This window comes from Centropristis striata, chromosome 11, assembly GCF_030273125.1.
Source record: "Centropristis striata isolate RG_2023a ecotype Rhode Island chromosome 11, C.striata_1.0, whole genome shotgun sequence".
Lineage (NCBI taxonomy): Eukaryota > Metazoa > Chordata > Actinopteri > Perciformes > Serranidae > Centropristis > Centropristis striata.
In genome coordinates, this window is record NC_081527.1 from 28080082 (window position 1) to 28201977 (window position 121896).

At 39.5% G+C, this 121896-nt stretch overlaps 3 protein-coding genes across 8 annotated transcripts; 2 read left to right on the plus strand and 1 right to left on the minus strand.

Moving 5' to 3' along the window:
• Positions 1-10634: 10634 nt before the first annotated feature.
• Positions 10635-13597, minus strand: LOC131980997 (zinc finger protein 862-like). Its single transcript, XM_059345294.1, has 6 exons — positions 13497-13597; positions 12907-13297; positions 12668-12754; positions 12241-12470; positions 11693-11907; positions 10635-11469 (listed from the first exon to the last, which is right to left on the minus strand). The coding sequence occupies exons 1-6, from the start codon at positions 13595-13597 to the stop codon at positions 10940-10942; spliced, it is 1554 nt and encodes a 517-aa protein (XP_059201277.1). The 3' UTR covers positions 10635-10939.
• Positions 13598-52020: 38423 nt separating this feature from the next.
• lactb2 (lactamase, beta 2) lies at positions 52021-58340 on the plus strand. Its single transcript, XM_059345267.1, has 7 exons — positions 52021-52240; positions 53420-53580; positions 53831-53951; positions 54709-54887; positions 55551-55699; positions 56022-56109; positions 56512-58340. The coding sequence occupies exons 1-7, from the start codon at positions 52038-52040 to the stop codon at positions 56553-56555; spliced, it is 945 nt and encodes a 314-aa protein (XP_059201250.1). The 5' UTR covers positions 52021-52037; the 3' UTR covers positions 56556-58340.
• Positions 58341-60942: 2602 nt separating this feature from the next.
• LOC131979990 (nuclear receptor coactivator 2-like) lies at positions 60943-121565 on the plus strand. 6 transcript variants are annotated; one of them, XM_059344092.1, is made up of 23 exons: positions 60943-61125; positions 71147-71193; positions 87267-87377; positions 88780-88952; positions 93488-93591; positions 95020-95197; positions 97431-97619; positions 98627-98728; positions 100259-100399; positions 100857-101004; positions 103826-105047; positions 108939-109176; positions 109283-109504; positions 110324-110500; positions 110582-110690; positions 110809-110977; positions 111755-112063; positions 114059-114136; positions 114758-115187; positions 116350-116584; positions 117457-117610; positions 118006-118080; positions 119201-121565. In XM_059344092.1, the coding sequence occupies exons 3-23, from the start codon at positions 87286-87288 to the stop codon at positions 119210-119212; spliced, it is 4557 nt and encodes a 1518-aa protein (XP_059200075.1). In that variant the 5' UTR covers positions 60943-61125; positions 71147-71193; positions 87267-87285; the 3' UTR covers positions 119213-121565. The 6 variants fall into 6 exon arrangements, with proteins under 6 accessions (XP_059200075.1, XP_059200077.1, XP_059200080.1 ...); XM_059344094.1 differs by having other exon boundaries at positions 116353-116584; XM_059344097.1 differs by having other exon boundaries at positions 114758-115007; positions 116353-116584.
• The last annotated feature ends 331 nt before the right edge of the window (positions 121566-121896 follow it).

Consider the following 121896-nt stretch of genomic DNA (forward strand, 5'->3'; position numbering starts at 1 on the left):
ACCATGTGAACCAGTAACTCTGCCGCTGAGACCATGTGAACCACTAACTTTGTCGCTGAGACCATGTGAACCAGTAACTCTGCCTCTGAAACCATGCGAACCAGTAACTCTGCCACTAAGACCATGCGAACCGGCGACTGCCACTGAGACCATGCGAACCAGCAACTGCTACTGAGACCATGCGAACCGGCGACTGCCACCGAGACCATGCGAACCGGCGACTGTGTCGCTGAGAGACCATGTGAACCGGTGACTCTGTCGCTGAGACCATGTGAACCAGTAACTCTGCCGCTGAGACCATGTGAACCAGTAACTTTGTCGCTGAGACCATGTGAACCAGTAACTCTGCCTCTGAGACCATGAAAACCAGTAACTCTCCCGCTAAGACCATGCGAACCGGCGACTGCCACTGAGACCATGCGAACCTGCGACTGCTACTGAGACCATGCGAACCGGCGACTGCCACCGAGACCATGCGAACCGGCGACTGTGTCGCTGAGAGACCATGTGAACCGGTGACTCTGTCGCTGAGACCATGTGAACCAGTAACTCTGCCGCTGAGACCATGTGAAGCAGTAACTTTGTCGCTGAGACCATGTGAACCAGTAACTCTGCCTCTGAGACCATGCAAACCAGTAACTCTCCCGCTAAGACCATGCGAACCGGCGACTGCCACTGAGACCATGCGAACCGGCGACTGCTACTGAGACCATGTGAACCGGCGACTGCCACCGAGACCATGCGAACCGGCGACTGTGTCGCTGAGAGACCATGTGAACCGGTGACTCTGTCGCTGAGACCATGTGAACCAGTAACTCTGCCGCTGAGACCATGTGAAGCAGTAACTTTGTCGCTGAGACCATGTGAACCAGTAACTCTGCCTCTGAGACCATGAAAACCAGTAACTCTCCCGCTAAGACCATGCGAACCGGCGACTGCCACTGAGACCATGCGAACCTGCGACTGCTACTGAGACCATGCGAACCGGCGACTGCCACCGAGACCATGCGAACCGGCGACTGTGTCGCTGAGAGACCATGTGAACCGGTGACTCTGTCGCTGAGACCATGTGAACCAGTAACTCTGCCGCTGAGACCATGTGAACCAGTAACTTTGTCGCTGAGACCATGTGAACCAGTAACTCTGCCTCTGAGACCATGCAAACCAGTAACTCTCCCGCTAAGACCATGCGAACCGGTGACTGCCACTGAGACCATGCGAACCGGCGACTGCTACTGAGACCATGTGAACCGGCGACTGCCACCGAGACCATGCGAACCGGCGACTGTGTCGCTGAGAGACCATGTGAACCGGTGACTCTGTCGCTGAGACCATGTGAACCAGTAACTCTGCCGCTGAGACCATGTGAACCAGTAACTTTGTCGCTGAGACCATGTGAACCAGTAACTCTGCCTCTGAGACCATGAAAACCAGTAACTCTCCCGCTAAGACCATGCGAACCGGCGACTGCCACTGAGACCATGCGAACCTGCGACTGCTACTGAGACCATGCGAACCGGCGACTGCCACCGAGACCATGCGAACCGGCGACTGTGTCGCTGAGAGACCATGTGAACCGGTGACTCTGTCGCTGAGACCATGTGAACCAGTAACTCTGCCGCTGAGACCATGTGAACCAGTAACTCTGCCTCTGAGACCATGAAAACCAGTAACTCTCCCGCTAAGACCATGCGAACCGGTGACTGCTACTGAGACCATGCGAACCGGCGACTGCCACCGAGACCATGCGAACCGGCGACTGTGTCGCTGAGAGACCATGTGAACCGGTGACTCTGTCGCTGAGACCATGTGAACCAGTAACTCTGTCACTGAGACCATGTGAACCAGTAACTCTGCCGCTGAGACCATGTGAACCACTAACTTTGTCGCTGAGACCATGTGAACCAGTAACTCTGCCTCTGAAACCATGCGAACCAGTAACTCTGCCACTAAGACCATGCGAACCGGCGACTGCCACTGAGACCATGCGAACCAGCAACTGCTACTGAGACCATGCGAACCGGCGACTGCCACCGAGACCATGCGAACCGGCGACTGTGTCGCTGAGAGACCATGTGAACCGGTGACTCTGTCGCTGAGAGACCATGTGAACCAGTAACTCTGCCGCTGAGACCATGTGAAGCAGTAACTTTGTCGCTGAGACCATGTGAACCAGTAACTCTGCCTCTGAGACCATGAAAACCAGTAACTCTCCCGCTAAGACCATGCGAACCGGCGACTGCCACTGAGACCATGCGAACCGGCGACTGCTACTGAGACCATGTGAACAGGCGACTGCCACCGAGACCATGCGAACCGGCGACTGTGTCGCTGAGAGACCATGTGAACCGGTGACTCTGTCGCTGAGAGACCATGTGAACCAGTAACTCTGCCGCTGAGACCATGTGAAGCAGTAACTTTGTCGCTGAGACCATGTGAACCAGTAACTCTGCCTCTGAGACCATGAAAACCAGTAACTCTCCCGCTAAGACCATGCGAACCGGCGACTGCCACTGAGACCATGCGAACCTGCGACTGCTACTGAGACCATGCGAACCGGCGACTGCCACCGAGACCATGCGAACCGGCGACTGTGTCGCTGAGAGACCATGTGAACCGGTGACTCTGTCGCTGAGAGACCATGTGAACCAGTAACTCTGCCGCTGAGACCATGTGAAGCAGTAACTTTGTCGCTGAGACCATGTGAACCAGTAACTCTGCCTCTGAGACCATGAAAACCAGTAACTCTCCCGCTAAGACCATGCGAACCGGCGACTGCCACTGAGACCATGCGAACCGGCGACTGCTACTGAGACCATGTGAACCGGCGACTGCCACCGAGACCATGCGAACCGGCGACTGTGTCGCTGAGAGACCATGTGAACCGGTGACTCTGTCGCTGAGAGACCATGTGAACCAGTAACTCTGCCGCTGAGACCATGTGAAGCAGTAACTTTGTCGCTGAGACCATGTGAACCAGTAACTCTGCCTCTGAGACCATGAAAACCAGTAACTCTCCCGCTAAGACCATGCGAACCGGCGACTGCCACTGAGACCATGCGAACCTGCGACTGCTACTGAGACCATGCGAACCGGCGACTGCCACCGAGACCATGCGAACCGGCGACTGTGTCGCTGAGAGACCATGTGAACCGGTGACTCTGTCGCTGAGACCATGTGAACCAGTAACTCTGCCGCTGAGACCATGTGAAGCAGTAACTTTGTCGCTGAGACCATGTGAACCAGTAACTCTGCCTCTGAGACCATGTGAACCAGTAACTCTGCCTCTGAAACCATGCGAACCAGTAACTCTGCCACTAAGACCATGCGAACCGGCGACTGCCACTGAGACCATGCGAACCAGCAACTGCTACTGAGACCATGCGAACCGGCGACTGCCACCGAGACCATGTGAACCGGCGACTGTGTCGCTGAGAGACCATGTGAACCGGTGACTCTGTCGCTGAGACCATGTGAACCAGTAACTCTGCCGCTGAGACCATGTGAAGCAGTAACTTTGTCGCTGAGACCATGTGAACTAGTAACTCTGCCTCTGAGACCATGCAAACCAGTAACTTTCCCACTAAGACCATGCGAACCGGCGACTGCCACTGAGACCATGCGAACCGGCGACTGCTACTGAGACCATGTGAACCAGCGACTGCCACCGAGACCATGCGAACCGGCGACTGTGTCGCTGAGAGACCATGTGAACCGGTGACTGTGTCGCTGAGACCATGTGAACCAGTAACTCTGTCGCTGAGACCATGTGAACCAGTAACTCTGCCGCTGAGACCATGTGAACCATTAACTTTGTCGCTGAGACCATGTGAACCAGTAACTCTGCCTCTGAAACCATGCAAACCAGTAACTCTGCCGCTAAGACCATGCGAACCGGCGACTGCCACTGAGACCATGCGAACCTGCGACTGCTACTGAGACCATGCGAACCGGCGACTGCCACCGAGACCATGCGAACCGGCGACTGTGTCGCTGAGAGACCACATGAACCGATGACTCTGTCGCTGAGACCATGTGAACCAGTAACTCTGCCGCTGAGACCATGTGAAGCAGTAACTCTGCCTCTGAGACCATGAAAACCAGTAACTCTCCCGCTAAGACCATGCGAACCGGCGACTGCCACTGAGACCATGCGAACCTGCGACTGCTACTGAGACCATGCGAACCAGCGACTACCACCGAGACCATGCGAACCGGCGACTGTGTCGCTGAGAGACCATGTGAACCGGTGACTCTGTCGCTGAGACCATGTGAACCAGTAACTCTGCCGCTGAGACCATGTGAACCAGTAACTTTGTAACATAGCAAAATTTTCAGCATATGTGCTCCTCTGCATCTTTTATAGATAATATAAATTTTAACGTTCTTCATACATTTTTTTACGTGTTTTATACATTTTTATAGCACCCATGGTCCTCAGGGGTCAAAAAGGACCTCATGACATTAGACTGGTTTTAGGAAATGTAGAAAAAAATATTACCAACTTTTTTTTTCACCTTTTAAGGTAACTCATGACCAAAAAAAATTATATTTCATTTTCATTTTTTTTCATTATTATTGGTCAATTTTATTCAAATATACAAATATCAACACATAAGTTTCACTAAAAGTTTACATGGCCTACTCTGTGCATTCCAATCAAGAATTATTTTTCCACTATTACTATTGAAAAAAGTATCCAGTTTTTTTTTTTACTTTTTTCTCTCTTGAAGTGTAGGCCTAATTTTGAATATTTGACTAAAATTGACCAATAATAAAGAAAAAATTATGAAAATTATATATCAATCAATCAATTTCTGGGGCATGAGTTGCCTTAAATGATAAAATTATAAAAAAAAAAATAAAAAAAAGTTGGTAATATTTTTTTTCTACATGTCCTAAAAACAGTCTTGTGTCATGGGATCCTTTTTGACCCCTGAGGACCATGGGTATATAGTCGACGGGAGGACCACACAAGGGTTAAAAAAAAAAAAAAAATGCATAATTTATGAAAGTAGTTTATGTTAATAACAGTCTTTGACAAACACTCACCAGTAAATAAATGGTCAAGCTGTAAACCTGTGAGGTGAAAAACAGGATTAAAGCTTGCTAAGAAGATGAATATGAATGGATAGGTTGATAATTCTATTGACACCACAGCTCGGTAACACCATGGTAATAGTTAGGTAATAATCTGATAATAGTGGCGAATACTTTCAAAAGCTTTCAGTGTAGTAGTACCCAAATGCACCCTATACTAAATTTAAGCCATTAATGGCTATGTCTCTGGTATTACAAATACACATTATTAAATAATAACCTCTATTATCAAAATAGTACTGCAGTATTAATATCAGAAGAAAACAGGATGAAAGCCTACAACGAAAATGCTTCACAGCACCACTTGAGGCCACACACACACACAGATGAATTAATCCAAAGCTGTTTAAGCCTACATTTTCAACTTCCAATAAATCTCTCTCTCTCTCTCACTCACTCACTCACTCACTCACTCACTCACTCACTCACTCACTCACTCACACACACACACACACACACACACACACACACACACACACACACACACACACACACACACACACACACACACACAGAGTACATTAATATTAGTCATAGGAACACATACTTCAGGTACCAGTTGACATGACAAATTGGAAAAAAGAAATGGTAATAGTTTTGGTAATAGTCTGCTAACAGTAGTGAGTGACATTGACACAATGTACATTTTAAATGGTGAAGTACAAGTTCATCATTACAGTACATTTTTACAGCCCTGACTCCACGGTTAAATGTATATCCCCATGATTGTCTTTTCTTTTTCACCTCTCATTACCAAGTGACATGAGTTTCAGTTTAATATTATCCAAATACACTGAATGTTCAAATTTAGCCTTTGATGAGTATGACATTGGTATTACTATCACACCTTATTACATAAGAATACCAAAACATCCTCACAAAAAACAGGACTACATTATCAAGAAGCTACCATCAAAATCCACATACAATTAGCTACATATCAAACAAAAATTAGTCAGGCCAACATTGTACACAAACCCTACATTAAAAATGGCATTTGGACAACATTAATCAAGGAAAATAGCATAAGCTAGCAATTTTTTACCATTATTATATTATTATTAGCATAATGACCCCTTCCCATATAGACACAAGACAAAACACAGCAATCATAAACTTTTGTGGCCTAGATTATCAACCCACAATGCATTATAGGCTGTCTGTCAGTAGCATCAAATCAGTCAAACCATGCAATGCACTCTTAGAATCAATAGTGTTTGCTAACACCAGATTTTATACAGTCTATGCACCAGACACATCTACTGTTATAACAACTGTTAGCATCATGGTAACTGTAACATGGAGTAACTGTGAAGATATTCTGCCTCGACGGACCACTTCTAAATTGCTTGACATGGTGCTAAAGCTAGCTCGCTAGAGAGCGCTAGCTCAGACCTTAGACCAGTAGCCACGACAAACATCGTCCAAAAAAAACTCAAATAACTTGCAACTACATTTCACAAAATGTTCGACAGTAGTTTAAAAGTTCAAATATGAAAATGCTAACATTATAAGGCACAATTGTAACGGTAGTATGCTAGCGAAATATACAGCAAATAAAAACATGTCTTCTTACCTCAGACGAAAAGCCAGAGAGGCCGAGTCTCGCCAGCGGACAGGATTTACATCAAGCCAAAACAGATTCGCCCCATAACTGTGCTCCAATCCAGTGATTCCCAGCCGCTGTTCCGCGGCACACAAGTGTGCGAACATTTGTTAAACATGCTTCACCACGCATGGCATGGTCCAGGTCAGCCTCCTGACAGCAGATAGACTCTTGCCGACCCGCTCCGGCCCCCAGACGAGCTCCGGCTCCACATCCTCCTCTCTCCGGACCACCGCTCCAGTCTCTGATCAGAAAGTCTTCCAATGTTCATCAAACAACCGTTGTTGTTGTTGTTCTTTAGATGATGCCGCCGCTACCAGCTGTCAGCAGTAAACTGAAAAGGAACCCACGTGGAGGGCTGGAAAATGACCAATCATAGGGCCTGGGGTCAGCCTTGGCCCCGCCCCCAATGTGTCAAAAGTCTTCGCTCCGCGCGAGCAGAGCTCCACAGCGAGCGAGCACGGGGAGAATCTGCTTCATTCAGTTGCTGAATATGTGCGCGAAGATCAAACAAGTGCGCGCGGCAGTTGAAATCTGCGTGCGTGACACGAAATAAATGCGCATGCAGATGTGCTATCGCTCACACGACTTTTGACTCAAATATGACGCCATAAAGTGATAGCATTTTTTAACCTTTTTATTACCAGTGATGAAGGGTAGAGTTGTAGTCGTGATCGAACGAAACAACCTTTGTTGTTCTTTAGATGATGCCGCCACTCCCAGATGTCAGCAGTAAACTGAAAAGGCACCCACGTGGAGGGCTGGAAAATGACCAATCATAAGAGGCCCGGGGTCAGCCTTGGCCCCGCCCCCAATGTGTCAAAAGTCAGTAGCTCGTTGCTGAATATGTGCGTAGATCAAACAAGTGCGCGCGGCAGTTGAAATCTGCCTGTGTGACACGAAATAAATGCGCGTGCAGATGTGTTATCGCTTGCGCGACTTTAGACTCAAATATGACGCCATATTTCTTGTTTCTAAGTGGGTTTGCCATGACGGAACAGAAACCTTGCAGTCCAGCGGTGCATGCTGTCTCTCTGAAGCAGAAGATGGCGGTCGTCGGCTTGATTGCTCTGCTCTGATTGGTCAACTCCACCTGGCCACCTGGTTGCTCCTCCAAGACAGACTTTCTAACTTAACGGACATGGTGTTTTTTCAAAAAGCATGAGACCTTATAACTTGACCATACATTGTGCAATCTGTCTCAAACTTGTCATGCATGATGATGGTTCATCACTGACCAGTTCTACACATAGACTGTATAAAATATGGACGTAGTCTCCGTGACGTCACCCATAGGGTTCTGAAGAGCTGAAATGAAGCTTTGTGGGCGTTCCCACAGTCGCCATTTTGGCAAAGTTGACTCCGCCCAACTCCCCCGGATAATCCAAAAATGGGCATAGAGCTGCAGCTGAGGCGGCCGAAACACGCCCACTTAGCTTGAAGCTACCAAGCTAGCAGAGGTTACCGGAGCTAACAAGCTGGGCTACATGCTACACCGGGACGGACAGCAGCCGGCCGGCTCGCTGACTAACACTGCCGTGATGTTCCCGTCTGTTGGTGTCCCAGCTTACACTGCTTAACTCAGGGTAAGTTACTCTAAAACTTTACCACAGCAACTTCAACTTGTTTTAGATATATAATTAGGGTAATTTAAAATACCGGTTTTGTCGAGACTTGCAGTAATGTCGCCAATGTTACCTTGAATAAACATAACGTTTACGGATGCTTACATGAGGCAAACATGTTAACCTGAATTTTAATTTAATTTTACTTAAGCTAGAAGTTGTTTATTTTGGATGACCCTTGATTAAACTTTATTATGAGCTGAGTGATATGTAATTAGGTTAGTAGGCCTATTCTTACCGTAGATGTTGGATTGATACTGGCACATAATTATATATTTTTTGCTTCTACTCAGGTATGATTAAAACAAACGTATTACATTAGTAAATCTGCGAGTTGTTTCCCAGTGTAGATGTGTCAAGGCGTATCAGTTAACGTGTAAAAAAGATAATCCCCCACAGCGCTATTAAACAGTATGCATTTACCTTTATGATGTGACACTGACAGACTGTCTGGGATTATTATCTGGAATATCAGTTAAGACAAAAAGGCCATTTTATATTTATATTTACTTATTTCAGTACATTTGTCAATAAATTTAACTTCCAGTCTTGGTAACTTGACTTTAGACGGCTGACATTATGATCACATTATCTGTCTTCAAAGGACTACAAAATAAATTAATTTGAATAATGTTTTATATTTTTGAGGTGTGGATCCCTTCTTCCATTTTATCCTTCAAATGTCACACTAGTGTTTTCAACATTATTTAGGCACTCTTCATAGCTTTTTGTTATATATTTTTTTACCTGAAGCATTTAATACTCTCATTTATTTTCCTCCCATAGTCAGTGTCAATCATTGGTGACAGCTCTGTGTCCAGCGAGCTGCTGGACATCAGTGTCTGCTGGTGGATTGTGGTGGAAAGACCTTCTCCTCTTCTTTGAGGAAGAGCTGCCCAGATGTCTTCTTCTTCCACTGTGACGGCAGCAGCAGCAGCATGGGGGAGGTCAGCAGGTCAAGCTACTCACCATCATGGAGAACTTTTCTAGACTTAAATATTGTCCACCTTGTTGTTTTTTATGCATTTCAATAAATAATATTTACATTTGAGCTAACGTTGTCTTTATTGCTGTGTGAAAATGTTAGATTCAAAATATCTGATATAATACAACACAGATAAAACATTAAGCATTTATGTTCAACTCTTATTCCAGGTGATATATGTCTAATTTTAAAAATGTGAGAATACAATCAGGAATCTGATAAATTAATGCTTTTAATAATATGATTTAATGCAAAAACACTACAGCAGCAAAATATTTAAGTCAAACTACACATACATAAAAACATCAATATGTAACCTCAGATATTGATAAATTGTTGACGTGTTTGAGTCCAGTTGTCTCATGTGGAGCATCGAGGTCCACCTTGTCTGCATCACCTGCAGAGGAAAACTTTACACAGACAAATAGAGATGTAAGTAAAATATGTGTTACAACGGACAGGCTGTATTTTCATTTCAGTTTTAATATACTGATTATTGTTTAGGATAACGAAACACATTCAACAGTATTGACTACTCTCAATATAGCCTGTTAGTAAACGTTATCATGCTTTGCACAGTTCCTCCTGAAATTCAGACTTAACGTTATGTGTTAACTAAAGTCGATCACAATCAGTCGGTTTCTGGAGTGTTTTAATATTAAAATGCCTGCTTTGATACTGATATTAAATAAAAAAGATAAAGTCTGGGGTCCTGCGCCGTCAAATTTTACGTGACCGAATATTTCACAGTCTGAGTCTTTATAACAAACTCCGTTATTTCTGAACCATGCTTAAATGTGATGCTCTTTAATTACACAGATATTATTGTAATTACACACAGATGAACACGTTAAATTGGGCCGAGTGTAGCGTTACCTTGATGCAATGGTAAGTTTAATCATCATTTCATAACATCGCACAATGTTACCATACTAACATGTTGAAGCTTTATTTTCCAAACACACAGACGCTGTGTTTGATTCCAAGTATTACAAAAATAAATTATAACACTTCTGTATTACTTATGACCAGGGCCTGAAGTTAACTTTTTTGGCCACCAGCCACTGTGGCAGGTGGATTTTGAAATCCACCTGCCACAGAGGTTTTTTACTAGCCAAAATTTTTTTCTGCCTAAAATAAAGGTGAATGATTTAGAAAATGCATAAGAATGGCTCTTGAACTTGTACAGAATACACATTAAAGTGCTGTCGAGTTATTAACCAACTTAATCTCATTTATGACTCGACCTACATAATGACTTACAACTGTATCTGACCTGATGTGACAGGCATTTAGAATAGAAAATAACAGAAATACAAACAGCCAATCATCTCACTGATGGTCTCATTTATTGCAATTGTTACGTCCCCAAGGCTAGGGGAAGAGGGGAGTAACATTTAGTAGGACCCACTGGTGAAGAAGAGTGACGCGACACACGAACGGGCAATAACACGAAGGGTTTATTTACAAGGACAACTCAAAATACTATACGAAAGACAAAAGGTAAACTAAGGTCGCGTTCTCCAAACGAGAGGACGGGAAATTGTATCATCACTGTAGTGTATTACATTAATATCAAAATGGTATTTTTAACTTTGTACATATTAAAGGTTTTGTTGCTTTTTAAAGAGCATAGACTGAGGGCTCTGAGTCCTCAAAAGAGGAGGAGCAGACACTCCCCTCGGATTCCTCCACTTCCTCCACCACTGCAGCAGCTCGGTTTTCCATGAGGTCTGGTCTCCGTGACCTCAAGCTGCTAGCATGCCACACCTGGACCGCTGGGCTTGGGTCAAAATCTTTTATTGACGGAGAGGACAGATGCATCATGAGGAGGTCAGACAGTGTCTCACACTTGAGACTAGACCGCCAGTCAGATTTCACTATCTTCATCACATTAAACCCACGCTCACAGTCCGCTGTGGATGCTGGCATGCATAACACCAGAGCCAAAAGGTCTAAGATGTCAGGGCACGATCCTCTCAGCATCCGGTTGGCTTCAGACCAGGTGAGTCTCTCCAAGGTCGTTGGCTCCTTGTAGAGATAGGACTTGACAATGGTCCACTGGTCTGGGATCAGATCAACATCAACTCCAGCAGAGATCAATACTGGCCTGAAGTGATCTATGAGCCTCTCCACCTCTGAATCGCCGAAGTCTGAAATTATATGAAAAGAGGAAGTTTGTACTATAAGTTTTTGTTTATGTTTCAAGACAAGAGTCTAATTTTTTGACTATTTGACCATTTTGACTGAAATATTTACAGTTTGATGGTTCTGATTTTATTGCAACAGTTCTAAAGCTCTGTGATTTTGTTGTGTATATATACAGTAATACGTGTTCTATTTTTTATTATTATTATTACTATTAAAAATGCTTACCTTCATTATATTCATTAGGCCACTGTTGGAAGCTCACGATCTTCGTATTGCTCAGGATTCCTGACCCGACATCACTAAACCTGTTGTCCATGCTTTCTGACAGCTTGTCCAGAAGTTTGTCTTTGTTAGCCATCATTTGGCTGGTGTCACTATGGCTAAGCCTGACACCTTCGTAGCTGGTGGAATCCAACACCTTGCTCAGCATAGGTCCAGGTCTGTAATACAAAATGAAGTTGTAGTTTACATTTATTTTAAAAGGGGTTTTTTTACATCAAGAATGTATATACCATCACAGTGAAAATATTTATATGGTTCAGTGGATACATGCTGTGAATGAGGTTATTGTTGTATCATTTGAATAAATCCTCCAAATATATGTGCTTCATGAGTCATGACAGCAGAGGGAGAGGAAAGGGAGGTCACATATTTGGAGGTTAAAAAAAAATTGAACTATGTGTGCAAAGGCGTTAAGAAGGGGAAGAACATTTTTGGAAGTGAAGCAATGATTAATACCACATTTTAAATTACAAGCAGTAAGCAATATGTACCTGGATTTGTATTTGCAGATCACAGCCTGAGTGGAAGTAAGACAACTGTCGACATCAGCCACTGTCAAACATGACTGCTGCAGTGTCACTGACAGGTTGCCAAGATGAGTCAAGGTGTCATGCATGAAGCAGCAAAACTTCAGAGTGGCTCCATCTGTTGCCCACTTGCAGAATCCTTGTGCCTGGTTCCGCTGACTGGCATTGACCCTTTCAGTGTCTGGTGATTTGGTCTTTAGAACACAAAAACAAAATTCATTAGACTGAAAGTGAACTGCATTTGATGGGTTAAATCAAACTGTTGACAAAGATAAATTGTACTTGTACAATACTCCCTATTAACTATCACTATACCTGCTCAAGGTGGTGAACAATTCCTTTATACCCCTTAAGGAAATGGTCCAGGGCTGTCAAAAGGTGAGAGACCCACCTTGTACCTCCTACTCTGGTGGGCATCAGGGGTTTCATGCCCAGCACTGAGAAACTCTTCTTTAATGTAGCTCTGTTCAATGGGCTTCTGTGATAGAAGGTGAACAGGCCGGTCAAGAGATCCTCAACTTTTCTACACCAATTGTTGGTTTTCATCACATCTTTAAAAACCTATTCTAAGCGGTGTGCCATACAGTGGACTCCTAGAATGTAGGACTTCTCCCCACGAAGCCGACTGACCACTCCTGTCTTGGATCCTGTCATTACTGCGGCTCCATCTGTTGCACAAGCAACTAGTTTCTCCTTCCATTCATCCTCACTGCCACTGACTGCAGACATCATGGAACATATTGCATCTGTTACATGTTCAGCATCTGCCTTTTCTAGTGCCTGGATCCCCACAAACTGCACCTTGACTTTTCCTGCTCTGCTCGATCTAACGTAGAGTAACTCCTCTTCCATTACACTGCTGTCTGTGGATCCATCAACCATTATGGAGATGAACTTGGAGGCAGACATCTCCACTTCCACCTTCTTCCTTTCAACTTCTGCTATGGAGTGCATGAAGGCTGGGGCCTGTTTTGCATTCCTGTATGTCTTCCCTACAGCTAACCCTTTCTGCTCATCCACCCTAAAAATATGAATGACAATTCACAGTTAGCTTGATCACACACACGTAGCCTACCACTAACAGGCTACACTGTACCGTACACATACACACACGCACGTACACACAGCTAAGTTGTAACGATAACAGAGCAGTCATTGCACTGTGTCACTGTGCTATAATTTTACGTTATCTACTAACGTTAAAGCAGGTTGGTACTTACTCGCACATCCACACGTAGTCGGAGAAGGGTCTCATCTTCTTTCCGATTGCGTGGACGTTCCTAAACAGGGGCGCCATCCTCTCCAGCTGCGATGTTTTCATCGACGTAAGCGCCTTGACCGCAGCTGTCTGCTCTGGGGGAGCCGTCTTCCCAACTTTAAAAGTGAGTGTTTGTAAGTGGCTTTTGGAGGACTTGTGGTCCTTAATGGTCTCCAACTTTAAATTTTTCTTTCCAACTACAAATGGATTCGTTCGTGCTTTTTCCGAGCCATATCTCCGGCAATCCCGACAGTGCATCTCCTCTTTTTTATCGTCATATACGAGCCAGTCCCTATCCAGTTGCCATTTCGAATTAAAACGTCTTTTTTTTTCTTTTTTTGAATCGTCCTCATCATCTTTTTGGTCTGTGACAGCCAGCGGCCTCTTCACCCCAGCTATATGCCGCCACATTTTGTTTAGAAAATCCAAGAGAATGGCGGGGCTTGCTTAACAAAAACAATAGGCTACGTGATTGGTCAACAATACAACACTTGCTCAGTGTTGTGTTGTCTTATTGGCTACCCGCCAACGTGGCAGGTAGATTGACAGTTTCACCCGCCAATCACAAAAGTTACCCGCATTTGGCGTGTGGGCGGGTGCCAATTTCATGCCCTGCTTATGACTTCAGTCACCATACCGGTTTAACAATTTCTTCTTTACTTCACTCCCGTTAGCATCGAAGGCAGCATTAGCTGGCTAACAAACTACTGTAAACATTAATAAATGATCATTTATAAATTAAATAAAACAACAATAACACTCACCAACAACTGGAGCCTGGGCTTCTTGTGGAGCAGTGGTACAGCTCACCACACAGCAGGTGGTGTTAATAGTCCGATGTTTGCCTGTAAAACTCTCCCGACAGCCGACAGGGAAAGTTTCCAGTGAATTAGCCACGGCGCTAATAGCTACAGACAGCTAGCGGCTAGCGCCGTCCGCTACGTCACCTGTCACTCAGAGCGGGGACTGCTTCATTATGCAGAATTTTCGAAACTTAAACTAGTGAGATATAAAATAATTCACCCCCCTCAGAGTTGACATGGAAGAGGAAATCAGCTTTTGAGAGTAGAGCCATCGTTTGAACCAGGCTGTAAACATGTTTATTTCTACTGTGAAATCGGACATTTTAACATGAGAGTCAATCTAACTTGCTCCCTTCTGCAGCCTGCCTCAAGCGGCGAGTCAAGGAATTGCAGTTTTTGGTACTTCCGCATAGGCTTCTCAGCTCCGGACCGGAGTTTGCCGCTTGGTTCTACATAACAATATTTAATAAATTCCCGCCCTTTTTGATTAGCCACGCCCACTTTCATAACTAATCAACTGTCCTAGAAACTTGTATAAGGTGTCAGATTACTCGGCATAGAGTTCCTGTTTAATTGGTGGTTGATTACCCCGCCCCTTTTCATTAGCCACGCCCCATTTTACTAACTAATGAACCGTTTGTCATAGAAACTTGTATGAGGTGTCTTTGAACAGAGTCCCTGTTTAACTGCTGAATTAATCAACGAGAATCAAGGGCCAGAGGCAAGCACACAATCAAAATTTCTTTAGAAATTTTCTAGTTTATTGTATTGTTTCTCTGCATTACTCTGCTATTTATGTAAATCCAGCTGTGGGATTCCCCGAAGTTGATTGGACCTTCTGGAGCTGTGAGACCGCATACTTCCTGGTTGCCTCTACTCGTCTGTGATTGGTGCAGCGGAGATTCCTGCGAGTCAGCCAATCAGGACTCTTCAATTAACCAACTGCTCCTCATAAAAAGGCTTGTGTTTCCACAGTTCATGGCGGCTGTGAGACAGTCTGCCTTTGCTGTTGGGTGCATATATATTTGTGTAATTAGAAGCTTTGTATTATTGAGTGTTGCAGCAGTATTGCTTGCCTGTCCGAGACATTTTTGGGGGAGAAACTTTGAAAGTTCTGGAGTTTATAAATTTGTAAGATAAAGAAAACCAAGACACCCTTTGTTTAAAGTTTAGTTTGTTTTGTCTGTTGTTTTCTGAAAGCTTATGGGTGCTGACCTCTTTTTGTACTTTTAGAGGGTTTTTTTTAAGCCAAGAGCTTGGTAATTAATTTATTCAACTTTTTATATTGTATTGCTTAATTGTCAGCCCCCATACAGCCTCCTTTTGTTCAATTTTGTTGTAAAAGAGCACTCTCTTACTGGTTAAAAATAAACACTTGATTTTAACCAGAACTGCCCAGTGTTGCGTTCCACCTCATTTCTATCCTCATATACATGTTACAGCTCTCAAAATCGAGCCGCGTCGTAACATAAATGGGGGCTCCATTTACCATATTGTGTGCACAACGTGTTCTGATATTTTGTTGGCTTGTTTTTCATGATGTTATCCCTGCACATGGGATAACACCCCTGAGCTTATCGCTACCACCTTGGACAAAACCACCAAAACAACATTGAGAAAAGCCTAGTTGTTGCTCTATACAAGTAACCATGACTGTATGTGTATGGCTATTGGTGGAACACAGCCACCGCTGCACAGGCAACAATTTTAAAATCCTGTTAGTTGTGTAGACAAACACCACAAAACACAAACTACAGCTTGTAACTAAAAGTAAAATGGGAGAAATATGAACGATTGGGAAGACAGTGAAGTCTTTACTGTACAATGTGATTTGACTCGTCAACAATGGTGGTGTGAATGCAAACAGAAGAAGCCTTTAAACCTCTGAAGTCCAGGAGGTTTGGTTCAATTTGTCATCTTCCTATGCATTCATTTCTGTCTCTGTTTAGCATCTTTCAGTCTGTCCTTACATCACATGCATGGCTCCTTTCTCTCCACACAAACTTGGCTATCAGTCTGATTTTACATTTTTTCAAATTAACAAAGTATAAAACTGCCAGGAACCCAAAATACAAACAAAAGACAGGTTTCCATGGAAATGTACCTTCTTTTTTTTTTTTTTTTTTTTACTATTTATACACACAAAAACAGCAGAGAAAACAATAGATAAATAAAACTATAAAACAGTCTATTTGCATGAAAATAGTATTTCATTGTAGAAAGAAAATTCACATTTAATAAATGGTCTAAAAACAAATGGCACTTTAACTGGCTTCCTCAGCTTGTCTGTTATATAAATACAGTTATTACTGTAAATACAACATGTTCAGTATATTTTCAATGAATAGATGGACTCCAGAAGGTTAAGGTGTAGCTCCCCAGTGGATCATTTCCTCTGAGAGAGTCCTTAGAACAGTTTGGTCCAAAAACGCCTATTGTGAAGCTGGTTTGTGCAGCTTAGTTGTCATGATTTGAAACATGAGTGGAAAATACTCCCCCTAATCATTTATTTGGAGGGAATCTAAAATTACATATTACATTATAATCATATAAAGTACTGGATATATTGTAACTTAAAAATGTTCGCTGTATGTTACCTGCCAGAGGGCTGGTTGTGTGTGTGTGTGTGTGTGTGTGTGTATTTCTGCCTCTCCTCTCCCCTCCTTTCTGTTTCCTTCCCAGTAGGGCTGGGCGATATATCGATATGAAAAATATATCGATATATTTTTAAATGTGATATGGAAATAGACCATATATTGAAAAAAAAATTTGAAATCGAAAATTTTTTTTCTTTCTTTCTATATAAATGCTGACCTTACTAGGGTTTGTCATATTTAGTTCTTTTGTAATGTTTGTTATTATTTTCTCATATACATATATTTATTTATGAAAAAAATGTAACCTATTTTATTTCACAGGTTATTTTTATTTAAGATTTTTATTCTTAGTAAATGTGCACTTCATAAAGCTTTCATTTTAAAAAAAAGTTTTCTTCTGTTATACAGTATTTATGTTCAATTAAATAAACAGTTTCAATAAAACTACTTGTAACATGTTATATTTGACTTTGACTGAACATTTTCTCTCACTTTGCGATAAAAATATCTATATATTTATCGTATATCGATATTAAGCCTAAATACATCGGGATATGATTTGTGGTCCATATCACACAGCCCTACTTCCCAGCTGCTAACAACCTGATTGGGATCCCCCTGGAAAGCTGATTTCCACCTGTGGAGCTGACCAATCAGAGGTGGTGTGTTCAAGTTTAAAAAGGCCCATTGCATCAGCAGTCTCTGCCAGCTTGTCCTCATTTTGTCTCTGTCTGTGAGACTTGTCTTTTGTGTGCCGTAATACGTAGATGAGATTTATTAGTGCAATTTTGTGGTGCTGAGATTGGGGCTTTAGGTAAGTTGGGTTCTCTACATTGCATCACATAGATAATTTATGTTAGACACACTAGGTTTATTGGTTGGTGCCACACACTATTTGTAGATACGTCAGTTAGGTCTTCATTTTATGAGTTTGTTTTCTCGTATACTAGTTTAGTCGGGCCTTGGTTGGTCTTACTAATTTCAATTATTTGGCATCAACACATTGTCCCATTCATCCCACCCTCTTGTGAACCTTATTTGCAACTTTTTTGGTTGAAGCACTGTTAAGTAAAACTTGTTTAATTTACACCTCACTTTGACTCTGGTTGTTGTGTTGCTCTCCTCATTATTTTTAAGAGGGGATGTAACACTGTCCAAAAAACATCAAAATAGGTTTCTTTCATGTGACTTAAGCCAGAAGTATTCTTGTTTGTATAATTCAGGTTGTACTTAGAGTCTGACTTTAATACATATCACATTTAGTGATCACAAGGGGGTACTTGTGTGTTACTGTGGGCGGCTGTGGCTCAGTAGGTAAGGGTTGGTGGTTCGATCCCTAACCGTCGCAGCCTACATGTCGAAGTATCCTTGAGCAAGCTACTGAACCCCAAATTGCTCCCGATGCTGTGTTCATCGGTGTGTGAATGAATTCCCAATGGTGGCAGGTGGGACCGTTTAGGGTAGCCTCTGCCACCAGTATGAATGTGTGTGTGAAAGGGTGAATGAGCGCAGTCTGTAGTGTAAAGCGCTTTGAGTGGTCGCAAAGCGACTAGAAAAGCGCTATATAAGTGCAGGTCCATTTACCATTTACCATTTACTGCCTATATCATTGAATCTCCATCCGTTTTAATGACTCCGTGCTTCCGTTTAAACCAGGGGGTTAAGCTGATCCAGGAAAGGCCAAGTGGTTGCAGGTTTCATTCCAACCAAGCAGGAGCACACCTGACTCCACTCATCTTATCACCTGAGCTGTCTTCACTCAGTTGATTAGTTGTATCAGGTGTGCTCTTGCTAGGTTGGAACAAAAATCTGCAGCTACTTGGCCCTTTCTTGTATCAGTTTGACACCTCTGGTTTAACCCAAGAATGCATAAAGTTGCACATGTGGCATTAGTTTCCCTTTTCCACTGTAGTAGAATTACTACCTCTCGAGTGAGAAAATGAATCAAATCGCACGTTGATGTTCCTTTTCCTTTTCTTTATTATCAGACATCAGAATACATTGCCTAGGTACAGTGGGAGGACACTTGTCAAATCTTAAGGGCTGCAGAAAAAAAGGGTCCCGGCTCCAATTCAGTCCTGTGTCCTCTGGGTTTTTCTCTCTGTGTCAGGGTGTATTTAAACATTCTGTAAACCAGAATTGTGACAGCCCACAGTTAACATATGGGGCTCGTTTTCTGTGCACGTGCACGCTGCTAGGTCTACTTTTAACCTTAAAAGGATGCAAATCATACTGTTTATAATATGCTCCCAAACGCCTCTAATATCAAATCCCAGGTTTGAACCGGCTCTTACACAATCAGGAGGTCAGGATGGGGCTCTTAACTAAAGCAGAAGACTTGCATTAAAAGTAGGACCGGGACTCGATTAAAAAAAAATTAATCTAATTGATTAGAGGCTTTGTAATTAATTAATCGCATATAAATATATGACCTGAGTACAGTGAGAAGTAATTTTTTTCACATGGATTTTTAGTATACCATTGAATAATGACTGAATTCATAAGCTTAAGCAACAAAAATATTGTTTATTTTTGTTCAAGTCCAACAGACCAGTGCAATTTTTGCCATTAAGTGTAGCAATAGCAATTCTAGAAATAAAGTACATTTAGATGAGAAAATAAAGAATCATGGAAATGTATATCACACTGGAAGCCAAAGACCGACCCTGAACCAAACTGGGGTTGTGATCGCGCCCTGCAGTCTTGCAGTAAATGCCCCTGAAGATTTCTGCCTGCTCCCACATGTAAACTGATGAGTGTGACAGTCAGGAGGTTGCTCCACTGGTGTGAAATCTTCAGAATGAAGGTGAATGAGGGCAGTTTAAATGATTAGAGCACAATTTCCAGCAATATTTACAACCCAATTAAGATCGTGCGACGTCCAGGTGTATTTGTACGGAACTGTGAAGGGTTTCAACGATTATCGCTTCAACCAGCACCTCAAAGAGACTGGAAGGAAATTACTAAAATGGGAAAAATAAATTCTTTAATTTAAATCACCCCTTCAGATCTTTTCTCATTACCGCCTCATCCAATTGGATTACTAATGGCCACGGCTCCGACTCTCAGCGTGCCACTGGGCCCCGTCTCCCCTGCCCAGTTCACCCGTAGTGAGGACTCTTCTGGCATTTAGTTGATCATTTTCATCGGTGTCACACGTGCGGCGACCCCAATATCGCCCGCCGTCACTCATCATTAGCACGTTTATAAGCACGCGTCCATTGCCGGCCCTCACGGGGAATTTAACCATTTGCATAGAAAAATTGCTTTCCTCCACGCGACGAGAAAGGCCTGTTTTGCATAATTACAAATGATGTGCGGCTGCCGGACCAGACTGACATGTGCACGTGGGAGAATTAGGAAGAGAATGGGACTGTGATAGATATGATGTGTGTCAGTGGACATGAAGGACGATCGCAGCTGAAAAAGGTTTTGTTTCGCGCATTACAAGGTGGAGAATTGTATTTTCTGTGTGCATGTTTAAAGTGTATGGTTTACAGATTTGTGTCATTTTTAAATGCTCTATGCAAATGATCCTACTATTGTTTCTTCTATAAATCTTGTTTAGTATTGCTGTTTGTGTCAGGTTAACAATCAATTAATAACTTGTGGAGAAGAAGTGGGAATTAATTAATTTGCACTTCTTCTCACTCCTTTTTAAACAGGTAAACCAAGGCATCAAGTGGTTGAAAATTTGGCGGTATGCTTTTCATTTTCTGTAAATACTACTTGTTTGTATGATAATTTCTGTTTTTTTTTCTCGTTTTTTTATATATCAAAAATAAATTGAAATACATTTCAAAACAATAAATAAAACTTTGGTTCAAAACAAATGTAGATTTTCAAAAGGTTTAATATAATTTATTTTATGTTTTAGCACCTAGGCCTTCACCAATTCATAGACATTACTTACTATATAGAATATACTATTCTCATTGTATACTTTGTTAAAATTACCTGTTCAACATTTTGGGAAATTGGTGTTTTTTTTTCCTTCTTTCTGAAAACGAGAGGGTTTTGATAGCTCAATCTGTCTATGCAGAGGTACAGAGAGGATTCAGTTAGCCTAGCTTAGCATAAATCATGTAAACAGTGGGAAACGGATAGCCTGGCTCCTAACCTGCAAACTTTTGGACATAGCCAGGTTAGCTGCCAGTCATTATGCTTAGCTAAGCTTTTATCTTTTTCCTCCTAGCTCCAACTCTGTGCTAAACACACAGTAGTATTAAAACAAGGTGGAGTACCCAAAATGTAGATTTCTACAGAGACAACTTGCATGTAAATTAATCAATTTCTCTGCACTTTGGGTTATAAAAAAATCTAATTAGCAAACAGTTGCATATCTACAAGTTATTAAGCAACATTAAGACAATTAAGAAGTACTTTATTATTTCCATTATATGCACACAGAGGAAATACTCACACATGCAGATGCATTAGTGGTGAAGAGATGCCAGAGTGATAAAGATGAAGCTGCCACATTGTCGGGAGCTCTATTAAGGGGTTTGTGCCTTTCTCAAGTGCATCTCAGCAGTGCCAGGGAACAGCTACCTGTCAATACTCCATAACATGATCCAGGCTAGAATTAAACCGGCCACCCTCCCATCATCAGCATTCAAGTGGAGCCGTAAGTCCAATTTCCAATGTCCTTTTAGCTCTGGTTTGGTCTGAGAAACTCTTGAGAAAAATGTTTGTCTCTTCAGCTGCGAGATGTTCCACCAGCTCTTCTCTATCTCATCCGTCTGACATTTGCCAAAGGGCAGTGTCCCTGAGGCATGTGTCTGAATTTAGGAACTGAGGTTTCAGAAAACGATTTCCAGAGTGAGAATGCATTTCTAGTTGGAAGTATGAAATCTGTCAGACGAAGTTCTTTGATCAAGGCAGTAATTAAGTATTTTCTTGTTCAGTGTCTGCAGCTTAAGACCCTAGGAGTAAAAACATCTATCGTATTCTGTGTCCAGTGGGTGCAGAATCTACGGAAGTCACACTTTACGCACATCTAAGAAAAGAGCCCGAGTCAAATGTAAATTTGATGCTCGACTTGGATTCTGCTTGGTGTTGTGAAGCGGCTCCGGAGTGATGCAGCAGCCTTAAACTCCAGTCAGGCCCCCCTGCAGGCTGGGACATATATTATGGAACAGCTGAGTGAAACGAGTTCAGTAGCACTAATCAGTGCCCAGGAGAGGAGTCAGTAGGACTCTGTCTGTCTGTGCTCAGCATTCACAGGTTTAATGTTGAACTTTATTAACATTCCCAACTGCTGCTACGGCACCGAGAGCCGTCAAGGACACCAGATACAAAACATGAGCACTGAAACACCACATATCAAAGTATATGAAAGATGGAAAATGACTCTGTGAATCCTTTCAGTTTTGTATAGATTAAACACATTAATGAAAAATTATCCTGCAGACATGATAGTAGTATGAATCCTCTAATGTAGCGTTTGACAAGTAGGAAATACGTTTATTTCCAAGGAAAATAGTGACAGAAAAATTGTCACAAAAGTGGCTGCAAGTGAGGGTGAGATCAATGCTACTGTAATTCTCTCAAATCGACTTACAGAAATAATTCTTAAAGGTATAACATGCAGGATTTTCCCCAAAAAAATCCCTGTAAACAAGCTGCAAACGTGACGTCCGGAACACATTGTAAACATATATATCATTGTTTTCACAACTGGACGATCGCTGTAACTGTATTTATTGGCTTTTCCTGAAACAAAATAGTACAAAATGAATTTGGTTTCTGATATGTACCAGGTGGCTGAGCAAGGAGGCAAACCAGGAAGTGCCTTAAGCTACATTCTACAGAAAATTCCAGCAGGGGGCACTAAGTTTGACTGCAAAAACATTGTGTCCATTCATTCCAATGCAAAATTTGAAAACTTCTCATTTGATTTATTACCTCAGAACATTTTTTTAGGATAACAATATAGTCTCAATCGCTAGTAAAAAATATTCAAGACAATTTGTTGTTAATAGTTCAAATAATGGCCCCATTTAGAAGAAAATAGAAGATAAAGAATTGTATGATTTGGGGCGTGGCTACCTTTGATTGACAGGTGGCTAACAAGGCGAGCCGTCATCAGGAGAGAAGCAGAACAATGCGTATCCACAGCAACGTGTCAATAAAGTTATATATAACGTTATATAGATATAAAAAAGGACGTTTATCGGTTTGGTCTCATAACTTTGACCCTTTCACTGTATTCTCACTTAATGACAGTTTATTTCAACGTTTTGTTCATTAAAATGTCTTGTTCAGCGTTTGGTTGGACTAACAGACTCTCCAAGGAGTCGCTGTTCAGTTTTCTGAGGTAAGTAACGTACATTTTGTTTTTGTTTTTTGTTAGCCAAAATGAACATCCCAGTTAATGCTCCAGTTAATGCTAACATGAATTAGCAGCTGCTTCTCTCAGTCAGGTTGAGGTGTAGAGAGACTGTAGTCAGTGATCAGATCCCTCTCCTCCTCCACAGTCCAGATATGGTCTGCTCCTCGTATCGGAAACAAGATGGAGACGAGTGTAACGCTGAACTCAATGCTTCCAACAGTCCACAAACCAATGGGTGACGTTACGGTAACCATGTCCATGATTTATATACAGTCTATGATATGTACAAAGACCTTTGTTACGTCGTGGAATGGCTGAACTTTTAGTGTACACATCGAGTAAAAGCTTGTCGTTTTGTGGCCCTGCCAGTTTGCTGGAATTATCTATTCTGTGATCTGAATCGGCAAGAACTCTGACACCGGAGCTCTGCTGGTAAGTTAATAACTTTACATCCACTACACTACTGCCAAGTATTTCATTCAACTAAATGTCCAAAATCCCAAACTATCCCTGTAAGGTTAGGCTCATAAAACCACTTGGTTAATGTTAGGTAAATAACGACTTGCCTAGGTTAAAAAGAACATAGATTTGAGACAAAACTGGACATGAACTCTGGTCTTCTGGTGCAAAGTCCTGGGTTGACCCCTCCCCCAGCCTACAGCAGACCAAAGCACCTTTACACATCATATTACTTTCACTGTACAAAAAAAAGTTGCAGACAAACATATTTGTTATCGCTGAAACGATAGGGCTGCAGTGTCTGTTGGACCAAGATTGGATTGAACCACACAGAGAGACATCAGAGAGGCCACAGCAGACAGGATATATGTGCACTTCAGCCATATGCACACAAAGTCTAACAATGCAGAACCTTTTTGCAGGGCTGTGATGAAGGTGTCGATGTGTTTATATTTTATTTTATTTTATCACAAACACTGCTCCCTCTCTTCAGTCAACAGACGGTTGCCATCAACTCATTTCTTTGTGCATTTTGAAGATTTTCAAAGCTTGATGGAAACCAAACCAAGATTTGGGAGATTGAAATGCTTTTTCCGAGTAAGTCTCTCTTAAGTAAAGTCTTTTGACCTTCGCTGCTCTCTGAGGAGGGACCGACTTTAAATTCTGTGTTTCCAAACTTCAAAAGACAATAAGTTATACATCATATCTTTTAGGTTGTAGTTCTTCTATCATGGAGGAAAATGTTATCCACTCCTTGCAGTTGCTGCTACTCCATCTGTGTCAACTGAAGATGTCATGAGTGGCACAGTTATGTCACGGACTACTGGTTGGTTGGACTAAATAAACCCTCCCTCCCTGTAAGAATGTAGAAAGTAGGACAAAATGGCAATTCAGTCTGATAATCAGGCTAGACACTGGCAGCATTTTCAGTGCAAATCAATTCTGTCTCCTGAATGTGGTACAGACAGTTTCTCTACTGTCTTCGCTCAGCACAGCTAACAGATAACTGTCAACTAGATCAAACAGACTGTGCAATGAAGATACTGTGTGGGAAAAAATGGTCAATGGGATGATTACATTGCATCTGAACAGTTTTCCTTCTCAACATCTTGCACACACTGCAAAAAAGGGATGTCTTAAAAACAAGATAACAACACCAATGCTGCGTTCGATTTCACTTGGAACTCGGAAAGATCCGACCTCTGAGTCGGAAAAGTGCAATTCGGGTAGGATCCAAGCAGCCCGAGTAGGTCGGAAATACATGGAAAACGTCAAAGCAAAATGGCGCCACACACCGTGAGAGATAAACAGTTACTTTACCTTCAACATTTAGTCTGTTATGTGTCGTCTAATTTAGCACTCCCACTCTGTTAATGAAAGAGTGTGTGAGCGTAGTAGGGATGAAAAAGCTCAGTAAAAGTGTAAAAAAGATTATAGTTTTTCCCATATTTAAACTACATTAGTCTATAAGGTGTAATACTGCACTTATTTTATTATATCCAGGAAATTTATAAGATTGAATTATATTTTTGTATCTTAAGTATTTGTAGACCACAATTCCACCCTATATTTGGACCCAAAGAGGACACAACCATTTAACTGTATGTTGTACCAGGTAGCTGATGTATTTCGCCAGAATAATTTTTGAATGCTCGAAAGACATCCAAACAAACATCAATTTGCTGTGGCCGGCCATTTTTTCCGAGGTTGAGCAATGAAACAAGTTCACCTCGGAAGTCAGAATTTCCAACTCGGATCTTTCGGAGTTCCGAGTGCAATCGAACGCAGCCTAAATCCTAGGGAAAAGCTACTCAAAACAAGTGAAGTTATCTGTCCATGCGGCAAGATAATTTCACTTGACAAGATTTCCTGAATTAAGATAAGATAAATCTAGAAATAAGATTGTAGCGTAAAGTTGAACACTTAAAATAAGAAATTAACTCTTAAAACAAGATAAATTATCTATTTTATTTTTCACACCTGAAAGTCCGTACCAAGGTCTGAACCAAGGTCCGTGTTCTGTTACATTGTATACATTTGGTCCTGTTGGTTTTGGTTTCATACTGCAAAAGGAATAACGGACTTTACAAGACAATTCTACTGGACACGTCATCTCCCTGTGTACTTCCACGGTTCATTTTGTTTTGGTTACGCTGCGTTGTTAGGCCGGCCAGCATCTGACGTCAGTGTTACTTCCTTAACGTGTTTACACAAAATGAATCCAGCGAGCCACCTTTTACCTGTGCTAATACTTTTGCTGGTCTTTTGCTACCAGCAGCACCAGCTTAATGAGCAATATGTGAGAGTGCTTGGTACTCGCAAGATGAGCCTCCTCATCATGGGAAAACTGTATCGCCCTCGACAGGAACGGAGGAGAAAACGGCTCGCAATCCTGCCAGTTATGGCAATGTAAAAAAAACTTCCTGTCATTGATACGAAGGTCCGAACTATAAAAAAAGTTGTTTTCACACTGCAAAAGGTTCGGACCTTGGTTCGTTTGGTCCGGACCGAGACCACCTCTTTTGGTCGGACCAAACTTTGGTCCTTTGGTCCGGACCGTGGTCCGCGGCACCTTTCACACCTGGAATTTAGGTTCGGATCAAACTGAAAAGTCCCAAAGTCCGGACCAAACGAGATAGGTGTGAAAGCGCCCAAACACTTCTAAACCTAGGTTTGGTTTTTTTTATCTTGGTAAGAACCAAATAATTTGCAGTGCATATTATAGAAAGTATATGTATATAACTAGTAAGCATATGTACTTGGATGAGCCAGGTGCAGCAACTTTGTATACAACTACAGTGTTTCAGAGATAGGGTCACAACTTTAGGAAAGTATCTGTGATTGGAAGTGTCTGATTCCTGTCCTTATCCTGTCACTCACTCTAAGCTATTTTCCTTCAGATAATATCTGGGGCAGCTTAGGGGTTGTGTGAGTGTTAAATTAGCGACCTCCTCAATTCATCGACCGGCTCAAATCTGCTGTCACACGCTAACATGGGCACCCTGTGTTTGCTAAAGGTCTGAGCTCAGAGTTTTGCCCGCCAAGCAGAACTTTCCATCGATGCCATTTCTCGGCCAACTTCCTCCTCTATCTGTCTCGCTCTGGTGCCGTTGGCAGTGGAGGAGAGCCGAGCTGAGCTGGGAACGAAGAGAAGACTTGGAGGTGATAATGGAGAGCCAGAGATAAAACAGACAGAGGGAACGCACACACACAACGAGCAGCGGCGTGTTCAGACGGATGTGTTCGAGAGCTATTAGAGCCTGTCACAGTTGGCTTGTCACGGATCTGGCACACACACACACACACACACACACACACACACGTCGCAACACCTTCCACAATCCTAATTCTCACAAGTGTACACACACTAGCTGACATACTCCCCACTGTGGCAATCATGAACAGATACACTCGCTTCCTTCCTACAGTATGTGTCTCTTTATTATGCTTTCAAACACACACACACACACACACACACACACACACACACACACACACAGACATGTGTCTGCCCGCCTTCTCGGGGAATCAAAGACTGCGGCAGCAGGTATTTTCGACGTGCAGACTTGAGCAATTTTCAAAGATAAGAGCTGCGACTGAGTGGCTCCTCCACCATCTGGGTGCAGTGAGAGAGACACCAAACACTTCTGTCTCTGCAAATGTCACCCAGCCTCACGGAGGAGGGACACCTGTAGCCAGGTGTGCTGCATAAAGAGTGTCTACAAAAAAGTACACAGCGCAACTTTTTATTCAGATTTTTTTTAGAAAAAACATTAGCAGGAAAAAGCTTTATCTCTGCAGCAGGTGTGTGCAGATTGAAGGAGAATGTGATTACTGCAATCTTTAACTATTCATACTGTGGTTGATGAGAATAATATGTTTCAGACTAATTAAGTTTAAGATAATTTGCCTTCTGTGCATCTTCAGCGTTCAAGTATTGCTCATGTGATTTCCTCGTCTAATATGTTATTAGTCAGCTAAATCTTTGAAAAGCTGTTGGCGACCAGTTATACACACTCTTATGTGAGGCAGGAGTAAAACTCAAAATTGTTGTCTGTACAACAAATTGTCACTATCAAAAGCTGGTTTTAATGCTGAATTCAGACTTTTCCTCATATCAGATTTTTTTTGCTTGGCTGTTATTATTATTGGCTGATGTTATTTTTTAACTGTTGCCTATATCAGTGTGAACTGCTCACAGTCCTGAACTGATGCTCAGAAGAACAATAACAAAGACTTCACACGCAGCACGCTGTGTACAGGAGTAAACATGGCGGCTGCTGAAGTCAGCGTTTGCGGTGGAAGACGTAAGTTCTGAACAGATGATAACGAGAAGGATGAGGTGTGTGTGGATGAGGAGTTGGAGCTAGGAGTGGTGGGAGCATAATAATCCATCGTGTAATCACTGCGTTAGAGTGACTTCTGCCGGGGTCATCCCTATGTTCCCTGGGTCCTATGTTCCCCGTTTTTCCCAAAAAGGGTCCTATATTCCCCTGTAGCAATACATACCGGGGAACATAGGACCCTTTTTCTGAAAAAGGGGTCCAGGGTCCTTTGCAGTTCATTTTTTGGCTTTTTAAATAGGGTTAGGGTTAGGGTTAGGCCTATTTGCCATGGAATTTGGCAGTAATGGTTGAAAAACTACAACCTCTTTGTATGAGACTTGGGAACATAGGACCCTTTTTCCCCGCTTTTCCTAAAAAGGGTCCTATGTTCCCCGGTCTCATACAAAGAGGGGAACATAGGAACATAGACACGCTCCCCCTCTGCCCCGCTAGCACAGAATCGGGACAATTGTCGTTTTAGAGTGACGTAAAAGTGAATGTTCAGACTGAGGTTGCATTGGAAAACAACTGATTTAAGACCACAATGAAAGAGGTCCAGGTCTGATTTGAAGAAACCAGATTCCATGTGATTTGTGCTGTTCACACTGTTATAAAAAAATCTAATCTGAGTCACAAATGAGCTAAAAAATCTGATTCGGGCCGTGTTTACCTGCAGTCTGAACAGAGCTTAATTTTGCTCTTGTCATTTATTTTTAATGAAATGAATACAATAAATTGGAAACTCTGTGGATGACAAATATCCAGTACAGTATTTATATATCATATTTGGGCATTCCTACTCCAAGCCAGCAGGGGTCAGCACCACAGTTATGGTGGCTGCTCTCACTGTAATATAATGCAACTGTGAACTGAGTGTAGGTGTTTCTGGAAGGCAGAATAAACAGCAGTTGGATTGCAAGAGGAAGGAAATTCAACAAATACTAAACTGTGTTATGTACGGGGTCACCTCGAGCAAGAAATATTTTTCTCAGGTGAGTGTTTTGCGTGAAGAACAAACTCAGGTCATACATTAACCGCTGTGCCAGTTGGCGAGCTTATGTGCAAAACATTCGTTGCCAGTTTGGCACCATAATAACATGAATTAAACCGCAGGGCTCAATGTTTATCTGCACTATCAAGCTCAAGCTTTTTCCCTGTTGAGCAGCTTCAGTTCATGACAAGCAGCTGCACTGCACACACAGCATGTGATGTGTTCTGAGCATCTGCATGAAATCTGCTGGAGAGTGGAGATGGTGTGAGAGCAGCTTTCTTACCTTCCATCAAGCCAACAGCGACGACTTTGATCAGACAGCGAGGCAGCGCTTTGATGCACAATGACCCAGCATGTCTGTTGAGTAGTGAGGGAAAGATTGTCTGCAGCACCTCTGTGCACTGACAACATGAAGGTAATGATGCTCATTTTACACAGTGCACTTCACATTTGAAGGCTGCTGGTGTTATCTTGCAGAGAGTGCAGCAATGGAATTACTTCACAAGGTTACCGTCTGTACAAGCAATTCACTATGTTCTGTCAATATTCCTGTCATTCTAAAGTAATCAAGTAAGATGGAGAGCGAGGAAAAAAATAGTTTGCTTTTTCTGATGAACATCCAGACCATTTTTGACAGAAAGAAAGAGAAACATATCAAACCTTTTGGAATTAAGTGATAAAAACCTCAAGTACATTTTAAAACCTTTTGGGGTTCTGACACTTAGAGTTTTACTTGCTTAGTTTAACTAAAAGTTGTGAGATTTAAACTGGTGCATTCAGCTAAATAGAATTCAAAGCCTCATTAATTGAAATAAATAAATATATACAAAGCATAAAGCAAGCTGAACTGCAACTAAATAATACAATGGTGCAAGATAATAATGCAGTACTATTTTACTTGTGAACTGAATCAGTTAGATTGTGCATGCTTCAGGGTCATCCCTATGAGGTCCTATGTTCCCTGTTATTCCCAAAAAGGGTCCTATGTTCCCCTGTAGCAATACATACCAGGGTTAGGGTTAGGCCTATTTGCATATGGGCCCGTAGCCCTAAATAGGCCAATTTGCCATGGAATGTGGCAATAATGGTGGAAAAAGTAACAGACCGGGGAACATAGGACCCTTTTTGGGAAAAGGGTTTCTATGTTCCCCAGTCTCATACAAAGAGGGGAACATAGGACCTGGGGAACATAGACCCGCTGCCCATGCTTTCATTTGAATCTACTAAGCTTTACAGGTGCAACTATGACCTAAAGTATTTATTTATGCAGAAAAATGTGGCTTAAACATTTCTTGTGTGGACAGTGTGTTCGACTCAGAATGGGAAAACAATACGATAAAGAAACAATTTAGTGTCAGCTATTTCTTTACAGTGACCATGTAGGACCTACTGCAATGTGCAGGCCATGTGTTGTAGTTTTATCCCGACAGGGATTTATGTAGCTTTTACACTACATCACAAGACAGAAATATGTAGGAAAGCTATGACAGTGCAATATTTTTCATAGGGAATTAAATGTAAATGTACACGTCATGAGGACAGCCTGAATAATTACAACCCTCTGTACCTTTTTTTTTGTGCCTGACGCTCTGCTCAGGGTGAGTGGTTGGGGAGGTGTATGGGTCAAACAAACCCAGACTTTGACCCCGGAGGCTAACGTTTGTGCCCCGTCTGAAAACAACAGTCAGTATTGTTAATTGGAGTCAACGTGCATAAATGCGTTCAGTAGTTAAGTGTGGAAGTACAGGGTTTTAACACCCATAAGCTGTAATTTTAGTCTAAAAGCTGTAAAGTTACACTGCAAAAAAGTCTAAAATCAAGATAAAAACTCAAAATCTGAGGGAAATGATCTTGCTGCATGGACAGATAAGATCACTTGCTGCGTTCATCGGTGTGTGAATGAATTCCCAATGGTGGCAGGTGGGACCGTTTAGGGTAGCCTCTGCCACCGGTATGAATGTGTGTGTAAATGGGCGAATGAGCGCAGTCTGTAGTGTAAAGCGCTTTGAGTGGTCGCAAAGGGACTAGAAAAGCGCTATATAAGTGCAGGTTCATTTACCATTTACTTGAAAAGATTTCTTCAATTAAGATTATTAAATCTAGAAATAAGCATGTTGTACGCTTAAAATAAGAAATTAACTCTTAAAAAAAGATAAATTAAAGCTGTAAGCAGCGATGAACTGGCCCGAGAAGAGTGCACTGCATTGTTTCTTACCAAGATAAAAAAAAACTTTAGAAGGTGTTAGATAATTTATCTTGTTTTAAGAGTTAATTTCTTATTTTAAGTGTTCAACATGCTTATTTCTAGATTTAACAATCTTAATTGAAGAAATCGTGTCAGCTGAAATTATCTGTCCATGCAGCAAGATAATTTCCCTCAGATTTACTGTTTTTATCTTGTTTTAGACACCCCTCTTTTGCAATGTAACTGCTCTTTATGAAGTATATTGTTGAAAAGCCATTATTAATTTAAATAGCGGAATGTGAAACACCATCTTTGACATAAACCGAACAGTAGTAAAAAGGTCTTTGTGTTTCCGTGTCATAAGCAGAAGGCAATCGCAAAACATCAGGAAATTCTAAATTAAAAAGACAGTTTGCAGAATCAAACCAAGTTGGGATGAGAACATGTTGGAAAACCCAGATATCACAGAAGGAAAGAAGTTGCAGATGTGGCAAATATGACTGGTTAGCACCCCAGTGAGAAAGGGACAAATCCTGATGCAGTACAGGAGGAATCTAGATGATACTGCGTTCACATTTTCTGGGAATGAAAAACCTGTAATTTGCCAATGGCTGTCCAGAATAATGAGTTCAATTACAGCAAATATTTTAACACCCACCTCCCCATCTAATGTTCACCCCCTCCAAAATGGGTTTAAAATTATAGACTTGTACAACCTGCTTTTGAGATACTGTACTCCCCCATGGTCACACCATTAAAACCAATTTGAACTGGTGACAAATTGAGAGAGACAGAAAACGATGAGAATGATGAGAACAGAGTGTGAGAGAAAATGATGGAGACAGAGTGATAGAGAGACAGAGGGAGTGATGAGTGAGAGTCCAGTCATCAGCATTTCAGATTCGCTCCTCGACGAGAAAACCAACCATCCATAATGCATCACATGTCTCCTAGCAACAGCCGGGATCCTAGCAACAGGATCTTAGCAACAGCAACAAACTGCCGCCTCCTTCAGTGCCGGCCAATGAGGGAGCAGCGTGCATGATGCAGGCCAGCCAATCTGGAGGAGCCGAGCCGGGAAGCGGGTGAAGTGGGTGTGTTTCCTCGCACAGCTGATTGGGCACACACACACACACACACACACACACAGTATACATGCATATACAAACAGGATACACACACACATAGACACCACGAGTCAGGAAACATACTTTCATGCACTCATATAAGCACACAGACGTATATACTTTTTATTTTTTGGACATCCAGTGCTCACTCTGTGTTCACTGTGAAGAAGAAATGTGTTGCTCAGACACAGTAGTGTTAATAGTATGTGTGTTCAAATGATCAGATGGTGTTTTAAAGGGTCAGTTCACCCAAATTATAAGCTCTACAGTTAGAATAAGGGAAGTAATTTTGTGTTCTTGCTTGCAAAAGCACACTAATTGTTATTCCGTGGGCTTATTAATGCCACGGCTTAGCAGCGAGGCATCTCTTATTATTGCTCATGTTTATTATTATATATAGATTATTCTTCCGTAAAAACTTTGGTAGTAAAGTAAAAACGTCAAAAGTTGCGCCCTAATCGGGAATCGTGTGGAATTACTTTTATTAGCGATCGGCGTGCCCCCCCCCCCCCCCCCCCTCCCCCCCCTCCAACACAGACATCTTAACTGAATACAGTTTACTCTAACTCAGCGGTTCCCAAACGTTTTTAGCCGCGCACCCCCCTTCTATGTCCCAACCTTGTTGACACACCCCCAATCCCCCACACCTTCAAAAAAAAACCAAAATGCAATAAGCTTTTTTATAGCCATATTAAAGGTTGTTTAATCATGCTTAAATGAGAACACATATAATAAAATAATCACCATCACAACAATGCGGTCTCGCATTTGAATTAACCTGAACACAGTTTCAATATAATGCAACAAAGTTATGCGCAAGCTTACACTTTATATTAAGAGCAAAGAGGATGATGACAGGCTCAGGAACAGAGGCAGAAAGCACATAAGTTGGGGAAAATGTTATATTTTGAGCCGCGTTGAACAAAAATTGCCGATGAGACCATGCGAACCGGTGACTGCCACTGAGACAATGCGAACCTGCGACTGCCACTGAGACCATGCGAACCTGCGACTACTACTGAGACCATGCGAACCGGCGACTGCCACTGAGACCATGCAAACCGGCGACTGCTACTGCGACCATGCGAACCGGCGACTGCCACCGAGACCATGCGAACCGGCGACTCTGTCGCTGAGAGACCATGTGAACCGGTGACTCTGTCGCTAAGACCATGTGAACCAGTAACTCTGCTGCTGAGACCATGTGAACTGATGACTCTGTCGCTGAGACCATGTGAACCAGTAACTTTGTCGTTGAGACCATGCGAACCGAAGACTGACCAGTTCTACATAACAGTATTTAATAAATTCCCGCCCTTTTTGATTAGCCACGTCCAGTCTGCAAATCGCGCATGCGCAAAGTCGCTGCTGGCTGGTTTACAGTCAGTGTCTCTTTTGAGTCACGTTAGCCGGTCCCGAGGCCGGATTAATTTACAGTTCTAAATATATTTGGGTCGTTTTTTACTTACTTTTTGTCTTCCCCACAACGTTATTCCTCTCTCCTACAGCGTCCATTACAAGTACATGCACATGGTATATTATGCAAATTAGGCGATGAAGTCATTTATCGACTTCTAGCGACTTTTAGGACAGCCAATAGCTTCTTTGCTTACTGAGGAGTTGGCAACACTGACTTAAGAAAATATTTTTGTTTGGTGTGTAGATCCCTGCAAAAAAATCACACTACGATAATTTGAATGTACTTTTCGGTGAAATTGAGAATAATGATTCAAAAATGTTCATTCCCTCCAATATAGTGAATCACATCGCAATATCAGTCAACAATAATCGCAATTACATTTAAAAAAAAAAACATCATTCAGCCCCAATCATAACTAACAGTCATTTACTTCCTTTGATGTCTTTGTTTGTGTTGTTTGAAAATCAACTTTCACACCGTAATCTTCAAACTTGATATTAATTTCCATTGCTGTATCAAGTTTCAAGAGTTTGCCAATTGATTCCCATATAGGGATGTAAATATAAACTAGTGGCTGCCTGGAATACTTGTAAAAACTGTTGGGTAATACAAGAACATTTTCGTAGTATTATCTTAACTTTCTCTTACCTTATAAATTGTACATCAATGAAACACTACACGACTCCCACAACAGGTCTGGAGCACTCTTAAATTGTGTTTGTCCCTAAAAGAAAATTTAAAAAAATATATTAAAATTGGTGAATACTAAAGTTCTTTAAAATCACTCAAACAAGCCACTTAAGAAAGAAGTGTTATTAAGAAAAATACAAAAGCAGACAGTTAGTTTGGGATTATGCATTTTGTATTGTACCATTGGTACTTTATTCTCTATTGAAGATTTTTTAACACTTTCTGTCATCCCTATTATTTTCAATTGGATTTTTCTAATCATAGTTCAGCATAGAGTGGTAAGAAATGAAGTTAAAACACGTCCGCCACCCAGTTTAAAACTATAGACTCCACTGTGTGTCTCACAGAAGTCCTGCATAGCTTTATAGGCTTCCCTCCTATCTGTCCTCTGTCTGTTGTTCTGCCGGCTATAGCTAATATCAGCCCTGCGCTCTGAGGAGACTCTATACACCCCAGGGCACAAAAAAAAGAAGCTCCATCTTTAACTTTAAATGAGCTGTAATGGCGTCTGGGGCCCTTTTCCCAGATCCAATATGGCCCCGCATCCTGCAGACACACGGGGGCTTTTCAATTCCCGAGGCCAAAGGTGTGAGTATTATCTGGAGATTCATTCCCTGGGCTTAAATGGAAGAATGAAAAGTGAGGCTTAACTTACCTGCCTTTTTGTGAGCTGGACACAGCTCATTCTTCATTCAGTGCCAGGCAATCTTCAAACCAAGAGAGGAGGAGGAGGTGGAGGTGGAGGAGGAGGAGGAAGGGTGCTTTTATGTCAAGATGGCTCCCCCATTGTCATAATAGGTAGAGGTTGTTTGTGAAGTGATTTACCAACTTGGTGTGTTAGCTTGTGGAAATTGAGGGAATCATTCCTAATTTGCACTTTGTGTTTAGGACATAATGAACATCTGTATCAACAGACAGAGAGGTAGATTGTGATTTAATATGTTTCTGTTAACATGTTGATGCTTTTTGTTGCTTTTGGAATCCAACTTTTGTGAACTGACTACCATCCTCCATAAGGGAGCACACTGCAAATGTAAGAGTCACATTTTGAAGCCCAAAGAGGGTTTTTGACACTCCAAATATTTATGCTGGAGAATTCAGTCTGCAAAGGTAAAGAGAGGAGATCCCACAGATGACCATTTTCCCCACTGCAGCGGTTATTTGTTCTGCATCTCTTTTCTGTCAATGTTTGGACGAGATGGTGTCTAACTGGTTGGACACTTTGTGTGACAGCCCTAGATATACATTTCCACAATTCAGATGAACTGGAAAAAATACATGTTAATGACAGTATGAAGAAGAAGAAGCTTTTTTCTCTCAATTATTACAAGGGCTGTAAGATATATCGGTGGATTAATTTTGATTATATCATCATAATGCAGAGCCTCTAATGTTCTTCTTTGTTTATTTACCTGTTTATCCTGCACTTTTAAAAAAAAAAAAACTTGTTTTTACAGTAAAAAAACGGCAGCTGTGGTTGCCAGAACTTTACCGTAATAAATATGGTAGAACTTTTTTTAATATTACGGTAAAAAGATATTGGCACTGTTGATTTCAAATTTAAGATCATGTCATTTTATTCAATTTTTTTACTGAATAAATGAGAGATTTTTCCATCAAAAGAAACGCTGTTTTGCCATATAATTGACAAGAAAATACTTTATAAATGAAAACGCATGAATTAAAGATTTTACCATTAAATATTACAGTATATTTTTGTTAGAGATATGGTGTTTAGTACATTTAACAGTGAGAAAAGGTATTTTTTTTACAACAGATAAATGCAAAAATTACAGTGATGGCTTGTATATATATTACATTAAATACATATTACAATGTATTTTATAGTGGAGTAATGTATTTTTCAAAAAACAAAACTGTAAAAAATACTGTTTTGGCTGATATTTACATTTACGGTGTTTCATTGTTACTGAAACTGAATTAACCCATTTATCGTTTGACGGTCTTTTATTGTCATGGTTTAGCAGTTTTTCAACGTAAAATTTACAGACATTTTTTACAGTGTGGTATATAAATAGCATAATCTAACCTTAGCTAAGGTTAGCTTTGTTTTACAAAGTTCCCTCCTGTTTCATCTATAGGCTGTACAGCAGGGGTCATCAACTACTTTTTCTAAGCAGACACTGTGGGTGCTGAACTTTCAAATGCCTAGTTAACCTTTCATTGTTTGATATTTTCACTGTCTTACTAAATTATGCTATTTTTATTATCAGTGTCAATCGACTCCTAAAAAAAAGAAGAGGAATCCAGAATGATAACTAGATTCTTAAATGCTCTCAGACTTCCACCAAGTAGACAGTTCACTGAGGAGTGATGCTTCAAAACTGTGAAACATCATTGTAAATATGTTAAATACCAGAACACATTTCTTAGGTTATTCTGCAGTTGATGATCACTGCTGTACAGTCTGTGTTGCATCATGCTAATTTACTTTGAACTTCTTCTGAGGACAGTACAAGATTTGGGACCGGCCTAGGTTTATAATTCCTTGTAGTTTTATAATCCTTCATAACCTCTTAGACACGCAAATAAGTAAATTGGTAACTCTTTTTTTAGCCATGCACCACCAGAGTTTCAAGCTCTGAAAAATATTGAATGACAATAGAAAACTTAGCAGAACTGTTGTTGCAGACCTCTGTTGTTTGAATTCTTATTTACACTCATTTTAATTTGCCTTTTTTTTTTTTATTCGGATGTTTCTTCACTTTTTTTGCAAAGCACTTTGCGCAACATCCCCTAATAAAAGGTATTACATATACAGTACATATATATATATATATATATATATATATATATATATATATATATATATATACTTTACTATTATTACTATGATTATTATAAGTAGTAATAGTAGTAACATTTGGTCATTTATTAAGGATAAATATCAAAAAATCAATAATCCAGTTTCTGATGGTTTCTCTATAAAAGTATGAATAATCAAATTATAATTATAAACATGATTATTAGTGGCAGATTTACTTGCCAGTAGCAATAATATCATCTATTCTTTAAATCAATATTTTAGAGGATGAACTTCAGTTGAGCTGCATGCCTCTAAATATCTGCATGTGCATGATCTATTTTTTATATAATTGTGTGTTTGCATGCATGTAGCTATATGTGCACACCTCTGCATGTGTTGGCAGACACCATTAACATGTGTGACAAGCAGAAAAGCACGGCACTCATTTAGATCAACATCAGACAGCAGATATTCCCTCGACAGGTGATCTCCCGCGGTGCATCTGTGGGGGAAAATAAAACCTGACCTTGCATCAGTGTGAGTGAGTGAGTGAATCACCCACGGCCCTTTAAATAAGAAAATAAAGGGAACTTGCTGTTGACTTGACACACAATCATCCAGGATCACGTTTTTTGGGGAGATATTTAATATTTAAACCTTTTTCTCCCACTAAGGGCGATTTGAATCTGAATTGCAAATCTACTTGGGTCGCCGATGCCATGCCATTTTAAAGTGATTCTGTGTTGTCTGGATGTGATGTTCAGAGGGGAGAGAGGTGAGAGAAATGACAGTGTAATGAAAGCCTGTCTGGGCCCGATGATGACCGATTCCTATGAGAGAGCAGGTGGAGAATCTGTTCCCTGTTTTATACATAGAAGCGGTTCTATTTGTTTCTCTGTTGGCCAAATGTAAGTGGATGAGTAAATCACATTGCAGAATGCCTGCAAAAATATACATGAAGATGCAATCTGGAATAGCTTAAAACAAAAAAAAAGCATAGTTGTATTTTGCATTCATACTTGAAGGGAATAAAAAGTTTTCTTTTGGTCTTCAGAAGTTTGTCAGTACTAAAACGCACCACTTATCCTACAAAGATGTAAAGATAGCACATTTTTAAAATGGATAAAAAAAATTAGATTTCAGTTAGTTGAGGTCAAAAGTATTTATGTTTAATTTTACTGCCAAAAGTCTTGGTTATAGGTGATGGATTATTTAATTTTTTGTCAACCTGAACTTCTGTTAAAGCAAAATGTCAACAAAAAAAAGATTTGATTTCCTAAAAATCATTGACTTTAGGTTGCACATGGGACAAAAACCTTGGTCTCCTGTATAAAAATCCTGTGTTTGTTTGGGTTAAAATAAGTATTTCCATATGTGATAAAGAACTTGAAGAAGTTTATAGAGAAGTCAGCTTGACAGTTAACTTCCATACATGGTTATATATGGTTGTTACATACTATACAGTTACAGACACATTGTTACATACAAAGGTAAGCTTGCACGTTAACTTCTGTACGTAACTTAAAATAACATAATTGACTTTTGTTAACAAGCCTAGCATCCACTCCAAACTCCTCCAAAGGCAGACTTTGTCACTCTTTATACTATGCCACCTGACTTCTTCTGGCACTCCCATCACAATCCCTACAGCTGATGGTCATATATGTTATTTTTGTTGACTGCGTTTTTTTACTCTGTTCATTCTACTCACATGTTTACAGCTTATGTATTTCACCACAAATAGATATGGCCTTATTAGGAAAGTGCATATGTTCAAAAGCAGACTCTCTGTCTCAAACGTAAATGTCATGCATAGTCCTGTCATACTTTTACATTACATTACATGCCGTTTAGCTGACGCTTTTGTCCAAAGCGACTTACAATAAGTGCATTCGACCTAAGGGTACTAGCCTTAGACCACAGTACAGAACTTTAAAAGCCAACTGTAATCACTACAGGAGTGCTTTACGTTGAAGAAGAGAAGAAGAAGAGCATTTTTTTTCTTTCTTTTTTTTAAATTTTTTTTAAGTTTTTTAGGTGACCATAACTTAACCGAGGAATTGTTGGAAGAGGTAGGTCTTCAGCCTGTGGCAGAAGATGTCTAGGCTGTCTGATGTCCTGATGTCAGTGAGGAGCTCCTTCCACCATTTGGGTGCCAGGACAGAGAAAAGTCTGGAGGTGGTTTTGAGGCGAGTTGAGCCACGCAGGGTGGGGGTTGCCTACTGTTTGGCTGATGCAGAGCGGAGAGGACGAGCAGGGGTGTAGGGTTTGACAAGATCAAGTAGGACCTGAACCACTAGCAGCGGAGTAGACCAGAGCTAGAGTCTTGAAGCGTATCCGTGCAGCCACCGGTAACCAGTGGAGGGAGGGAGGAGGGGTGTTGTGTGTGAAGATTTGGGAAGATTGAAGACCAATCGAGCAGATGCATTCTGGATGAGTCGTAGAGGTCGGATGGCTTTGGCAGGCAGACCTGTCATGAGGGAGTTGCAGTAGTCCAGGCGTGAGATGAACAGGACCTGGACAATAGGGTGGCCATTCGTCCGTCTTTAGGCCGGACAGTCTGGCTTTTAAATGCCCTGTCCGACTGCAGGCGCAGCTTTAATCCGGACACTCATTTGTCCTCCTTTTAAGAAAATAACAAAAAAAGGTCTGGCTTTTGACACGTTACCTTGTTAGTTTAATACTTACTGGCTAAAAATGTGTCAAAAAAGCTGTGTCAAAATAAGTAATTTCGTTGGTTCCATTTACATGTCATTTCATGTTTTCATTTTCCCTATCAACACATGGCTAATTTGAATATTCCAATGAGCCATGTGTTGATTCACCACAACACTAGCTCATGCCAGTTGCTACCACCAGGCTGTCAATCAAGCTCTCAGCTACTGAAAGTCTGAAAATGCCAAACGAAAAAACCTCCTTTAACCAGGATTGACCAAGAGAACACAGGTTTGCTATAAGAGGGAGTTTAATTTTTTTTGTACATGTGGAAGCGATGTAGATGTGAGCAGCAAAGGCAAAGCAGCTATAGAAAGACATGCTAGCACTAACAAGCAGCCAATCGGAGTACAACTCTGTTTAAAACCAGATCATTCCAAACAAATATCCGCTGCGTGTCCCTGTGTATGCAAAGTGTCCTCCTTTTTGATGTGAAGGAATTGGCCACTGGACAATGCCTTACTTATTGAAAAACGTGATGTGAGAAATTGACGCATCTAAGCACTTGAGCTTGTCTATATAAACTGAACCTATATTCTGGTACATGTGAGATGAATCCTGAGCGCTCTGTCCATAACATTTAACTCCTTCCATAACGGTCAAATGCATTGAACAACTCCCTGCACTGCAAAAAAAAGAAAAGTTGGGTGAACTCAAAATTTCAAGGCAACAACCTTCGATAAAATTTTAAGTTGGACAATTAAACTAAATATTTTAAGTTTTGTTTTTGAGCTTGCCCAACTCTGAAGTCAGATTTTACAATTACAATTTTACATTGTAATAACTTTTAACCCTTACTTCTGCTAACTTCTGCAATGTGACGATTGTAACGCCGCTATGAATGTCAGCTAATGTTGCGACCACAATTTTGAGTTAGCATTGATACGCTAATGGCTACTCTTGTAGCTGTAACAAGCAGCGCCGCTAGCATCAGTTAGCTGCTAGCATCAGTTAGCCGCTAGCTTTCACTAATAAGAGTTAGCAGAACTATTGTCCCTTGTTTTGAACCCCAACTTAAAGATATAAGTAACAACAACTCAAACTTGTTTTTGACCAGACAACTGGCTTCCTTTGTTGTGCTAACTTACATTATTGCCCTAAATGTCAATAATTTATAATTCCAAGTTTTACCAACTGAAATCACTGTTTTAGGCCAAAAAATACACATAGGCTTTTTTGCAGTGTGTGTGCTCTCCTCTGTTATCAAACCACATCAAAAACACACATCAGTGTATACAGTGAATGAGAACAACCAGCACCTTCTTCTTGTTTTATGGTGTGATGGAACTTGAGGTTAATAGGAGAATGGTCCAGTGTCAGCAGAGATGTGTGTTTTTATTGATCTTATTGATCTTTCATTGTCGTGACTCACTAAGTTTTAATTGGTCAGAATCTAGGGTCAAAAAAGTGTCGACACTAAAACGTTGTATCCGGATACGATACTCATTTTCAAAAGTATCGATAAGTTTACATAAATGTTGGTGACTGAAAAGTTTTATTTTCTCTCTTGAAGTCCCAGAATGAAGCAGAGAAAAGTCTACCTCCAACCAAACAGCAACACACACAGCTGAATATATTGTTCTAATTGTTATTGTTTATTGTATTTACTTATTTTTGCACTACCTCAGACCTGGATCTTGTTATCATAGTTGCAGTTTCTTTTTGCACAACTGTTTATTATAAAAATGTAACCTGTGGTTCTGTTAATTTCGAGTGTCGAATATTTTCCTGAGTATCGGTATCGAGTTGAAAATTTTAGTATCGTGACAACCCTATCAGAACCTGCAACTTTTACACTCACACTCGAAATTAACAGGCTGTTGCTGCTCTAACTGGAGCCCTCACTTGGTTTTGTCCAGTAACAATTAAACTAAAGTTTATTCAAACAGAATGGCTGCCGAACAAAAGAATAATAATCGGCTGCAGATGGCTGGAAGATGCAGACAGGGAAGCCTGGTTTCATATCGCAGCTGTCTCAAGAGCCGCAACATGTAAAATTTGACTCTGGGAATATTAAAAAACAAACCGACTACAGTTCATAACCCATGTTTGACAAAAGGGAAGTCAGGTCATGCTGCAAGACAGCCAACCAAAATTTAGTTTGGTGTCTTTGGCAATAATAGGAGAGATCTGGAAGGAGTTGGGAGTAGGTTGAATGCACCTTTGAGTTGAAAGGAACGATGTAAATGAAGTGTTGAATTGATTCAAGCACCTGTTACAGACTAACTGCAGCACATCCAACTAGGACACCAGACACAGAACACAATGGCCCTCATTTATCAAAAGACCGTACGTCAGAAAGTGAACGTAAAGTGGGCGTAAGATAATTTCTACGCAAGCCTCGACATTTATCAATTTGGACGTGAGCGGAGGGTACGATCAGATCTCACGTCTGCTCTCATCTCGTGTACGCAAATTAGAGTCAGCGTGAAGTCCACACGTCTGAGTCTGAGAATTGATCTTAGACTATTGAATCGATGCCTGGAGCTGATAAAACACTGTGGTGTTTTGATTTTTAATGTTGACAAAACAAAACATGTTTAGACTACATCATTTATCATTAAAACATAATCCAAAAATAAATACACCCTGCGATCGTGAAATTCTTTAAACAGAATACTAGCCGAGGATATTAAATGTCTCTTAAATGTTAAATCTTCTGCTGTTTACTGTTATCCTGCTGGACACCAGAGCGTCAGCGTCTCCTTCACCAGCGGTGCTGCCCGAATGGAAACATTTCCAATCAGCGCTGCCACACACTCCTCTAACTGGGACATCATTATTAGTAAATGTAAAAAGGTGAATAATATATCTCCAACACAATAATAGCAATATTCGGATATTACATAGATTATTAGGCTTTATATATCACCTTGTAATTACTCAAACCTCACCAGGAGTTTAATGCTCCTCTGCTACTTTGCTGACAGCACCACTGATTTCCTTCTTTTTCACTTTTTATGTTGCCAAACAAAACTAGTTTGTTCTGTTGCAGCTGTTGGACGTCAGCGTTTCACTTTCTGTCTCTGAGAAATTCCTCTTCTTTTGGATTAAAACTTACTTTAAAACATTGTTTACCTCCTTCAACCAAAAAGCTGTGAAAACTTCCGTGCTCCAAATGTAAAATATTCAGTGAACTTGTTTGAGTTTATAACTATAAGTACTTTTATTTCATAAACCTGCACTTTGCTAATAAAGTTGACTTGGGGGGGGCGTATTGTGCCCTTCGGTGTCGTAAACTCTGAAGCCGCCACATTTATCAACAGCCAATCATTTTTACGCTGTGATTGGAGAGATACGATCGTTTGATAAATCACATGTGGACCCTGTCGTAAGACGAAATATACACTCAGATCTGTGCTCGTTTCTACGCTCGTTTGATAAATGAGGGCCACTGTGTTTACCTGTCTGGCCTGGACAAATCAGGGGAAGGAGGACATCTGGACTACCTGTGGGACATGAACCTGAATCTGCGAAAAATTTAATGTATGGATCAATTTACCACCAAGACTGTAATATTGGTGTCCAGTTTCCAAATAGCCTGCGAGTCTGTGATGAGCTTGCCTGTCACTCCTCCTGCTTTCCACCCAAATACAGCGTAGGCGGTAAGGGCGAGAAGGAGTGCAAATCATTTTCTTATTTTTTTTAAATGACGTGTTGTCAAAATAAGTGTTGCTTGGTCGCTGGATGTATGCCGGAATAAAGAGCAGAACTGTTAGTGAGCAAACAGCAAACTTCCTGTCGCTCTCTCTCTCTCTCTCTCTCTCTCTCTCCTTCCTCTCCTACTCATCTTCTCTCTTTACAGCTTTCACAACACATATCTTCCACTTTCTCCCAATCAATTTCCCTCTTCCCTCCAAATATTCTTCCCTTTTATTGTCTCACACCTCCACATCTTTTTATTGCCTTCTTCTTCTTTCCTCCTCTCTCTCTGTCTGTGTGTCTTTCTCTCCCATCTGCTCCGTCCTTAATTTATCCTTTCACTCCTGTTCTCCCTTTATTCTGTTCAATTTCATTTCAATTTGCTTTATTGGCATGAATGTTGGATGAGCAGTGCTGCAGAATCGGTTGAATAAAAATGATACAAACTACCTACAACATAACAATAAATGGCTCTCCCTCCCTCTGTCCCTTTTGTCACACCTTGTCATATTTTGCTGCCTTTCTCTCTCGCTCTCGTCGTTCCTCTCACTCTCTCTTTCTCACGCACACACACACACACTGGCTCCCAGCTCTCTCAGGATTTTTTTCTCCATCACTGCTCAGATTAATCAGCAGCTTCCTGCCAGTGTCTGACAGTTTTCCCCTAGTTGGCCGGCCTCCAAATCAGACAGTGTTAGACACCAGCTCACTGTCCTGTCTGTCTGCCTGTCTGACTCTCTCTCTCTGTCTGTGTGGACATCAGTCTGCCTGTTCTCTCTGTCTGTCTGCTTTATCCCAATTGGCTATACCATGTCATTGCAATTCCTTTGTATTTCCTTGCGCTATAAGTCAAAGAGGCTGGAAGAAGACAGGCTTCCTGTCTCCTTTTTTCAGTCTGAGCAGTACACTGTAACCAATAACTAGTGTTAATCTGCATGGCCGTGACAGTGCCGCCTTCAGTGTCTCTCTGCTGTCTGACTGTCTGTCTACCTGCCTGTCTGTTTGCAGTGAGTCAGCATGTCGGCACAGAGTCACCCTAATTTAGTCCTGAGGGAACCTGTGTCTGCTGCTGAGTTACTGTCTCTCACATCCAGACTTGTGTTACCTTGAGGCTGTGCTGCCTGCATGTTAACGACCATAGAGTTACCATTTTTATGCCAAACAGACTTATAGGTGCTACTGATTATTCACCTGTACACGCTCCTATGTTAAAGAGGACATAAAGAGCATATTTTCAAGTTCATAATTGTAATTTGTTCTAATTTTCCACTGACCTAAATGACAGAATAGACCATTTGTAAATACCACCCATAACGACACATATCAGTGTTTGTCAAAATTACCCATTTGAGCATTTCAAGGCTCACGGTACAGAGTGGAGCGTTCTAAAAATAGCAAACAGGTCATTATACATACACGTACGGTTTGCGGTTGTAAAAAAGGCTGCAGTTTCTGTAAATTTAGGCTACAAAACCACTGACATTGGTTTAGGGCAAAATCCTTCCTGGAAAGGCGTTATAAAACACAGTTTAAAAAGGAAATAAATGTGCGTAAATGCTGGAAGTGCAGTAATTATGAGGGTGACGTGAGCCACGGAAGTTACGTAAAAAATTGTTTACCTTTGTTTTCATATGGGGCACAAACCCTGTTCTCTTGGGTGAACTTTGACCAGTAAAGTGTGACATCCACCATTTAAACTCTGCATCGTCGTCAATCATTACTACTATGTCATCAAGATGGTGGTGGAGGACAGTCTAAAACGTAAATATGAGTCGCATTTTGCTGCCTGTACAAACACCTTATATTGTCGTTTTAGAGCAGAGACCAGTCTTAAGTTTTCATGCTTTGTTGTTGAAAAAAATCATATCATACTTGATTTAAATACATATCTAATACATATCTTAAGTTAAGTAAAAAAAACAAACGTATTTTAACCCAAACTGTGTGGTTTTTTTCCTCAAGTTAACTAAGTACTTTTGTTTCAATTCACAACATTAAGCACATATTACCTCAAAATGTAATTTAAAAGGAATTCATTGAGAATGCTAACAAACACAAGAATTTGATTCAGGAGACAACAAAATTAAAGTAACATAATACATTTTATTATTTTAACCCAAACAATGATCCAACAAATCTTGTTCCATACTGTTAGTTATAGTTATGTGTTCACTTCGGTATATTTGTAACAGTTTTGTTCCACCTGTGAATGGAATACTTTGTTCAAAGTATTTATTTTAAAGCCTTAAATGCTGTGTTACTCTCTGAGTCTTTGACAACAAAAATAATATTTTAGCATGAAAAAGTAATCACATAGAGCTTTAAACACATGTTTCTACTCCTGTTTCCTTATTGAAGTGTGTCTTCTGCCTCGTCCTTACTGCCCCACTGTCTCTCAATGCTCACCTACTTTGACTCTTACTCCCTCGCCCTCTAAATTGATATTTCTCTGCTTCTCTCTCACTCTTTCTCACTCCGCTTATTTAATTTGGTATCACATTAAGGCTCCGGAGAAAAAAGTTAATTACGCAGCATTTTGAATTATGAATTGCGGTACAGTTTAGTAACATATTGCCTCATTCCTCACTGCAGACTGAAGCTGCGATGAGATTTTTCACAGTTACTTTGCAGGTATCAAAGGTGCCATGTTCACTGGGATCTTTTATATGAGTGGAATTTTATATTAACTTGATATCATCTTCTGTTAAAGCCCACATGACAGATGAAGGGCTTCATTCCAAAATGCAATATTATATGAATTAATTATGGAAGAAAAATTGGCTTTCTGAAATTTCTCAGTCAATATTTCTCACTTAGCAGTAAGCCGTAATATGGCTGCCTTTAATGCCATTTGGTATTCAAGTTAGAAGACTAAACTGCAGGTTTTTTCACAAGAATAAGGTTCACCAAAAATACAACACTAATACATGAATACATTTCACATAGTAAAGGGCAAGCAAACATTATTTTACACATTATAATATTAAATTCAGCAGTGAAAACTAAAAAAAAATCGCAATTACACTGCTGGTGAGATATTTAGATCCGAAGGAATTCTGATGCCAGTGAAGACGTGAAGAAAACATCAAGCTGCTTAAAAACAAGGTCACACACAACTCATCAGGTTAGGACATTACTGACGTGCCACCTCCACCTCTAGCGTCAGTTTTGCACATGCAGTAAAACAGGGAGTCAGTGCGTTTAGGAAGGAGGTTAAGATGGATGGATGGGTCAAACAAATGCATGACTTTCACCAAGGACCAAAAACTGTGTCCCGTATGAAACCAAAAGTCAACGTAGACTTCTATAAATTAATAAATTTCAATTGCTTAATGTACTTAACTTACCTCATGTACTTTATGGCAGTGGTTCTCTATTTTTTTTAATCGCGACCCCAATTTAACATGCATGTTGTCCGTTTTCTCGGGTGGTGGTCCCGTTAGGCTTTCTGGTAGTAGACCTTGGGACCCCTGTTACTACTGCTACTGCTGCTGCTGACCCAAGTCTGGAGCTTTTTCTTTGCAGCCATCGCTCCATTTTTCCAGTATCAGTTATAGCTAGCAAACTGCAGTTGCGGTAAAGCAACAATGCACCATTTTTTTTCTTTTGTTTGTTCATTGAACAGAATCTCACGCGCACAGTTCAGATCATACAAACTCAGTTGATACGACGAATTTTGGACAAATAATGAAGCAGACAACAACTAAAACATCTCCCCGTCTGAAATTATGTGCGTGCGTATGTGTTGAGTTTGGTGTGAGAATTTGTTGCTTCACTTATCAGGACCACAAGTCTGAATAAAACAACGGAAACACAACTGCACAGCAGTGATTTCCAATTCAGTTATGAGGGAAAAACATGTCGCTGTTGAATTTTTAAAATGTAATTCCACATCACCTCCACTGTATTCAGGTGGAGGCGGAATCTCAGAGACAAATATCTCAAAACCTGGACAAATAAAACCAAAATTGTCTACATTGATAGAATCCACTACAGAAGAAAGAGATAAATGGGTTTTTTTGTTATTAAGGTGACCAACCCCTTAAGGTTATAGATTCAACTGAAAATCCACTAAAGTTTTGGTCATCACTCTTTACAATTTAATGTTTAATGATGACATACTGAAGTATACGGTCCTCACAGCCCACCTTACATTTTTAGATTACTATTAAGACATCCACGACTTCTAGTAAATATAAGTACGGATTTGTGTGGAGATCAGACTTAACATTTACACACCATACTGTTCCTGACCCCCCCCCCCCCCCCCCCACACACACACACTCTCTCTCCCCCAGTCATTTACATTTATATTGAATTAGAATCCGTGGTGGAGAGCTAGTGGAGGCAGCCGAGACTGATTATAATGGGAGATTACGAGCCGACTGCACCACCATTATGTCGTGTAATTACAAAGAGAGAGAGAGTGAGAGAGGAGGACGGGGCCCTTGGACGCCCAGATGTCAGGATCTATTTCATTTAGGGAAATAATGTCTCTCTGCTTCCCCCTGCACCTATTCTACCTGTAAATATTATAGAGAGCTGAATTATCCCCTCTTTTACACTCATTTTTATGGGTCACAATTTATTGGAGACAAATATCAAACAAGGCATTAAGGAGGATGTGTGGGTCCCCTTCAGGCGATTTACCGCCGCATCTCGATCGACTTTATAGCTTCATTTGACTTCATCGATCCGGTGTCGTAATGCATGTAGGATTACTGGCCGTGCACTCAGGAAGAGAACTAATGGCTTCAACATAATGCAAAGCCTGTTGGGAAAGATCAGCCTCTGTGTTTCCTTTTATAAATGTCTGTATAAATGCCCGCAGCATATAGAATAGTGTGTTGGTGTATTACAATGAAAATACAAGGAACATAAATATGTAAAAGTCATTATGAAATGAAAAATACTTAAATAATAACCCAAAAACTCATCATATTAAAGTGAAGCAAATGAACAAAAGTGCACTTTAAGCACAACACAGTTTATCCAAAGTTCTTTACAACACAGAGAGAACATTTTACATTTTAGCTGTAAAATATATGCTGCTGTTTACATTCATTTACATTCAGCTTAAAAACAGAACTGATCTCAGTTATAATTGGTGTGTTTTCTATACCTATGCCTGTTGTGCCACCCACATTTCCCAACTTATGATCCCATCATGTGTCTGTGCATGAGATTCAGTGCTCATTATAGTAAATGTAATTTTCTGACTGTCATGTAACACAGTAAGAGCCTCTTGAAATGCTATTTTAATTTCGATTTAAATGAACTATACTATACTATATAGGTTAACAGACACATCTTCATCAGTTTCCATCCATCACTCACAAAAACTTCTAACACCACACATCACTGTTTTCTTTTAAATCATGTCTTAACTCCAACTTTCCCTCACACACGCACACACACACAACTCTGTTACTGTAGATCCACACAGCTCTGCCCACAGGATGGCACCACAGACTATAGTTCATATTTCATATATTTAATGTACATGTGTGCAGTTCCTTGGACAACTGCTTTGATTGGTTGTCAGTGTTGATAAATCTAATATAGTTGGATAGTTAACTAAAGATGTTTTTAACTCTATTTTTTGGCATTGAAGGGCACAGTGGGAATAGAAGCTGACTGATTCTGATGGACAAATCAAATTGTAGGCTGTCATTTACCAGTTGTCACCAGTATAACTTACTTTATAATACTTATTATTAAATTGTCTTCTTTGACAGGCCCAAAAGACAGGGGACTGAAGAGATATGACTTTGAGTTGAAGCCGAGTAAGGAATTCTAGCACCTATTTTACTCTGAAAAAGTAACCTAAGATCACTTTACTGGTGACTGAGGTGTCTTAATGTGTCTCTGGTTGTGAAGGTCATATTGTTAGAATAGATTATATTCGTTTTCTGTTATTCCTAAAAGACAGGCTTACATGCTCTATATATTCATTAATGCACATGACCTGCTATACTGCCAGATCATAAATTCTGCTCCCAAACGGACCCACCGAACATTTAAAAATGATGGAACGGATCAAAGTAAACGAGCCAATATGCTGGTGAATCTCTCAGAGCAGTTGACTGGCTCCTGATGTGGTGGATACATACTTTCCCAATAAACTTGCGAGCCTAAAATCAATGCAAAATGCTAGAGTATGATGGTAGCATTACTAATGAAGATAACTGCAGGAACAGCATTTACTTCATTGTTATGACATATACATCGGGTCAGTCAGTAGTGCAAAACTCCCTTAAGATATCCCCTAAAATCTCCTATAAATTAGTTCTTAAATTAATATGTCCATGTAATATTTGGGAAGTTCATTAACACCCATACAGTGAGGTCAAAGGTCAGGATCAGATACAGAGCTGCAGCCAATCTTCTGTTCTCTGTGTAATAAAAACACCCAATTACACTTTCGAGGATTAATGAGGACAATAACAACAGTCATTAAGCCAGATAGCTCTGATATTTGAGGGTGAACTGTGAGGAGTTGGCTAGCATCATTATCATTACCGGGTAATAAAACGTTCAGTCTGTGAAACACTGATAAACCAGGACCTTTTCATATTTTTTTCCCAAGTGCCTCAGTGGAGCGTCTGAGGTGAGAGGTGACATGATCAGACTAGACGATAGCCCCATCTAGTGTTCAGTCTACGCTACTGACATTTTGTCTGGTCAGATGACATTTATTGTGACAGATATTCAGTAAATGTCCTATAATGGGCCTATTCAAATGTTATCAGCCTGGTTAGAGCTGCATTTGCATTTATAAGAGCACTAACTGAATGCATTTATGTATATATTTAGTCGTGAGAAAGCATTTGCATGGGGGATTTAAGTGGCACTAATGTGAAAGTAATGTCCATATGTGTGAACATAAGCACATGAAGAGACCTTGGCCACGGCACCAAATATACAGATAGGTGGATAGATTAAATTGTGTTCATTAACTTATTTATATGCCATTAGCAGCAGGTGACAGGAGAGGTCAAGAAGCAGGTTTACATAGAGAACACAGTAATGCTTAGATTATTTTTTTAATACTTGAATTGTTAAACTTATTATATATATATATATATATATAGGCAATGGGGCTTTCAAAATAATAAGAACAATACACCAGAGATCAGATGAAATCATGTGTAAAAGAAACAAAAATTAATACGAAGGATAGTTGGATGGATGGGAAGATGTTATTTATTATTTCAGCAGTGAAAACATGATAATTTAGCGTGGAGAAACCACAATATATATATATTATATATATATTATATAATATTAAGAAGAAATCTGAAAAACAAGTGATAAAATTAAAGAATAAAAAACATTAAAGTGATAAACAACTAACTTGTATGTAATGTTAAGCAATTAGGAGTCAAGTATATCAACATCAGGATTAATAATATGAAGTATGTATAAGGCATCAAATGGATACACTAGTATTAAAAAAAATGTTAATTGAAACTAGGGGCGATATATTTTTAAATGTGATATGGATTTTGACCAGATCGGATACATCAATATAGTTCAATTTTTTTATTTCTTTATAAATAAATGCTGCCCTTACTAGGGTTTTTCATATTTAGTTATTTTGTAATGTTCGATATTCTTTTCTCTATAAATATATTTATTTCAGAAAAAGGTTTGCCTATTTTATTTCATGGGCTATTTTTATTTAAAATATTTTTTTATTTAAATGGGCACTTTATGGAAAAGGGAGTTCTGTTGTTGTACTGTATTTATGTCCACTTATGTCACAAGTAGTTTTATTGAAACTGTTGATTTGTCACATTTGGCTTTGACTTTGACTGAACATTTGCTCTCAGTTTGCGATAGAAATATCGGGATATATATCGTATATTGATATTCAGCCTGAATATATTGGGAAATGACTTATGGTCCGTATCGCCCAGCCCTAATTGAAACAAAATATCGTCACACTGTTAAAATAATCGCTTATTATCTAAGTCATTTTTTGTCAAAATTGTTTTTTTCTGCCTAAATCATCCCCTCATGACGCCGGCCACCTATGGTAAAATCACCTACATCCTCAGTTGATCAGATCATGTGATTTTACCCCTTTAAGATAATGACCTATGTCAAGTGTGTGACTTAAGTGGATTTATTATGCCTAAGTCAAAATAAAATGTGACTTAGTGTGACACCTTCAAAATATAGTGTTACCATGTCTTGCTTAAGTCCATAGACTGTATATAAATAAGTCTCAAAGGCATGTTCCAAAAATTGCCTATGTCATTTATTTCTCATAAGTTGCATAATTTACACACAGTGTTATTACTATGCCAATAGCCATCCTTTGTTACATCCTTTTTGAGTGAAGGTGATAAGGTGATAAGGTGAGACTTTTATTTTGAAGGCTGCTTTGGGACATACCGGAAGTAAACATTGTTTTTCTGTAGTTTCCGTGTTATATCGTGTATGGAGAGGTTTCACTGGATAATTTTCCCTGCGTATGTATTGTTCTGTTATTTTGTTGCTGACGATACTCCGGCTCCAGCTATGAGTGCAGTCATCCCCCGGATAGAGCAGCTGTCTGCCAGAGTGGTTCGGGTTCTGGGCTGCAACCCGGGACCGATGACCCTGCAGGGAACTAACACTTACCTCGTCGGCACCGGGCAAAGGTGACAGCTGTCATGTTACCAGCAGCGTTTAATATGTTCGCAAAGTTCACTGTAATATATAATAATGTGTTGTATTCATGAATATCTGTATTTCAAAACAACCATTTGGCAGAAAATTTGACAGGTTTGATGTCCTGGTAGCCCACAGGATTCCCCTTTAGGACGCCACGCCAAATTCCATTCAAAATGTATTAAATTTAATGTTTTCGTTCATGTAGAGTTAAAATATAGAGTGTAGACCAAGAGTTAACATGTATACTGAATTGCCGAGGTTCATTCGTCAATTCGGCACATACTAAACATAAGAAATATTAATAATTTGGATTAGTTTCAAGAAACTAAAAATATAATACCGGTATTCTGATGTAAGCAGGTTGGAAGTTATACGTGAATAAAAGTTTGGTTTTAATCCGTCATAAAATAATATATTCATAACTTGCAAGAACTTGGGCAGCAGACAATTTAAAAATACTAATACCCAAAATAGGGCTGGGCGATATGGACCAAAAGTTATATCCCAATATATTTAGGCTGAATATCGATAAACAATATATATCCCAATATTTTTATCGCAAAGTGAGAGCAAATGTTCAGTCAAAGACAAATATGACATGTCACAAGTAGTTTTATTGAAACCGTTAATTTAAGTGAACATAAATACTGTATAACAACAGTAGTACCTTTAAAAAAAATAATTTAAAAAAGCTCCATAAAGTGCACATTTAAATAAAAAAATCTTAAATAAAAATAGCCTATGAAATAAAATAGGCCAATCTTTTTCTGAAATAAATATATTGATATGAGAAAAGAGTAACGAACATCACAAAATAACTGAATATGATAAACCCTAGTAAGGGCAGCATTTATACATAAAGAAAGAAAAAAAATTGAACTATATCGATATATGCAATATGGTCTAATTCCATATCACCTTCAAAAATATATTGATATATTTTTTATATCGCCCAGCCCTTACCCAAAAACAAGAAACACTTTATTCAAGTTATGTATATTCAAAGTTAAAAAATTCTAAACTACAAAATAAAATAATTAAAAAGTAAAAAAATAAATGAATACATTAATACATAGTTAATGAATTAGCAGAATTAGTGTATATGACTAGAGAACATGCCTTGAACATGCATACTGAACATACATTAATTTGTGATTAAATTGCAGGAGAGTGCTGATTGACACCGGAGAACCTGCTGTACCTGAATACATCAGCAGTCTCAAACAGGCACTGAGGCAGTTCAACACCAGCATCCAGGAGATCATCGTCACACACTGGCATCACGACCACACGGGCGGAGTGACAGACATCTGCAGGGACATCACTGGTGAGGACAGCATGTGTAAAACAGGTTTATTGACCCCTAGATTATCATTATTCCTACAGTTATTGGATATAAATTAGGGAGATTTACTTCTCTTTTTAAGTGATCAAATAATCCAAATTTCAACTGCTCAGTGTCTAGTTATGACATTAGTACCTGTGTAGTACCAAAAAATGTACAGGAAAAAACAAAACATGTTTAACCATAGATTTAGGTTTGGCAGTCCTATATTTCTCTTTTCTAACTCTTGTAGGTTCTGATGTCCGAGTCAGCAAACTGCCTCGCTCCAGACCAACAAATGAGACCGCCGGAAACAAAACCTTTACTTATCTAAAAGATGGAGATCTTGTCCAGACAGAGGGGGCCACGCTCAGGTCAGTTCACTTTATATTCAAGTTAAATTTAAAAGAGCATTTGAAACTAGCAGGACTTTCAATCATATTTTATAGAAATAAATAATATGGACAAATAGAGACACATGATTCAAAATAATGCATCATTTAAAAAAACAAGCTTTTCTCAATATGATGATATTTTGAGTGTGCCACAGTAACAACAACATATATATATATATATATATATATATATAATCGTGCTTAATTATTTTTTATTTATTTTATGTTTTTTGTGTAGCTTTTTTTCTTAACTTTTTATTGTTATTATTATTTACTTTTATTTATTTATTTTTTATTTTATTTTATCTTAACTTTCCTTTTTTTTAAATTTATTTTTTAATTTCATCTAATTAATTTCTATCCTACCTCCAGTTTCCTCACTGCTCCACGTTGAGATGGAGCTTCCTCAGTTTGTGCTTTGTTTTTAATGGGATGGGTGAATGGAGGGTGTTTTCTTGTTTCTATGTTTTGTAATTATTATTATTATTATTATTACTTTCTCCTTTTTTATGTGAAGCACTTTGTGTTACATCTCTCTTGTATGAAAAGTGCTATACAAATAAAGTCTGATTGATTGATTGATTGATTGATTGTTTGATTGATTGATTGATTGATTGATTGATAGTGGTTATTAATGGGTAGTCTATATTACCAAACCCTGTCATGGTTAATGTCGGCTTAGATAACTGACTGTAACAATATTCCGGGAGCCAAGTTTTGCATTTCTTTTACCCAGAGTGCTGTTCACCCCGGGCCACACTGATGACCACATGGCCTTGCTGTTGGAGGAGGAGCGGGTGCTCTTCTCTGGAGACTGCATCCTGGGCGAAGGCACAGCCGTTTTCGAGGATCTCTACGACTACATGAAGTCTCTGCAGGTCCTGCTGGACTCTGAGGCTGACATTATTTACCCCGGTGAGTGAGCACACTTTATACATATGACACTGTTTTTTAATTCATGAAAGGCTTTCTGGATAATGTTTTAAAACCTTTTTAACCAGAGAAGCTTCACTGAAAACAATGTCCTCTTTTTGTCACTTTTTAACCAGTTACACACATTCAAACCTGAAAGATGCTTTATTTTTATTTGTTTTATTATTTATTAATGTATTTATTTAGTACCAATCTGGTATGTTTTTATCCCTTCAATATTAAATAATTATTAATTTATTTCAGCATCCAGTATTACGAATGCTTTAAGTGTTGTGGCTGCAGTAACTATTATTTTTATTAGTAATCTATAATTTTGTTATTCATTTAATTGTTAATAAAGGTAAAAAAAATAAAAATAGAAAAATATGCCTGTAACACTTACTGAGAGTTCAAAGAGATGTATTTGCATTGCCTATTTTACCTTACCTCCAGTCCAAAATGTCCAAAATAATATTCCGTTTTATACCAAACAAAGAAAACAGGCAAAATCACCTGCACACAGCTATTTTTGCTTAATTAATGCAAAGATTTGTCATGTAAGAAGATTAGCGTTGATTAATTTTCTTTTGCTCAACTTTGACTCACTTTGAAGTGTGAAGTCAGTCAGATGTTTGGATAGAAACTCTGCTGCTGCTCTCTGTGCAGGTCACGGGCCTGTGGTTCAGGATGCTGGCTCCAAGATCAGACACTACATCAGCCACCGGGACCAAAGAGAGCAGCAGATCCTGGCAGCCATTCAGGCTGGAGCAGGAAAGCCTTTCTCCTCCATGGAGCTCGTCAAGATCGTCTATAAGGTCAGGACAAAATCTGTCTGTTTCTGTGATGCTTTCTCCAGCCTGAAGTAGTGAAGCTGGGCCCAGCAGTATAGAACACCTGAACTGAATTGTGTTTTTAAAATATAATCTCTGGAGCTTGTTTCGTGGCATCCACACTGGATGGAGATGCTTTCAAGTCTCAGTGCAAGCAATGCAAGTTTCTCAAATTACAAAGTAAACAGCCTAAAGCAACAACCTAAACCAATATACAGCCAGTCTGTGTACATGGGGGTGCTCATAGTCAAGTGCTTCTTTTCGTTTGGAGGAAAATGACAGATACTTCTCCCTGCTTCTCTCTCAGGACACGCCTGAACACCTGCACCAAATGGCTAATGTAAACCTGGTCCATCACTTAAAGAAACTGGAGAAAGACGGCAGGATCAGCCTGGGTATGTTATCTTTTACTGCCAGCGCAAAAAAATTTTCAGATATGTTTATTAGGAAACCAGTCACTTAACAGAGAAATTAAGAGCGATTTCACACCTATCTCGTTTGGTCCGGACTATAGGACTTTTCAGTTTGATCTGAATCTAAATTCCAGGTGTGAAAGGTGCCGCGGACCACACTCCGCACGAAAGGACCAAAAAATAAAAATAAAAATAAAGGCAACAGTGCGTACCCTTGGGAAGGCACATGTTTTGTAGTATCGCATATAGTTGCGAAATTATGTAGTGTGGATTGGGGAGTCTGCCACTGCAAAAAATACTGGGGGGAATTCAGAGGAAAATTATTGAGTTGAAAACTAGGATTTGCACTCACTAAAATACAAATGTATATATTTTTTCCCTCAGTGAACGACTCTTCTCAGATGATCAAATGGAAGAGTAACCTCTGATGTCCACAGAAAATGTGAAAAAAATAATTCTAATTGACCATTTGACGAGGACAATGAGAATCCAGCTGGTCAACAGTTCATCATTTTGTAATCAAAAATGCTCACCTTTCAACATAAATCTATTGATGAATGCCTTAGATCTACTGATTGACAGATTAATGATAAATCAGGGAGCGCGGTTACTCTTGTTGCCTTGGATGTTTCCACACTCAGAGCACACAGGACAAGACAAACAGTCATGCTCACCAGGACTGAGCTGCAGCCTGTGTCAAGGTTTAACAATCCAAAATGTCTCTGAAGGTCGGCTGAATGTTGCCTGTGGCAGAATGGAAGAGCAGCTCCATCACAATGTGACCAGGGTGCCACAGTGCCCCCATCTGCCTCAAATATATTGTCTTCTTTTTCTTCTTTTGTTGACTTTCAACACATCGTGATGCCTTTGCCTTAGATCAGCAGACTCTTACTCCCACTTTACCGTCTAGAACATAATCCTGAACAACTATTTGATTTGTGAAAGTGTTTCCACTTATTTGACTGCTTTGGCCTGACAGACGGGCCAGGTGCAGTGAGGGGTGCCAACACGATTATAGCACACCAAATTATGTTCTCAAAATTGAAATAATAAAAAAAAATGAGTATAAGTGATTATTCCCAATTTCTTTTTGTTTTTAAACTTTTTATTTGAAGAAAAAACAAAACAGCACATACATGTTGCTCTACATTGTGTAATAAATTAAAAATCAAAATCACATCCTTGCAAAAGCATTTACACTCTCTGTCACAATACTCCTATAAAGACATACTTATAGCTAAATTGATAGGCAACTTGAAAATCTGAAAAAAAAGATAATAATGATAATTCGAAAATCACAATAACAGCCGTAATAATAGTGAGTTTATCTGCCCCATGTACACCTTCCTTCTTCCATGTTTTCTTCTGCAAACAGAATGATGGGGATATCATGGGGTGATAACACCGATGACAAGAGCAACACCAACTCAAATGATAGTACTAGTAAATTAAATAAAGATAGTTTGCTGCATACATGTATAGCACTGACTTATTCCAAATTTTTATCAGTTATTTTTTTGAAACTCTTCACATTGGCATAAAGTGAGTCCACTGCCCAGCACTTAATTAAAAAGAGAATGTCACTTTAAAAGCTATTCAGCCTGAAGCCGAAGAACATCAGGAGAAAATGCCAGGAGTTGAGTTTCTGTAAAACAAAATTATGACTTATGTTTTAGCAACATGCTAGATTTTTCTGAGTACACCAGACCAAATTGCCTCCGTAGGTACTGTATGACAGGTTGCAAACAAGCAATGTAGAATTTAAAAAGCCTCTCTTATGCAGCAGGGGATACATCTCATCACTCCCAACGTCATGGAGAACAATGAGGGCAAAACGGCATCACCGACCTGTTTAAACCAAATATTCTCTGGTTTAGTTGATCTAAAAACACAGAATCTGTCTGGCCAATATTCCAAAAGTAACGTTCAATTTGCTTTCCTCTCAGAGATTGCTGACTGTAGATGTCATAAGCTTTCACATAATGATATATATTTATGAACACCACCATTTAGTTCCTTTGATTAAAACGCATTCTTGATAAATAAGCACTTGTTAAAGAAATGCTGCACAAGTTTTCAGTGAGCCACTAGATGGCAGTCTCTGCTCATTAATTGTACTAGTAGATAACTTTTACATCATATTGCACATATTGTACCATATGGAAACATAACAAATATTTTCTTATTTGTTAAAAATAATAAATGTGAAGAAAGTGTGATGGAAAAGATGTTTTAAGATCTACAGTTTTCTGTTCTCTTCTATTGTGATGTGCTTTTTTGGTCTTGAATGAAAGTGTCTGTCTAGTTGTGAGGAATATAAGTGTACAGCATCTTCTATAAATCTCATGATTGCTGAAGTCCACCACTTAAAATAGCTTCAAACCACTAAATATGATCTCACCTTAATAATCGTGATGACCCAGCATTCCAGTGAGTAATAATCAGATCTGCTGCATGAACATTTGACCTGTGCTCGAGCCCTTTGTAACTCTCATGTGTTTTCATATTGACTCAGCTCTGATGCAATGTGTTTGGGAATTTTTACTCTATAGATACAGGAAGAGCTTTTTCTGTCTCCACATATTCATAAAGAATGTGCTATTTTTGCAGCCGAGGGGCAACTTTACTGAAAGCAGCATCATCACTTAATAAATAAAGTACAGTGTATTACTCGTGTAGCACAGTTGAGACATTATAAGTCATGTTATTTGATTTTGAGGGTGCCTTTCAGCACATGGGCAGGGACTACTGGTATTTTACATTATTGTTGTTGATCAATGGACAATAAACTAGTCAAACAACATTCACTGTAAATCTTTTAATGGCTATATTGGGGATACATTGAGAGAAAAAATATGATTTCCTTCAGAAAAAAAGTTGGTATATAGAAAAAAATGGGGTTACACACTTTTTAGATCTTTATAGGCATATTACAACGTAGAACATCTAAGGAAATAGCCACACCAAAGAAGTTCCTTCAGTATATAGTCACTGTCGGGATCTCTGTAAATTACACCTAATATTTAGTAAAATATCACTGAAAATAGGATAATTAACTATTTAGAACAATGTGTATTCTATTAGTCACTAGGAATTATATTATTTTGATATAATTAAATATATGCTGTATGTTTTTGTACTGCTTGAAGACTTCTACAGAAATGTAATATATGTCCATATGTTGAATTTCCATATATCAAATATATGTACATGTGAAGTAAAAACACATGCATATACCTGCTATATGTAAAACACACACACACACACACACACACATAGACATGTATGTCACATATAAAATTATTTATACATATAACAAATATATTGATGTAAATGTGTTATAAACAACTGTAAATGTATGTGACATATAGTCTTAACATTTATTTTGTGTATAAAATAATATATAAAATATAATGTTTGTTTCAGCTGACACTTGTAAATATACATGAAAATATGATATGTTGTGTACATATCCATCTCAAAGCCTTTCAAAGATGATAATATATATGCTAATATAAATTTAAGACATTTGTATTATATACAAATATTACAAAAATATTACATACATATGTACAAGCATACAACAGAATGTTTGCATGTTGTTTTCATAAATATATTTAATGTATACTGCATGGTTAACATACAGGACTGCACCATGTGTCATACAAAAAGTCATTATGTAAATATTTTTGTTTTATATGTACTAGGGCTGGGCGATATGGACCAAAAGTCATATCCCGATATATTTAAGCTGAATATCGATATATGATATATATCCTGATATTTTTATCACAAAGTGAGAGCAAAAAGTCAAAGCCAAATATAACATGTCACAAGTAGTTTTATTTAAACATAAATACATAAATACTGTATAACAACAGGACTACTTTAAAAAAAAAAAAAATCAAAGCTCCATAAAGTGCACATTTAAATAATAAAAAACTTTAATAAAAATGGCCTATAAAATAAAATTGGCCAATCTTTTTCCGAAATAAATATATTTATATGAGAAAAGAATAATGAACATTACAAAAGAACTAAATATGACAAACCCTAGTAAGGACAGCATTTATATATGAAGAAAGAAAAAAAATGAACTATATCGATATATGTGATATGGCCTAATTCCATATCACATTTAAAAATATATCAATATATTTTTTATACCGATATATCACCCAGCCCTAGTTTCAATTAACATTTTTTTAATACTAGTGCATCCATTTGATGCCTTATACATACTTCTACTCTGTATTATTAATCCTGATGTTGATACACTTGACTCCTAATTGCTTAACATTACATACAAGTTAGTTGTTTATCACTTTAATGTTTTTGATTCTTTAATTTTATCACTTGTTTTTCAGATTTCTTCTTAATATTATATATATATATATATATATATATAATATTAAGAATAAATATATGAAGAAAGAAAAAAAATTGAACTATATTGATATAAGCGATGGCCTAATTCCAAATTACATTTAAAAATATATCGATATATCGCCCAGCCCTAATATGTACACGTGCAAATTGTACAAAGGGTACAGTTTGCATATTATAAATGTATAGGGGGATTATATGGCTACAAGACTCTTGATATAAGGGTATTTATGTTATATGCTTTATTTATGTTTTGCCCATTTCAGAATATTCTTTCATTTCAAATAATTTCTAAAAAGTTTCACAATAAAACATTATTTTAGGTTATATTTTGAGCCTGTGTGTTGGAGAGAGAAGGTAGAGGGACAGTGAGCAGCTCTGCAGTGTGGTAATGAGATGAGTGGAGGTGGTTGTGATGGAGGGAGAGAGAGAGAGAGGGAGGGAGAGAGGGAGGGAGGGGGTCTACTGGTAAAGATAAACAGCCGAGGAGCCTCTGAGCCACAGGAACATGGCGGCTCCGGCCCTGGACGCCGCTGCCGCTCCGTCCCGCTGACCGACACCTCACCGACAACACCGAGCGACACATCCCGCTCTGCACGCACCAACTCTCAGGTAAGTTTCCTGTCATTCTTGACCCCCCTTCCTCCGCTTTCCCTTCAATCCCACCCCCAGAAATAATATCCTGAAGGGGGTTGAGTAAAGTGTCTGTGCCAGTTTAGACCGAGGTTATCACACTTTATGTTTTCGACATTACCGTTACAACATTCATGTGCTGTTGTGGAAATATATGAAGTAGTTTAGTCCAGGAAATAACGTAAGAATCGACCGGTGTTTATCGTGCGGGTTATTTGTTTTAAATATTGTAGCCTGTTTAATGAACTGTTACCGAGTGTACACAAGGAGACTTGTCGGTTAAATTGAGTGACTGATAGATATCAGCACCGAACCGGGTTTTTAGACGGAATTATCACCAGCTAAACGGATAAAAATGCTGCTTTCCGCCGGTTATCTACCAAATCCGCTGTCACGTCTCAGGTCTACTGGTTAAAAAGAAGTAAAAGGCTGATATGCTGGTGTTTGTTTAACGTGTTGAAACGTTGTGTGGTAGCTGAACAAATATCCCAAACGGGACTTTGCTGTTTAACTTAACAGTTAGCCGTTAAAAGCCTTCCTGATCAACACAAGCGACAACTGCGGGTTTGTGTGACCCGTCAGCGGTTAGCTTCAACCGGGCTCGTCTTTTGCTGTTAAAGTAGAATTTCAACAGCCCAAAATTTAACCTTTTGTGGGATTTTATAAGTGTTTGTATGAGTAGATTAAAAATATAGTAGTTTCACTGTGAAATATTTGACTTATTCCCGGTTGATATTGCTCGGACTTCCTCAACCAACTCAAGCGTCAAGTGAAATACATTTAAGGAAGTTGCCGGGTTTTGTTTCAAAATATAACCAAAATTGATTTTTAGCGTACGTTTTCTGAATAATTGTAATATATTGAGAATTTATCGATAGTTGTTGTGTTGTTTCGACTCAATTTCCCCACAATTGTTCCATAATTATTGTTGAACCTGTCAACAATAAAATATTCATTTTCACACCAAAACATAGGACTGTTGAGGTAACCCCATTTAACCCTGAATAAGGTCACATACGAATTTAAAGTAGTTATAACCAAGCAACCGTTACATGTGATCCCAAAATTTATTAAAACTACATTTTAGTGTTTTTGGTATTCATATGCCAGTTTTTGTTGTTTTTGCTTATATTTTGAAAAGCGAATTGTTCAGCTTCCGGTTTCGTTTCCGTTTATTCTCGTAAACTTGACACAGTTTATCGATCAGCCTTTGGCAGTCATGGGAAGAGACAAGTGTCCCCATAATATTCTGGGTTTTTTTTCAGTTAAGAAGTTTATAAACAGCAAATGAAAAAACAAACAAACACTGATTAGATTAATTATGGGAAAAATTGAACTATTTGAAATAACATATTATTTGCAGTGCCAATGGGAATAAAAACAGGTGGACCACAGTAAGCTGGATATACGTAAATACATAGCAGAGATGTGGCTGAACAATAGTGCTGTACAAGTTTATAGTGAATAGAAGTTCAGAACAGGATAAAACGCATTGTCTAACAGCCAGGTACAGAAGGCATGGCTGCAGGTTGAGGAATTTGTCCTTATTTGCTGTTGTGCTGGTTTGTCTGTGTTTGCTGTTGTGCTGGTATGTTACTGTAGAGAACCTGTAAGTTTGCCTACGTGACAGGTGCCATCTGACTATTCTGGATTTGTTATCTTTGAGGGCTGGGAGCATGCTTTTTTTGTGCCTCTTTTAGTCTTGTTGGCTCTTTCCTACACCCCAAAGAGAACTTTGAAAAGGATTGCAACACAATACCAGGTTGCCACGTTCTGTGTTTATCCCCCGTCTCGGAGAGATACTTTCTGTAGTCTGTTAAGCTTTTTTTTGTTTTCCTAAAGGATTAAAGTTGTTTTCATGTTGTTTTGCAGTTCAGTAACATGATACACGCATGTACATGCTTGTTGTTTCTGTTCAAGGTTTCATCTGGAATGGTTTCCTCGTTATTATAGATTGGTCAACTATGCCTTATTGGACATTGGTAATGGATTGTCTGGTGAAATATCAGTACGCTTCAGTACCATTTTAATGCCAAAACTACCTTATAGTGCTGCTGCAAGAGTGCAGGAATGTACTTAAGACCAAGATCTTAACAAGAGATTGGCAGCTTGCCCAGTGAGGGATCCTTAGTGGCTTGAATTCACTAAACCACGTGAGGGCTGAAATAATGCCCTGACCAATGACAACAACGGCAGCAGCAGCAGCAGCAGCAGGAGGAGGAGGAAAAGAAGGGCAGAGGCTTGACTGTGCAGTTCTCCATAGCAGGTTTTCTACCAGGTCTTATCCTTAGAAAGCAAATCCGTGCCAGAGAAACACATATGCTCTTTTTTGTCATCATCAAACACTTGCTTTAACATACTGTTTTCCTGCCACCAATCACATTTTACAGATGCAATAGGAGTCAAAGAGACAGCCCACTTTTTTATTTTCATGATTGGTCCCTGATTCCACTCTGCTGGGTCATCTCACATCTCACATCTCACATCTATTGGTATTAACAAAGTGTGTGTTTGTGGCTCTGTTCTAAAACTCAGTGTTGTTTGTTTATGTCTGGCTCTTCTCACAGCCACCAACTTATCAGACACACACTCGCACACGCTGCCACCTGGCTCTCTGTCACGTAGCAGAGACAGTCGTCTTCCAGGTCTGATCCTCCTGAGACCAAGTGCTCTAATTAACCAGCACCACACACACACACACACACACACACACACACACACATACACACATACACACATATGCGCAGCCATGTCATGACTCCTCTGAAAGCCTCCTGTAGTGCTCAAACACACCATAATTACTGTAATATTCACTCAGCAGGATTTACTCTGTATAGAAGATGTGCTAACATGATAGTAGCTGCCAGGCTCTCTAAACTGCAGCACATTGGGTCACAGGTGTTGTAAATGTTTTTTTAAAATTATTTAATTTGTTCAGCAAGTACTTTTCTCCAGAACCACTCAAATGGTCTTATTTTGTCTAAACTGCATTATTTTTGTAACACAAATGTAATCATTAACTCAAAGTCTTGATTACACAAGGCTGACTGACATCACAAAAGCATCTATATGCAGCACTTTTATTTTTGTAACTTGAATATTTGAATGATCTTATACTCAAAATAGCTGAAAACAACTGCCACAAACTGTTTTCCAGTGGACTGTGTGGATAGTTATGATTTCCTTAGAGGCTTTTGTGCCTTTCAGACAAAGCTATTTGTTGATCTTCAGTCATAATTTAAAGCACACAAGAGGCGCCAAACAAAGCGCAGAGGTTTATTTCATCTTACCAATGTCTTTTAGTTCTTCAAAGCCCGTCGGAGAAGGAGAAGAGCTCTAACACTTCAAAAGCAGCACTGATATCACTGCTCACATTTTAGGCAAGGTGATGCAGCAGAGATGTAGCTACACCTTGAAAGGTGTATGCACTCACTTTAGATACATCAGAAACACTTTGATCAAATGTGCACGGAATGTCTTTTGGTTTCGACTAAAATCACTTTTTTAGTCTTGAATTTAAAAAACGTGTTCCAACAAGATATCATAAGAGCTGAAAGCTGTTGCACCATGTTAAGATTTAATTCTGGAAAAATAAGCAGACCTGTTGAATGACCTGTACCTCTAGGTTGACCACACAAGCACTGGACTGAACCATTCATAAATGTACTACACACATATTCCATGTGGTGTTTACCATACTTTACATTTAGTGAGACACTTCATATCGAGTGACCGAAGTAATACGTTTTAGTTATTGAATAATGTACATTTTGGAAATGTGAAGACTTAAGAAGCATCAAATATGCTGATGTTTTCTTTTGTAAATGAATGCATATTTTGTAGTATGTGATGAGAATTGGCTACATCGTTGGAGACAGGGCCCTGGTCATTCCTATCAAAGTTGCTAAGTGGCTCTTGAAGCCAAAAAAGTTTAACTTTGGTGTATAAAATGACCTGGATCTTCCAAACCTGTGGCCCCCATAGAGGAAGAATGCATTTACCCTCTGCACAGAAAGTTTTAGTTTCTGACATGGACAAGCTCTCTGAAAGGCTGCATAATGTAAAAGTTCTGTTGCATGTCAGACTTAAACATTAAAGAGCTGTAATGATGAAAAAATAAACATATGTGCAGTCACTTATGCAGCAGTCCACAGGGCCTCTTATATGCAAACTGTAATGAAAGCTGTGCAGGTTTGAAGCAGCAGACCTAGGAGCCAAGTCTAGCAGGTTGCATAACAAGTGCTAATTTGGTTAGCTGGAGCTGACGGCGGCTGTAATTCTCCAGCTCTGTGACAGCAGAGCTGAGTTAGAGAGAGTCCACAGGCCTCCAGCCGGATAATACAGGCTAATAGCATAACAAGCTTTTGCAGAACAAACGTAGGCCGTGGCCAGAGCTAATTGTGATGTTCATCACCGCTTTTTGGCAGCAGGACTTTGTTGCTAAGATGACAGCAAGGAGGCTGAGCAGTCAGACAAGTATTTTTTTTTGTGGTTTTTGCAGCCAAAGCCATGATAATGCTTCATTTTGCAAATCCAGTACTCAGGCTGATCATATTTCACACTGTAGTCAGAATCACCTGAAACTCTGCAGACAGATTATAGTTGTTTTATCGTAAGTTATTTAATTTGTTGCATCAGTAAAAACTCTTGAAGCTTGTAAACTTCAGTCTGCAGACAACTTCTTTTTTTATACCACATTCAAAGCAGCTTTGAGATCCACATGAACGTATTTGTTGTGTTTTTATTCAGCATCGCACATCTGTGGCAGGAGGGTGCTTGCTGTGAGGCGTTTGAGGATAAAGGATGGTTGTAAAAATAAAAGCTGTCCAGCGTTTCCCCTAGAATTTTTTTCAGCAGCGGTGCTGCTGTGTCCGTGGCCATGAGCACTGTTGTCAACTCCTCAGTAAGGAAAGTAACTACTGGCTGTCCAAAAAGTCGCTAGAAGTCGCTAAATGAAGTCATCGCCTAATTTGCATAATTTACCATGTGCATGTACTTGTAATGGACGCTGTAGGAGAGAGGAATAACATTGTGGGGAAGGGAACGGAAAAGTGAGTAAAAAACACCCTAAATATGTTTAGAACTGCAAGTGCAAAGTGACTCAAAAGAGACACTGACTGTAAGCCAGCCAGCGGCGACTTTGCACATGCGCGATTTTCAGACTGAACGCTAAGGGGTTAACATCCCCTCCGGCTCTGTGACTGCAGCTGGGAGAGACTGCTGCAGGAGAACTGTGCCTCTTCGACTCGTTCTTACTCTTCTTAACGGGCCGTGGGAGCCGGCGGCTCATTGAGAAGAGTAACAACGAGTCTCCGCAAGTCTCCAGTAACACCAGAAAAAGTCGCTAGATTGTCGCTTTTTTGAAAAATAGTCGCTAGGGGGGTCTGAAAATTCGCAAAATCTTGTGAGAAAGTTGCTAAGTTGGCAACACTGCCGCTCACTGCCCTAAGGAGCTACGCTGTTATGTTGACGTTGCGTTACCTGCGCTACTCGCTATGTAGACCGTGTATAAGCTTGAACGTTACCTTCTACGTTGATGTCCTAAGAGGGTCCGACAGTGCTCACACAGTGCGAGTAGAAATCATTAGTGCCGCATTGATATTATTGATCATGTGAAATTTCAGCAGCGGCCCAAGTAATTCAGTCAATGAATGTAGGGGAAACACTGCTGTCCTTTAGCAGAACTCCAACTAATCTCTATATAACTCTTATTTTCCTTATTCACTTTCATTATTATTCTCTAATTTCATATACAGAAAATGCACTGACACTTAATAACACTAATAAAACAATGTGTTTCAAAAAATGAAATTATTCCTTGTCAATAATTATGAGGCTGTGATCAACTTGTGTAGTACAGTCGTACAGTAAAGCAGCTCTGAGTTCAGAGTAGCTGTGGATCTTTGTGTTGCCATAGAACTGCTTAGTAACACACATTAATCACAGTCAGGAAGTAGGCCGACTCTCTGTGTGTCTCTCATTGACTTTCTATGGCTCTCTTACTCTTCCCTCTGTCTGGTGGTGTGTGTGTGTTGCTTACCAACTAATACCACAATGCCTTTTATGCAAATCATTAACAGCGAAACTCTCCATCACTAGCAACAAATTTAGGTCTCTGCATTGTATGAGTGAATTTGTGTGGGAGTTTTTCCTCCATGTAAAAAAAACATAAGAGTGGAAGTCCACTACACCTAACTACATATTATTTATTTTTCAAAACATAATGTCTTTGCACATATTATTATATTTTATGCATTATTATTTAAAAGGTATAATACAGTATATAGACTATAAAGTATGGCCTGTTCTTTCTTTTAGAGCAAAAAGCAACATCCAAAGCATGCCCCCCATCTGTCGCATAAAATGGTTTCATTCTAAACTGTTTTGCAGGAAGCGACATCATTTTTGTTTTAAATAATTGTCACACTGACTAATAGCAAGACATCATCCTGCCACTCACAACAAGAGCCACACAGTTTGAGCACCACATCAGCTTTCTTTCTTTCTTTCTTTTTTCCATTCTTTCTTAGGAAAGTTGCACTGCTTGCTACTTAGCTGCACAGCACATTAAACAGCTTAAATAAAATCGACCGACCAGTTTAAGTGTTGGTCCTTTGCATCTTGTTCTCTGCCAACAAGACACTGCTCTAAGCTAGAGTAAGTTTGTTTACTTTTCCTCCCCCTTCATGGCTCAGCCTGCAGTCAATCAAACATGGACTCTGACATGTCCACTCAAAGGCTGAGAGAGAAACAGAGCTTTTTCATATATCTACATAAGTTTCTTTTTATTCCTTTCAATATTTTCTGCAGGAGGAGAATGCTAGTTTTAATTTCCAGTTGGACTTAATTACTGTACCCCAAGGGAGTTTGTTATGCGATCAAGTTATTTGCATCCCTCCCCCCAATTTTAGCTGTATCTGTCTATCTCAAGAAGCCTATTCTGGGCTGTCTGTGGCGAGAGGTTCTTTGCTGAGCAGAGCCTACTTGCATCAGCAAACAGGACATTTTTTACAAAATCTTCCAGTCTGAAGAATTTTCGAGTAGAAGATCTCAAGAAAGAACCTCTTTCTAAACTATAATAAGTCACTGCATTACACAACTTTTAGTGCACAAATAGCTGAATCACAGCCACAGTCTTTCTGTCATTGTGTGTGCAGGAACAACATTTGTACTTGCATGTGTGCTTGTGCAATTCACAAAGCAGTTGGGTAGAGATCAGCTGTCCATCCCTTCCACACACACACACACACACACACACACACACACACACACACACACACACACACACACACACACACACACACACACACACTGACACATGATGTACACACATGCAGCTATCTCTCAGTGGTGGCAGGTGCATGTTGAAGTGTTGTGTGGTTTGGGTCCGCTGTGTCCAACTGACAGAGAGGGCGGCTGTCTCAACCCATGCACACATACACTAACACACACTCAGAGAAACGACACACACATACACTCAGTAACAACACACACACCAGGGGAAAGAGCCAGCAGATGTCTCAGATTTGGACGCTGACCAAAAAAACTCACTTCTCTTTTTACTACTTTTCATTTAGGCTTCTTGATTACAGTAACACTTCCCACACACACACACACACACACACACACACACACACACACACACACATACACACACATACACACACACACACACAGTTGCATGAAGGTTTGCAACTTTTCAACTGTTATGACAGGTCAGTCTCCCCTCTGGTTCGTGGTAAAGATTTACCACTTCTTTGCACAAGTGAATCACAGTATAATAGTATAGCGCAGACATGCGTGCAAATTTCATGCACATGATATTTGGTGGAAAATTAAGTGTGTCAACACCCCCGTGTGTTGCCAAGAAAGACGTTTTTGTCTGGATCCTGCGACATGACTCTGAATCTGGTTAAACATCTTATGTTACTCAGTAAGTACATCATTGACGGTAAAAGCCAAAATATGAATGTGAAATCTTTTCTCGTTCATTGGACTGAGTGGGAAGAACCACCCTCAATATTTTAAGTATCACTTTCAGGACAAGACACTTGAGGTGAAGATCTGACTTGAAAGATTTACAACAAATGCAACAAGCTTTGGTTTAACACAACTACAACTTTTATTTATGCTGATTTTGGCAGCCCCTGGGGTTAAAAGTTCAAGCAGTTCTTCCACGAGCGATGTTGCACTCATGTCGTAAGACCTTGATTTGGCCTATTTGTTTTGTTTGTTTTTCAACACATCTGTTTGCATGATGCATAGCAATGAAGTAATGCATCTGTTTGTGGCATTTTAAGATTTATAACAATAATATGATTATGGTGAAACACAGTAAACTACTTGAGCCACCAACATATAGTCATATATTGATTTAATAAATAGAATAGACATAAAATGTATCTGTCTAGGATAGGGTTGTCACGATACTACAATTTTCAACTCGATACCGATACTCATATCGGATATGAGTATCCGATATGATATTGGATACTCTTTACCATTTTCGATACCACAAGGATAAAAACAAAGACCCCGAAATGTAACAGAAATATTTTTATTAACAAGAAAAAATGCAACATGTATAAATTAACAGAACCACAGGTTAAATATTTATAATAAAAAACAGTTGTGTAAAAAGAAACTGCAACTATGATAACAAGCTTCAGATACTCGATACTTTTGAAAATGAGTATCCGGATACAACATTTTAGTATCGATACTTTTGAGTATCAATACTTTTGACAACCCGAGTCTAGGAGGAATTCAGGTCATATCAGGGCATCAGTAATAAATTGAGACTGTGTCATTACCAGTTAAAAACTCCTTGTAATACATTTAAACAAATTACAAACCAGAAATAGCAATAAGAAGGGTCAAAGTCAGAGCAACCTTTCTCACAAAGCATTTTTGTCACATTAAGAGGAAAGGAGGTGGGAGAGAGGATGTGATTCACTGAGGAGAGAATGTGACATATGATATTTCCTGAAAAGCTGAGTTTTCATCTGATTACGAAGATAAAGTAGGATAGCACTGTGACTGACGAGCAGGTAGACTCTTTGAGTGTCTGATGATCTGAATTGTCAGTGGAGACCCTGTTTGTCTACAACGTGTACATGAAAGTAGAAGTAAAAATGCTTATTTAAAGTGTGACTCAACAGCAGAGAGTCCAGGATGTCTCTGCACCAACTCAGCTGTTCAAGTAAAGTGAGACAAATTGTTTCGTAAAATAGGATGTTTGTGAACGTGAACCGAAGCCAGTGGGAACTCACTGAACCTGCACCAGCACCATACTGGCCAAGGTCAGCGTCACAGTGTGAAAAAGGCCTCAAAGCTCTCTGTATCGTCCTCCCAGGGAGGGTCAGTGTCTGGGAAACGCAGCAGGTTCTCTTGTTATTGTGGGCAAGACTGAGATCTCCAGCATAACCAGTGGGTGATTTTTAAGGTGAAATTCTGCGGAATTATTCCAGACTGGAAAAACGAAACAGCATATTTATCAAAGACACGCTTCCATGCATTTGATCCTGGGTGTGATCTCTGGTTGCACTGTGACTCCTGTGGTGCTCACTCAACCCTGGAATCTGAACATTATTCATCTTCTTTAGAATTTTATCATTACCTGGAAAATACATTCATCTATTGAGTATTAAAGGGAAAGTCCAAGTTTTTACACATCAAAGTTGGTTTACTGGCCTCGGAAAGTACTACTCACCCTGTGTCTGATGTCACCAGCGTTATCTGAGCTTCGCCTTGGAGAGGAGAACTTTTTTGGATTCCGAGATCATCATAAGTTTACATTTTCTTGCAAGATTCCTCTAATGAATTGCATTATGGGAAGTTTAGGTTCCAGTGTTTTTAGAACTTGAAAGTTTGGATAGCTCAGCCTCTGCTGCTTGGTTTTGAATGTTATTTTGAAAAAGTCTTCTAATGTTTCACAAGTGTAAAACCACAGTGTTGCTGTTTTAACACATCAGTCATTATTGTTTTATGTGTCTTACAGTGAGGACTGAATGATGATGGATTTACCCAAGATGCTTTGCATATGAGGTGAGTGAGTTCATTTAATTATGATATATATATATATATATATATTTTGTTATCATTTCGATATGCTTGATTACTTGTGTAGCATGATCAGATGCAAACATCCTGGGGGAATGACACAATACAACCATACTCTGCTCTTAGTTCATCATTTTATTTCTTAGGCTTTGGATAAAGTGAATGAGGTAATGTTGAAGTTCTGCGTGTTCTATAAGTACATTTAATTTGCTTAAAAGTTACCCTCATATCTATGTCAATGATGAGGATTTTTAAAATGTATTTAAAATAAAAAACTTATTTATTTATTTATTTATTTATTTATTTATTTGTTGTTGAGTTTGATATCATCATTTGACAATATCTGTTTCAATCTCCCTCTATATTTATTTAATTATTTTAATTTAGTTATATAAATAAATGTATATATTTATTTATAATTTTTTGTATAACTAATGCTGATTCCCACGGCATCTTGCATGATAACATTTGTAAAATACGTTTAATTGCACTCCACCACAGGGCTCATCAGCCTGTGTAAATGTGAATTTTGGCACTTAAAATTAGTGTGATATTTCTTATAAATATGCTACTCAGAGGAAGAAGAGGTGGGGTCTTCATCTTTACTTATGTTTGAACTCAAAAGTGACTACAGTCACCAAAATGTAAAGAAAGCCTGTTTATTCAGCAGACTTTTAAAACTGGTTCCCTTGTAACTGCAACAGACTCAGAAAACAAACAGGGACATCCTGGCATGACAACAAAGAAAACGAAAGAGGCGAAAGATGTGTTTGTGTGTGTGAGTGAGAAAGAGAGGTGTGTGTGTGTGTGTGTGTGTGTGTGTGTGTGTGTGTTTGTGTGCATGCACATGTGTGGCCTGTGAAGCACAGCTGCTTCACCAGCACTCACAGCTTTTGTCATTTTTGAAATTACCCTTCTCTCTCTCTCTCTCTCTCTCTCTCTCTCTCTCTCTCTCTCTCTCACTTTCACTTGTGTTTTCTGCCATCTCACTTTGTGGGGCTTATTATCCAAACAGGCGACAAGGCTTATTATGCGAGTGCTGGATGTAAAGTAACAGCCTTTCTCCCCCTCTCACAGTCTGTCTCTGTCACTTTTACTTTTACTGTTTCTGACAGACTTTCATTTTCTTTAACTGTGAAAGTTTGTCGACTGAAAAACAATGGTTTTCTCAAAGAGTGCTTCGCGAATGTATTCTTTTCTGCTTCATCAAAATATAGAATAGAGAAATGACTCAAAGTGAGAAATAAACGATGACTCAAGCGGCTGCCGCTGATGTGGTAATGTGCTGCTTCCACTATGCAGCTTGTGTAGACAAGGTGTTAATGTAGATACGTAATATAGCCACTAAAAGTATGTAAACGCCTCCTCTTCTTTGGTTTAAGGTTGTTTTTCGTGGTTCTATTTCCAGTGACGGAAAATGTTAATGGTAATTGGTGGGAGTTTGGGAAAGACCCTCTCTTGTGTTTTATTTGACTGTTCCCTTAAAGAACACAGTGAGCTTCGTTTTTAAGGAAACTTTTTTCAATTTTCAATCGACTCTGGGAGATTTGGTGCCATTTATCTGCATGTCATGCCTGTGCACCAATGAAATAAAGCTGGTTGAAAATCTGCCAGGTTTCTCTTCAAGCACACTTAATTTTTTACTACATAATTCAAGCAAATAAAGCTGTTAGCAGAGGGTTTAATGCAATGCAAATGAACCTGCATAACCAGTCCAAAATGTTCTCTAACCGTCCCAATGTGTGACCGACAGACATCTCAACCCCAAAACATGCAGAATTTAATGTTTTTAAATGTCACCGTATAAGAAATTGAAGTGCTTGAAAAGTAAAGAAACTTGTAATAAATGTATATGTTTTGAAAAGATTCAGCTTTATTTTTTAACGAGATCCATCATATCTGTGTCGAAATGACATGAAATAATCCTCGGCCCTGCCACAATGTGTAATTTGAGTCCAACATTTAAGAACAGCAGGTCATGTAAATCATTCAGTATCTAGAGGGAGTTTTTTTTTTCTGCACATTGGCTAATAGGAGGGAGGAGTGCATGTGTGTATGTGTGTGTGTTGTGGGAGGAGACAGGGAGGAGTGTGTGTGTATGTGACTACATGATGGGGGGAGGGGACAGAGAGAGAGAGAGAGAGGGAGAGAGAGAGGATTTGTGGCATGTAGTTTGTCAGCTGTCATTAGGCGCAGATGACACACACACACACACCCGAAGGTAATCTCGCAGAGAAAAGAGAGGAAATACAAAACGAGTGCGCGTTTGAGTGGCGTGTGTGTTGTGCATTGCTGTGTTGACTGCGTGTGTGGTGTGAAAACCAGTGTGTCCGCCCGGCCGGCATGGGATGGTCGGCCGGCTCTGGACTGGTTATGGACAGGTTTAACCAAAGCAGAGGTAAGTGACGATCACACTTTATCCTGTTCTAAATCACACATTTAAAGGCCCAGTCTGTACTGTACTACATTTATAGTTGAAGTGTTTTTGTGACTTTTGAGTTTTTGTAATACTCCTCGGTTTACTAACAAAAATGATGTGATCTGAATTACTAAACATTAATAACTTAGATGGAGTTGTTAGCCCTCGAAGCACCTGTCAGTCAATTTGGGAGTCATATTGGAATAGCTGAACTGGTTTGGTTTCCTTTCTGAAGATTTTTAAGTATTGGAAAAAGTACCTTTATTTTATTTCAATATCAATCTTATTAGTTATTTTACAGTTACCATAAATATCTTAATTGTTGTTGTAACAGTAACAGCATCTCAGGCTGTAGTAAAAGTTATAAAGATTATCATTATGTCTGTTTATTACCAAGTTGAGTTTGATGCTCACAGTATGTGAGACTGTCTTAGTCATACTTGGACTTTGAGCTACCTTGTATTATTGTGGTTTGAGTCTGCGTGTGTGTGTGCGTGTGTGTGTCTGTGTGTGTGTGTGTGTGTGTGTGTGTGGTTATGAATGACTGGTCTCACACTCCTACACACACACACACACACACACACACACACACACACACACACACACACACACGCACAGACAGAGTGCACAGTCAGCAGGCCTGTAGCTGCTCTGTCACCTGAGGTCTAACCAGTCAACTGTTTACTCAGTTTGCTCTGCTTCAATAACAACTGTTGTTAGCACTCATTCAGAAAGCAGTAGGTTCACTATATGTGCAGCCAACGATGCAAGAGAAAACTGAAGTAAACCGGCAGCTTTTTTCACAGTTTTACGATGTCAGTTTGTGAATGCAGAGTTTCGTGATGACGAGTCCACAGTTTAGAAAATATGAAGTCGGATTTTTTATGTACCCAGTTAGTAAGGTGTTAGTTCTGTCATACATTACATAAGAATGAATGTTTTCCATATAACGATGACACGTGATGATTACTGCACAATGTGCCCTTGTAGTTGATCAAATGATAACTTAGAACCTTGTTTGGTGTCTTCAAAACCAGCGAGGACACCTGGCTCTCATTTTTACTTGTAGGGAATGTTTCATATTCACAGTGCAGAAACAGCAGAGTTTCGTGAAGTCGCTCAGCTGTGACTGTATGTTAATTTTCACACTGACACTAGCTGCAACTGCAGATAAGTCAATCAGTGAGTTGAAGGTGGAGTTTGACCTCCAGGCCAGTCGAACAATGTGAAACTCCAGCAGTGTTTTTGCTTTCGTTTTGTGCTGCATTTTATTAAAGCTGCCTGACCGGCCCTATCCATTAATTTATCTCCCAACATGAGTGATCATAGAAACAAGCTTACAGAATTTAACATTGTTAATAATCAACGAGTCATTTGCAGCATTGGTATACTAAATGTTGCATACAGTTTGTGAGGGGAAGGTAATCTTAATGCTAATACTGTTAAGTGCATAAATAAGTTTTCATATCACAAATAATCATCTGTCTTAATTTTTTTACAGTACAACTTTGTTCAACATATCATGATTGCATGTAACCATGAACAATGACTCCTGTATTTGTCAATTGACCTGATTTGTTAGCTTCCTGTATTGTTACACCCCCACAATAGATCAAGTTATAATCATTTATTTTCACTCCCTAGGAGTCCTTTCATATGGACTCTTTAATATGAAAAGATTGATATGAAACCTGAACCGAGAAGACTTATAAAGTCACGTTCAGGAGTTTGTATCCACGTTTGGCTGCTGTAGAATTTTTTATGTAGCACAACACTTCAGCTGCTTCACAGAGCATGACAAGAGAGTGTCACTGATGATAAACAAAGCCCCCTCTAGCCCCCCCCCCCCCTGTCCGTACAAGCTTCACTCTGACGGCCTGAATGACACATGCTGCATGTTGCAGAATGTTGTACGTTCAAGGGTCCAGAGTTTAACCACTAGACTGAACTTGGACACAAATATACTTTTCTTCCTGCTCTAGTTCAGCAGTTTTTGTATCATGCTGCATGAGAATATACAGTACACTGTAAAAAAAAAATGACTGTAGATTTTACGGTGAAAAACTGCTAAACCATGACAGTAAAAGACCATAAAATGGTAAATGAAACTGCATTAACCATGCAGTTTCAGTAACAATGAAACACTGCAAATGTATATATCAGCCAAAACAGTATTTTTTACAGTTTTATTTTCTTTTTAAATACATTACTCCACTGTAAAATACACTGGCAACGTGTTTATAGCAAAAAAAATATATGCTGTAACATACATACAAGCCATCATTTTTGCATTTATTTTATTTATTTTCTGTTAAATGTACTAAACACCATATCTCCAACAGAAATATACTGTAATAGGTTTATTACATTACATTACATGTCATTTAGCAGACGCTTTTGTCCAAAGCGACTTACAAGAAGTTTCTTGGAGTTACTCCTTTTGATGTTCACAGTTCTTGGTGATTTAGTGTGTCAAATTCTGCTAGTTTGACTTCCTTTTAGTCTGCAACATACACATTCATTTTGTGTGTGTGAGAACAAGTGCTTGTCTCATTTGCAAATTGGTGCACATGGGAAATTGCTTTTTGTGTGTGTTTTTCATGTAGAAGAGTATCAGTGATGCGTTTCTTTTATGTGTGCGAGCGTGTGTGTACTCATTGTTTTATAATTATATAATTGAGTTAGAATCTGGGCAGGCATGTTCAATGTTATTGATTCTGGTCTATAATCGATCGGGCTCTCACATTACATGAAGCTGCACATGCAGAGTAATGAGCAGCTGCTGGTGGAGCAGCCTGCAAACAAGGCATCTATAAACAGTTTATTTAAAGTCATAAAATCTTTATTCTATTCGATTTGATTGTTTCAAAATTAGTATACAAAAGCAGGCACATCCAGGTGATTTTCTGTTGATGCAGCGTGAGTTTCTAGGCTCTTAATTTCCACTTTTCCTTATTTTATTTTTCCTTATTAGGGAATTATATGCATAAAGGTTTGCAGCTGATAAAAGAATAAACTGTAGAAAACAAATGCCCAATTAGAATTATCATCCACATAATATGGATCATTTCAATTTAGTGAACAGGTTCCTCATTTTGCTGTGGCTACAGCTAATGCTAGCAATATTGATCATGAAATATAAATAAAAAGTAGTCAGGAAAAGATGTTTTTTAACCGAACAGCGCCCATGTGATACTTAATCATTAAAACTTTTCCTCGTACTGTTATTCAAATACCAATTAGCGTGTATTTGTTTAGACGAGGATGGATGGGTGGGGTGGGGCTGTCTGGTTTGCCAATAAAGGGAATTGGTTGAAGTGGGTCACTGTGTACAGCTTGAATTTTACAGCGACTCACTTCACAGCACACAGAAAGGCGTTTGCTTTTCATTCCAGCACAGCAGTGTCAGGAGTCTTTGGAAACTTTGACAGCAATTCAATAAAAAAAGAACCTGGCTGCCAGGTGGAGGGAGAGGACCACTGCTTTGCTTTGCTGTCATGATGACACAATTTAGATTTCACACATACACTGGCTGACCACCTCACAAACAAACCCCCCGTTTCAAACAATACATTGAAATTTGAAACTTCTCTTGTGTTTAGACAGTGACTGCAAAATCATTAGTGTCAACATGTGTGTTCAGCTATACTATTGGCTGTCAGTATAGACTGTATATGCACTTTCACAGGGGATCAACTGTTTTGTTCTACAGTTAACCTTTAATAGGGAACTCATTGAAATACTTACATACCACATACCACTTACCATAGAGAATATTGGAGGATATTACATACTGCCAGAATGTGTAAAAAAAAAAAAAAACATAGGGACCCAGGGGAGGGGGGTAATATTTTGAGAAAAAAGTTACAAATTTATGAGAAAAGAATCTCAAATTAACAGGAAAAAAAGGTTACAAATTTGTGAGAAAAAAATCTCAAATGGTGAAAAAGTTGACGAGATTAAAGTGGCAAATCTACGAGAAAAAAATGCGCAGATTTATGAGATTTAAAGTGGTGAATCTGCGAGAAAAAGTGTTTTTTTTTCTTCACTTTTTTCTCGTAAATCTGCAACTTTTTTCGTGCAGATTTGCCACTTTAATCAAGTAATGTAGCCTGATCTTTGCTGATTAGCTGGAAGAAATCCACGTGGTTCTACGACCAAACAGAGAGACATGGGGACCAAGTTTTGATATCCACTGAAGTTACCAAATATAGTTCTTCGCCCGATAAAGGGTTAAGGGTTTATTAGCTTCATCCCTGTCTCCTAGAAATTGTGTCTCCAAACAGGGAAATTGCCTTTTCAATTATGCTCCAAGGGAATAATATTTTTTTCACAAATTACGATTGCCATTTTACCCATGTGATAACCATTGTGGATTTAAACAAAAGAACTTGGTTAGGTTTAGGACAAGATCATGGTTTGGGTTAGATACATGCACATTTGTCACGTAACTTCCGTTAGCAAAACAAGTGGATGTTAGTTTCATACGGGACACAAACAGTGGGCCCTGTGTTGGTCTGACCCATCCATCCACCCTGACCATCTATCTATGCAGACTGTGTGATACATCAACAACAAACGCAACTGGAGACCAGGTTGGTAGATTATAAACATATCAAAACAGACAGTAACCTAATTTTTTTTTAAAAAGTTGCTACTAAAAAAAAACAAAAAACTGCTAAGGTTGTAGCGTGGGCCAAGGAAGGACCCATGACATTTTGGAGCAGATTCATATCAAGGGGCAGATAAACCAATTATTTTCACTTTCGTCATCATGGCGAGTTTTACTTTGACCGAGCACTCTGTGTTCTCACATGTTTTCACCTGTCTGTCTATCAGCATAAATAATGAGGTTCCATGAGATCTTGTGGACATATTGGCTCTCATTTATCAAACATCATCCAAAAATAAATACACCCTGCGATCGTGAAATTCTTTAAACAGAATACTAGCCGAGGATATTAAATGTTTAGTAATAGAAACATTTCCAATCAGCGCTGCCACACGCTCCTCTGACTAGGACATCATTATTAGTAAATGTAAAGAGGTCAATAATATCTCTCCATCATAATAATAGCAATATTCGGATATTATATAGATTATTAGGCTTTATATATCACAATGTAATTACTCAAACCTCGCCAGGAGTTTAATGGTCCGCTACTCTGCTGACAGCACCACTGATTTCCTTCCTTTTCACTTTTTATGTTGCCACACAAAACTAGTTTGTTGTGTTGGAGCTGTTGGACGTCAGCGTTTCACTTTCTGACTCTGAGAAATTCCTCTTCTTTTGGATTAAAACTTACTTTAAAACATTGTTTACCTCTTTCAACCAAAAAGCTGTGAAAACTTCTAAGTCCGTGCTCCAAATGTAAAATATTCAGTGAACTTGTTTGAGTTTATAACTATAAGTACTTTTATTTCATAAACCTCCGTCGCTGCGTATTTCTTTAATATGTCTATATTGCCCCTGTTGTCATTTGTAACGGTGCACTTTGCTAATAAAGCTGACTTGAGGGGGTGAAAAAATCCTCTTTTTGGCCGTATTGCGCCCTTTGGTGTTGTAAACTCTGAAGGCGAGTCTTCTGAATCGGGTATATATTAGGGTGTGGTATTAAAATTACGCATGTTTCGAGCCGCCACATTTATCAACAGCCGATCATTCTTACGCTGCGGTTGGCGATATACGATCGTTTGATAAATCACACGTGGACCCTGTCGTAAGACAAAATATACACTCAGATCTGATCTATAAATATAAATAGAGATAACAAACAGGGATGCAATGTTGATTCCAAATCAGTCTAATTTTTTTCAAGGTTAATAAGTAATCAGTTTAAAATCAAACTGAACTGAGCAAAAGTTGAAAGAATTGTTTCTTGTTGTTTGGAGGAGGGCCTTTTGCTTGACTGCCGAACTGGTTACTCGTGTTTGTCATCTTTTTTTTGTGTTAGTGTAGTTAAATATTTCAATTAAAGTCTAACATTGTTTGTTAATATTTGCTGAGTCAGCTCTGATGGGCCTCAGAGTGTCAACAGAAGCAGCAGTACAAGTTGAGTTGAAATTACCTTCATGTAGAATAGATGTTGTTGTCTCTGATGTGACCCAGAGATACAGAGCCAGCAAGATCAACAAAATGCTTGTTGTCCCTAGCAACAGGCGGTAAGCCACTGACCATAAAGCCCCTGGCTCAGAGCAGTATCACCGTGGCACCAAACTGCAGAGATGTACATAAAGAGATTGGACGTATTTACGTGAACACACCGATGCACAGAGATGCACACACACACACACACACACACACACGCAAACACGCAAACACACCCATCGTGCATATGATGCAGACCCCTCAGAGTGGGAGAAGCCAGTGTTCTTAATCCAGCTGCAGCAGGGTATTAAATCTACTTTATGTTTGTGTGTGATGGGAGGGATCGCTGGCTTAGACTGCAGCCTTGACAGAAGCTTAGACATCAAAGGGAGGAGGGTCCCCACCTCCCAGTCACCATGTTTACATCCTTCAAGTGCTAAACAAGATCGTAGTTTTATTGATTTGGTCCACTGTTTTCTATTAAAGGAGATTTCCCATTGACTTGTGGCCCTTTAAAAAAATGTTCTGCTTTTGATCACAGGTTGCATACATCTACAGCTACTGCATTACCTCCACCAAAGAGGCCATGCTTTCGGGTCAATTTCTCTATATGTTGGCAGCCTTACAGAAAAACTACTGGCCCAATTTTCATGAAACTTGGTGGCATAACATGACCCGAGGAAGAACCAATAACATTTTGGAGTGAAAATGAACAGGTAACCTGTTGCACCAGATGGTTTGTTAGAGTGTTAGATAATATATAGTTTCAGTATCGTTATTGCAATGTGCACAGGTGCAATAGTTACACCACAGGACGTGCAGTTTCATGTGAGGCAAACACTTACCTACAGACTGTAGGTTTGATTGTAGACTTGCAGGTTGAACATAATTTTGCACTTCTCAACAGTTGGGGTTTGTGCAGTTTTTCTTCATTGAAGTTAATATTTATGTGCAGATGTTAAACAGGTAGGCTAACTGGCTACAGAGAGAAAACACTGCTGCTTTTGCACTGATAACTGTGTGCAGCCATTAATGTTAGTTGTACAGTGGACATGTGTGCAGACAAACAGCAGGTATCCAGAAACAAGTTTTCTGCTGTGCCTGCAAAAACACATTAGCTTATTTTGTGTCAGTCATTACATAAGACTGCGTGGTCAGTGTCATTTTTTATAACCTTTTTTAAAAAAAACAAAAAAACCCTCAATTATTCTGCAAGCCAAGGCCAGAGAATGACTCATTACTGTAATAACAGCCCATAGTGTGCTTTACTTCCATGACAACTATCATTTGTCAGGCTTAGGTCTCATGCTAATGGTGATTGTCACTATTTATTCAGCTCCCTTGTCATTATCTATTGTACAGTGTTTCTACAAATTTTCTTTTTTTTCCCCAGCACACTGTGTGCTTTATTATTATTATTATTATTATTTCAAGAGCCACTCACAATTGCTAAATGTTGTACCAGTTCCATCTCTGTTGTCCTGCCTGACCTCCATCTGGCTGTAATCTGACACCCAACTGCACCATGTCACCTATAACATACCAGGAAGTAGATTTCAAAAGATATTCATGAAAAGATGAACAGACCAGAAAGAAAGTTTAATATATGAAAACATATGAACACATATGGGAGCCACTTTCCCATATACTGCTGCAGCTATGGGGGTAAAATTCAATTTAGGCAAGTACTGAGGATAAGAGTTGTTGAAATAATGAATTATTTCAAGCAAATAATAATTTATGTTTGAGTTATTACAATCTTTTTTTTTCTTTTCTTTTTGCTCCCACTGCAGCACAAACATGAGATCCAAATGACTTTAATACTTCTGAAAACACTATTTCTGTTAGGTCTTTAAGTTTATGGCACTTTGACAAAATTCCCACAAAGTATGTCATAAAAAATCATCTTTGAATTCATCTCACTAGAGAAAATACAGCATCAGAACTCATTTGGGGTTTTTTTTTAACATCCCTGCATGCAGATTATGATAGTGGTAGTATTTTTTTTTGTCTGTTACTGGAGTTACTCTGCAACTTCTGCAGAACATAAAACATTTCTTGATACAGAGTCTATGGCCATGTTAGCATGTTGATGTTTACCATGTTCCAGCACACACAAAGTAACACAACGTTCGGCTGAGGCTGATGGGAATATCACTATATTGGACAAATTATCATTTAAGTTTGAGTTATTACAATCTTTTTTATATATATTTTAGTGCATTGTCAAATTTAGTATGCCAAATGAATTGTAAACACATGAAAAAGATTGTCTGCATGATTTTAATAATCAACACTTTCCAAGACAACGTTTTCTCTCACACTAAATAATTATTTACTGTATTAAAAAAAAAGCAGCTTTCATGTAAAAATACTCTATCTGACGCCTCGAACAAGTAAACAGAATAAAACACACCTGGGAGGCCTCACCCTGTCACTAGTGGTTTTTCAGGAACCCAAAACAAAGAAAGTAAGGAGCGACAGTTTCTATTGGAAACAGAGCCCACTCTGGCAGGCTGTGATCGATCCTCAGCTGTAATTCCTTAATGGCCGGTTTGACCCTCTGGCCTCGTCTCTTCTCTCCTGATCTAATTGTTTTTAAAGGGTTTCACTTTGTGAAGCTCTTGGCTCCTCTGATTGCATTAGTGCCGGACTGAACGGGGCAAAGGCTTTTGTCGCAGGCTACATTAGTGTTAATTCATCGTGCGTTTGTGTGTCTCTCTGTACGTGTGTGTCTGTGTGGAACATGTGGCTCCACTTCAGACATGATGATGTTATCTCCAGTCAACATGAAATCACCTCATGTAACCAATAATAACCTGCTGTCCACAAAAAAGCCATGAGAGCACTTTGGATTGCTGAACTTCCTTCCTTATTGATGACATATTAATATGCAGCTTGAAGGTATATTAAATAGTGAGGTTATCCCAGTCTGCTACTGGATAACGAGACGGAAACCCTAGCAACAGCATCTGTTTAAATCGCTCCGATGATGAATGGCAGGTCTAACTAATTAACGTACATGTTGCATATTTATTAGATTGCTAATTTCACTGTTAATAAAGAAGTGAGAATAATTTCAAACATCCAATCTTTTCTTCCTGTTTACATGCACCCACTGCAGCACAAACATTCGATCCAAATGACTTTAATACTTGTGAAAACACTATTTCTGTTAGGTCTTTAAGTTTATGTCTCTTTGACAAAATTCCCACAAAGTATGTCATAAAAAAAGCTTCTTTGAATTTATCTCACTAGAGAAAATACAGCAACAGAACTCATTTGGATTTTTTTTTCATATCCCTGCACGCAGATTATGATAGTGGTAGTTTTAATTTTTTTTGTCTGCAACTGGAGTAACTCTGCAACTTCTGCAGAACATAAAACATTTCTTAATACAGAGTCTATGGCCATGTTAGCATGTTGATGTTTACCATGTTCACCATTTAGGGTGCAAACACGTTAAAATTTGCCTCAGCACACACAAAGTAACACAAACACAACGTTCAGCTGAGGCTGATGGGAATATCATTATATTGGACAAATTAAAAGATTTTGTCTCATGATAGTGCTGATTAAAAAAAAAGCAGGGGCTAATAGTTATTAAAACCATCCTCTGGGGATGAATCACTGTACCAAATATCATGAGAATTCATCCAATAGTGGACACTAAAGGGAAAGTCGGAATTATTATTGCCATTACAAAATGTCATGCAGGAACCACAAATGTCCGTATGAAATTGTGTAAAGATTTGTCCTTGATATGGTGAAACTTTGACTTACTCGTACCACTAGATGGAAAGTGAGAGCATCACCAAAGTTGTTAGAATTGATCTATCTGGTCACAATTTGATCGAAGTCCTTCTAGTAGTGGACAAAATATTTCACTCTAAACAAAGGTGGTGGACTTAGAGACTGGAAAACTGCTTGAGTGACATTGCGAGACAAGCTGCTAGTGTTATGAACAAGCTGATGGTGATTATAAACACTGATTAACAATGGATTTTATTGCATTATGGGAACTATTAGACCTATTAGACTTTTATGACCTGTTTGGACATTTTTCCTCTCCTCTCCTCTCCTCTCCTCTCCTCTCCTCTCCTCTCCTCCTCTCTCTAGCCTCTCTATGTGTAATTAGGCCATATTCTCCTCCTTCCTCAGGCCTTATTATTCAGAGCAACAGATGCCCCTCTTCTGATTTTCTTCCTTCTGTCACCCTCCCATCCACACCCACTTGGCTTATTTCACAACATTTGCACTTGTTGACTTGCTGTCTGCATGTACGCACCAATAAACCCATTGTTCATCTGTTTGATCCTTTTCCTATCCTCCATTCTGCTGTGTTTTTTCCACTTGCCCCTCCATCGTTTTTCTCTTTCTTTCCCACTCAATGTCTCTCTCATCTTCTCTGTTTTTCTCTCTCTCTCTCCCTCCCTGTTGTTTTCTCTCTCCCTTTCCTCTTTCCTGCCTTCATCTGCTCAGTGTCAGCCCCACAGACCGGCCGTTATGTAACAGTCAGGTGATGTGTTGGCCTGTTGAAGGGCCTTAAAGGCCTAGCGTCCTGACAGACACTGCCTCTCCCCTGCCACTAACTGCGAGACTGCCTCATCAGTGTGTGCAATTGTGCGAATAAGTAAAGATTTGTCACATTCTGCTATAATTTATAATCCTGTTAGAAGATAATCTCTCTTTTTGATTCCTAAACCTCTATTTAGTAGCCAGTTTAGTTAAGAAAAAGTCATATCAGAAGATTACAAAAATGTAATTGCAACTTTTTTGGAAGGCCTAAACTTAAAATTATTTAATACTGAATGGTTTCAAACTAACCAGAACTGACTGCCACAGATATTGATCTCGCTTACATCCACACAATTGACTTAATTAGAGCGCAAATAACTGCCTGTGTTGATTTCAGTCTTGTTGGATTACTGGCATTATTTGATTTGCTGCCGTTTTTTGTTGAATCCTTCAATCCAAAATGGAAAGCTCTGTCACATAAATACAACACCACCAGTCAAAAACACCATCAAAATTATTATCAAGATGGAGAAAGGATAAAAATGATACAAATAGAAAATAAAATCTAAATTGTAATCCAATGTCTATTAAAAAAAAAGTAGACCATAGAGAAAACCTGCATATAAGCACTTGAAACTAACCTGATAGCTTAAAAACCTATTCACAGTTTGCAAACATACACAAAAAACAAGTTATCACAAGTATATTCTGTACTTTTTGTCTAAGAATGAGACATGCATGCTAAATGTGGGTTCCTAAAGTCCTACAAAAACAAGCTCGGTGCTCATCGGTGTCTGGCCAACAAGATGAGTTTAGTCATCAGTGTTTAATAGAAGGTCTCGCAGCATGAGGCAACCATATGGTGCAACTTTTCCCTGCCAACGTGTGTTTAATTTTCTTTCCACCTACCTATACTTTTCTTCTTTTCATTCCTACATGTTACTTTTAGCATCACAAAAATGATATCAAGGTAATTTGGCTGTCAACATCATTCTAGGACTTCTATTAAACACTGTCCATCTAATTGGCAGAATTGTTCGTGTAAGAACAATGTGGATGCCTACATGAATTAGCTCTTTCTAACTGAAGTAATTATCAACACCTACTGTATTCCCACAGGGCCTCCTACATGTTGCCTGCAGGCGCATTACAATGATACATTGTTTTCATGAGTCACGATCATACTCCCTGTTTGATTATGCAGCATTAAAGCAGGTTGTGTACATCTCGTCTGTTTATAATAATATTGTTTTTAATAATGCTGTGAAGAGTAGACATAAGTGTGTTTCAATGTCAGGGCGGTCAGTTTTTAATTTCCACAATGCTCAGTTGTACTTGTGCTGCATGGACATACTGCGTCTATTTAAAGCATCCCCATAATGGCGCAGGCTTTACTGTTTTGCATTAAATGTAAATCGCCACAGAACTAACAGTATCTGCAGGTTTCTTGGCTTTGTACTTTAGCTGTTGCTGTCTAAATATTATGTCAGGCAACTCCGGTAACAAGCTGCATTTGCATTGTTCAAACTGTTCTACAAACGGCTTAAAATGACCTTTGCCTTATAATACCTTTACAGGTGGCTGTTTCAACATGGTGATGTGTTTAATATTTAAAGCAGCTACAAGGAACTTTCAGGCTTTTTTGCCTAGTATTTGTTATGGATGCAAGTGAACTAAAGATATCTTATTTTTACTACTGGTTTCCTTTTTTAAACTCTCGAGGTAATGTTATGTGGTTGTATAAGATTAATAAATATGATGGTGAAGCAAATTAAACTTTGTTTAAGCCACCAATATCAATTCATATATTGATGTAAAATCACATCTCACAACATATTCCACAAATGAAAAAGACATTTCACATACCAAAGAAGAATCCGCGTATCATTCGTCCTTTCCATTTTCAATTGGCTATCGAAAATCAAATAATGAAAAATTGACTGGTTATTTTGTTATTTGTTTTTTATTATAACACAAACAACAAAAAATCCACAGTGAACACTTTGGTGAATATCATGTAATTAATCTTATTTCCATAATTATCTGTTTTTGGCCTGGTTGTGTAACACTGAAAACTGAAAACTGCACATCAACACAACAAATACATTTTCGGTGCGACGCAATTTGATTATTTCACGTGGTGTGATGATGTAACGTTAATACTTCATCTCCTCTCTGCGGGTAAGAGTTTTATACTGGAAAAAAAGTGAAAAAGAATGACAGTAAAGTGTTTATCCTTCATGTCAGCTCGCTCTGAGCAGTCTCAATGAATTTACCATAAATATCACAATGCAGGCGCACTACTTTATATAGGGACGGCTGGGTTTGACTACGGAGAAGCGAGTGACTGCTCACTTGACCACAGTCAAACTTCCTTGTCACATAAACCCAACTAATTAAATATGAAAATCAAATTCATTTCTGGTACCCATTTTTCCATTATTGAAATATGAAAAAACAAGAATTTTTTTCGTTTTTTGTTTTATAATAGACAGCAAATAACAAAATAACCAATTTTTCATTATTTGATTTTGATTACCAATTGAAAATGGAAAGAACGAATGATACACGGATTAAGAATGCTCATTCAGGGATGGTTTTGAATTTGTTTTTTTGTATTGCTTTTCTCTTTGCTGACCCTGCCCCGGTATCAGCCATAACCACAAAATTGAACTTGAATTCAAAAATAAAATTCAATAAAGAAAAATCTTCCCCTGCTTTCTGCTGACGTCCTGCACCACTCTCTGCCAAACTTTGCCTGTAAAAATATAAATATAGTCTCATCTGGTCTACATGCTGTATCTTTTGTCTCTATTTTATAGGGAATCAGACCCAGGGTTATTATGGTACTAAAAATAACTTTATGTAAATGGCTAATTCGCTTATTTACGACCTATAGAGCCAAACTGATACTGTGTCACAATGAGTTAAAACTGGAAAATTGCTGATAGCATAAATAACATACCATTATAAAGTTCTGATTCATTTAGATAAGTTCTGACTCTCATTTATTCTCTCCTCCTTTCTCTCTAGGTGCTGATATTTGCTGAAGATGAGTAGTGGGGGGGGAAACACCCCGGAGCCCCCCAGAGGGGGAGAGTCTCTGAAGAGGAAGGACTGTCAGTCAGACCTCCTGGGGCCCAGGTGAGGACCTTAAAGGGCTAATCCAAGATCAATAACTATCTATATAAAGGCTTAAAAACCCTATTAACTCAGAGTCCACACTGCAACTATTACAACAGTGGTGAACGTTATAGTTAGGATCACTTTAAGAGAGATTTAATGAACGAAACACGGACAGTCAATCAATAAAAATACCACGATACAACATGACCTCAACAATAACTTCAGTACAGCGCAGGAGTCAGTCAGGTATTATTTAACTTATTGATTCCTGTTTTCGATTATTGTCGGTAGATGAAAAGAAACAGAAATATGTTTTTAAAAAATCAAGTATTTTCAGAAGATAATTATTACTTTGTTATAAATGATGAGATATATGATGATGATGTATTTTTTATATATAAATGGGTGAATAAAAAAATGACTCCTATTCAGTGAGCGAGAGTAGAAGCGGGGGGAGAGGCTGTTTTGTGAAATGAGTCGAGGCTCTCGCAGGTCGATGAAGAAAAAATGCTGCTGCAGCATTTTTACAGACGACAGTTTATATAAGGCCTAACAAGTCATTGTGCTTTCAGCGTCCGAGAGGATGTATGAAGGTTGTAGTGACGATGTACTGAGTAGCACTGCACTGAGGTTATAATGAGGACATGGTAGCTCAGGTTGTCGAGAGGTTGTAATGGTGTTGTCTATGTTTCATTAAAGGCAAAATGAATGCCGTGCACAAAAACGTGCAAGGCAGGAAGTCCAACCTACATAATGAAGCATTTGAGATGACCACAGTTGTCGCCATATTGCAATAAAATTAGCGAATGCTAGCACATCCAACTCAAAAATTTTAAGTGTAAAACGGCAAATTTTTTAGCTTGTGCATGGCATTAAATAGCCTGAAAATTCCTAACCAAAGTTGAAGTTTATATATTTGATGGTGAACTATCTAGATCAAGGAAGGGCAACTGGAGGCTCGGGTCCGCATACGGCCCGCACCCTCACTTGAAGTGGCCCTCAGTACAACTACATGCATTTGAGCATGAAATCTTAAAAGTGCAGTGTAAAAATGCACAAAATTACTTCTTGCAATTAATGTTGGTCTGCTGTTCTTGCACTGAAAAAAAAGAAATCACAGTAAGTTGTTATTTTTATTTGCTTCAAACCTTTTGTATTCCTATTTATATTGTTATACATGCATTTGAGCATGGAATATGTTAAGTTACTGCACTGTTAACATATTTAAAATCGCAGTTTCATCATATCTGGTTAAGTGCACGGTCCTATATGTGGCCCTGTGGTAGTGTCCATGAAAAACTGTGGCCCCCTCCAGCATTTAGGTTGCCCATCCCTGATCTAGATTCTCATCCTCCTCTTCACTTTAATCTTTGGTGTTCTTTTTGCCAATGTCTTTTGTTCCTCTCCCCTGTCCCTGCAGCCCGAAGAGGAGCACTGAGAGGAGGAACCGGGAGCAGGAGAACAAGTACATCGAGGAGCTGGCCGAGCTGATCTTCGCCAACATCAACGACATGGACGACCTCAACGTCAAGCCGGACAAATGTGCCATCCTCAAGGAGACGGTGAAGCAGATCAGGCAGATCAAGGAGCAGGGTGAGGATCTGCTTCCTTTTCACACTAATGTTAATTAGACTTTTTAGCCCTGCCACTCTGAGGCTGTTCAGAAAGCAGGCAGCCAGGAATCTATTTTAACAGATGAGTTGAGAAGTTCAACTTCTGGGAAAAGGAGCAACATCAAACACGTTTTCTTTTCCTCTATTCTCTATTTCATCACGAAAGAGAGTCTCTATTCATGTTCTCAAGACCACAAACATGGGAAAAAAAGTGCCAGAGGAGAATGTGGTTGTCATCAGAAGGGGAGATTAAATAATGTCTTTATCAAGCTAAATACTGAGCAACGGAGCAACAAATTAGATGATATGGAAGTTACTCTTTTGGGCTTTTCACAGGCAACACTATACAAAATGTGAGCCTCTTTTAACATGCATTGAACACCTAATGGAGATGTTGATCCCAGAAAAGTTCACAATCCCAAACTGAATCCCTTCTGGTTCTGTCTTGTGTATCAGTTCACACCCATCTGGCAACTGTAGTGCATGTCAGGAAACTGAGATGTAAAGAGGAAATGTTAACACAGGCTCTGTAGTGGTGAGAAAGACTGAGGCAGAGATGTTATGTCTGTAAAGGACAGCAGGCAGATCCTCTCAACCTCCATATCTCCTGCTGTTCTTTCCTTTTTTTATCCCCTCTCCTACACCTTCCCTCCCTCTTCCTGTCTTTTTCTCCTCTCCACTTTCCCCTTTACTCTTCTTATCTCATCTTTTTCCATTTCATTCCCTTTATTTCCTATACTTTACATTATTTTCCTCTCCTCTTCCTCCAAAAAAGGAAAGTTGGAATCTTTTTCCTTTCCTTTCCTGTCATCATTTGATTTCCTTTCCCGCCCTTTCTTTTCTTTTCTTTTCCGTTCTTTTCTTATCTTTTCTTTTCTTTTCTTTTCCTTTCCTTTCCTTTCCTTTCCTTTCCTTTCCTTTCCCTTTCCTTTCCTTTCCTTTCCTTTCCTTTCCTTTCCTTTCCTTTCCTTTCCTTTCCTTCCCTTTTCCCTTCCTTTCCTTTCCTTTCTTTTCCTTTCCTTTCCTTTCATTTCCATCCCTTTCATTTCATTTCCTCTCCTCTCTACTTTATCTTTTTCTTTGCTTCTCTTCTCCTTTTCTTATCCATCTTACACCCTTCCTTACCCACCTTTGTCCTTTCCTTCCCTCTTGTTTCCTTCACTCTTTTTCCTTGTATCTTTTCTAGAACTGCTATGATTAATCTGCATTATCGATGACGATGCTGAAAATATTTTGAACCAACACATTGTTTTTTATTTGCTTTTAACTTTTTTTGTAATTTGGCTTCATTTTTCTGCATGTACTGAGAGAGTTAGCAATAACATTAATAGCTGTAAATATAACAGTGCAGTGTGTAAACACTACAGTCTTTTTGTCTGTGAATAATTGCTGCAACTTGCTGGAACTCAAAGTTCCTGTGTCTTGCTTGCTTCTTGCCACCTGCTGATTAAAGTGAAGGGGGCTGGCTCTGAAGTTAGTTAATACCTCGGCCCAGGCTCAGTTAATGTGCCCCGACCTTTAAGGTCAACCAGCTTATCTCACTTTAGCGACGGGCCACTCTTCTGAGTTTTGTGCTGCGTTATACAATAATATACAGCTTGTCAAAAAAATGTTTGGAGCAAAATGTATTGATTAAGTTATTCAACTAGTTCATAAAATACGTCAGTGAGAGAACAAGCGATAGAAAAATAGTCGTTAGTGGATAATCTTTTCTTCCTCTTCTTTCTATCCCTCTCTCTTCTGTCTATCTCTCCATTCTCCCCTCTCTCCATCATCCTCCCTCTCCTCTTTTTATTCCTGCGGTCAACCAGTTGGTGTCCACGTGTTTGTGTCTGAAAACAACAGCTGAATAATCACACGCACACACTCATACGCGTATAGATAATACACAAGTCACACAGCTGTCTGCTCAACTTCAGAACCACACTTTTGTCCAGCAGCCTTCGTTTTTAACTAATGACACAAAATGCACTGATATCAAATTAAAAGTAGGGTAACGATGGAAGACATGCACACAATGAAACCAGCAGAAACACAGAAATCACTGCAACCTTATAAATAGTAAATGAAAGGAAGTGGTAGCTTTCTTTTCCGCAGCAAAAAGGTCACCTTGTGGATAAATGGAATATAAATGCTCCATACACACACAAAAGCAAAAGCCTGCGTGAGTGCATTTGTAGGTGCGTGCTTGCTTGCATGTGTGTGCGCTGGACCCACAAGTTCACTCATATTATAGATATATTATAGATGCAAGATGAGCATGTACAGTATGTGTGCCTCCATTTCTGTCAACTCAGCAGTTGTCCCTATGGTCAGACTGTTGGAAAATAACAGCAGTATCCAATAATAAATGGTGTGTACATACTGTATATATGTATGGGTGTGTGTGTGTGTAGCCGGCAGGCTTACTTGAGCTTGCAGAAAGATCTACGGGGTGTGTGTATCACTTATAGCATATTAAAGTGTTACACAAGCTTTGACAAAAAAACTGAATAAGAGAATTACAACATGAAGCACAAAACACTTTAAGGTTATAAAACAGAAACTGAATTTTCCCACCTAACTTGTTTAGAAGTTGTTGAGGCTAACAGAGGCCAGACTGCAAGGTTCACAGCGGTGTTGCACTTTTAACTTCCTGATAGATAGATAGATTGATAGATTGATAGATAGATAGATTGATAGATTGATATATTGATTGATTGATTGATCCCTGAAGGGAAATTTGGTCGTCACAGCAGTCCGGTATTCAAGTACAATAAAATACAATAGAATAAAGTACTAAGGTAGAATAAGTAAAAACAACAATAGAAAAAGACACAGAGTAGAACAAGGACACTTAAGAAGTAAAAAAAAAAAAAAAGATCAGTTCTGACTTTCTTTGTTCGTTTGGGCTTTAAACCTGCACTCACAGACTGATCAGGTGTATAACAGTGTGTTATATTGATTTATAAAAATACGTACTGCGACTTTAATACCCTCCAACCTGCATGAGGGCCGTTCCAGGCTATACAGTGACAGGGTTTAAGGGCTGATGACTCTGTACAGCTCTGGTCCCACAACAGGAATGTCAGCTATGTGGCCTAATGGGGCCATGGGAGGCTTAACAGTCCAGTGGTACAGCCGGGGAGGAGAGTGGAGACTGGCCTCTAATATGACTATAAATGTGTGTAATGTACTGCATTAGTGTAGTGATACCTGCTCTCCATGACATTCCAGACGCTCAACCCTCCGTGTCTGACAGTGCAGCATCGTAGTGGTGGAGGAGGACTTGCGTTATGGAAGGATAGCCAATTAATGTAATCAGTGAAACATCCTCGTGTACATGCAAACGCAGAGTGTGTGAGTGGGTGTGTGTTTGCCTGAGGGTAACAGCATCAGAGAAACAACACTGTCAGTGTTTTCTGGGTGGGAAAAATACCCATGAAGAGGCAGAGTTAAAGAAAAAGCTTCATTCTGATTAAATGTGTTTTCCAAGAAAGCAAACAGACTGTGTGGCAAACTTAATTCAAAACAGGCTTTCTTTTGATGTTAGGCCTTAACTTGTGTCGTGCCTATTCACCATGTCATCAGTGACTCATGCATTCATTAAATTCCAAATTTTAAGTGATGGGATAGATGCAATTTTTAGGTTTTTTTTACCTGCAGTGCAGCATATTTGTCTCCCCCCTCTGGCACTGAGAGTAATTACACAAACAGTGTCAACATGTGCTCATGAGGTGAGCCTGCAGGTGAGCTCACCTCATCTCCCCCTGCCCTCAGGAGCATTCTCTTCAAGTCTTCTGCTGCAAATAAGTGAACGTGCATTTTACAAATACCAACTCGTCCAAGAGCAATGAGTATGTTTTAGTGCACCAGTGAGGGAAAACACCACAACAACAGCATAATGTGAAATACAGAGAGCTTTGCTAGGCTTAATCAGCCTTGTGTGAACCTGTACTGGGCGATATGGCAAAAAAGTCTAGTATAAATTACCTATATAATCCTAATATAGGTAATTTAATTCTCAATAACGATGTATATGTCATGATATGACATGTTTTCTAGTAATTCAGTAAATATAGTCTGTATGAAATAACCACATGGCAAAGCTGTTTTTTAAATTTTCCATTTTAGCAAAACAGCATTTCTATGATTCGCTCCAGTTTCATTCTCACATTCAAAGATAAGAAAATAAATCATTATCCAAAATCAAAACTATTGCCACAAAACACTTGAGCTGCTAATTTTTAACATTGCGATAGAATCAATATAGACAAATATATCATCATCACAGCATATCACCTCGACCTATGTGAACCCATTTGGCGAGGCTTGGCTTTAATGTAACAGACGTTTATTTATATGTAAAAAGTCTGCACTCACATACACATAATGAAATGAATACAGAGAAGCTTTTTTTTATAACTTTCAGATGGGATTTTTTTTTTTAACTTAGTTTATTTTCGTTCTCACCATACAATGTTTTTAAACACTCATATATTTCAACCCCGTCTTTTAATGTTTGTCGTTTTACAGAAAAAGCTCCAGTGGCGGATGCTGAGGAGGTGCAGCAGGCGGACATCTCCTCCACAGGACAGGGTGGCATTGATAAAGACGCCCTTGGGCCCATGATGCTGGAGGTAAGTTAAGCTGAACTTTAGTGGGCCTCTTTTATCATCATCGGTGGAAAAAAGTTTAAAGTTCCAAGCGATAGTGACACAAAACAGTGACACTAGGAATGATTATTTAAACAAGCTTTTATTGACAACAGGGGCCTGTAATTGACCGTCTAAGTAGAAGTCAAAGGGGAAGAAGTCAGGTCAGAACAGCTTGAATTAAATATTGCGTTTTAAAATGCATCACTACACCACAACTCCACCTGCAGGCTCTGAAACTATCTGAAACATTCAGAGCTGGCAGAGTGTCTTTCTGACTTTAAATGTCGTTGCACTTTACAGTGACGCAGATAGATAAGAGTTCCTCTGGCTAGCAGCAATGCCGTCATCAATCCTACTCCAGTGTGTGTGTGCGTGTGCACGTGTGTGTGGTGACGTATAACATGGAACCCAATGAGGTATAAATACCTTTCAGAAAAGCCAGATTAGAAGAGGAGGGGTGGAGCTTGACCACACACACACACACACACACACACACATACACACAGCCTATATATAGCTTTCAGCAGGCGCAACATTGGCTGAGGTGTCTGCTGGGAGAGAAATATCATTCTAGCCAAGACACTTTCTATTCTCTTCTTTTCTGTTCCACACCAGTGTGAGGGTGATAAACAGGCAGACGTACAGTAGGAGGCCTGTGTAGACATGTGGCAGGCTAAAGGACAACACACAGTCTGTACATATTGGTGGAAAATGCTGAGTAGACGGGAATGAAAGAATGGAAAAATACACAGTCAGTGCTAGAGAAGCCACTGTAGACTTGCTGTAAAACCTTGAATTACAATAGCAGACTGCAGGTTACTACTCGGTATTTTTTCATGACACAATTAGTAGGAGCTCTTGAAATTTAGTGTTTATACATTTTCACAACAAAAGAAACCCAGACTCATTTTAAAATAGGCAGAGAATTATTTGTCCGTAGATGCAAAATTGTTGCATTTGCTCCGGCAAGAAGGCAAAATCTGTTGTAGATTACAGGAAACAAAGTTGGCAAACATGAAGACAAACATTAAAAGAACATGCTGATCAAGTGCCACATTCGCCCATATACAATCACTCATAAATATAATAAAAAAAGTTTAACAATAAATGGTTAAACTTTGTGTTGTGTTCTATAATGTATTTTTAGTAGGAGTACCGCCTTAACTTTCACATTCACTTTAGTCTAATTATCTTTGGTTGGAAGTTCAGATTAATTTTAATTAACACCACATCTTCCTTCTTTATCCCTCTCACCTCTTCTGTCTTTATTTCCTGTTTCCTTATACGCATTCACTCATGCCTCTCTATGCATCTCTACTTTCCACCTCTTTCTCTCTGTCCAACTATCTCATCCTTCTCCTTACCATTCTTCTCCTCCTTCCCGTCTCCTCATTTCTTCTCGCCCCTCAGGCCCTGGATGGCTTCTTTTTCGTGGTTAACATGGAGGGCAACATAGTGTTTGTCTCGGAGAACGTCAGCCAGTATTTGCACTGCCAGCAGGAGGAGCTGATGAACACCAGCGTCTACAGCGTGCTGCATGTTGGAGATCACGCAGAGTTCGTCAAGAACCTCCTGCCCAAGAGCCTGGGTAAGAGCCACAGATCACTGGAACATGGTCTGGTGGAGGAGCCATTTCAGATCATGTGAATTGGAGGTCCTCAACTGTTTAACTGTCCTTAATTTCTGATCTTACTGCTCTGCTATCACGACAGGACCTGGTCACGTTTTCCTGCTTTTGTTAGTTCACAACACCAACTAGAAAATCAAAGTTTCTCCTTTGCTTACTTTTGCACTGAAGTTGTGACTAAGCCCTTCTTTTCTTTTGTTACCGTTTATTCAGCAATGGTCTGGTAACATCAATGTTTACCTAAAGGTAAAGTAAGGAAAATGGTTCAATTCAATTAAGGCAAAGTCTGATCATGTAGTAAACACATCCAAAAATCCAAAGAATTCATACTGGTTTTTAAGAAAGTCATTGTGAACAGAAAATTTAAGTTGCTAGATGATGAAAAGACTTGGTTCATTTTCAGTCACAATATCTATTCTAATAACTGAACTTTGTGTAAAAGCAGTTAGTCTTGATTAATTAATATTTAATTAATTAACTCTATGCCTAACTGACGGAAGTGACTGAAATCATTCTGTTATGTGTACAGCAACATCAGGCTTGACTTAAACATTGCATTCCTCAATTGGGTAAAACTAAGTAAAAACAAATTAATAGAGATGCATTTTAGAGATAGACCGATATATCGATACATCAGGCCGATATTTGTGTTTTTTACTTGTATCGGCATCGGCCGATACGTGTGTGCGTTCGCCGATCAATTAGCCCATTTCACTGAGCCAACAGCAGGCAAGGCTTTGTGCAACATCTGCCATTCTCTGGTGAGCTGCTGCTGATACCGGAAAAAAGACAAACACATCAAATATGTGAATCATCTGAGGCGCCACCACCTCGAGGCCTAGAACAACATACACATTGTTTGATATCCGACCGTTAATATGTTTTGTTTGTTTTGTTAAAAAAAAATTCTTTTTTTGTTTAAATTGAGACTTGTGTAATATTTGTTATCATTGTGTCATTTTTATCATGTAAATGGAGGGAGAAAAGGCAATATCGGCTTCAAGAATCGGGCCAAAATAATCGGCAGCACATAATGGGGATCGGTTAAGACTGATGTCAAAATAATCGATATCGGCATCGGCCTTAAAAAACCTGTATCGGTCGACTACTAATACATTTACAGAATTTCTACTTATCACTAAAATAGGAAATTAATTAAATAGATCGGTATCTGCATTGATGCCTGATTACCTGCTTTGCTATAATAGCTTTTCCTGTAGTAAGCTTGCCACAGTGTTGTTGGGTGAATACTGCCCACTCTTCTCAAGTGGCATCGCTCATTTATACTGAGTCTCTTCCCCAAACCCCTCTGAAATTCAGTTAGTACAGTACTGTAAGGTGAGTCACCTCAATTCACCTGAACAAATTGTTCACTCGCTGTCAAACCAGTTGGATTATTTAGCAGAGCAAATAATGTTGGTTATTCAGTTGATCTTGCACTGATGGATATCTGTCTGCACAAGTTCACAGGAGGTCTGGAAAGAAATTTAGTCCATCAGTGGTTGACAACAGCTGGTTGCAGGTATCAGTGTTGCTGTTCCCAGACAAAAAAAACCCACAGCTAACCAAATGGCTATATAATTATTTCAAATTTCCAGCTTTTCATTAGCTTAATATTTCTTGACAGACTTTATTGAAAAGGCTTTAGCTAAGAGCTAATCCTGTTATGTGCAGCTTCTGTTTTTGAACAGCTCCACACTAAAACTCTTAAAGTTTTCTTAGCAAGTCAGATACATAACCAGGAATTTTTATGATATAAGATAGAGCAGTTCTAATTAAAAAAAAAAAAAAAACTACAAAAAGGCCAAATCAACGTTTAAGTGTACAATATATTTATAATATTTTTTACCACTTTGCAGCTATTTTTTTTTTTACTGAGAACTTAAAGATTTGATTGAACTATGTTAAATAGGTTATTTTGATGTACATGCTGTGTTTTTGCAAATGTTTATAATGTAAATTTTATTTTCGTTTTGGTTCTAATATATTAAAAATGATTGTATCTCAAAAAGTAAGTTATGAACACACTCAAAATAAATTCCCTGTGGTTTGAAAGGGAAAAAAAAAAAAAGATCGAGCAGTTCTGTTACAATATGCATGTTGGTACTTTAGATGCCAAAAATAATCCCCAGCTTTTTATTCGACATGCTTATTTTGGCCATTTTCTGTGTTTTTGTCTCTCTTTATCATTCAGTCAATCATCGCAGTGGTGATTCATCCAACAGGAACAGCCACACGTTCAACTGCCGTATGTTGGTCAACCCTCGCGGCGACGGCGAAGCCAGGCCGGCGTCTGACCAACAGGACACGTCTCAGCAGAAGTATGAGACCATGCAGTGTTTTGCCGTCTCCGAACCCAAGTCCATCAAGGAAGAGGGGGAAGGTATTGTCTCTAACTTATAGTGGTTTTCACTTTCTCTCAGCTTCATTGTTTTCTCCAGCTTTGTTGTTTATTTGTTTCTTTTTCCTGTCCCTTCATCTCTCTCTTGGTCTTTTATTCGGATACATTTTTTTCTTCAGCCTGATTTTTTTTCCGATTTTCCTTCTCAATCTGTCTTTTTTGATGCTTCTTATTTGCAAATGTTGTTGTAAACTCATTCTCTTTTGATTTGCTGCTTCTTTTGTTATTTCCACGTCGCTCTATTTGTTTCTCTGTCTTCATAGTTTTGACTTTCCACGCCCACTTGTTATTTTCCTATCTGTCTTGACTTTCTGTCATTTTCCCATCACTTTCTCCATCCCTACTTTCCTGCAGTCTCTTGTGTCCTGTCCTCCTTTCATCACCACTCCTCCCTACTTTTCCTCCCATCCACTGGGAGAGACTAATTAGCGTGTGGCACTTTGTCATCTTCCTATCTTATCTTATCACACACAAACACACTAGGGAAAAGAATCTGTCTGGCACTCTAATTTTAGATGTCTGACAACCAGATATTGTGCTAATCTCTCCCCTGACAGGAGGAGAATGTCTGGTGGACAGATTGAGGGCTGCAGGTTGAGATTGAGGTTTAGACTGGTGTTCAAACTCAAGCTGAATCTGAGACTGGGAGGTCTTGACATCAATGTTGAGGCTGAAATGAATGTGTTTCAATCTAAACTAGTGCAGTGCCTGTAGGAAGTATGTAGGAAGACCACTACAACGTCTGCAACTCCATAAAACACTTACTTTTCATAAGATACCACACCATCCAGCACATACACATTGAACGTTGATATTCATTGGAAAACTGACTTGTAGATAAATAGATAGATAGATAGATAGATAGCCCCGCTCTTTTCCACCTTACCAATTTTTTTTTTACAAACATGTTATATCTCATTGTATGTATTAGGTGTCTGTGTAAGTGTAAGTGAAGGATTATTTTAAACAATGTTTTTCTACTTATTCAGATTTCCAGTCATGTCTCATCTGTGTGGCAAGAAGAGTTCCCGTCAAAGAGAGACCTGTGATGCCCACTTACGAGAGCTTCACCACGCGACAGGACCTTCAAGGTACGACTGATGGGGAGGTTCTACTAGTATTTCTTGTGATCAATTAGTATCGTGTTGTTGTGTTGCTTGAACATAACTGTTTTATAATCAGTCATTCTAAATAAGGTCAGGACAAAGTTAGGCAGTTATACTATTATATTATATAATGATCGTGGCAGTCTACATGTTGAAGTATCCTTGGGATAGATACTGAACCCCAAATTGCTCCTGATGATGCGTTCATCAGTGTGTGAATGAATTCCCAATGGTGGCAGGTGGCACCAGTGTGCCCTGGTAGCCTCCAACACCAGTATGAATGTGTGCGTGAATGGGTGAATGAGCATAGTGAGTAGTGTAAAGCGCTTTGGATAAAAGCGCTATATACAGGGTTCGTACGGGTGCTTGAAATCCTTGAAAATGCTTGAATTTAAATGTTGTATTTTCAAGGTTTAAAAAGTGCTTAGATTATGGATAAAGTGCTTGTAAATGCTTGAAATTCTTACTGTATTTCTCTTGCAGTCTGAATATATCCATCTATAGACTATAGATAATCACATTTTCAATGTAAAAAATAATGAGTAGCCTATCTGAAATGAAGACCGTTCCTCCCGAAAGTGTAATACCATCGCTGTTGGTATAGTTAAGTGAAATCTCCCCCTTTTAGTATTTAAGCCAATTCATCAAAACATGCAATTTACAACAGGTATAAGATACTAGAAAAGCTTGAAAATTTACCTTGAAAGTGCTTGAAAAATGCTTGAATTTGACCACTGCTAAAGTGTACGAACCCTGTATATAAGTGCACTCCATTTAGCATTTACCATTTATACTACTGAGTAAATAACAGTAATAATAATAATACCTTTATTTATATAGTGTTGTAGGAATTTTTTAGAATGACCCTTCAATAAAGAAGATCGGATTCGGAGTAGTAAAGTTGAATTAGAATTTATTATTCTTGTACAAGAAGGAGCGTTTAACAGTGCAACACACAACGAGGGGTTACAGAGAAAAAGGCTCCCAGAGCAGCTCTAACAGCTGGTTCTTATACTATTATTGATAATGGGCTGTCCTAACCCTTGTAAATTGTTAACAGACAGTGCATCTAGACGTTTTCCTTTGTTCCCTTAACCAGTAATCAGGATATCCCCAATCTAAATGTCCTCTGACCTTTCTCTAATCCTCACTCTGTTCTAGACTTCCTTTATTGATACTTTACCCTGAACCTTACCTCACCCTGCCAGCCCCAGCAATAAAGTCATATAAGAGAAGTATAAACAAGACATGTAAGAAATGGGGACTCCCATACTCATTGTAGGATTTAAAACATCTGAAACACTGTATAAACCTAATTTTTATAACATATAGCACCTTTAAAAATGGTGTTCACAAAGTGCTTTGACAGAACAAGCATGAATAAACCAAAAATAAGAAACCAATAATGAAGAAGAAAATTAGATATTTTTTTATTAAGTACCCTACTGCTCCATAACAGGCAGACACCTAAAACATGACAGTCATATGTTAACATCAGGTCTTCTACCTGTCCAGGTAAGATCACGTCCCTGGACACTAGTCTGCTCCGTGCGTCCATGAAGCCGGGCTGGGAGGACCTGGTCCGGCGCTGCATTCAGAGGTTTCACCTGCAGAATGACGGGGACATGTCCTTCGCTAAGAAACATCAGCAAGATGGTGAGTGAGACAATCCAGAGCTGGCCCTGCAGCCTGTAACTAAATAACATATGCAGTACTTTGTTACTGAAACCTTCTCCCCTATTATATTTCAAAATGTATTGATTTCCTTATGTTTTGGATGGACTTGTTGAGGATTTAGTGCTTTACAAATTATATGAGGAATCAATCATAAGAGAAGCATAATCTGCCTAATATTCATGCTGGAAGTGACCCATGTTTTAGATAGCATTATATTTTATATTATTTACTTTATTAACTAGAGATTTTCTTTCTCTTCAATCAATTTCTCAATTAACTGTTGCAGGTCTTTTTTATTCACTTTCCCTCTTTACACTTCTTAATTTTATAATCACTTTTAGAAAGCGTATCATATACTGTATGTCTCTCTCAAAAGCTTTCTGTCATGTGTTAAGATGTTGAGTGTAATTTTCTCTCCATGTCTGTCTCTTTGCAGTGTTGAGGAACGGCCATGCTCTCAGTCCTCTGTACAGATTCTCCCTGGCTGACGGCACCATCGTGTCAGCTCACACCAAGAGCAAGCTGGTCCGATCTCAAGCCACCAACGAACCGCAGCTCTACATGTCCCTGCACATCCTGCAGAGGTACCAGCCACTCTTTGCCCTCCAAGTCAGTGGTTCCCAACCTTTTTCTTGAGGGACCCACATTTTTACCATTGTAAACTTTGGCGACCCCCCCCCCCATTGTCCATTGCTTCTATGAAACCGAACTCAATGTGACTTTCATGGTACCCTCTCTTTTTCTTTTTGAGATATTCAGCATTTTTGTCTCCCTGGCGCTTCGCCATTTTTCCATTAGCTCTGTGTTTCTGTTGTTAGATGAGGTTACCGCTAGGTGAGGTTACCGCTAGGTGAGGTTACCACTAGGTGAGGTTACCGCTAGGTGAGGTTACCGCTAGGTGAGGTTACCACTAGGTGAGGTTGCCTCTAGGTGAGGTTACCACTAGGTGAGGTAACCGCTAAGTGAGGTTGCTTCTAGGTGAGGTTACCTCTAGGTGAGGTTACCGCTAGGCGAGGTTACCGCTAGGTGAGGTTACCGCTAGGCGAGGTTACCACTAGGTGAGGTTACCTGTGTATACTGCAGGAGGGATGTTACACATGTCCGTATTCTCGCGATACAGCATTTATTTTTAAACTTTTCTATAGTGATTTTTCTATTTAAATAAATGAATAAACATTTAATTTAGCCCTTATTTAGTTGTTTTTGTCCCACTAATGAATTAAATGCTGACTCATCTACATTTAACACAATAGATTTATTACATCCCTTAAAATCAAGAGGGCTTCGCGACCCCCCGTGGATCTTTGGCGCTCCCCTGGGGGGGTCAGGCCCCCCCTGTTGGGAATCACTGCTCTAAGTGTCTCTTAGCTTGAATGTTTAAGTGCTTTATTTTCCAAGAAGTTGCATCAAATTACCCTTGTTACACCAGTCCAATCCACTTTTCTTAAGAATAGAAATAAGATGGTAGAGTTTGTAGGTTTTTCAGGTTTTGGGTCCCCTAAAAAATATTCTAAACCTATTAATCAGTTTTGATACACATATAGTTTAGTAGTCTAGCCTTATAGTAGCATTTTTTCTACAAGCAGTAAACTCTTGAAATAAAAATGCACTTCAATGCAATCCAAAACCAAAATTGAGGCTGCAACAGAGAACAGAGAGTGAGCCTTTTTTGTGGTAAGAGGCAATAAATTATCTCGGCAAACAAGAACTGGGAAGCAGCATTGAAGGACTCTCTCATAAACTGCAGTGAGTTTTTCCAGGGAAAGCTTCAGACGTCTCCAACAATCAGTACACGTAACAAAAACTTTGAGGTTTGAGGAGTCAAATTAAATGATTTCTTGATAATAAATTTGCAGTTCATCCCTGTAGCTGCCACCCATTCTCCAACCCTCTTTAAAATCAAGTTTTCCCCAACTTATCTTTCTTAAAACTGACTTTTTGCTTATTTGACAGAACTATCATTATACGACATAATAACTTTAATGACATGTTAAGATTGATGTTATTTGCAGTATATCTGCCTCCCCTTCTTTCCCCTGTGGGTCTGTGTGTTTGTCACATGTCCTCTCTCAGTGTTTGTGGTTTCCTCTTGATTTGGACAAAAGGGCGACACATCAATGTGGATTAAGAACAAAGAGCCTCTTATTCCAAACTGCTGCCATATGTATAGAACAAAACTGACACAAGCGCTACCAGCCAGCCCAGTATACAGTACCTCCATCCATCCATCCATCCCTCCCTCTCTCCCACCCTTCAGCGGGAGCGACTGTGACTCAACCAGCATCCAGCCTTTAGTATGACCATTCAGAGTCAGGAATTGGACATCAGTCAGAAAACAATGCCAGGACTGTTACCCGGAGCTTTTGGGGATCAATGGCGAGAACTTGGCCTTTTTACTTTCACAAGTTTCACATTGAAAATTATCGTTCCAGCATTCAGCACAATGAGAGCTTTGTGTGTTGGGTGTGCGGCTGAAGCCGATCCATGTTTAAAGCTCTCTCTCTGTTACAGCTTTAGGCCTTGTTACAACTTTGTTTTCTCAGTTGTGTACACTGTTTCTGAGCTGCTCGCTGTTCTGCTGTATGAGTTGCTTAACCTCTCAAGCCTGTATTTTTTCTGAATCCAAGATGCTTTTCACTGCTTTTAATTAGGGTTGTCACGATACTAAAATTTTCAACTCGATACCGATATTCAGGAAAATATTCGATTTTCGATACCACAAGGATAAAAACAAAGACCCCAAAATTTAACAAAAATATTTTTATTAACAAGAAAAATGCAACATGTAAAAATTAACAGAACCACAGGTTAAATATTTATAATAAAAAACAGTTGTGCAAAAAGAAACTGCAACTATGGTAACAAGCTTCAGGTCTGAAGTAGTGCAAAAATAAATAAATACAATAAACAATAACAATTAGAACAGTATTTTGAGGTTGTATGCTGTGCACAATATTAGGCAAGCTTGATAAAAAAAAATAACAATAACTAACTTAAGTGTTCCTTCCTTGGCTCTGCTTTACACACATAACAATAAACTAAGTGACACTAGCCAAACCAGTTAACATGAACATCACACTGTTGAAATGCTGTATTGTAGCAGCTGCACCGGTTACAAAAAAAGTCTGAAACTGGAAAATTCACAGAATTATTCAATCACACAGTGTTGAGAAAGTGCATTGTCGTCTGTTCTGCACTCTAGATCATATTGATACTTTTGAAAATGAGTATCGTATCCGGATACAACGTTTTAGTATCGATACTTTTTTGAGTATTGATACTTTTGACAACCCGACTTTTAATAGACATTTTCTGGCACTATCTACAAATAAAATATTCTCACATACTATGTTCAACCAGCACTCCCATAGAGCAGGTCTGAGTCATTTTTATTTTATCTTCCAGGGAGAACATGGCAGGCATGACTGCAGACATATCTGGCGGGCAGGTCATGGCCAAGCCAATGACCCCAACCAGTGTGAGTGGTCCGTTGCCTTCCCCTGATGCTAGTGTCACCAGCAACACGCACCACTCTACCGCAGCCTCCAGTGCCCCTGGTCGTGGTTTCGGGGCCGTATCGGGTCGGGCGCCCACGCCTCAGGGAAGCAGCCACGCACTGAAGCTGGGCAGCCCTTCAGCCCAGGGAAGCCCCAGCGTCTCCTCGGGGTCCCAGTGTGCTATACTGTCTCCTCGTCATCGACAGAGCCCCAGCATGGCGGCCAGCAGCAGTTGTAGCAGCCCTCACCTCTCTCAACATCCCCCTGGTTCTTTCTCTCCTGCAGCTGGACTCCACTCGCCAGCATCTGTGTGCAGCAGCACAGGAAACAGCCAAGGGTTCAACTCCCTTAGTGCACTGCAGGCCCTTAGCCAGGGCCACCGGGTTTCCCTCACCGAGGGGCATCCGGAGTCACCTGACAGAAAGGCGATCTGCCTTCAGAGCCCTCTTCACAGCGGTAGCGGTAGCCAGCAAGCCAAGAACAATCCCAACCTAGAGTCTGACTTACTGGGGACATTTGGGGAGCAGCAAGACCTGTTGTCACCCCAGAACCAGGAGGGCGAGCAGGGAAAGGATGCTGACAGCTTCGATGGCAATGGAAGTTTGGGTGAGCTCAACGACGCCCCAAATCGCCTTCTGAACACAAAAGGGCACACTAAGCTGCTCCAGCTCCTCACCACCAAACTAGAGCCCAACGATCCTTGTTCGCCCCCCCCACTGGGGGAGGACCAGAACTGTAAGGACCAGCTGGGCGGGATTGGCGGTGTGGGTGGGGCCGGGCATAACAACCACTCCACCTCGCTAAAGGAGAAACACAAAATTCTCCACAGGTTGCTGCAGAACAGCACGTCACCGGTGGAGTTGGCCAAGCTGACGGCTGAGGCTACCGGGAAAGACCCCATTGGTCCAGAGTCAGCTTCAGGGGACAACATGGCCGCCCTGGGGGAACTCTGTGCAAAACAGGAGCCGGGCAGCCCCAAAAAGAAGGACAATGCGTTGCTGCGCTATCTCTTGGATAGGGACGATAACGGGATCCTGGATAAAGCCATCAAGATGGAACCCAGCGACGGACCCAAGCTGTCCAACGTTAAGACAGAAAAAGAGGATGCAGGTTACAACATGGCGGACCAGGTCAGTGTTGGTAATGTTCACATATTTATGATTAATGCTGAATTGATTAATCTGCCTGTGGATTGACAGAAAACTATTTGCCAGGAATTTTGATTATCACTTAATCATTTAAAGGTACAATTTATTAGTTGGTGTTTGTAACACACAGCATTCAAAGGTGCAGAATTAGAGACAGCAGAAGTGTTTGAGCAAGGCAGAAAGACAGTGACATCAGTTCATCTTTGAGTCAAAGTGGGTGTTTGTGCCAAATTTTAAGAAATACCCTAAGTATGTGAGTTACCAGTGACCTTAACCTTTGACCTTCCACAACCAAAATGTAGTTAGTTCATCCTTGAGTCTAAGTGGATTGTTATTGTGTTATTCATGTACGAGCCTATACATCATTTTGTTTTTTAGGAAAGTCCTGCATACTATACTAATAATGTATGTACAATTTATAATGCAAACATTCCAGTTGCTGGATTGGTAGTTCCAAATTCTCAAATAATTGTACTGCCTGTCTCTCTGTTTAGTATAAATTAAAAAAAAAAGTTTGTTACTTTTGGTTTGTTGGTAAAACAGATTTTCTAGCAGAAAGGTTAAAAAAAACCCTGAATCACTTTATTCTACCCGTAAGCACAGGGAATTCTCTGTGTCATGAGTAAATAAAAATAATTAAGGAATCTGTCCACTTAACAAATTGACGTGTGGATGTACTTTACACCTCCTATAAACACCTTTCAGTGAGAAGCACAGGGAGCTGACACTTGGTGTTTAATTCTGCCGGATGCGTGTTGACTTCCTCTTTAGGCAGCTGATGGCAGGCTGTCAGGAGTTAGTTAGTGCACTCCCTGAAACACAAGATGCTCTGGCAAGTGAGGCAGTGGAGTACTGTTAAAACTTTAGCATGTGTGAGTCAGCGTGAGTGTGAGAAAAAGGGAAACTGAAGATGTGAGGGAATGAGAATTCAAAAACTTATGTGTGTTGCTGTATTTAATGCAAATGCTTTCGCGGGAACAGCAGAGGAGTTCTGTTTCTATGGCTAAGCATGTGTGTTTGTATATGCATATGTAAGTCTGTAGGCACAGCTGGTGTGTGTAAGTTGCACAGTGTGTGGAGAAATGCACACGTTTGCTCAGCAGCACAAATATTTCACGATGTAGCACCCGCTCTGTAGCAAATTGTAGCCAATTCAGAGTGGCGTCATGCTTATTGAAAGTGCAGGTGCACTAACATGGTTGAAGTTAGTTCCAGGAAGGGGCTGAAGACGGATGGGGTTGAAGTTCTGAAAGTCTGATACCCTCAGGTGACGCTCCCTCCTGGTGGGGAGGCAGCCATTCAGAGGCTTCCAACCCGGATGGTGTGTTTGTAGTTTTTAGAATAAAGCAAAGCTTTATTGAGCCGGTTGTGATGGTGCCAGGCATGTGCTTTTCATCTGAGGTTAAGGCTGTTGAAATGATATTCCAGTATATGTGAACAAGGAGCTGGCAAACAGAAGGTTAACCGGTTTCCGGAGGGAGTGCAAGTATGTCTGCATGTATTTGTGTACATGCACAAATCAAAGGAAACTTCATAAAGCATCTTTTCAGAACAAACGCCTTTTAATGCATATTTTGCATTACAATTACATTAGATAAATACGAGACACAGGGTGTTTGTTGTTTTGCTTGTGTGGAGTGTAACGAAGTGAGTTCAGAAGAGCATGTGACTGTTTGTGTTATTTGTGCTATATCCGGCCTACAGACTGTGTACTTGTGTAAGACTATGTACAAACAGCACATTTCATAGTGTGCACATTTTTATTACAGTATATTTGTGCTAGGGCATGTCTCTGTTATGTGTGTGAGAAAGTCGGCATGTGACAGTGTGTATGATTTCTTGGTGTGTAATGGTATGTTAAGATATATGATCCTGCTGCTGAGTAGCGTATCTGTAGGTACCGCCAAAGAGAGCAAAACAGATCTTGGAGATGGTAACTCTGAGAATACCACCAGTTAGGTGTGGCTTTTTACTAACATCTAGTGGCCGCTGATGCAAACTACAACAATGGGTGCGTTAAAATTCCCATACTACTGTCCTATTTAGTGTGCTAGAACAAGATCTAGTATGTCAAATGTTGTATGCCAAAAATACCAAGATATCCTGTTGTATCCAGTCGCATTTTGCAGTTTGCAAGCCAGGATGCTTTTGTAATTATTCTGACACACAAACTGAGAGTCGTTCGTTATGATGAAGTAGTATGTCCCAGTTGAATGCATGCTGCATGCTAACTGATATCTGCACCCGCATATCATAATGATGTTTAGTACTCACTGTTACTGTACTGAAGTAACAGCTGCGGTGAGGCCACACTGCTTACGCTAAAGTTAGTGTGCAAAGTTTAATCAATACATTTTATTTTCTGTATGAACTGAAAAACAGATAGCTATTACATGTTTGTGAAATGGTGACTGATAAGACATTAGCTCTACATGGCTGAAGTTAGCTCCACTGCAGCTTCTTAACATGTCCAAATGTTGACCAAAACTGGATTCTAAAAAAATGTTGGGACACAGGTTCCTCTCATCCCCATTCGAGAGTATGCCCTTGATGTGTGGCCATGTTGTGTGTGTGTGTGTGTGTGTGTGTGTGTGTGTATACATCCAGGCTACACAGAGCAGTGACTGTGTGTCTTACTGTACATCACACATGACCTCATTAGTGCCAGCAGTTTATTTTTAGCTCCTCCTCTATTCATCAGCCAAACGGCTGGAGGAAACCATTCCTGTTGGTAGGGTGTGTTTGTGTGTGTGTGTGTGTGTGTGTGTGTGTATATGTGTGCGTGTGTCGGGTTATATTACACTGTAATACTGTGGGGGTTTTCAGTTTCTTTCAAAGCTGTCATCAAAAGTGAATATTAGATTTCTTGTTTTTCATCATATGAAAGTTTCTTTTCATAGTTTTTATTAATTTTTAATGATTTGTTTTACTTCCTGTCCATGGTACTATTTACAGTCTTTTCTCTGCCTGTCTATCACAAGCAACAACAAAACAAAGACAAAACAAACCGCAGTCTACTTTTAATGCATATTTTATATGATATTAACTTAAGGAAGGATGAAAATATTTCTTTGTAGCAAATTGTTTGAAGTGTGTGTAGGATTTTTTTTTTTATGTTGGCACTTCAATTGAAAGCTTCCAAAGGTTCTTTGTTGGCAAAGTAGTTTCATCACCTCCCTGCAAGAGAGCCTTGATCTAATCCTCCCTTCAAAAACTTCTTCAAAAGCAAGAATAGCTTTAGATATAAGGTTATCCCTCACAGGAAAATTTAAAACGAAAATTATTTTTGTGTGGATTTAGGTTTATTTTTTTTTAATCTAATTAATTAGAGGCTTTGTAATTAATTAATCAAAATTAATTGCATTTTAATCGCATATAAATATTTGACCTGAGAACAGTGAGAAGTCATTTTTTTCACATGGATTTTTAGTATACCATTGAATAATGACTGAATACATAAGCTTAAGCAACAAAAATATTGTTTTTTGTAACAAAATGTCCCATCATCCACGGGGCCAACCAAAGCGGTCTCATCAGCTTCTTCATTCATGTTCACTGTGGTTTGTTGTTGTCTGAACTCATGAACGCTAGTTGGTGCTCCAGTATAATCGGTCCGCCTGAAACTCATCCACGTTCCGCGGTGCAAAAATAAGTGTGATTAAAATGTGTGAATTTTTTTAACGCATTAATTTTTGTGTAATTAATTAATCTTAATTAACGCGTTAAAGTCCCGGCCCTAAAAAAAACACCAACAGGATTTCTAACCAGCATCAGGATCTAAAATGCACATTTATGTGGATCCTTGAATTTCAGTAAACGATTCCTTAACTGTCACCCAGACAGCTTCTAATCCTGTTGTTTTTCTGCTCTCAGGCCAGTGAGTTGGAGGACTTGCTGGAGGACCTGCAGAGCGGCGGACAGCAGCAGCAGCAGCTGTTCACGAGCCAGCCACCAGTCAGAAGACCAGCCTCCTCTTCGTCCTCCTCTTTCTCTGTGCCGCCTGGTTCCTCTGTGGACAAACAGAGCATCATAAGCGACATTCTGCAGATGACGGACAGCAGCAGCAGCCCCCCCAACCAGCACAGAGCCTTCCCTCCCATCAGCCCTGCAAGTACGTCTGCAATGTGGAGAGTTCTTTTGATGATTTCTGGCTCAAATCCATATGTACAGCACTGTATACAACCCATAAGATAAAGAAACACTTGTCTTCCTCCCAGCAGGCTTTAACGGTGCCAGGCCGGGCCAACCGGGTCGAGCTGCTCCTCCAGTCAGGTGCTCTTCTCTGGATGGCAGTATGGGCCCCAACCCCAACGCTGCCAGGCAATTTCCTCCTCAGCACAGGAACAACGGCCCCTACTCCTTACTGCAGCAGCAACCGCAGCAAGGCATGATGGGAACCCACCCAGGCATGGCCAACCAAGCTGCAATGGCCAATCCAGGTTAGGCAGGAAAAATATTATAACTTTGGTCCCGCCTAATAGTACTTTTGTGCAAGCCAAGACAAACACACTTTTATACTCACACATACAAGCTCTGATATCCTACTTTAAAATATGTTTTTGTAATTTGTCTGTGTAGTATTTTGAGATACTTAGATAATCTTACAAACCTTTTTTTTCCAAGTTTCTTTTTTTTTGTCATTTACTTTATATTGGTTTTTGATTTTACATGTAAATGAACAAACAAACAATCAACATGAAGACCTGTAGACAAATACAGAAAATATCAAGGGAAAAGTAAAAGCGTAAAAAAGGAGACTGGAAAACACCTCCAGTCGTGAAAGTGTGTTCCTCTAGATCAGTAGTTCTCAACCTTTTTGAGTCGCGACCCCCAATTTAACTTGCATGTTGTCCGCGACCCCCGCTCACTGAACAGAATCTCACACGCACAGGTCAGATCACCCAAAAAAGAAACAAAATGTCCACAAAAAGACACAAAATGACTAAAAAAAGACATTAAGTGACCAAAAAGACTAAAACACATTAACACATGAACACTTTAACACAGTGGAGACAGAGCTGACTTCCAAAATGATTTGGCGACCCCCAGAAATCATCTCGCGACCCCAACTGGGGTCCCGACCCCAAGGTTGAGAATAGCTGCTCTAGATCCACCAAATATAACAAACCGCTCAACCAAAATGGGGTCCCAACAGGACAACACCAGAATATGATTTTTCCAAGTTTCTGCCAACATTTTATTTAGACATGGGATAATTCTAAGTCAAAATCTGATTATTTCCCATCTCTCCATTTCAGCCATGCTGAGTAACGGCCCAATGCGGGGCTCCATGCAGCAGGGCTGGGGTCCCCAGGGGCCCATGATGGGCCAAGGGGTCGGACCAGGTCGGATGGTCCCTAACATTAACGCTGCGATGGCCACCAGAGGCCCACCGGGATCCAGAGCCATGGTCAACATGCAGATGATGGGCAACGGTGAGGAAACAAAACAAGACAAAGAGAAACTCTCTTCAAATCTGGAAGAGATTCTGACGTTTTATTTATTTTACTCTTCAGAGATGGAGATGGCAAACCCAACCTACCCTCAGCAACAAGCTCCGCCCAATCAGACAGTGCCCTGGCCAAACCAAATGATGGCTATGGATCATTATGGAAACCAAAGCAGGTATGCCATTCATTCCATCAAAAAGCATGAAAAATAAAACCATCAAATAAATGTAGACATGAGCAGCAGTTGAAAGGTTGTGAGTGTGATATGACAATAACACCAAGATACTCTCCAGGCCACCGTACGGCGTCCCCCAGGAGGATGGGATGCGGTGTTGTGGCACAGGGACTGAGGGCCCGCCAGATGAAGGGGCCCTGCTAAACCAGCTCTGCTCAGTGCTGAAGGACTATGAGGGTCTGGAGGAAATCGACAAGATGCTGGGAATCCCCACGTTAGCTGGACAGGTGAGCCCCTTCAAACAGACTTGAGAATCGCATGAAATCACTGACAAATTACTATTTTAACTGATTATTTAGTTTAAGAGGATTTTTATCAAATCTTCAATAGCTTGTTTTGATTTCCGTGATAAATGTTTTTAGTATATATTAGGGCCGGGACTTTAACGTGTTAATTAAGATTAATTAATTACACAAAAATTAACGCATTAAAAAAATTGACGCATTTTAATCGCACTTATTTTTGCACTGCGGAACGTTTCTCACTGGATGAGTTTCAGGCAGACCGATTATACTGGAGCACCAACTAGTGTTCATGAGTTCAGACAACAACAAACCACAGTGAACATGAACGAAGAAGCTGATGAGACCGCTTTGGTTGGCCCCGTGGATGATGGGACATTTTGTTACAAAAAACCAACGGATGGAAGCGTCGATAAGAGCAGAGTTTACAGAAGGTCTACCTACCTATAGGCTACCTGAATTTCGGAAATGTACAATATTTCTAAATATGCTATTGCTACACTTAAAGGCAAAAATTGCACTGGTCTGTTGGACTTGAACAAAAATAAATATTTCTATTGCTTAAGCTTATGTATTCAGTCATTATTCAATGGTATACTAAAAATCCGTATGAAAAAAATTACTGCCACTGTTCTCAGGTCAAATATTTATATGCGATTCATTTTGATAATTACAAAGCCTCTTATTAATTAGATTAGATTAGATTAGATTAGTATCTTAGTGGATAACACATTTCTGATTTGCTATCTTCCCACCCTGCAGGGTCCCATGTCAGACCAGGACCAGTACCTGGGCTCCTCAGACCCAGCGGCCAACATGAAGCCTCTCCTGTACAGTCAACACTACAGCAGCCAACCAGGTTATGGCGGCATGCCTCCTGACGGCGGGTTCCACGGCCCCTCTATGAGTGGTCACATGGGACCACAGAGGATGCCGCCCGCTGGTTACCCCCCGATGATGAGGATGCCTGGGAGCGCGGGGCCCAGGCCGGTCGGGATGAGGCCGAATCCAGGAGTGGCTCAGCCCAACAACCTGAGGCTGCAGCTCCAGCACAGACTCCAGGCCCAGCTGGTAGGTGGCACCAAATAATATATCATTCTTCTTCTGTGTTGTCATGTTTATTATAAATCCTTTTGATATGCACTTTGTAACTTAGGTTTTGAGAAGTGCCATAATAATAAAATTATGACCACAAACCAGAAATGTTGGGGTTAACAGATGGGATGGAGGATAACAACCAGTGGGTGATTCGGCTTTGTTCCCAGTCACACCATAATGTGGCAAAATATGATTGCATGTTCTTTACCACACAAATTCCACCATGATTGTGATGGCAAGGTGAAGAACAAAAATCATAAGCAGTGCAACTAAGAAAACAACATTTTTCCTATTCAAGTGAATTTTCTTTTGTATCAATGACTTCATTTTTTATGGAATTTGCTTTTCTTGAGGAGGTATATGATTCAGTTATATTAAGTAAAATACATTAAAGGTGGGCCCTATTACAAAAACATAAAAAATAAAAGAAATCGAATGAGACTGGATAGCGCAGACCTCTGCCAAGGCAAATGGTGCATTCAAGTGCTCCTCAGAAGCCATTCATCTGAATTCAGTGTGTTCACACTTTAAGTCTTAATGTGGAAACAGCGTGGATGCTACAAAGGAGATGTTGTATTTCAATGCATAGAGCGTTTCAACAAATCATTGATAGCTGTCTCCAGTATTTGTGCAACAAAGAAGAGCAAAGGAAACAGATCAGGTGAACCATGAAATGTGTTCCAAAACTTTCAACATTCAGAGTTGTTTTTCTGAATTTAGGGAATTAAGTTCAGATGAATTTTCAAATATTTCGGTACAATTGCTGTTTCACAATGTTAACGAAAGTAAAAAGTCTGTCAAAAATACATCCACCCCATGGTTCGGATGCAATCCACATTTTAATGGGGTAATGCTACACCCTTTAACCAAGTGGGTTTTCCAAAGCCCTGCTGATATCATGCCATCCTTGTCCAGGAATTTAAGGTTCTTGACACAGCTGGAATCGTTCTTTAATTCTTATTCAAGTGCCATTCCTCATTACCATTAAAAAGACATTTTTGACTTATTAGGTACTCTCTTATTGCGTTTTTTTCTTGTGACATGTGATGCAACAGAGCTTGCTGCGATGCCAACAGGGTTCAGTGAGTTTAAACAGCAGCAGCCCGAAAGGAACAAACGTGCTTCAGCGTTCTGCCTTCATCAGCAGCTCCCTGCTGCTGAGACTCAACAACACACACACACGACATGTACATGCACACACACATACACATTCATACACTCATTGGCTCAAAGATGATTACATACACAGACTGACTACATTTCCCCATAATGTTCCTCTTGTTGATCATATAAACAGGATCTCAATGTTCTAATACTGTATTTGTCTGGAAGTTTATTAAAATGAAAGCATACATTTTGTGCTTGTTTACATTCTTGTTTTTACTGAGATTATGTGTGTGTCACGACCTCTATAAATACTCATGTTAAGGGGGATTCACCCTAAATGTTTAAATATAACCATTCACCACAAGGGACTCACATCTTTAACGGCCATATTTACATATTTAATTGCAACGTATTTAAATCTAGACTGCCACCTGGTGGACAGATGAGGGAAAACAGCTTAATTTATATCCACTAAAATAGCACTGATGATTTAGCAGCGTGTTCAGATGTGAGACACGACTTTTGCACTTGACTTTTATATTTCTGTCAGTGCCAGCAGGAAAACCGTCAAAGTCAGTAAGAAATCCCCTGCCATCTGCAAACACATATGAGTCATTCAGGGTAACATTAAAGGTGAAATAATGCAGTGTTAAGAAATTAGGAAAAGGCTCCTAGATTGGCCAAATGTATTTATATACTTTTATTATTACTAATTTATTTTTAATGTGTGTGTGTGTATATATATATATTCATTTATTTAAATGTTTGTATTTTTATTTATTTTTTATGTCTGAGTTGTTTTGCTGTCTCCTGTAATTTTCCATTGAGATGAATACATTCCTCTGCCTCTCCCCCATATAGAACCGTCAGCCGATGGTAAACCAGATGAGCGGAGTGTCCAATATGAATCTACCTCTAAGGTCTAATGTACCAAACCAGGTCAGTCTATATATTTATATATTTATGTATGTATGTATGTATGTATGTTTTGTTTTTTTCACTCTCCCTTTTCCACTCCACTCTACATGTTTGTTAGGCTGGAAAATCTTTTTAGAATAATTTAGATACTCAGATTCAGCTATATTAATGTCTTCACACAGCTATATGCAATAATAATAAATTACTCACTATGCTATGTATTGTGTTAATAAGTAAATAAGTGTTAAATGTTTTTTCAGGATCTTTTTCATGCAAACACTCCATTCTTGGCAAACGTGTGTTCATCACACGTTATTCTTTCAAAGAATGTGTTCATCACACGTTATTCTTTCAAAGAATGTGAGAAATGTGAAAATCCAACAATAAAGTTTGTTTTGACAATTTCTGGCTGAGACAAATTATGTCATTTTGGGGATATTTTAAAGAAAACATGCCATTTTAAATCCCCCAGTGGGTTGTTGGGCTGCAGCAGGACTCATGTACATGTCCAGTGTACCAAACTGATCAATGTACCAATGCAAAATGTTGTAGCCCTGATAGTCATTAGTGTTTGGCTTAAATACCTCCTTACAGTCTGGTTTACAGCTGGTTTCATGTGATGTACCTGTCACCGTCCTGCAGGGAACCCTCAATGCCCAGATGCTGGCCCAGCGTCAGCGCGAGTACCTCAGCAACCACCTACGCCAACGCCAACAGCAGCAGCAACACGTGCACCAGCAGCGTGCCATGATGATGCGGACTCAAGGCATCAATATGCCGCCTAACATGCCCAGCGGGGGCGCCGCTCCCACGCCGATGCCCATAGGTGGCACCAACCCACGGCTCCCGCAGGGCAACCCGCAGCAGTTCCCCTACCCGGCCTCCAGCTACGGTACCGGCCTGCCCTCTCCTCCTCCACCTCCTCATCCCAGCTCCTCCAGCCCCTTCTCCTCCCCTCTCTCCCCCAGCCATCATCTGGCTAGCCAGGGCATGATGGGAAATGTAGGCGGGCAGTACAGCGGGGTAATGAGTCCTCCAGCACAGCACAGTGCCTACCAGTTCAGCAGTTCAGGTATTTAATTAGAGCTCAGCAGCGCCGTCACAGCAGTCTGTGTGTGTGCTTCATGGGCGTCAAAGTCGCTTTGTTTGTTGTGGTGGCGGCAATCAAATATAATCATCTTTGTTCACACTGTTGGAATAATTTGTCCTTTTTTAAGTTGATTGTGTGCACTTTTACACTCCGAAAAACACTCCATCTGATTTCTTTGTCTGTAATTTTAATATTTTATAACCAATCAGCGACTACATGTGGGAATTTTGGAGGGAAAATGCTCTGGTGGTGGCACTTGTGAACCAAGAATATTTTATTTGTTGATTTTATGTGTCTTCTGTCTTCTGTCAATGTTTTAAATGTTGTTGTGTTTGCATTTCATTTGACCCCCAAAAATTCTTGTGGAAGTTTTTGAAGTGAGGACAGAATAGAATCCTTTTCTATACTAATCCTTTTTTTAATAGGCATCAAAAAGTTCAGCTATTTGCAGATTACATTATGTATGTTCAGCACACTCACAGATAAAGATTAGGCTTCACATATATATTATTATTATTATTATTATTATATAATTCATAGGTCACATTCCAGTGGTGGCTACGTATGATTTTTTTTTTACGAGTGGCGTGATCCAAAAATTTCCAATTACTGTGAGTGATAAGTCCAAAAGTCAAAATGTATTGGGAAAAGAGTTAGATGTAATAATTTCCAAAATTCACATTATGTATTTATCTAAAATAAATTTTCTGCTTCAATATTTATTTGCTGGCGTTTAGCCTTTCAAAGACATTGTTTCACTGCAGTTTAAAAGCCTCCACGCACCAGTTTCTAAAAACATGATACATCAGATCTATACTACAGTATATACGATTAAAAAAAAAAAAATCTTTTTTTGGCTAATACAGTAAATTACTGAAGTTGTTATTTTAAAAAACAAAGGCTCTGCACTAATTTTGATATTTTATTTGTTTTTAGGATAATCATGTTATAAAATATGTTTTAAAAAAAAGAAAAGACTTAAAACTAATGTCAGATTCCTTCTGAGGGACGGAAGAGCAGAGTCAAAGTAAAATAAGTAAAGCTAAAAGTTATTTTTTAAATATTAAAATCTGGTTAGTTCCCTCCCTGGTTCTTGAGTCCCTACATGCATGACCATTATGCTGTTTTTATCTTCTCCAATCAGCAGGAATGAGCCAGCAACAGCAACACCAGGACCCCGTGTCAGGTTTTCCCTGTGGGGCTGCGACCCCGCAGAGCCCTCTGCTGTCCCCCAGGATGGGGCAGGGTCAGAGTCCCATGATGCAGCAGAACCAGGGCCAACCCCAAACCCAGCCCCAGGGTCCGAACCAGAGAGCAGCACCCAGCTACCAGCAGAGCACCGGATGGCCCCATTCTGCCAACATCTCCACCAGCAGCAGGTAACACTTCACAAACATCACTTCTTTAATAGCCGTGTTTCCACTAGGGGGAAAAGTGGCCACAGAGAAAGTCTCAGGCTACGCCCTCTCAAATGTCCACTCACTCTGCATGTTACAAGTTAGCCCCCAGAGGGATTTACGAGACTCTGGAGGTGACGTATGGTTTTCGAACGCTTTGGACAGTTTCGACCATGATTAGCCGCCGTCGCTAACTGTGCACAATGTCAGCAGCGGATCATAAACAAAGCAGCATGGCTAATTATGCACAGCTTCTCCGCTGATCATAAACATAGTCATTGTGAATTAACGGCATCGCTAACTGTGTCCGGTGCTTGTTGTAAACAAACAGAGATTGCTAAGAGAACATCTCCTGTAGCAGCAGCACGGCTCTGCAGCTGGGAGAGACTCCTGCAGGAGGACTCTTCTTTACGAACCGCGGGGTCCGGCGGTTCATTAAGAAGGAGTCTGCAATTACACCAGAAAAAGATGTGGATTGGTCTCCAGTTGCTTTCTTGAAAAACAGTCCCTAAGGGGGTCTGAAAAGTCGCTAAATATAGCAACAAGCTTGCTAAGTTGGCAACACTGCTTCGCCGGCTTTTACAAATGGTGCGTGTTGTTGTCATGTACGTCACATCCCGCTTAGCGATCTATCCCATCAGCAACCAGGCTTTTTTCAGGGGAGAAAAAAGGGCCAGCTTCGACAGGAATGAAAAAAGTCCCGTCAAAAGCCCGCTCCGGACGGCTCGTATTCAAATTAGGGGCATTTCGGCGAGTGAGACCCACCTTTCTGAGTATTGCCCGGTAGTGAAAACAGCCCTAATATGATTTTAGTGTGTATATTTTACATTTTGACTCGGTTTGTCTCCTTCCAGTGTGTACCCTCAACAGTCCCAGTCCCAGTACTCAACACAACCCAACGGAGGAATGTACAACAGCAACAACAACATGAGCCTGGGGGTCATGGCCAGCAACGGGGGCAACATGAACCAGATGTCGGGACAGATGAGCTCCATGAATACAGAGCAGGTGAGGGATGCATCATTTCAGAGAAGTGTATCTTTACTGTTTTATGTCAATGCATACACCTATTAGAAACCTTGACTAATGGTCAAAATTTTTTTATTTTGACTCATATGAATTTGTTATCTTCATCATGACACTGGTGTTATAGGTTTATTCAGATTAGGTCTTACCTAAACTAATATCTAAAATCTCCAATATATCAGATACATTTATTACATTTATCATTCATCAGTTTTTGCAGTTGTTCACATTTTTTGTCAATGAGTCTGACGATAAAAAGGAAAAGTAAGTGTTGATAATGTCAAGTTGTTTCCTTAATAGATTTTCTCAATATCCAGGAATGATAATACATGTTTAGCGGCTGTGTTCATGTTTGTTGTCATTTCTTTGTGACACAGGTGAATGATGACAGCCTGATCCTGGAGCAGCTGGTGGGAATTGACATGTTGACGCAAGAGGGTGAAGCCAATTCTGTAAGTTAATGATTGCATAGTTTAACTTATGTATTAAAAAGAATAACTATATTATCTATATATCACATGAATATAGTTATACACAGTAGTGTTTAATACACCTGAACTGTTTTGTTTTTTAAGATGGAGATGAGTACACAATTACATTATCCCCCATCAAAAAACTAAAACAGTGTCATTCTTTAAATTACTTTCCATAATTACTACAGTCAGAATAAGAAATACTTTATTGATCCCTGGGGGGAAATTTCTTTATTATAGTTGCTGCTGTTTACGAATAGAATAGAAAGTTATTCTGTAAATTAGATGAAGGTAAAATAGCATGTTACACAAAATAATACCACAATATAGTATGATATATATACATCTTTATATATATATATGTACACATATGTATTAATGTAACAACAGTGGGACAGATTGAATTATTGCATGTGATAAATAATTATTATAAATTAAGTTATGAACGATGTGCTTGTAGCTGCTGCTGGGTGCAATAAATCCTTTGCATTAGATAAAAATTGTTACCCTTCAAGAGTTTGCTTTACATGGAAATATAAGGACAAACACATGAGAGTACAGGAAATAGAATGGGTAATAAAAATAATAAAAACAGGAAACACAACTTTTTATTGAAGTAGCTAAATTTCCAATTATAGTTTCTTTTAAGCAATCACAACAGGCACATTAACACACTGTGAAACATCTTACAAGAGTTTTTTTCAACAGCAACTTTAAACTTTAATCTTTCCTCAGGGAAATTGGTTTTGCAGCGAGACGTAGAAACACGGCAATAAAATACAAAATGCCGACACAGGCACTGAATGTTGCTGACTCGGGGAAAACGGCAGATCAGAGGTTGACCTTCCCATTATAGACTTACCTACAAGATTAAAGTGCTGAATTTCAGGACATTAAATTACTAAATCAATAATGGAAATTAATAAATCACTGATAGAAACACAGCTATTATAACAGTTTATGGAATTATTCCATGCTCCCTACAAGTTTCTGTTATAACAATCATTTCAAGACTGTTCGTTTTTTAGGTTTATTTTTTATTTATTTTTCTTTTTCTTTTTTCTTTTGATGGTTAATGTGATTTTCTGTCTGTTTATAGAATTTCTGCTGACCCCCGCTGTGGTTGAGACAAGGTAACACAGGAGCCTATGCAAAAACAGTGAAAGCTGCTCAGCTCATGGTAAAGCATCTCGGAGTTGGTGGACACACGATGGAAACAAACACTGCTCCCTCTGTCCCAGCGGCCGACTCTGAGCCTCTGTAGGGAGGACAGACACATACTGTACAGAGAGAGTTCACTTTATGTGACACTGAATGGTTGACGAGCATAAATGAAACCTCTGGATTTTATCTTTTATGGTTCTATTTTAGAGCCTGACTGAAAAACGTCAAACGAGAACGTTTATGAAAAATATTTTACAGGTATTTATAGTTTTGAAGAAGTTTTAGAGATTCTTTGTATGACATTAAAAAAAATCAAGAATATCTTTCTTTAAGAAAATCTCTCAAAGTGGTACATTTTGATGTCGATTTTAAAATTAATATATTTCAACTGCTGTAGTTACAGGGGAGCTGTATCCCTATTTAATGACTTTTTGAATGAAGGTGAATGTGTATAGATAGTGTATATACTTAGATTTAATATTTCCTCTACGTGGTATTGCAAAAACAGCAGGAGTTTTAGTCCAACAAACATCTCAGAGAGCAGAAATATTTCACTGGTTCAGTGAAAGCTCAATGGGTGGAGCTGAAGAGAAGGCAAGAGAATAATTTTGGGCAATAAAATTGGGCAAGCTCAGTTTATTTTTCGGTTTAAGTAAAGGTGAAAGTTAAACCTTCACTGGTCAGCGCTCTGACGGACTAGAAATCAGATAGTTATTGCTATTTTGCTGCAGCTATTTTGAATGTGAAAGTTTAGCTAAGATAACTTGCATAGTTTACTTGATATTAGTAACTTGAAGCTTTACAGTTTAAAGCACAATGAGCAGGATTTTCCTAAACAAAAACACAAAAATGATCCCCCTTAATCATGACTTATGACCCACTAGGAGTGTGTGTAGGTGTCTGTATCTGCACACACACTGCCCTCCGTGTATTTTCTCATTTTGCTGTGTTCAGAATAGAGTTGCAAAGGGGTGGAAAATGTCCAGTAAATGTCTAGAAACTCTCCTTGGAAGGTAAAGCTTGGGAATTTTGTAAATATTCCAAATCGGAAACTTTCCATGGGAATTTATGGGAACTAACTGGAAGTTGGGGGTAATTTAAATGAACTGTATCATATCCAAACATAAGTATAAACATTTTATTTTGTCATAAGCAGACACCCATGCAAAATAATGCAATAAAAAAAATTCAACAGATTTATTGAAGTTTTAATTATTTTATTGAACAAAAACAGGAATGTTGATTTTAATATGACTAATCCGACCCCCATCCATTCAAAAAAAGTAATGTAGAATGTAGTATGTAGTAAAATAACCCAAATGTACTTGCATGAAATCTGTTTTTTTTAGTCAAGATCATGCTAGAATATTTTTGCTGTACTATATTATATTATTGTTTGTATTTTACAAACAATAACTTAAATATAGTATACAGTGTATTATATTTAAGTTTCCTGTTAAGAGCCAACCTTCAATTTTGTAAATTGCTGTTTTATTCCCATAAATTCCCATTAATTCCCATGGAAAGTTTCCAACTTGGAAAATTCATGGAATTTTGCAACCTTAGTTCAGAACTTATCTGGGCCTTTAGGCACACTGGGTGCAAAGCCATCAGCCACAGTTTAAAGTCTGTGCTCTAAAAACGTAGCCACCAGGTGCCAGATTGTAAGCTTGCATTCAACAGGAAGCTACCAAAGTGGACACAGGACCAAGTCAAGTCAAGTCAATTTTATTTATATAGCCCAAAATCACAAATCACAGATTTGCCTCAAAGGGCTTTACAGACTGTACATGGTACCAAGAAAAAAAAGTACAGCAGGACAAAACACAGTCAGGGGATGAGCTCTTCTGGTGTCGGCCAAATTTGCATCTTGTGTATACAAACTGCAAAAGACAAGTCACAGTCATTCTGCTTTATAAAGTAGCAAAACTGCTGCACTTCATGACTTCAAAAAGATGAAATATACAGGGTTCGTGCAGATGCTTGAAATCCTTGAAAATGCTTAAATTTTAAAGTTGTATTTTCAAGGTTTGAAGTTCTTGGATTTTGGATAAAGTGCTTGAAAATGCTTGAAATTCTTAATGTATTTCTCTTGCAATCTGACTATAGATAATCACATGTCCAATGAAAAAAAATAAAATAATTGAATATTGAGATTAGCAAACTGTACTTTTGGTTGTTAAAAGTGTAAAACCATTGCTGTCGGTACGGTTGAGTGAAATTACCCCTTTTAGCATGTAAGTACTCATATAAAACATGCAACTTACAACCATTGTAAGGTCCTGGAAAAGCTTGAAAATGGACCTTGAAAGTCCTTGAAAAGTGCTTGAATTTGACCACTCAAAAAGTGTATGAACCTTGAATATAATATATTTGATTCCCCTCGACTTTTAATCCTGCCCAAACACAAATCAGGAGATTGAATTGGCGCTAGTTGTATTTATCGTCCTCACAGGTGAAGAGCCCCACCTTCTAGTCGCTCCTGAGGGCTGTTAAGACTGTTGTCACGTTTCACCTAATGAATTAGTCAGAAACTGTTTCTTTGCTCCACCCACTGAGATTTAACCAATTAAATAATTTCTGCCTCCAAAGCAGCTTTGCCTCTAAAGTCTTATAAAACTCCATGCACCT

Excerpts from the sequence above, each read along its gene's own strand:
- LOC131979990 (XM_059344092.1), top strand. The coding sequence starts at position 87,286 with ATGAGTAGTGGGGGGGGAAACACCCCGGAGCCCCCCAGAGGGGGAGAG. Across the intron at positions 97,620-98,626 it reads CATCAAGGAAGAGGGGGAAG|ATTTCCAGTCATGTCTCATC; the intron begins GTATTGTCTCTA and ends CTACTTATTCAG. Across the intron at positions 110,501-110,581 it reads CATGCAGATGATGGGCAACG|AGATGGAGATGGCAAACCCA; the intron begins GTGAGGAAACAA and ends TTTACTCTTCAG.
- LOC131980997 (XM_059345294.1), bottom strand. The coding sequence starts at position 13,597 with ATGAAAACATCGCAGCTGGAGAGGATGGCGCCCCTGTTTAGGAACGTC. Across the intron at positions 12,471-12,667 it reads ACCAGAGTAGGAGGTACAAG|ACCAAATCACCAGACACTGA; the intron begins GTGGGTCTCTCA and ends TGTGTTCTAAAG. Across the intron at positions 11,470-11,692 it reads GCCTAATGAATATAATGAAG|ACTTCGGCGATTCAGAGGTG; the intron begins GTAAGCATTTTT and ends ATATAATTTCAG.
- lactb2 (XM_059345267.1), top strand. The coding sequence starts at position 52,038 with ATGGAGAGGTTTCACTGGATAATTTTCCCTGCGTATGTATTGTTCTGT. Across the intron at positions 55,700-56,021 it reads TCGTCAAGATCGTCTATAAG|GACACGCCTGAACACCTGCA; the intron begins GTCAGGACAAAA and ends CTTCTCTCTCAG. Across the intron at positions 56,110-56,511 it reads AGACGGCAGGATCAGCCTGG|TGAACGACTCTTCTCAGATG; the intron begins GTATGTTATCTT and ends TTTTTCCCTCAG.